Source organism: Pteropus medius, unplaced genomic scaffold (genome assembly GCF_902729225.1).
Source record: "Pteropus medius unplaced genomic scaffold, Ma_sr-lr_union100, whole genome shotgun sequence".
Classification (NCBI taxonomy): Eukaryota; Metazoa; Chordata; class Mammalia; order Chiroptera; family Pteropodidae; genus Pteropus; species Pteropus medius.
In genome coordinates, this window is record NW_024340701.1 from 3,686,998 (window position 1) to 3,807,336 (window position 120,339).

At 34.8% G+C, this 120,339-nt stretch overlaps 3 protein-coding genes and 1 pseudogene across 3 annotated transcripts; 1 reads left to right on the forward strand and 3 right to left on the reverse strand.

The window, feature by feature from the left end:
• The first annotated feature begins 21,328 nt into the window (after nt 1-21,328).
• LOC120619006 (putative selection and upkeep of intraepithelial T-cells protein 1 homolog) lies at nt 21,329-39,549 on the forward strand. The gene is made up of 7 exons (XM_039883139.1): nt 21,329-21,395; nt 23,039-23,386; nt 26,715-26,996; nt 29,329-29,445; nt 32,036-32,140; nt 36,636-36,758; nt 39,245-39,549. Exons 2-7 carry the CDS (start codon nt 23,140-23,142, stop codon nt 39,295-39,297), a joined length of 927 nt encoding a protein of 308 aa, XP_039739073.1. The 5' UTR covers nt 21,329-21,395; nt 23,039-23,139; the 3' UTR covers nt 39,298-39,549.
• An 8,779-nt stretch (nt 39,550-48,328) lies between these two features.
• LOC120618631 (putative selection and upkeep of intraepithelial T-cells protein 1 homolog) lies at nt 48,329-63,831 on the reverse strand. Its single transcript, XM_039882869.1, has 6 exons — nt 63,756-63,831; nt 60,737-61,084; nt 58,953-59,234; nt 56,097-56,211; nt 54,029-54,112; nt 48,329-48,431 (listed from the first exon to the last, which is right to left on the reverse strand). The coding sequence occupies exons 1-6, from the start codon at nt 63,829-63,831 to the stop codon at nt 48,329-48,331; spliced, it is 1,008 nt and encodes a 335-aa protein (XP_039738803.1).
• Nucleotides 63,832-64,422: 591 nt separating this feature from the next.
• On the reverse strand, nt 64,423-106,969 carry LOC120618647 (selection and upkeep of intraepithelial T-cells protein 8-like). Its single transcript, XM_039882870.1, has 10 exons — nt 106,894-106,969; nt 102,717-103,064; nt 102,074-102,366; nt 95,964-96,025; nt 95,642-95,657; nt 94,686-94,695; nt 93,836-93,943; nt 86,186-86,323; nt 66,840-66,892; nt 64,423-64,464 (listed from the first exon to the last, which is right to left on the reverse strand). The coding sequence occupies exons 1-10, from the start codon at nt 106,967-106,969 to the stop codon at nt 64,423-64,425; spliced, it is 1,146 nt and encodes a 381-aa protein (XP_039738804.1).
• LOC120581070 (uncharacterized) lies at nt 75,386-75,504 on the reverse strand (annotated as a pseudogene).
• Nucleotides 106,970-120,339: the final 13,370 nt, after the last annotated feature.

Below are 120,339 nucleotides of genomic sequence, written 5' to 3' on the forward strand. Positions count from 1 at the left end.
TGGTGAGTGTATAGCAACTTAATGATATTAGTAATTACATTGTAAATAAATGGACTAAATACTCCAAATAGAAGAAGAATGTTATTATAATGGTTAAAAATAAGTTCAAAATGCTTCTTCCATGAGACTTTCATGATAAGAATACAAAATGTGTTAAAAGTAAAAGAATGGATAAAGATAGCCTTTGCAAAAGGTAACCAAAAGAAAGCTAGTGTAGCTATTCTAATATCAGAGAAAATAGATCATAAGGCAAAAAGCATCAGTAGAGATAAAGAGAAACATTTCATAATGATACCTAATGATAAGCGTCTAGAGCAAAGATTCATAACACATGTAGTTATATACACTAATCTTGTATTCCTCACTCCTATCATACCATCTTTGTATCTGTCAACACAGTCCGATTATATGTTCTTCTGTCTGAATGCCTGCAATGGACTGAATTTTTGTTTCCTTACAAAATTCACAAATTAAAATCCACCCCCACCCCAGTGTGATAGTATTAGGAGGCGGGGCCTTTGGGAGGCAATTAGATCATGAGAGTGGAGCCCTCACAAACGGGATTAAATGTCCTTATAAAAGAGACACCAAAGCTCTCTTGCCTTAATTTCGCCATGCAAGGATACAACAAAAAGATGGCACTTTGCAACCTGGAAGAGAGCCTTCACCAGCACCCGACCATACTGGCACCCCGATCTCAGACTTTGAGCCTCCAAAATTGTGAGAAATAAATTTCTGGTGTTTATAAGCCATCCTGTCTATGGTACTTTGTTACAGCAGCCGGAATTAAAAAAGGGAGTACCTACTTTTGTTCCCTTTATAACCTTTGCCCTTCTTGCATGAGGCTCTTGTAAAGTTTTCACAAGTTGTTTTGGGGTCCATGGTTTCGTGTCTGCATTCATACTCTTATTTCTCAGCCCTCTGGAACCTGACTTTCTTTCTGCTTTTATCTACGTGCCAACAAGGCTTTCAGCCTTTTCGGTCACTATTACCTAAGCAATGGCAATTTTGGACAGGAGGTTGGTCTGGTATTAAGGCCTCTCCTTTCAGAAATAACATCCCATGACATTATACAGAGATTAAGATCTGCCTGGCTGAGCTTGCACAATTCATCTTATTTGTGCAAAGTGGCTGCCTCACCCAGGGATTGGTCCTGCTCATCAATTTCCAGTTTTCTTCCAGCCAAACTCGGAACAAAAATATCTGTATACACTGTAAATATCATTTTAAGGGAAAAAATAATTAAGTAGAAAATATTTTTCTCTTTTGCTGGTGGTGAGAAGTTTTATCATTTTATCTCAGAGAGCAGACTACTTTTACTGGAAACTATGCTTCACTACACCGTCTTGAGGTAGGCAAACACTGACAAGCCTGGGCTTCAGCTAGTGCCTGAAAGATGTCTGAAAAAGATGAGAAAATAATACATCATAGACAAAGTGCAAGTATGTTCTCTGTGTGGGACAGAGATTCAGAAAGGAAAGGAGAAGAAGGAGATCATTATAAACTACTATGTTGTGTCATAAGCCATGTAACACTTCTATGAACCACAAGCCATTGGTAAAACAGAGAACATTACAAACACTTGGGATATTCGATTTCTTGTGAAAATTATTAACATCACTGTCTGCTTTTTGGTAGATATGAAGGCGACATAGGGAAGAATGCTTGGTTGTAGGGACTAGAGACACATGTGACATGGATATTTTGATTCTATGAAAGTTGGAAGAGTTTTTTGGACTCCTCCAAAATATGGAACTAGTTAAGGTTCAAGGACACTTTACTTAGGACATTGAGGAAAAGGAGGTACCTGAATGAGATCCAGATCACATGTAGATTCAGTAAATTTCATGTCCCATTCTGACATATCCAGTTCTTATTTCTGAATATGCCAGAAGAGTTTTATACCTAGTTTATGCTCCCAGATACTGGCTTGTGACCTCTCAGGAGCCCCCAGACTGGTAGAAGCCCCCAATCTTGGGTTAAAGGTGGAGGCTTCCACTCATAGCCTCTTCACCAATTAACCAATGCCCTCATGACTACTGCTCCTCAACTGTCTGTTTCATAGTTTGGATTTTAATTTCCAAGGCCAAGCTCTTTGTCCACACCTGCTGTCTCTTGAGACGGTGCCCCCATTGAGGGGCTTATCACTGTTGGAAGTGAATCAGGAACTGAGAGGGGGAATATTAGAGACTTCATAGCGCTTTAGGGAGTTTGCAGTACGTCCACCCTACTGCTTAGCCCTGGTGTGACATGCAATCTTACAAGCTTCACAATAGTCAGATGTGACTTGTGAAGACTTACTGGGTAACCTCACATATCATTGCTCCTCTCTTGAAGGCCTTAGTTTCCCTACATTTAAGATGAGCAGAGGGATTTGTTGACTGGTTCTGTGATATTAGGAATAAGATCAGGTCGTTACAAAGAATGACTGACAATACCATCTCTCTCTCTTTGTACCTCTATTCTATTTTGTAAAAATTCCATGCTTGATTTCTTTAATCCTAAGTTTTCCCCTGGCTCTTCCTGGAACCCTGTTTTCTTTGGAATAGGGTCTCTGCCTGGCTCTAATTGGTCTCGATAGAGACAGTACTTCTGATCCTAAACTATTGCTTCTGTCAGTTCTTCTAGAAGTTGCCCTCTGGCTGCTTATACTGCACGTTAATAGCTACCAGACTGCCATGTCTTGGTAATCTAGGACTTTGTAGCCTTTAAGAGAATTACTTCTAGATTCTGCCCTACTGCCACCAAGAATAGTGCCCATTATCTGTTACCATATCTCCTGGGGGTCCAAGCATGTCCTAGATGTCCTCTCTTGGTTCTATGCTTGCTGTATTCAAAGACTGGGACTCCCTATCAATTACATATTTTCTAGTTCCATTGGGATTCCTCCACATTTTCCTAGGAATTCAGGTTTCAACAGATGTCCTTTGCTTTGTAGAAAAAAGTATGATAATGTTGCTGGTTACTGATTACCAGACCCCAGACATTCTGATTGAATCTGGGAAGAAAAGACAAAGCTGTGGGGTGGAGGGGCTCTCTAGAATATTATAGTGTATCAAGGCAGGAATATCATCATCTATTGAATGACTTACCATGTATTCATCTGTATTCTTTTCAAAGCTCTCTACATAGCCTGCTTCAAGGTCCATCATGACTGTAAGGTAGGTTGGCAAGCTATTTTATTTTTTTCCACATTGGTAATAAGTAAATGAGGGTTTAGAAAGTATAAGAAACTCGCTTAAAAGGATACAAAACTATATCTGTTTGAAACAAAATTGTTTAATTGGAATGAAAAGTCCTATGAAGACATGGATTTCTTTTTATTCTGGCCATCCCCCTACCCTTCCTGCCCTCTATTTCTTATCAGGATTGATTAAAACCAGGCAGTAGCCCAGACCAGAGAAAATGGGATTTCAGGCAGGGCCAGGGCAGAGATCTGAACTGAAGGAAACAAACAGCATATCTAAAGAATGGAATGGCAGTGCCAGGGAATGTAGATGCTATTGTCAATTATTCTATTTTCTGCTCGTTAGGGTATAATCCAGGAATAACCTCGATTCTTTCCTAGGCTTTCTGTTTTTATCCTCTCTTCAGTCCAAGCTTCTATTTGGCAAAGGAGTTTCTGCTATACCTCTTAAAACGCCCCATCTACAATCCCATCTTCTACAGTATTTTAGCTACAAAGAGTCTTACTTAAGATAAGACACATAATTCTACTATATCATATCTGCAGATAGCCTGTAGAAACTATAATGCTTGCTCTTCAGCTTATTAATTGTCTGCCGTATCATTGGTACCTGCTAAGGAAGGAAATGTGTTGGGAGCAGTGGGAGAGATGTGATGTGTCTCTCACTCATCTCTCCCCTTTTCTCCCTGAATATTCAGAAATATTTCCTTTTCTAGCCCTCAGAGAACAAGAACTCAGCTGGGGTAATGGAGTAGGCAAAAAAATAACAAGGCTAGAAAATCTATTTTTCTGACATGCCCTAGATTTAATCGTTTTGATAGCTATTTAATATCTTATAAGATATGATTGCAAGAGGAAGAACTTGCCCTTTTAAGAATGGTCTATCCCTTCATGTTTGTTCAGAGTTATCATGTTTGACTGCTATAAAGGCTATGATAATCAAGTTTTTCTAGCTGATTGGTAAGCAGGACCATAGTTTTTAAGTTTCTCTTGTCCCTGATAAATGCAAGTGGGATATCAAAGTCATATTCATATTCATCAGTTCATATTTAATTAACTCAGCATGAACCTTTGTTCAGTGGTAAGATTTCACAAACATGAAATTTAGTTTCATTTAGTATATACAATAACAGTTTGAGAACAGAATTAATATTTCTCTTTTATAAAGCCTTGCTACAGATCATGTAGCACACAGTAAGCAGAAGCAGGCAGGCTTATCATACAGGCCAGGGTGACTCAATCTATTACTTCACATTAACTTCGCAAGGTGTGTGGGAGGTTATTACATGGACCATGAGAGCATCAGAATTTGGTGTTCTCTGTAATAGGGATTCAAGGAAGTCACTAGGAAAAGAATTTATAATCTTACTCAGATGTGGCAGGTTGAGCCGGCAGTTACTATAATTCAGGATCCAGGTTTCAGGGAATCAGCTGAAATAGCCCTAAAGAGCAGATTGAGCAGATAGGTTTTATGATTACTGGGTGAGTTTCCAATTTTTGGTCAAACACCAGTCTAGATGTTTCTCTAAAGATATTTTTTAAAGATTTTATTAATATTTAAATAAGTATACTTTGAATAAAGTGGATTACTCTCAATAATGTGGCCTCACCCAATCATTTAAAAGACTTAAGAGAAAAGACTAAGGTCCATGAAGAAGAAGAAATTCTGCCTCTGGACCCATGATCGTAATTTTAACTCTTCCCTGGTTTTCTATACTCATAGCAAACACTGCACAGACTTGATGGCCCCCACAATTGCAAATGAGGTAAAATAAATCTCTCTCTACATATACACACATCCTTTGGGTTTTGTTTCTCTGGAGAATCTTGACTAATACACTCCCTTAAAGAAAACTTGATTCAACCCTATGGAAACCACCTCCTATCAAGTGGGTGTCACTAGTTGCTACTGCTTTTTCTCTCCCACAATAGACCACAGAGCCAGGAAGCAGAGTCAGCATTTTGTAAGGCTCCACAATACTTCTTCAGAACTTGTATTCTCTTATCAGGTAAAAAAAACATGATTTTGTTGCTGTTGTTGTTGTTGTTGTTGTTGTTGTTGATGATGCTATCCAACCAAGATAGTACCATTTTTATGTTTCTCACTTTTGTCATCTACCAACTTTCATATCATTTCTACTCATTCATTTAAGATAACAATGTCTAACTCTAGCCTATGCATTTAGGACAGTAGTATCTATCTTGAAGGGTAGTTGTCAGAACTAAAGCCAATATGTATAAAATAACACTATGAGACTGATGGTAGGCACTTGATACATAGAAGTTATTAGCAATTATTATGTTTCTATTCAGTGCAGGTCTTTGTATAACCATATGAGGCTCCAGTGAACATAAGGACAAGTCTGATTTCAAAGTTCTTTGACCTTCACTCCACTCATATTATAGCCATGTTCTGTTTATTGTTAGCTTAAGAGGGAAGAACATTCCTTAACATTCCTTGCCCATTTACCACAAACCTATTTTATATAATGCAGCCAAGAAAAAAAAGTTTACTTAAGAAAACCATTCCTGTGATTTCCATGAAAAGAAAATTTCCTTAAACAGTACTGATCTCTTACTCCACCACTGTACTTCTCCCATCAAAAGAATAGGAAATGTTAGGATTTCATTTTTTATGGCTGAGTAATATTCCATTGCTTATATGAATTATAACTTCTTTATCCAATCATCTGTTGATGGGCATTTGCAAAGACATGGATGGACCTAAAAGTTATTATGCCAAGTGAAATAAGTCAGATGGAGAAAGATAAATACCATATGATTTCACTTATATGCAGAATCTAAGGAACAAAAAGAACAAACTAATCAAAAACAACTCTCAAATATAGAGGACAATCTGGTGATGGCCAGAGGGGAGGGAGTTTGGGAGGCTGGGAGAAAGTGGTGAAGAGTTAAAGAAGTACAAATTAGTAGTTGATAGATGGTCATGAAGATGGGGAGCATGACATAGGGAATGCCTTCAGCAGTAATATAATGGCTATGTGCAAAAGCCAGAGAAGATATGGTAATCAAGGTGATCATTTCATAAACTATATAAATGTCTAACCAATGTACTGTATACTTGAAACTAATAATAAAATAAAATAAAATGCTAAAAAAAAGAAAAAGTGTTATAGTTGGTTGGTGATAGCATTAGCCCACATTTTTCTCAATTTGCTTGGAGATAATTTGTCAAAAGTCAATTACCACATGGATTCAATCTTTTTACTAAACTAAGACCAGAGTAAAATCCTAGGTAGCGTACTTATTTTTCAAACACCAATTTCTTTTCAGGTGGTCCAACCATGATAGGATTGGGAGGGTGGGTGGGCAGGAAGTGCTAACAAGCCTTTTTGGTTCTTACACTAAGCCAGCCATTTTATTGGTGATAAAGATCTGTGATTCATTAGCATTCTTAGACCTCAACTGTCATCACCAAAAACCAGTTTTCTACCTATCTGAAATTTTAAAGTACAAACTATTGATTTCTGAACATACCTTTATACCTTCAGGTTTCCTCACACATTTGTCTTTTATCCAATTAAGACATAACCCTTTGTCATGATAATAAATGTTGAATTGATTTAATTCCCAACAGGGCTCTGGTTATGCAGAGCAGGGACTGTTGGTGACTGTTGTCTGGAGTCCAGTGGGCTTTATGCATTAGAAGTCTCTAATAAGTCACTATAGAGAGACTGGGAGGTCCTGGATGAATATAAGCAAGATACTGGTCCAAGCTCCAGAAGGGGAAAATATGCGTTTAGATGAGACCATGTTTTGCTCTGAAGCATGAATTGTGGGAGTTCCTGTCCCTACCCTCAGTGGTTGATGAGAAGCCACATCCTCACTCTGGACTCTAACTTACAAAAGACCTAATCTCTCCTAACCTCTTGACCATAATTACCAAGGAGTCAGATTCAAGTCTCTTCTCTGAGTAACTCCTTCTCTTTACCCAAATGTGAAGCTTGTTTTAATTTATTAAGGATCGGAAAGCAATGATCATTGATGATACTTCCAACTACAGAAGAAAGAGAATTATCATTTTGATAATTCTCATAAAGAGAATTATCAAAAAAAAAATGAAGTACCAAATTGAATTTTGTAAGGTAATATTTGAGAGGGGATTTCCTTCATTTATAGTTTGGCTGATACTTAGATTACTTATGCTGCTATTTCTACTGCTGGTAGTGACTTGCCTTGGCTTGACTTGAGTCTGCTCATTTGAATCACCCACTGTGACTGAGCTGGTTGCCAGTGCAGTTGTGCCTTGCTTCGTTCTCATCATATAGCAGCAACGGTTACCAAAGGAGCAGGGAGAGAGCAGGGACTCGTTCTGGGAACATGGAGGAAGCAAGGACTTGTTCACATTTTAAATGGATTAAGCCCTATACAGGTGAGTAGTCTAATCCTCTTTCAATCTTGCAGTGGCCATTCTCATGTTCCGTTCTGTAATTCTTTTAAAAAATCTAATTTTCCTTACTATATTGGCTTCTGCCAAGAGAAGTGTGCTACTGACCCGTTTTGGAAAACTCACAGAGATAAACAATTTGAGTTTCATGGCAAATAGTTTTTGGGGAAAGCAGATGCCGAAAACAAGTTTGCCTTCTCTTTTGTCAGAGAGGTTATAGGCACTGATAGAAACAGGAAATACAGGCAAGTGTGTCCAGGTTCAGGGTAAGAGCAAGGAATACTTATTCCTCCTTAAGACAATGATTCATTCTATTTTCCTTATGGTTAGTGTCATTTAAACTGGTCTCTCTCAGATTTAAGGTGCTGCCATCTTCAGAAATTTAAAAGGTCAAGTATCAATATGTCACAGTGTGATGATTTAGAGGCAGGCCATTATAGATAAGATATATTCATGCTCTCTTATATATATAATAATAAATATATATATATATAATAAAATATATAGTAAAATAAGGGCATATTTCTTAGAATGACATATCTTCTGATCAACTGACCTCCTGTGTTTCAACTGTATTATTATCTAGTCTCCCAAGAGAAAATTAAGTGGAGTTTGTAATACTGCCATAGCAAGGGAGGAAATAGCTATAGCTACTCTAGTTCTCATGTCAGTAACTCTCTATAAATCTATAAATAATTTTTATAACTTTTCCCACTACCTAATCCAGATTCCCTTTCCTTCACATCAGAGTACTCGGGTTCTCTACAGGGTAGGGAGACCCGAATCTTCCTTCCTAAAGTATCTGAGTCTTTAGTGGTCTTGCCTTAATTGCATTACTGTGATGTTTAATTAACATCCAGTACTGAACTTGAAGTAATTAGATGTGTTCAAGAGAATCTCTTGGATTCCAGGCATAGTTCTCTCTGCCTTGATAATGTCCATCCATTTCCCTTCAATAACTGTATTTCAATACATTTTTATTTGCCTGTTGATTTGGTGGTATAAGTAGCTCAAATTATCCAGGTGGTGGTCTCAACTTCATTGTCACCTGGCAAATATTACTTACTTTTATGAAGTTATTCCTTCTTTGAGAAGACCTTTAAACTGACAGAGCTCAAAATTACGAGAATGGGAAGCAAGAGTATAATGAATGAATAATTGGGTATGATAGTTAAAGAACCTCTCCCACTTTTGTCTCTCTAGTCTTGAACCTATGCATTTTGGCAATGGAATTAAAATGCACCATGTATAAGTCATTGATTCGAAGATGGACTGATTCTTTGGGGGTAGTTTTGCAGTCTTGCAGATGGCATTTTCTAACTAGCACTATACCTGAGTCTTCAATAGGCCATTCCAATGGTCTATAAGACCAACTGTTTTTGTGTAAAGGAATGTGTGATAAGATCTGTCAGTTCCATAAATGAGAGCTCATTACTACACTTTTTTATGGTAAAATTATTTCCTCGGACAGAAACCATTTGTATAGAACATCATGACAACAATAAGGCATTGTTATAAATTTGTTCTTGGTGATGCTGGGAGAAGCAGTGCAGCCAAGGAAGGCAAACACACGTTCAGAATAGTTATCCATTCCAGTGAGGACGAATTGCCCTTTTCTCTATGGTGGCAGAGGTCCAATATAATCAATTAGTGGAGAATAATTTAAAACATGCTGCTTAATGTTTAATCCCTGCCATTGACAGTTGGGCAATCAGTGGTTTCAGCAGGCGGAAACTGTGAGGAGGGAAACACCATCTTGTTGAGCTCATGCATAAGCCACATCCCACAACCATGGCTGTTTTGTATATGATTCCATTAAACAAATACCAGCGTTGCTCCCAGAAAAGGTTGATTGATATCCACAGGATCGAGCACCTTGTCCACTTGATTATTGAGGGCTTCCTTTGCAAGAGACAACTGAATGACCATGCAGTAATTCACGGATATGCTCATACTTCGTGCTCATCATGAAAGGTGCATTCACACATGAACTTTCCCAGACTATCTGTCACTAATCTTCCTACTTTGTTCATTCCAGGATTCTGACCAGTTGGCCAATCTATCAGCTGGTGTTTATGAGCCAGTGTAGATCTTTATGGTCACCTAGAGTCTCATTATCAGGCAACTAGCATCTATCAGAGCCCAGGGGCAAACTAGAAGCTGATTCTCTAAAGGATAATAGTTATTTGTAGAAGATGGTGTGACTTGTCTTCAAATTTGTTGTTGTATTTACATGGTTGTTCTCAAAAATGAAGAACTCAATTGGACAATCTGATTTCAAAGCTTAATGTATACTAATCAAGACAGTGTGCTATTACTGTAAAAATACATAAATAGATCAATGAAGTAAAATAGAGAGTCCAGAAATAAAGTCAAATTTTCTGCACTTTGAAACTTTGTCAAAAGTCAGTTAACAATATATGCATCTATCCCTCTGCCGATAGAACACTTTTGATTACTTTATAATGCATCTTGAGATTAAATAGTAGTAGATCTTCAACTTTTTTCTTTTAAAAAATTGTTTGGTTTTTCTGCATCCTGGACTTTTGCATATAATTTTTGGTGCATTATGTAATTTCATAAAAAATTCTGCTTGGATTTTGGGAATAAGTTTAGTTTATAGATAAATTTGAAAGTATGATTAATAAACAATTACTGAGTCTTTCAATCTGTGACCATGATGTATCTCTCCACTTATGTGGGCCTTTTATTTCTCTCGAAGATGTTTTGTAATTTTTATTATAAAATTTCTATATTTATTTCGTTAAATTTATTTCTATATGTTTAATTTTTGATGCTATTGTAAACTGTATTTTTAAAATTTAATTTTTAATTGTATTTTATAGTATCCAAAATAAAATTTATTATGTTTATTGATGTTAGTTCCTGTAGTCTTATTAAATTTATTTATCAGCATTAGGTCTTTTTTTTTTTATAGATTCCATGGATTTTTCTATGCATATATTCATGTCATTAGTGAATAGAATTGGCATTACTTTTCTCTTTCTGATCTTTATGCCTTTACTCTTGCCTTCTTGCACTGAACAGGATAAATACACTGTTAAATGGAAGTAGTAAGAACCGACATCCTTGCTTTAGTCTCTATCTTAAGAGAAAAGTGTTTAAGATTTCACCATTAAGCAATATAACATTTGCAGTAGGTTTTCTGTGGATACCTTTTATCTGATTGAGAGAGTTTTTTTCTATTTATATTTTGAGGGTTTTATTATGTGTTGAGTTTTGTGCTCTGATTTTGTTCTGCATCTGTTGAAATGATCATATAATTTTGCCCTTTATTTTGTTAATGTCGTGAATGCTGTTTCATTTTTTTTCTTTTTCTTCTTTTCTAAGTTCAGTTTGAATGATTTCTGTTGATCTCTCTTCAAGTTCACTACTCCTTTTTCAGTGGTGTTCTATCTGTTGTCAACCCATTCAAATTAACTCTATATAGCCAATGTCATATATTCTATATTTAGTATTTCTAAGTTTTAAAAATGGTGTTCATATTTTTGAAGAAATTTTCTGTACGTTCATACATGTCACTTTTCTAACTAGATATTTTATTATATTTATCATAATTTTCTTAAGGTTCTTGAGTTATAAATCAAACATCTGAGCTATCTCTGGGTCTGCTTCTACTGACCCTTCCCTCTCTTGATAATATGTCACATTTTTTTGCTTCTTCATGTTTTGTAAACTTTTATTGCATGTCAGACTATGCTATGCTAATTCTAAATACTAAATGCTAATTCTAATCATAAAAAATATATGTTCCTTCTTTTGTCAGGCTTCTAATGTGGAGGACTAAAATTAATCTAATTTGTATTTGAGCTCTGTCTGGATAATTTCAGCTTTCGTTGGATTCAACCTCACCACTTGCTTCAAGTGCTATCGGCATGGGATCAGGATTTTCTTTTCAAGGAGCCTGGGAGCAAGCTGTACGAGATATCTTTATGCCCTACAATCCATTTGTCATCTTCCTGATCTCAGAGATTTTTCTCTGCTTTAAATTTCAACTGCCAGCTTTTTGGTTTACTGGGGAATTCGTTTTGCTTTCCTGTCATAAATTAGACATTCTACTTCTTAGGAGATCTTTCACTGCCCTCTTTCCCTGCTTTAGTGGTTAGAAGGCCAGTGAAGTACCAAAGATGAAGGAGTCTCTAGGGAGAATGTCTTTCATATTTCCTACTTTCTCCTCAATCTTCAGAAGTTACTGCATTGTGCTCAGGGGACATCCTGCATCTCTCAGAGGACTTCTCTCACCTCTTATATCCTGTCCCCATTCATTGGTATACTACTCTCATACACTAATTGAATTCCCATGGGAAAGAACTGGTGTTGTATACAAACTTGCTCTGCTGCAAGAACTTCTCAATCTATCAGCTCAGCCCACATATGACTGTTTAAAATTTTGCTTATTTTGCCTTACTACTATCTATGATAGATTTCTTCTCCTCTGAAGAGGTAAAAGGAGCTGGAAAGAGATCTCTTTTCACCTAAGAAGGTTTTATTATTTTCTGGAATTTAGTCCCTTAGGTTTCTTTGAGTCTTTAGCTCTCTTATGGGCTTTAAAAAGCTACAATTCCATAGCTCATCATCTTTCTCATTTTTAGGGTGGGAGTAATAGTTTCTTATTACCTAAAATTTGAAACAATTTCGAACTTTCATCAACGTTTCAAGAAAAGGACAAAGAGCCAATATGCCCAGATACTCCATAAAAGTTTCACTATATGTCCCAATAAAGTTCTTTATAGCAAAAAAATTCAATCCAAGATTATGCATAGTATTCACCTTTCAGGTCTCTCTAGTCTTCTTAAATCTGGAAAAGTTCTTCAGTTTTTCCTTCACTTAAAAGACTTGGGCATTTTAGATTATTATACGACAGCCATTTTGTAGAACACTCATCAGTTTGGATTTGTGTGATATTTCTTCTTGATTATACCCAGGTTAGTTATTTTAGGCTGAAATACAACATAGTAAATGTTGTGTTACTTTCATTGCATTATGTCTGATGGAATAAGATGTTGATTTATCGTGTTTCTGGTAGGAAATTTGATCATTTGATTAAATGTTATCTGCCATATTTCTCCATTCTAAATATATATTTTACAAATTTACATATTATATATTTCCTTCATTTTCATTCATCATTTATCTGTGGGAGATATTTTTTGAGATTCTGTAAAATCTCGTTTCTGTTTTTACTTTCACTTACTAGTTTCATTATTCATAATGTGACTTGTCAAATTAATTATTATTTTGATTAAAATTAGTGATTTTCCTCATTCCTACTTCTTTATTAGTTGGCATTCTACTGTAGGGAAATGATATCTTATCTATCTAATCTATCTATCTATCTATCTATCTATCTATCTATCTATCTATCTATCTATAGGTTTATATCAGTTTGAACTCACGGGTTTCTATTTTATTCAACAGAAATAATCCATTACTATATTATCTATTTTGAAACTCAAACTACCCCGAGTTAGTCAGTGGTAGCCCTGAATTCTGTGTTTACATCATTCCTTTATTTTAGGCTCATCTTTGCTTTTTTCATACTATGATTCTGGAATCAGTTATTAATCTAAAGAACCATGGTTCCATTAAGTCGTCGTCTTCGAGAATAAGATGTCGTCTAAATGTCCACCCTGGTATATAAATGGACTCTAAAGTCCATGGATCCGGCTCTCCCCCCCCCTGCTCCTCGCGAGAACAATATTAACTCGAATATAAATACTATCACAAACAACTTTCCCCAAAATTAATTTCAATCCGATAATTAAATTAAGCTCCCGTCTCATCTCAAAACCTCCTCCCTAATAATTCCACTTGTCTTTTTCTGTGTTATGACTCAGTGTAGATTTGTGTTTCTATAAATTTTATTTGCATGATTTCATGTTAAACCTCAAATAAATGCTTTCTGTGAAAAAAATTTTACATATGCAGACACACACATACACATATATTCTAGATGTATTTTGTACTTATATATATATATTAAAATCCATAAATTTATATCATTTACTCTAACACCAGCTCAATGCCACAGAATCTATTCTAGCTTGCTCTTTCCATTTTTGTAGCTCCTTTCTTAGAGTGTAAAAAGCCTGGCTTCTATTATCCCATTATTTGTTGTTGTAAAGTTCTTGACTGATTTTTAACATGAGGGTAATGATAGCCTAATAAAAAGTTATTCTGGAAAGTTGTATGTTTTCTTATTATTTTGTTCCTTAAATGTTTATTTGATTAAATTTACCAGTAAAGCTATGAGGGCTGTGAGTTTTCTTTTTAAGAAGATTTTAATTTGGATATAATTTCTTTAACACATATATGCTATTCATATTTCTTATTCTGTATATCAGTTTTATTTCAAAATAGTTGCCCATTTAATCTACATTATGAATTTATTGGCATAAAAATTTTCACAATATTTGCTTAATTTCTGTCAGAATGCTTCCTTTTTCACAAATATCGACAATTTGCTTTCTCATACTCTCTTTTGCTGTCTTACCAAAGATTTATCAATTTTATTAATCTTTTCAAGAAACCGTCTTTGTATTTAATCGTTTTTATTTATTGTTTATTTTCTATTTCATTGATTTCTAGTCTTGTCTTTATTTAATTTCTCCCACCTTCTTAAAATATGATTTGCTTCTGTTTTTCTAGCTTCTTAAGTTAGAAGCTTAGATATCAATTTAACTCTTTTATCGTTCTTTTTACATAGGTATTTAAAGCTATAATTATAATTTTCTCTTTCAGCAATATATGCATCCAATATACATTGATGTGCTGTGTCTTAATTTTCATTCAGTTATAATATTTTCTAATTTCTCTTCTGAATCCTTCTTTGACATATGGGCTATATGGTAATGTGTTGTTTAAATTTTAATTATTTAGCTATTTTCTAGATTAAAACAAATGGTTTCTATTTGGATTCCCTGTGTGAAGAGGACATATTCTCCAGGATTTTAATTCTTTGGAATTGATTGCAACTTGTTTTATGGTCTGGTATTTGATCTATCTTGGTGAATGTTTCCAGTGCATTTTTAGTTTCTGTGTATGATCTTCTATGAATATGTGTTAATTTTTATAGGATTTAAAAAATCTTCTTTGTTCTTACTGATTTTAGTTTACTTTTTCCATCAATTGCTGGAAGAGAAACATTAAAATCTGCAACTTGTGGATTTGTCTGTTTCTCTTTTTAGTTTGGTCAGTTTTCGCTTCATGTCTTTTGAATCTTTTTAATTAGGAGCATACACTTTTGCGATTGCTATGTTTTCTTGTTAAGTTGTATTTTCATCATTATAAAAGGCTCCTTTCTTCCTGATAATATTTTGTCCTGAGACCTATGTTATCCAATATTAATATATTAAGATATTAATTAATATGCTTGCTGTTCAAATGGTATATATTCTCTCAAGATTTTACTTTTAATCTTTCTGTGTCTTTATATTTAATGTGTCCCATTTTTATCCAATTTGACAAAATGAACTGTGAAAAACATTCTCTTTAATGTCTACTTGGACACATGTGAGCCTCTTGAGGTATATAACCAAATATGGCTTTAGTATGTCACAAATACATGAATTCTTAATTTAAAGCTAAATTAAGAAATTATGTTCCAGAAAAGATGGGTTTATTTTTACTCATACCTGCAGTGGATGTTAGCTTTCATTGTTCCAATCCTCATCAATACTCCATATTACTCACCTTCTTTATTTTGCTCATTTGATGGTTGAGAAATTGCGTCTCCTTATATTTGCATTTATCTGATGACTAGTGAGATTATGAATTTCTTCTTATGGGTTTAGATATTCAGTTCTACCCTTTGGTGAATTTCTTATTTGTTAGGTTTTCTGTCTTTTCTACAGGCATTTTCTATGCCTCTAGGTATTACTGCCTTATCATTATTAGGCTTTGAAAATATCTTCCCAGAATGTCATTCATTTGCTAACTTTGTCTACAATGCCCTTAATTTAACATAGGTATTTAATTTAAAGTTGTAAAACTAACTTTTTCTATATAGTTTGTACTTTGGGAACTTATTAAGAAATCCTTTTCACCTCAATGCCACAAAGACATTATGTTGAGTTTTTATTTATATATATATTTTTATGGAGTGAGCCAATTTTTCTTGGAACCATATTCTTTTTTAACTGCTATGTGATTCTACCTGTTTTAGTCATGGTGTGACAGGAAACAAAAAGCAGATTCAGATAAAATTCTGAAGATAATCAAATGAAGAAAATGTTTATTCAAGACTAACTGGAATAAAGTCAGCTAACAAGATCCTCAAGATCTGGCTAATGATGAGGTCCCCCTCCTCATCATAACACAACATAACGTTACCATAGCCTGAGAGATCCGGAACCACGGGCGATGGGCCATAACATCAGTTGTAGAGAATTAGCCCATTGACTGAAGTGTGGGCCAGAATGGAAAGAGAGCTGGAAGTAGATACTCTGGCCTCTTTCTCTTTCCATCTTTCAGTCTCCAGCCCATGCCTTCCATAGGCAAGAATGGAAGAGACCCCAGATGATTGACTTGGTAGAGGTCAGCTCTGTAAGCTATGGAATAAGGAAAAGAAGAGTGAGAATGGATCTGAGGGTACAAATGGAGAAAGACCCATGTATTCCACATACATCAAATACCACATTTAGTTTTCTTGACTCTATTCTCTTTCATTTGGATTTGTCTTTTCTTGCACCAACACCACTCGTGTGTTTGTGTGTGTGTGTGTGTGTGTGTGTGCATATTTTCTTTTACTGTGGCTTTATTAATATCTGGTAGAGTGAATTTAAAAAAAGCTTTTCTCTGTTGATTTAGAATTATCTTAGCTATTTGTAAATATTAATTCTTTCACATAATTTTGAGATTAAACTATTCTATTGTTCTTAATATTCTGCTAGCATTATATTAGAATTATATTGAGTCTATAAATTAATATGAAGGTAGCTTATTTTTAAAATGTTAATATTTTCCTCTCCATGAATATTATATAGTTATCCAAGATTACAGGTATAAAAAATATTTTTAAAACTCTAAAGAGATCTCACACATTATTTAAATTAATTAAGCCGGAAAAAAGGAATGCTATTTTAAAATTTTATTTGTATTTGTCTATTTTCTTATCACTTTCTACGTAAATTATGTAATCCAAGTTTATTTTTCTCCTTTATTTCTAATATTTATGCATTTATGCTACACTGACATCTTTATTTTCTTATTGTGTTCAATAAAAACTTTAACTATGTAGACTTAAAAAGAAGGATTCTAAACATTTTTTCCTCATTAAATATGTTTATAGAGATATCTATAGGTACCCCTTATCAAGATAAGGATGCTCCTTTTTGCCATTTTCAAAGACTGTAACCATCGTCCACAGTCTTCCCTGATAAAATATTCTTAAGACACTTATTGTAATTTCTTCATCATACAAAATTTAAATAGTTTAAATTATATGATACATAACAAATAACATTGTTTCATGTTCTATTTTCAAGGAGAGGCAAGTCAAGTTGAAACTTGTGCTTGCTTGAGAATTGTTGTTGAATCCTGATGGCAAAAATGAGTTTGAATAAAGAGTCCTACACACTGGGTGGAGTTGCTGCCTTCAGATTTCTCTTGTGAGGCGATGTACATACACCTTACACTGGAAAAAAAGGCTGTTGCCTGCACACATTCATTGGGGTGTATATGTGTTTAAGGATGTGTGGAAATGTTTGCCTTTGGTCTTCTTTCGTCTTATTTAAGAAAACCTTAAAGATAAAGAAAAATATTGAATAGATTTAAATATTATTTATAATACTTTTGCATTAAAAAGAATAAAAATAAACTGGACAACTGTGTAACTTCAACCCAAACCAATTTAAGAAAAAAAAAAAAGACACGTAAGTTTCATCATTAAACAAAATGAAAGAAGACCAAAGGTGGGTTTCTAAGGCTGGTGGGGAAGCTTCGTAAATTTAAGGACACAAGCTCTTTCTATTTTACTTGGTGCTGTATCATCTTCAGCCTATGGCTTCCATTCCAAGGTGCAAGGTATATCTGAGGAAGAGCCGTCAGTATGGCATTCAGTCTGGCTCTAAGGAGGAGGAGAAGAAAGTGTAGCTCTTGTCTTTGGGAGTTAAAGAAAGTAGTCTTTAGATAAACATGTTATTAAATTCAACGGAGTTGAATTTAACATTTACCATTGCCATTTTATTCATAGTTTAAGAAATTTGTCCATATCTAAATTTCATAAAAAGTGTATTACATAAAATGATCTAACATTTTTATAGCTTTGACTTAGCTTATATATAGCTTATAGATTTAGAATCTCCACTTCACCTATGCAGTTGTCTTAGCATCATTCATGAAATAGTTCTTTTCTTAGTTGATTCGTAATGCTAGTTCTATTACAAATCAGGTTTCCATGTGTGTTTGGGTCTATTATTGGGATTTCTGTTTGGTTGATTTATCTATTCATCTAAATCTATACTAATATCAGAAATCTTTTTAATTACAATAAATTTTATAATAAGTCTTGATACACTTAATTCAGACTTCTCACATTATTTTTCTTCAGAAGACTCTTGGCTCTTTCGACCTTATCACCATTTTATGTATATTTTAGAGTCATCCTATGAAAATTCATAATATAAAACAAAACAAAAACAGAAAAGTCAGAATTTTGACAGAAATTGCATTGACTCTATAGGCTATTTTGGATAGACTTAACATTTTTGATATTGAATTTTCCAAGCGTAAACACTTGTCTCTCTGAATTTAGAATAATGAAGTAATATTTTTCAATAAATTCTTACAATAGAGTGTCATAATTTCATTAATAAAATGTTTGCATTTTTGTTACATTTATTTATGAGGACTTTATGTGTGTGTGTGTGTGTGTGTGTGTGTGTGTATTTAATTCATGGAAAATGTGAGCTCTCACTAATAGCAGAATGTCAAGGGTTAATTGTGTTGGGACAGAAAAATCACCATTTTGCAAACTCAATAGTAAGGAATGAATCAAGCAAGAATAATCAATGGGTAGTAAATCTAGGGAAGGAATTTTGATGGCAAGCAGGTATTTTCATGGTCTTGAAGTGTCATGCCTCAGACTGCATATTGGTTGTAAGACAGGAAGAAAGACAGTAATTATACAATAAGAAAATCAGGGACCACCTTGACCAGATGGTCAAAATCAACCTTATCAATGAGGGACTGTTGGATAGTGGGTACCTCCAGAAATAATACCATGAGAGGGGCACTACACATCATCTTCATTTTGGCCATGAATCCATAGTCTGATGACTTTATATTTTATTGCTGTTATTAACAAATGATAGTTTTGAAAAGCTATATAAGCTCCGTTGTTGGCAGAAATGCAAGTAATTTTTTAGTAAAGAAACAAAATAAGTATTTTGAAAAATATAATTTTCTATGTAAAAATGCAAAAATATACAGCTAAATTACTATAAAAAGAGATTTTAACAAACTGAATAACAAAAACTCAGTTATCAACATTATGTTTGTGAAATTGTTGGATGTTGATATTATTTTGGGTTATATGTGTAGGTTTATTGTTAGAATATTCGTATTGTTCCTAATTTAGTTTTAATCAATGTTATCATGAAGTTTATTGTACATGTCTCTTGTGCATATGTGTATGTATTTCTATTGATTATATACCCAGATGTAGAATTGTTTATTTTCAACTCTAGTGGAAGATGCTAATGTGCTTTCGAATACAGTAAGTAGTCTCCCCTTATCTGTGGTTTTACCTTCTGCAGTTTCAGTTACTTACAGTCAACCAAGGTCTACAAATATTAAATGGAAAATTCCAGAAATAAACAGCTCATACATTTTAAATTGCATGCTGTTCTGAGTAATATGATGAAATCTCATGCCCACATGCTCCATCCCCCCCAAGATATGAATTATTCCTTTGTGCAGCATTTCCATGCTGTCTATGCTACTCATGCACTAATCACTTAGTAGCTATCAGACTGACTGTTGCAGCATCACAGTGCTTGGATCAAGTTAACCTTATTTTACTTAGTAATGACTCCAGCATGCAAGAGTAGTGATGATGGCAAAGAGAGGCATAAAGTGTATGTATAAATAGGAAAAAAAAAACCATAGTATATATAGGGTTTAGTATTATCTATGGTTTTAGGCATCCACCGCAGGTCTCCCAAAGTATCCCCACAGATAAGGGGAGACTATTGTATCATCCTACCAATCCACTCTAACCAGCCACGAACATGAGAATTTCCCTGTACATCACATTACACCACATCTTCGTCAGAACTTGGTATTGTCAACCTTTTTCATTGTACCCATTATGGTGGGTGCGACAATATTACATTGTGCTTTTAATATGCATTTTTCTGATTCTTAATGAGGTTCTGCATCTTTTCTTATCTTTACTGCTATTTGGGTATTTTCTATGGTGGGACTGTTCAGGTTCCTTGCCTACTTTTCTTTTGGCTTATCTGCCTTAAAAATAATTTGTAATTAAAATTTTAAAAATATGTATTCGGGACATCAGTCCTTCATCAGTGGAAGTTTTTGCAAATATCTACCCCAACTCTGAAGCATTGCTTTCATCTATATAACTCTTTTCAATGCCATTTTCTTTTTATTGGGTAGATTAAATCATTTCAAGAGACATCTAACTTCTCTCTCCTTTAATACTGATTTTATATTATTGTATTGTAAAATACAAATCTCAAAATGGAATCACACCATTTATATTTGCATGTAAGCACTCCATATTCTAGTAGGTAAAATCTAATATTTGTTTATTGACATATTTGAGATCCTTTAAGAACCAGACTTTGCTTAACTGTTAAGTATATGGAACCAAATATATGTACCTTAATCCAGCATGTTAAAACGTATCTCCATATTTTAGCAGTGTCTTTTTTTCCATCTAAGATTTCTAGAGAAAGAGTCTATGCCCAAACTTATTACTAGGAGTTTATTGGAGGGCGGCTGTAATTTAGCCAGCAAAAATGTGGGCGGGGGATGGATTAGGAAGTATAGCAAGAAAGGAGTGGCATTTATATGCTTGTTTCTTCCTATTTCTTGTATCTGATCGATCCAAGTTTATCTCATAAACAGTTAATACGCCTTCACATGTAAGTTATTTTACCCAGGCCCTTTGGGTAGCTACTGGGGAATCTGGATCCCACCTCCCTGGTGTGGCATTTCCTTTGAATGTGGAAGTAGTGAGAGGAGCCAGAAGTTCCATGGATTCAAACTGGTCAGACTCTGCCCATGTAGTGGGGTTATAGATGTTTTGCTAAAGCTGATGTATCCCCCACAGGAAAAGGCACATGGGTCTTCCCATTACGATATGAGACAATATCAGAAGCAGCAGCCAGGGCTCTCCATTGAGCAAGGGGCCAAGCGAGTGTGGGGATATGCATAGCTAGGTTCTGCACCTTTATGCTCTTATCTGCCACCGCTGCCCTTCAGAATAGTGATCTGATGAAGGCAATGACCCACAGGAAGGAAAGAGGAAAGGAAATAGTTTCTCCTTTCTGACACCTGTGATTTCATTAAGTCATTTGGTTGCACATCAAAGAGAATTTTCTGGAAAGTCAGGATTTCCAAATTCTCTTTCCTTCTTCTTTCTCCTCATATGTGTGTGTGTGTGTGTGTGTGTGTGTGTGTTTTACCATGATTCTAGCTGCCTGATCCCACAATCACCACTTCATTTTCCAGGTGTGATGGAGCCTTCATTTTCCAGCGTATCTGGATACTTTGTGGCCACTCTTCTCTTACAGTTGGTCATACGCATCTCAGGTAGGGATATTTATTTCTTTTCGTGATGTGTCACATCTATAAAGAAAGTTGAGGTAAATGATATTGAAGGAAATGAGAAAGCTTTCTCACTGACGTTCCCCAGGTTCCATCCTTTCTGTTCTACTTTTGAGGATAGAAATAAGTCTTCAAACAACTTATGATTAGGAAATGTTATTTCAGTGACTGTGTCTTTCTCAGCCCCAATTTCATGCCACAGTGATGTAATGATGTGCCTAGGAAAAGAGACAGATAAATGTCTACCATTTCTCTCTGGGAGGCTCAAATTCTGGTAAATCATAATGAATATATCTCTTATATTTAAAAAGAAACCAGGATCATTTATGTGACTATAAATTATAAATTTAGTAGGACCTCATATAAAGAAATTGATGTTAGCTGGATCTGTCCATGAATTTTTCTTAGTGCAATGGGCCTTAAGTCCAATAATTCAGATTTCTATAATGAGGAGGACAAACAGAGACAGGAATGAATATGGCACAGTCGAAAGGAGCAAAAACTCAGAGTATGGGAGAAGCTGTGTGCTAGTTACTTACAGCTTCATAAAAATTATCCCTCAAATTTCTGATTTAAAATAACTATTTTATTATATCTCACAGCTTTTGTGGGTAAGGAAATCTGGCCAGTGCTCAGTTAGGCAATTCTGTTCCACATGATTTAGACTGAGGTCACTTGGTGTATTTTGCTGGTGAGCAGGATGGTCTGAAGGGCCCAAAGTGTTTTTCTTCACATGTCTAGCACTTTGGTGGAGTAAGGTGGAAAGCTGGGATCAGCTAGGATTGTCAAATGTGTCAACACGTGGCCTTTCTGCCGTGGTGGTCTCAGGGTAGTCAGAATTCCTTTTGGCAGCTCATGGCTTCCAGAAAGAGTGTTACAAAAAAAATGACAGCTGCTCATTTCTTAAGACAGTCTCAAAAATTATTGCAGGTTGTCTTCTGCCATATTTTACTGAGTAAAGCAATCACGAACCCCACAGTTTTAAGAGGAGGAGACATAGACCCTTTTTCTTCATGGAGGGAGCATCGGAAAATTTGTGGCCATCTTTAATCTACCAAAAATGAATACTAAAAAAAGTAGCTGGTGTATCTGATAAATAAAGGATGTTGTTCAGCAATAGTTGTTCACATCCCACCTCTCAATAATAGAAGTATTTTCCATGCCTTTGTTAGATGTGTACAGAGTGCATACTATGTTCAGGCAACGTTTTATGCATTGGGTATAATAAAGAGACTTAAAAAGGGGAATAAAAACAAGACTCTGCTGTTGTGCAACTTACAAATTAGTAGGCCATAAGATAATACAGGAATTAAAAATACCTGGTAGCAATATGTGCTATGAAGATATGTTTATGTATGATTAGGGACAATGTTAAATGGATGGTCATAAAAAATTTCTTTAATAGTTGACATTTAAGCTGAGACCTGACAGATAAGGAAGCAGTGATTGGAGTGTCTGAGGGAGGAAAGCTGCTGTCAGAGCAAAGATACCCCTGAAGTTACTGAGTCATAAAGGACTTGGCATCAAGAATAAGAACATATGCCAAAGTGTCCAGAGCAGAGAGATCTAGGTGAAGCATTCTTCTGTGGTCTTCAGACTAAATCCTTGGTCTCTAACTTCCTCCACAGAGCAGTTCACTGTGAACAGTTCCAGAAGCCACCAGGTGGTCACAGTAGGTGGACATGCTGATCTCACTTGCCAGCTGTCCCCACCACAGAGTGCGGAACACATGAATGTCGGCTGGTATCGTGATCACTACTCCCAACCAATTTATGTGCACAAGGACGGGGGAAAACTCTCTGGAAAAAGCCCTCAGAACTATATGAATCGCACAGTGTTCCTGAATAACAACCTGAGAGAAGGCAAAATGACTCTCAGAATCCACAGTATCAATGTTTTTGATGAGGGGCAGTACCACTGTTTCTTTAAAGATGGTGACATCTATGAAGAGGCCATCGTGGATCTGAAGGTGGCAGGTAAGGACAGAGGAGCCATCTCTAGTTTTCCTTGGTAGTGCTACTCTGGACTCATGATCCAGAATTCATGAATGCTGGCCCATGAGGAAAAGATCTCAGGGCATTTGTTAAAATTTATAACTTTTAAATATAATGAAATAATATAATTTGTAGAAAAATACGTAGAATAATATAATAACCCAGATACTTGGTTAACAATGTATCATATTTACTAGGATCAAGTTAAAGTTATCTTTGTACTCTCCAGCGATGCCATTCACTTTTCTTCTTTCCAAGAACTAATTATTAAATTCATATTGTCTTTTGGTTTATAAACAGGCATTCGTAAAAATAGATAGCATTATTTTTTGTTTTTAAATTTTATACAATAGTATCATTATACATATTCTGTTGATCTGATTATACTCTTAGTATTTTATTTTTGATATTAATTTATGCTTATTTGAGTAGATACAATTTATTCTTTTTAACAGCAGTATAGTATTCCATCCCATAAATATGACTATTGATTTATGTATTCCCATATTGATAAACATTTAGATAATAGACAAGTTTCTGTTCCTATGTTAAACTGTAATCTGTGTGTGTGAGAGAGAGCTCCTTTAGGATACATAGCTAAGAGATAAGTTGCTAGGCTATTGTGATAAATATCTTCAAATTAATTTGGTAATTGCTCACCAAAATGATTGGACCAATTTATAATTGACTCAAGTCATGCAAAAGCCATAACCACATTGAATACTTGGAATTATCACACTTTTAAACTTTGGCAATTGTGATTTTAGTTTTGATTTCCCTAATTAATAGGAAATAATGTCTTTTAATATTAAAAAATATATTTATCGACTATTCCCAATAATTGTAAGGTACTTCTGTCATCTACCAAGTCCATATCTCCACATGAGTCCTTTTACGAGTTTTTAATTTAATTATTTTTATTTAAATTATTACAGCTATGTGTCATGATATATGATAGGGCATATCTTTCAACCCTGCTATCCTTCTTCAAAACTATCTTGGCCCTTTAGTGTATGATTTGTAATTAGAAATTAAATATTCTTAGTAATTATGATTGAAATTGAATTGAATTTACAGACTAGAGAGATTTGTTGTGTTCCTTTATTTCATCAATGAACATTTACTCAGACTTCTTTATTTTATTTCAATTTATTTCAGTTAAAGATATTGCACAACTTTTGTCAAATTTCATTAGTCATTTTTTTTTGCATTATGAATGAGGTGTTATTGTTACACATTCTAATGATTATTGATGTACTATAGGAATGTTACTGATTTGTTTTTTGTTTTTTATTTTTATTTTTTGTTTTCTTTAAATGTTATTTACTTTCTGAATGAAAACATCAAGATTTAAAATTTTATAATTTAAAGACTGCATAGTGAAATTTCTCCCATATATTCTCATCTTATAGCCATGAATTTCACCATTTACAGGTAGCTAATGTGATTAATTTCTTACATACCACTTCTTGAGAAATTTTATATTTAAATGTGTAATATACATAAACATACATATGTACATTCATATACAAACATGCAGACATAGAAGTATGTATCTGTATATTATACGTATCTATATCTTACTTTTAAATAAATGTTACCCTATACATTGTTTTACAACTTGCTTTTTTTAACTTAATAACTTGAACTGGAAGTGATAGAATTTTTTTCTATCACTTCTGTGGTTGCAATGTTTTCCATTGTGTGGATGCTTTAGAAATTATCTTACCCACATCCTTTTAAAGAATATGCAGACTGCTTTCAAGCTTTTGGTGTGCCAGCAATGTTTTAATTAATAATTTAAGTAAATTACTACATATGTAATTTCACACATGTGCAAGTGTATGCCTATGTGAAAATTTTAGCATCAGATTGTCAAATCACATATCATACCTTTAGGCTTTTAAATAGACTTTGTTGAACTGACAGAGCAAATTGGGTATAGGGTGGGATTAATGCACCAGGATCTTCACCCTTTTAAGCCTCTGGGTTCCAATACTTTCTCTTATACTTCCAGAAATTCTCTAAAAGAAACTCAGGGTCATTAGCTGTCTTTCCTGATAAGCAAATGCTCAGAGGCAGAAATGGCTAAACCCTCACTGAATTCCAATTCTTTCCCTATAAAGGTCCTGTAATTGCTTTTTATCTTGTTAGGACTTTGAGCAAATTTTAGGTGATGCATTTTGTATTTCATACACATTTGAGTTGTCTTCAGTGGGAAGATTGCTTCAAATTAGCTCATCATCATTACTGGCAGCCAAAACTCTAAAGATATCATTTTTATTTAAAAAATGTTATTTATTTATCATTTCTATACTTATTCACTCTCAAAAATTGATGCAGATTCTATGCTCAAAAAGTGATGATGCAAATTCAAAATAGCCAATGTAGACAATGGTGGAATTTAATTCTAATTTGAATTTTTAAAAATTATTTTTTTTGTATTGAGGTATACTTTACAAACAATAGAATACACAAATCTTAAATGCATAGATCAGTGAATTTTTACATATGGGGATACCCATGAACTCATCTTTCCAATTAAGGTATTGAATATTTCTAGCACCCTAGAATGGCTCATCTTTCTTCCTCCTAGTCAGTACCACTCTCCTCCTACTATGGTAAGCATCATTCTTCTACCACAGTAGATTAGTTTTGCCTCTTCTAGAAGATGATATCAGTGGAGTCATACTTTTACATATGCAGTTGCTCACCATTATTCATTTAAGTTATTGTAAATAGCAAAAGTTCATTCTTTTGCATTTTTCTGTACTATTCTATGCTGAAACTGGACATTTGCATTACTTTCAGTTTGGGACTATTATGAATAACACTACCATGAATATTCTTAAACATACATTTTGGTAGGAATTAGTACTCATTAGTCTTATCATTTCCTTGATAATAATATATTATATATATCAAATATCTTTTCAAATCTTTTGCTGGTTTTAAAAACCAAGTTTGTCTCTCTTATTGACTAATGCTATTTTTAATGTATTTTGGACTCAACTCTTTTCTCAGATGTATTGTGTCTGTAGTTTGCTTTTTCACTATCTACATGTCTTTTGATGAATAGAAATTATTAACTTCCATAAAGTCTGATTTTTCAATCATTTCTTCTATGGTTAATATTTTCAGTGTCCTTCTAGCTTGGATTCGGATTGGAGTATTATCCCTGCCCTAATTGTGGCTATCACTATTAAACTTAATACATATTACATTGGCCACAGAAAATGAGAGGGAACATTTACTTCTTAGTTCTTGAGTCCACACCAATAATTAATGTCATTTCTCCTTTCTACTCCAGCTCTTGGCTTGGATATACAGATTAATGTTCAGGTTTTTAATACAAAAGAGATCATGGTGGAGTGTAACTCACAAGGGTGGTTCCCACAAGCCCAGATGAAGTGGAGAGACAGCAGAGGGAATGTAATTCCACCCTTATCAAAAATCTTCTCTCAGGATGAAGCTGGATTATTGCACCTAAAGACGAGCGTTCTCCTCAAAAACAACACCCATGGTCCTGTCACTTGTGGCTTTTATAATCCAGTTACTGGTCAAGAGAAAAGGGCAGGTATTGTCCTACCAGGTGAGTGCTCATGATTTGGTTCTATCAAGAAAGAACTCTTTTCATGAGTGTGACAAACTAAAGATAAACCTAAGTGAAATCACAAATGTGAAATTGCTTTATAAAGTATAAACTGCTATGGACATGTAATATTTAAACCTTATTAAGTGGCTGGTAATAAGGAAGACACTAGATGCTAAGGGGATAATTTTTTTAAATGGAGGATTAAAATAATTGGAGAAAGAACTCTTATTCTGTTTAGCATATTAGATTTCAAAATTACATGTCATTTGAGAGCTAGATCCACTATTTTTAGCTCTGTGAACTTGGATGTCACTTAATCTTCAAGGCCATTGATTTCTCTCATTTGGAAATGGTAACATAGATGGCATTTCGAATTCGAAATAAAATATTGCAAGTGAAATAGCATTAAAGACATAGAGCAATGTGCAGAATTAAGATTGATTAAAAAAATTATGGATGTCACAAACGGACTTCATTACTACCCTATGAAGAAATAGACATGTAGAAAAGTCAGTTACTAAACATCCAGCAACAGATAAGTGATATATTCAGGATTAGATCTCAGCTCCTCACCCATTATCCAAGGCTATTTTTCTCTGACAAGGGGTGATTGTGATCAGAGCAAGTATTTCCTGGAGCCAGTAACCAAATTACTACAGTTCGCTTTTAGTTGTTTAGAATAGGGACAGGAAAGTATGCCTAGCACCAATATTGTTTACTACAAGAAGAGGATATTGATTGGTCCTAGTATTGCTTAATATAGGGACAGGGACTTATTTTGATTTCACTTCTCAACAGTGACTATTGCTGAAAAACAGGAGAGGACATTCCCTAATGGACATCATCAGCATCTACCAGATGATCTTTGGATGTGTTCTCAGATAAATTTTAGCTTTATTGTTAGAGTACTCCTGAACAGAAAATGATGACTTTAACTAGATTCAGTTCACAAAGTCTTAGTATCACAGAATTATAAAAAATATCCTTTCTCCTCAGAGTCATGGAAGAATAATTGGGAAGCTGATAAATAAATCTCAAAGGCCTTTTTCTCCTGTTCATCAAAACCGCACTTCAGATGCTTAGGTCTCTTTGTAATCCAAAACTAGTCCCTTAGTCAACTCACAATTTCAATCTTCTGTTTCACTTCACGGGAGTCTTATTTTTGGTTTCCCTTTCAATCCTACATTTCTATTCTGAGTCATTCAGGATTCTTGGACTGGTTAACCTAATCAATGATTTTGAAGCTAAAGTGTAAATGTAGAAACTTGGATCCCATGCCCTTTTCTTGTTGATCTTTTAAAATTTGAATGAAAGCCTTTCGTAAAATGAGAAAGCAAATCCAGTCCTGGTGAGAGCCAAGTAAGGGAGAAGCCTTGACAACAGAGCTGTTATTTTTACACATTATTTTTTTTGTTGTTCCTAGAGTCCATGTGTCCCTCCAATTCTAATAGTTTGGTGCTAATCTACTGGGTTAGCCGGCTTTATTTTAAACCATTTATTAATTTAATACATTAAAGTATATATTTTGTGTTCTGCACATGAAAGTCACAATATGAGGAGGTATTGCCCGTACTATTCTGTGGTTATTTGTTTGACTTTCTCCAAGTTCACTTTCTCCATTCCTTTGAAAACAACGCTTGTCTCTTCACAATATTTTATACACGAGACTTCTTAAACTCCACTTTCTTGGTCGGTGGTTGGTGGTAATGACAGGGCAAATGCTGGTATTCCACTTTCCTTATTTTCTGAACTTTGAGGAGTTTGAGGAGTTCCTTGCTTTATCACCACTCATAAATTTGTCACTTTTTATTTAAATATTTTGATTGGCATATTGAAAGTTCTCCCTTGGGAGACGTTTTCTGTCATATTGGCCCTAGCTCACAGGGAATTTAAACACTAAACGTTAGAAAACTTTTGCAGTTTTCTTTCTCTTTGCAGAATTTCAGTGTTCATACATTTTCTTTAAACTTCCTAAAATTTCACCAGGGGCACTTCTGATCCAGTTCTGCAACCATTGGCTTCCTCAAATCCTACATATATTATGGTACACAAATCTTAGAGATTTGTTCCTTGGAATGTAAGAAAAGAAATAGAAAGATATTCCTCCATTTAACTGTTTCATCCTTGGCTCAATAACTCCCAAATCCTGGTCTTTCCCCTAGTCCAGTTTCATTGGCCAGTAGCCCTCATCTAAGCCCAGGGTACATAGTATAGCATGTGATGGGCCCATATATTGGGATCCTGCTGCCTTAGCAGCAATATTCTGTGCCCATTGGAGTCTTGTAATCCTGCTGCTCTACTTACCAAGTATTTCTGCTCTCTTTTTCAGATATCCTGTTCCAATCGCAGAATATGATCTTATCTGGTGCTGTTTTCCCCCTGGCATATTTGAGCATTATAATTGCTCTTCTGTATTTCAGAATGAAATACATTCCATTCAAACAAGGTAAAGAGCTCTGAAGCCATCCCTTCTTTACCTGATATTAAGTGCTTAGGGAAGGTTCATATGAAACTGTGTAAAACTGCATCTCAGAGCATTCCATTGCTATGCTTGTCAAAGAAGGTCTTAATGTTGAGTTATGCCTAGGGTTAGGCCGCTGTCCTCCCTCCTGCGTGGTCCTCCAGGGCTCAGGCACTGCTACTGTCTATTACCACCAAAATCTCCTGATCCTTTCAGAGCCATCATTATTTGTTTCCCATCACTTGGAATCTCAATAATAGTAATTCTGTCCTCTTCCACAGGCAGCCAGGGATATTCAAACTTATTACTCAAGTTGTCCAGAATATTTTACCTTGATAACAAGAGAAAAAGAGAAACATATGAACCAATAACCAGATTCTTAGTCCTCCTACATCTCCTCTCAACTCCCCTTTTGCTCTTTCTATGAAGTTAACTTGAATATCCACTTTTTCTGGTCCATTAGAAGTAGAAAATTGAGCCTTAATTTCAAGGAACTGAGAACAGAGGGCAGAGAAGGCATCAGATACATTTGAGAATGACTCCTTTTAGTAATTGACCTTAGGAACTTTAGAACATGCAAGATGAGTAACAGAAGTGACAAGTTATGACATCAAATACTTTAGATTTCCTAAGAGAAATGAACTGTCATATATTCTAGGCTCTTCTGGATGGAGGAAGAGATGAACTGGGAGATTGGGGGAATTATTTAATCTATAGTGACATATACACAATTCACAAGACAAATTGCCTTTTGAGAGCTATAATAAAAACGAGATTTATCTATAATTCATGAAACATAAAGCTAAAAAAAGAACAGAAAATTCAACTTGCTCAGCTCTCTACTCAATTCGTAAAGACCTCTATAACTTTGAATGAATATTTGTCATGTGCCAGCAGAAGTGATAAACAATTTATAGTGAATATCTTACTAATTTTTCCAAACTATCCAGTGTGGTAAGTTGTAATTATTATCATCATTTTTTAGATGAAGTTAAGGATCAGAGTTTTTAAGTGAGTTGCTCAAGCTCAAACAATAGAGCCAGAATTGGAAACAAGATGTTTCAAATACCAAACACTTCGCTCCAGCTATCATGCTCTTTATGTTGTGTGGTACCAAGACCATTTTTGCATCCTTGCAGTGATGGGGAGGTCACTAACTCATACGACAACTTGACTTATTTATTCAACAAATGTATTTGAGCATCTCCAAGTTATTAGGCACTGTTTTAGATATTGACAATACAGTAAGTGGTGGGATTGGGGGTGGGGGGCAAATATCTTTGCCCTCATAGACCCTACTTCTAGTGTAATGTGAGAATATTCTTCCTTTTTGGAATTTTCTTGTTGATAATACTGGTATTTGTGACTTAAAAAACAAATAAACCTATAGTATTTTTTTTCTGTCTGACTTATTTCACTTAGCATAACACCCTCTAGATCCATTCATTTAGAATCTAAAAAAAAAAAATAAATGAACAAGTAAAACAAAACAAACAAACTCATAGATACAGAGAATAAACTGATGCTTGCCAGGTGGAATGGGTTAGGAGGATGGGCAAAAAGGTGAAGGGGATCAAGAAGTACAAACTGTCAGTTATAAAAATAGTCACAAGGATGTAAATTACAGCATAGGGAATATAGTCAGTTATATTGTAATAACTATGTACAGTGCCAGATGGGTACTAGACTTATCATGGCGATCACCTGGTAATATAAATGTCTAATTACTATATTGTACACCTGAAACTAATATAATATTGTCTGTCAACTATAACTTAAAAAGAAAAACAAATAAACAAAACAAACAAAAACCAAAATCATATTTCTTCTGGGATCTTCTCCACTCTAGGCCAAGTAAGTATTTACAGTTATTTTTCCTTGCATGATATGTCTCAGAATTATCCAACGATCTTGTCATTTTTCTCTAGAAATGAGATGAACCAGTAAATGATTTTTTAACTTTAGTTTTATATAGGAAATCAGAGTTTAATAAGAAGAATTGTCCAACCTTGAAATGATCTTTTTCACACTGCAGTGAGCTCCATATAAAATAACTATTCAAGCCAAGATTAAATGAGCGAATAGCAGGGACGCTGTAGAGAAGAGCCTTGCATTGTACCTTAAGGCCCTGACATTTGTAAAGTTCTTGGCTTCCAAGGCACTTTTGTTCTCTTAGCTAACTCAGGGTTTCCAAAAACTACAACTTTGTCGGTCCTATAAAATTTGGACCCTTAAGCATTCACAAGGTTATAGTGACCAGAGCCCTATTCTTTCTAGATCTTATTTCCAAGCCGATCATATGCTACACTGTATGGGGAAAAGTAGGAGGAGATCGTTCTTTCTAACTGCTCTATCCTTAGCATAAATGACTGTGAGCCCTGACTTTTGGCTTTATATTCACTCACAGTCCTGCCTTTCATATCTGAGCTCTTTCTGATATAGGTTGAATAGCTCTGAGTAGACACAACAATGAGACCTTAAAAAAAGTTTAATGTACTCAGCATGTTTGTTGTTATTCCAATGTATTTGTAAAGTTCTACCTTCCTAACTCTCTTTCTCTTTGAATCTTTTTCAGGTCTACAGAAAAAATGGCTCAGATACCATGAAATCGTGTTTGACTGTTTACCATTCTTGATATATGTTAGCATCTTTCCCGTCTACTGGAACTTATTCAATAGAGGTAAATGAAACTAGAAAAATTAAGTTTCTCAGGTTGTCTCCTCTCTGGCTGGTGCCCTCTTTACTAGGAAGTATTTAGATAAAGTGGGGTGACCTTTGTAGCAGCGATAGGAGGAAGAGTCAGGATTTAGGAGATATCTCAGAGACTTCAGATTCTGTTTCCTGAACTGTTAGAAGCCCTGAATTGTAGTACTGATTGATGGCTGTGTTTCCACCATCACTCATGCTGATAGTTGCTTATGCACCAAGAAAAAGATATATTCCTTCTGGTCTCGCAGACATTTCACCAGAAATTATCAAGTCCAGACATTCATTTACAAAACACAATTACTGATGTCACCTATAGATTTGTTCTAAAGCCACAATTCCAAAACATTTTTGAGTTAGAGATCTTTGAAAGATTAACGAAATAATCCTGATGCACAATTTTATTTATTTGCTTTTCAGTTTCGAGACTGTTGAAAGCTACCATTATTTTCAAGTATCATTTAACCCTCTTCACTATATATTTAGATGTTATCTAGAAGTGTAATTATACCATATCATATATCTTATTATGAAAGTATCTGAGAGTAGCAATATCTTTTACTTGTTTGCAGTCACTGGGAAGTAGTTATATAGCACAATGACTAAGTTAGCAAAAGGACCACTTTATTATTTGCTAGGACTTTTTCAAATCTAATATATATTTCTGAATTTGTCCCAAATGAAGCCCATTACGTATTTGCAAAACCTAAGCCTCAAATCTTAAACAAATGAGCCCAAGGAACAGCCCTTATTATGGTCAACTAGAAAGTAGTAAGAAAGTATAAGAATATATGATGGAATTCTTTTTCCAACAGTATGGGAGGTCTGAATACCTTAAACCACTATCAACAAAAGCACTCATCTCTTTAATTATGCGTTGCAATATCTATCTATCTATCTATCTATCTATCTATCTATCTATCTATCTACCTACCTACCTATCATCTATCATCTCTATCATCAATCTATATCTCTCTACCAAACATTATTTTCAAGTTATTTTTGAGCTACTCAGAAGGAATTTGCTAAAAGAAATTCTTCAGACAGAGGAAAATAATACCAGAAGGAAATGAAGACATTAGGAATTAAGGAAGAGTAAGAGAAATAATAAATGTCTGGGTAAACCTATTAGAATATTCTTCTCCTCTTAAGTTCTTTAAAAACCCCAGCTGGCTATTTCTCTTCATGTTGTACCACCACTTGGCTCTGAACACAGGTACACAGTAAAGTGGATGTATTAGTCCATTCAGAGTGCTAAAGCAAAAGCCACAGATCAGGTAGCTTATAAACAACAGAAATTTATTTCTTATAGTTCTGGAGTCTGGGAAGTCAAAATAAAGGTGCCAGAATGGTCACATTCTGGTGAAGGCCTCCTTCCTGGTTTACAGCTGGTACCTTCCCACTGTGTCCTTGCATGACAGAAGGGGGCTAAGAAGTTCTATGTGGTCAAAAGCACTAATCCCATTAATGAGGGCCCCAACTTCATGACCCAATCACCTCTCAAAGACTGAACTTCTTAATGCTATCACATCAGGCATAGGGATTTCAACATATACATTTGGAAGGGACACAAATACTCAGACCATAGCTGTGGAGTTAAGTAAAAAACAAAACAAAACAAAACTTTAAAATATGTTTGATGGTGGAAAGCAAAAATCATAATATTGTCTGATTATATTTTTAATGTATGTAGGTATAGATATAACATACAAGAAAACTACAATATAAATAGGGATAGTAAAGGGACCCATTTTCATGGTAAAGTGTGATTCTAAGTGGGTAGTAGAAAGCTGATAATATTTATTTTAATCCCTAGTGCAACCACTAAAACCTACCAAACAAAAACTATACAAACTGATAGAGTAAAAACACTAAAGATAAATTAAAATATAATAATAATAATAAAAAAGTTTAAAGAACCCCCAAAAATAGCAGAAAAGAGAAGTAGAGGAATGAGAAATAGAGAAATAATAAAATGGTAGACTTAAATCCAAAGATATCAATAATTACATTAAATGCAAATGACCTAGTTTTGTCAGTTTTTATTTCATGTTTGAAGCCATAGTAAGTGCATACACATTTAAAATTGATAACCTTTACTGTTGAAGAGAAACTTTAATCACTACAGTGTAGCCTTGGCATCTATTTTGTTCAATAGTAGTATGGCCTCACCAGTAATTTTATGATTTGTATTCGCATTGTATATCTTTTTCTAATCTTTCATTCAATCTTATAAAATATTTTATATTTAAACTTTTCTGTGTGCTTATGCTTTTATGTTCCTCTTGCAAAAAGTATATAATTAGATTTTAATTTTTTAATCTGTCTGACAATAATTGTCATTTAAATGGGTTATTTATGCCTTTTGCTTATTGATGCTTTAAATCTCTAACATTATTTTGTGCCTATTTGATCTTCCTGTTCAATCTACATATTTTCATTCTTTCATTTTAATTTGTGTATTTTTAATAATTGCATTTTCTTTTTATAATTTCAACCATTCCATCAATTTTCACTTATAATTGGCATATAATTTATACAGTATTTCTATTCTTTAAGTAGTTCCCTTAGAAATATAATGTGTATACTTAATTTATTAAGTCTGAAGTGAATTAGTACCTTAAACACTCTCATCAAATAAAAAAACTTAGAATAGTTTAACACTGTTTTGCTCCATTGAGTTACTAGTTGCTGGAGATTTTAATTTTATGTTATTTAAGCCTCATAGATAGCATTATTTATTTATATTTATCCATTTATTTACAATGTTTTTGATCTTTATTCATTCTTGCTTGTCAAATATCACATATACTAACACATTTAGTAGTCTGGTGGCCTTTACCTCACCTTTATTTCAATGGCTACCAAATTTTAGATTGGAAGTTATTTTTTTTTTCCAAAGGCTACAGAATTTTAGGTTTGAAGTTATTCTTTTCCAGTGTACTGAATATATTATTTCACCATTTTAGCTTCCACTGTTGCTTTTCTATTGAGAAATCTGCTGTCAGTCTGAGTGCAACTCTTGAAATGTTTTTTCTCTGGCTGATCAAATGTTTTTATTTGCTTTTATGCATGTGTGCATGCACACCTCAATGTCAAATTCTTTTTATTTTTCATAATAAGGATTTGTTGGGCTCCCTGATTTTCTAGATTAGTGTCTTGTACCAAATTTCAAATATTCTCAACTACTACTGTTTCAAATACTTGCTTTTCTACATTCTTTTACTCTTTTTCTTTTATAACTTTACAACTATCATCAGAACTTTCTGCTCTATCTTATATATCTCTTACCTTTTATTAATTGTTTTCACTTTTTCTCTCCATATTTGTGTCTTCCAATTTATTATCCAATTTACTAATTATCTCCTGATATATGACTAATTTACTGTGGAACTCATCCTTTGAATTCTTAAATTCAGGTATTATGTTTTGATATCATCAATTCTATTTACTACATTTTCAAATGTGCTATGTCTCATGTTATTTTTTATCATTTCTGTCCTGCAGATTATTCCTACCTTATCTTTTTAAATTTTGAAATATAATATGCATAGGTATGTCATAAGATTCTGTCTCATGATTGAAATGCCTAAATTGTTTTTGCATCTGTTTCTGATTTCTGCTGAATGTTGTTTTTGTAGCTCTAATTCATTTAGCAGACATTTAATAAGGGCCTACTATGTGCCAGACACATTTCCAAATACGAGGGATTCAACAGTGAACAAAAAATTAAAAGACCCTGACCTTCTGGAGCTTACATTTTAATGACAATGTCATGTATTAATGAAATGAAAACTACTATCTTCTAACTTCTCTATTGGTCTCATCTCATCACAATGACAGCATTTTAAAGATTTAAATTTAGTAATCATAGCTCCTTTATCATTATTTGCCCATTCGTTACTTAAATGGATTGACTTTGAGCTCCTTCAATATTAAGATCATATCCAGTGTACACTGCATATTCAAATTTTGTCTTCCACCACTGAGCTGAAATTACAATTTTGTTTTATCCAACTGTTCAAAGATCCAATTTATTATCTCTATGACATTTCTATAACATTTTCCCTCTACAGCTCCCAACCAAGCGTATAAAAGCAAATGAGAGTGTATTCTCAGTTACCTGTGGATAAGTAAGTAGATGCCTTGCGGTTACGTTCATGGCTCAGCCCAAATTCCAGGCACCCTCTGGCTCATCTAAACTACCAAGTCTTATCCAGTTATAAAGTCTGGAGCTGCTATTCCAAAGTAGGCCCAGAAACAAACAAACAAACAAACAAACAAACAAACAAACAAACAAACAAAGTAAATGAGGGCTAGAAGGCAGATTTTTCTTTGTCAGTGCTTCCTTTTCTTCTTGTTAAGTGGGTTCTATATATCTGTTTTCTTTATTTGTGCATCTTTTCCAGTCTCTATTTTGTCTAAAATAGACAAAACATATTGGTTTAAATATTTTCTCTTTTCTCTAGTCTCTGTTTTAGATGACCTGTCCCCATTGTATGGTACTTGGATGTGTGATATATCTGTGATCCTGAGTGTACTGATGGCATTTTTCATCATCCTCATTTTTGTTCTACTTTATACCCTGAAAGGTAAGTGATACAAGGAGGGTGGGAGCTCTGACAGTGTTATCTTCTACATCTCCACCAGAATCCCTTCTGTGTTCATCTTTGAAATTTCTGTTACAAGGTCAAATAAGCTCTAAAAAAAAAAAAATGATAGCTTGAGTTATCCACATATTTTCTTCTACATCAGCACATCAGCAAGCAGAATGGGGACATTTTAGGAACTACCTCATGCCTTGCTAATTTCTCATTTCACTAAATTCCCAAATCCCCCTTTACTGATAAAAGAACACCCAAGTGCAAGAATAGGGAATTTACCATTTACATTAAAGATTCAGTGGCACCAGAAAGACCCCGCCCGACCATGCTTAGCTATTGATCAGTTAATGTTGAAAGTTTGCTACAGATCCATGAGGAAGGTTCTCTTTGACATCTCTATGGAACTCTTCCTTCAGCTAAAACCTATGCTATGATAATAAAGGCACATGTACAGGGGGGGGCTAGCATACCACCCAAATCATGAGCAATTTCCATGTAAGAGTCACATAAAAGCAAAAAGAAAGAGCAGACATAATAACATAAGAGCTAGAACAACCAATGCAGACTTATTTTATACCTTTCTGAATTCTGTTATTCCAAACCCTAATCAATTACTCAATCATTGCATTTGTCTGGGGGCTAATAAATAGATGTAAACCCTTTAAGGATCTGGTGGTTATATAGTGAGGAAAAATGGAGACCACATCCGAGTTCCATACTTTGCCCTTTTAAGCCTGTGGATAAAACTTCAAAAAAAACTTACTCAATGAAACCTTTATCATTTTGCTTTAAGTCTGACTTTTAATTCTAAAGGCTTTTCCTACCACATGGGCCATGTATATCTATATTTTAGTCTCTTTTGTAAACATTTATTCCCATTCTAGATATAGGGACTAGAAAAAGATGAAGGCATTTGGGCAGGGTTATAGAATCTGAATTATTGCATCTTATTATTTACTATTCACTTATTACACCAACAATATTCCCAAGGGAAATAATGAACACAAATATGGCTAGGGATATTGCCACTCCTTAGTATTAAGAACTTTCTCCAAAAGCGTTAAACTTCAATAAGTGGATATTAGTCCCACTGCTATTTAAATTTGAGTTAAGCCTCAGATCATGAACAAAAATGACATCAAATAACTTAGATCTGTAAGTTCAACAAAGACTTACCCTGTTGACTTTCTTTACCACTCCTGTTGTGAAGGAAGGCTAGTCTGAATAGGACTAAATAGTCAGAAAGAAAATCAAGACAAGGCCAAGAAAGGCAGGACAAAACCCCCAGACCCTTAAAGGGACTACATTTATTTATTAGCTCCAGACAAGTACAATGATTGAGTAATTGATTAGTGTTCGGAGTAACAGCATTCAGAAAGGTATAAAATAAGTCTGCGTTGGTTGCTCTAGCCCTTATATTATTACATCTGCTTTTTCTTTTTGCTTATATGTGAAATCGCTCATGATTTGAATGGTATGCTAGCCCTCCCTCTACATGTGCCTTCATTACCATAGCATAAGTTCTGTCCCAATAGAGGATAATATTTAGGCTCTGCTTCCTGCCAGAGATGATAATGAAGGCATGTGTATAGGGAAAGGTAGCATACTATCCAAATCATGAGCAATTTCCATGTAAGAGTCTCATGCCAATAAAAAATACCAGAAGTAACTGAGAAGGGCTGTGCTCCCTCCAATATTGGCTTGTTTTATTCCCTTCTTGCTACTGGTTATGGGTTTTCCCTTCTGTCTGAAAAAAGATCAGGTGAATTCTAAATTGGTCATAATTTGGTGGTGTCCAAGTACCCTGTAATGCTGGAAGCCCTTAAATCAGGGGTTTTCTGTTTGAGAGGAGCCAAAATGTATGTCTAGTGCTGGCTTGTTTTTCTCTAAGTCAAGCAATTACAGAAGTATCAGGCTTCCTTTTCTTGGACTGTAATTGCTAAAAGAATGAGTCATGGCTGTGACATCTGATTTAACATTCTACTTCCAAACCATATCATTTTTCTTCCTTAACAAATATATTCTAAATATATTAATGTAGAATGAGATCTAGATCTGTCTTGGGAAAGACTCTACTTCCTTACCTAAATGATATACTCTAAGTTTATAGTAGGGAGCCTTCAAATTTTGTGACTTACCTGATATTTAAGCCAATATCTTTGCTTCTCTATATCTATCTCTTCATCGACTCAAAGCTTCTTGAATGACACATGTAATTTACCTAAAAATGATTGTCAATACTGGTTTCTGCTCTAGAATTTAACTTTACAAAACACTGCAATCAAAGAGATTCTTTGCTTTCCCCAATTTTGTTCTGTCTACAAAATGTAAATTCAGATCTTGATCTTCCTTGTCCTATGAATGTCAGTGATTACCATTATGGCCTCTGATGTATACTCCTCCCCTTATATCCTAAATTTAATCAGGATAAATTTATATACCTTCAGTAACAACACTCAATGCTTCCTCGACAGATTTTCTACAGTCACAAGCATCTGACTATTTATCTGAAACACAGGACACTTGAAGGCAGTAGAACCACTTATATAAAACTTGAGGAAAAAGCATTTTGGACCAAGAGACTGTACTTGTGTGCAAAGCCAAATAATTACCAATGTGTGAGAGCAAAATTAATTCTTTTATAGTTATTTTGTAGTCTTTGAATATATTCATTACGCACAGATCTTTCATGAGAAATTTACGTGAGGAATTAGCCAAACCAAATGTAATCACACTATAATTAAGATCTCAAGCAGGGAGAATATCTATATGTAGAAAAAGTGATAAGCTAAGAAACAAATAAACATACCACAAAATCTAAATACTTCCTTGAAATAATTCCAATGTACTATAATCAGATATGTAAATTGACTAAAATCTCTGATTTTCAAACTGAGACTCAAATTGGATATTAAAAAATAGATGTTTGATTTTCAAGACATATGCTGTGATGGTTAATTTTATGCATCAAACTGACTGGGCTAAGGGATGCTCAGATAACTGGTAAAACACTATTTCTCAGTGTTTCTGTGAGTATGTTTCTGGAAGAGATTAGCATTTGAGTCAGTAGACTGAGTAAAGCAGATGGCTCTCACCAATATGGGCAGACATCATCCAATTCACTGAGAGTCCAAATAGTAGAAGAAGGTTGAGAAAGAGCAAATTCACTCTCTCATCTTGAGTTGGGATGTCCATATTCTTCTGCCTTTGAACAGGCAATTAACTTTGAATTGAGAGTTACACCATTGGCTCTCCTGGTCCTCAGGCCTTTGGACTTGCACTGAATTACACCACCAGTTTACTTGGTTCTCTGGTTTGAAGATGGCAGATCATGGGACTTCTTGTTCTCCAAATCATAATAAATTTACACACATACACACACACATGCACACGTGTGTGTGTGTGTCCTATTGGTTCTGTTTCTCTAGAAAACTCTGGCTAATATATATGCTTAAAATTTAATGATAAAATCAGTTTTAATGTCAAAGAATGGAGAAATAAATACTTGGAAAGTAATACTGTATACCTACATTAATTCTAGTAATTATACAGAAAATATAATTGCTACAATATAATAGTAATAGGTGTCAGCTTTTTAAATTTTAGCCATTCTGGTTGGCATGTAGTGCTATCTTACTGGGGTCTTAGTTTATATTTCTATGATGACTACATATGTACCTCAGTGCAAAATCAATCCAAGACTGTGTAAGTGTCTACATGAGACTCTAAGAGAGTGAACTGTTATACCTTAATCCATAATGTCAGAGAAAGAAAAGTTTGATGTGGACCTAACACCTTGAGGAAAGATTTTTGGAGAATGTGAGACTGAAGATAGTTCATGTTTTGAGTTTAGAAAAAAGAGAAAAACTAGGGAGGATACCCAAGGATACTAAGGAATAGGGTTTTTATAAGAACGGCTTGTTTTTAAGCAGTCTTGTGTTTCTCTTAAATTCTTGGCAATTTGAAAAGGTCTCTGTGAGATCTGCATGGTTGAATAGGAACTAGTTCTCAAAATGGCAGAGTTAAGGGAGCTGTGGAGTTTGAAGTGCAGAGGTCAGCATATTCCGATATGATTAATCTTGGCATAAGAAGCAACAAGAGAACTTGCTTTTTCTTTTTCTCTCTCTCTCTGCATGCTCACAAAGAAGTGCTCATGAGGGAGCACAGAGAGAGTGTGGTTACGTATAAGCCAGAAAGAGGGACCTCACCACAAATTGATTATGCTGGCACCCTGATCTTGGACTTTTGGCTTCCAGAACTGGGAGGCAATAAATGTCTTTTGTTTAAGCTACCCAGTCTATGGCATTTTGTTATGGCAGCCCAAGCTGACTAATACAATGCTACTATAAAACGATGAGTAAACTGGGAAAATACATGTCAATAATCAACTTTTTTCAGAACTAGAAATTAACCAAAAGCTTGCAACAACCAAAGGAACACTTAATCAGAAAAAAAGCCGAATTTAGATAAGAACAGTGAGCTGTGGGCATTTTAACTTAACCTCATATTCAGCTTCCAGCTTAGTGGTTACCTTGGAAATAACAGCCTGCATTCCCCTACTAGAACTGAGAGAGAGCAGAATGGACCTCACTAGCAAAGATATATTCAGGTTGGAACCTACATGCATGAGCCAGAACCTCGTGAGGATGGACTGATACCTATATCCATTCTTATTGCTTCTATTTCAGGATTATCGCTTCTGACCTTGTTGAGTAAGCTATATTGCAGAAGCCAGGGCAACTTCATCACAGTTAATATACACATTTGCTTTAGGAGTCAGAGAAGTTGAAGGAAAACTGATGGGAAGTTAGAGCAATTGCACGTCTATTTGCACATTTCCCTTGTGACCCACTCAACCTGGAAACATAAAAGAAAGGATATTCTGGAAAGTATAGTTCAGACTAGACAAGTTTACATATTATAAAGCTACCACAATGTCCTTAAATCAAATTTTTCATATATGAGAAAGGAGAGAATCATAAACTAAGAGAAGAAACAGACCCAACAGTCTCACAATTGATTGAGATAGTAAAATTAGCTAATAAGTTTAAAATAACTAATTGATTTGTTTGAGTATATAGAGCAAGAGTTATATAACATTACCATAGAAGTACAATCTACAATAGAAAAATATTTGGAATTCTCGGAAGGAGAAAATATAACTTCTGAAATAAAAAGCTCATTAAAAGAGTTTAGCAGCATAATAGGCAAGAAGAACACAGGATTAGTAACCTGAGAGACTCTATAATTATAAATATCCAAACAGAAGAACAGAAAGAAGAAAGTATAGAAAATAAAGAAAAAAAGCATAGGGAGATAAGAGACACAATGAAAAGATCTAATATATATGTAACTAAACACCCCAAAAGGAAAAAAAGCATAATGCAGAAGAAATATTTGAAGAAATAAATGTTGGAATTTTATTTTTAAACTCATGCATTCAAGGAGGTATGTGAAACTCAAGCAGGATAAATATAAATTAAATCATATCAACATATCATGAAGAGACTATGAAAACTAAATTGAAGGAAAAATGTTTAAAGCAATCTGAGAATAAAGACACATTGGCCTTCAAAGAAGAAACAATAAGACAGATAACTGACTTTTTAACATATAATACAAAAGCTATGCAACAAAGAAATTATCTACTTAACACATTGAAAGGAAATAAATTCCTGTAAGAATTTTGTTCTAGGTGATATTGTCCTTAAAAAATGTAGGTTAAAAATAAAGATGATTATATCGCAATCTGAGAAAAGTGAATTTACCTTAATGTAAAAAGATATTTATAGATACCAAGATCTCCTAGTTCTTTAATCAAATTAAAAACAAGGCTATATCTTTACCCTGGTGTGAAAAGCCCAGCTAATGCCTGAATTTTTATAAGTCAGTATTTCTGCTTCAAGATTTCTAGTTTTTCAGAAAGTTTATCTCACTGATATCTATCATGTGGGAGCTGGGAGCATCCCTTAGCTGAAATGCCAAAGTTTCTCACTGCACTTGTCAAGATTTTCTTGAAAAAAAATTCTCCAATTTGTAATATAAAACTAACAATCAACAAAATTATGCAGTGTTTACATTTGTTTTATATCTCATTGTTTAAAGTATTAAATTGCTTGCCAGTTCAGCTGAACATCCAATAAATATTTCTTCTCCTTATTTACATACCCAAAAATTTAGTGTGCAGTTTGTATGTTTTTATAGGTATCGTGTATCTGTATTTTTAAGAATATATTTCATATCTCATTGTTTTATTTTACTATTATTAAACCTCATTCTTTCTAAATGTACTTGTGTTTCAACATTATCTGTGTTGATATAAACCTTTCTAAGATGTAACTGTGTACTCAATATTATCTGTTGCAATAGATTGAATATTTGTGTTCCCCTGTAACCTCCAATACATTTTTTGAAAGCTAATTCTCAATGAGATGGTATTTGGAGGTGGGGCTTTTGAGATGCGATTAAGTAATGAGAGTGGAGCCCTCATGATTGGTATCATGCACTCATAAAAGAGGCCCCAGAGTTCTCCCTTAACCATTCCATCATGTAAGGATACAGTGAAAAGACAGCTGTTGATGAACCAGCAAGTGGGCCATCAGTAGACACTGAATTTGTTGGAATCTTGATCTTGGACTTCCCAGCCTCCAGAAGTGGGGGAAACGAATTTTTGTTTTTATCATCTACCCAATCTGTGGCATTTTGTTATGGCATCTTGAATGGACTATGGCATCTGCTTAAGATATATTCATGGTATTAAAAGAAAATTTACTTTATTTGTTTATTGAGTTTTATTCTCATCTTGAAAAATAAATGTTCTGTCTCTCTCATTCTCTCTCTTTATAATTTCATTCAGAACCACAACAAACACCTGGTCTACGTGGAAATGTAAAAATCTAAATTTTTAGGCTACAATAATTATTATTAGTTATTGACAATTTTCTATTTAAGTTGTTTTTTTTTTTACTAACTTATTTATAAATAAGGAATGTATGAGTCCCTATTTCCACAAATCATCAGAATTTGATGCTTTTTAATGTTTATTAGTCTGAAATGGTAAGGAGAAGTCTCATTGTTTTGAATTTCATTTATCCTAAATAGTGATTTTAAGAATCTTTTCACATATTATTTTATTTTACTTTGTCTGATAAATAAAATGTCTGCAGTACCAGACCCTGAGAAAAGAGCTACAAATATTAAATCAAGTCTTCATTATTAAGAACCTATAAGCAGATACTATTGTTTGATTTGTCAATTCCTAATGCTAAGAGGCATATTAAAATCGTAACTCAGCATTTATAGAATTGTATATTTTTACTTGTATTTCTTTAAATGTTTCCTTTATAGATTTAAGAGTGTACTAATTAATATTTAGAAAGTTTTGGTGTATGGTTCTTATCTTTATTTTGTGGGTGGCCTTTTTATCCCTATTAATTTCTTTTTATACTTTTCCTTAATATTAATGTATTTTTCCACATATTTTTTGGTAGAAGTTGTATAGTTTTGGTCTTTGCATCTCAGTATTTTCAACCTTTCTCTGTAACTATACTTTAGTTAAGTCTCTTGTAAACATCATGGATTTGAGAGTAATTTTCTATTTTTTAGTATTTTATTTTATTATATTATTAGTTTCAAGTATACAGTACATTGGCTAGACATTTATATAGTTTATGAAATGACCTCCCCAATTACTTTATCATCTCTCTGGCTCTACACATAGCTTTTACATTACTTCTGCATTATGCTTTTCTTCTGCATTATGCTTTTTTTCCTTTTTTCCTATAGCCAAGATATGGAAGCAACCTAAACACCCATCAAAAGATGATTGGATAAAGAAGATATGGTTCATATATACAATGGACTATTACTCAGCCATAAAAAATGAAATTTTGCCATTTGCAATGACATGGATAGACCTAGAAGTTATTACACTGAACAAAATAAGTCAGAGAAAGATAAATGCCATATGATTTCACTTATATGTGGAATCTAAGGAAAAAAAAGAAGAAACTAGTCTATGGCCATGCCACCCTGAACAAGTCCTAGTCTGATTTTGGAAGCTAAGCAGGGTTGAGCCTGGTTAGTACTTGGATGAGAGACCGCCTAGGAAGACCAGGTGCTGTAGGCATAAAAAATAAGGAATTGTAAGCTGACAAGGGCCTTGCAATCTGTGAGGTCAAACAAAGGTTGCCTCTTCTAAAAAAAAAAAGAACAAACTAATCGAAAATAGACTCACGTATATAAAGAGTAATTTTCTTTTAATTGACATGTTTAATTACTGATAGTATGATATTTACTGATTAGACTTATTTCTAATTTCAGAGAGTTTCTCCATTGTACCATGTATTTTATTAGTTTTATCCCAGTTATTTCCCTAATTTGTTATTCTCGGTCATTTCCATTTTTTTTTTTTTTTGAGTTAACATAGTTTGTACAAGAGCTTAAAATGAAATGTAAACTTGAATATACAAATATATTTTATTTGTCCTCCACCTGGCAATTCCTTGACTATATGTAAATTTAGGGCCACAGTTTTCTTCTGAGCTCTTGGCATATTGTTCCATTGTCGTCTCTTTATCCAGAGTTTGAGATGAGATGTTGCATCAAACATCAGACATCATTGTTTAATTCCATAACTTTCTAGGAAACCTGTCAAAGAAATAAAATTTACTCGATGCATTGTAAATTCACATCTTCCTAAAGGCGTGAAGTCTTTGAAATAAAAAGATATTTGAGAACATAGTGATTTCCTCTGATACAAAGACATCTTTAGAAAAGCCATGAGAAACAACTTTTATTTAGAAGTTATTAACTTTAATTCCCTGGCTTAAATCAATGAGAGGGTTTTCAGGCAGGGAGAAAGCCTGCAAGGAAAAAGCATTCTAGAAATGATTTAATTGAAAAAGTATTCTAGTATGATTTAATTTGTATATCTCCTTACAATTGAAGTAAATGAATACCCCGGTGAAACTATAATCAAGAATATGTTTTATAACTCAGATAACAGTAAATTAATATATATCGTGTTTGCTTGGAAAAGGCTATTGCACAATAAAACCAATGTGTATGTCACAAGATACATCAGAGGTTGCAGTGGGTCTGTGGCTTTACTTTCTAAATTTTCCTAAATATTCTTATGCATCCTCTTAACCTTCTAGAACTTGAAAAATTATGAAACATAAGAGACATGAAATTGGAATGATCAACTTTTCGACATATGAAGAAAAGTTGCCCTCATTCAGTGTAAGGGCTACTTAAAAAACAATGGTATTCATTGTAAAACCCCAACACAAACTTGGTAAAACTAAAGAAAACATTAAGAAAAATTATAAGGAATATATTTGGGGTGATTATTTTGTCTTTGCGAAATAATATTGATTTATTATTTGAAAGGATTGATTTTTTATTATTATTTAAAAATCTAGCAGCTAATTTAGAGCATTTCAATTTGTGGTCAAGTTTGACTGCTTTCAATTTTGGCTATACCATCAAACTCTATATTAGCAATATGAGACATATTAGTAGAGAATAAATGGTGATAAAAAGAATGAATTGAGTCTTTTCAATACACCACATTGTATAATCTCTAGTTCAAATCAATTAATATATTGTCTTTATCTTTTTTTAAATAGAATTCTGGGGAAAACAAAAAAGATACTTGATAAAATCTTGCAGTGACTAAAGCAGCTTTTTCATTGGTCTCAATGGGATGCAGAGGACCAGCATCAAGAAATGGCCTTGCCAGGCCAACATAGCTGAAAATAGGACTTGTTTCCTAGCAACTCTGATCTCCTCCACTGTGAGAGACAGCAAAACTTTTCCTTCACTCTAAACCTGCTTTTAATCCCACTGGGTCAATAGGTAAACACGACTGGAATGGAGGAAATTGGTTACAGGCTCCTTACTAGTTTCCCCTATCATTAACCCATGTCTGTGAATGCAGGAATGATTGGGTGGTTGTTCTTGGTGGCAGAAACTAGGAAAGAGAAGCATAAGTCTTTATCATAGGAAGCACACACTTGTCTCTTGCATGGGTTTAATCTCACCTGGTAGACTGTTTATCTACATTGCAGAGATATCGAAGAGTCTGACTCCAGGCCAAAATCCTATGCGTGATCTCTTATATCTGACAATAGGAAATTGCAAAGTCTTTGCCTAGCAGGCTCCAGGTGGGAAAGCTGTCCCCTCCACATCAGACTTGGTGCACAGCCAATGCCTTGCAGCTTCTGAAGGGAGCTGCAGTTAAGGACTCAGTCCCCTTCCCCCAAGCAGCCATGCTCATACGCATATCTGCATTCCTAGCCTAGGCACCTCCTTTTGGAGACCTCCTTATTGGGGGCTTCAACTGAGATGCTTTTGGTCACCTCTGCTGGGACCTTCACTTTTTTTGGGTAGAGGGGTGGTTTGTCTTGTCTAAAACATTCGTCCCTACCCTGACTTAGTACTTTTCCATTCCTAGCCCTTCTCTCCCTTTCCTCCCTGACACCTCCAGTCCATAAAACTGCAGGAGACTTTTTTTCAGTGCTTCTTTGTGGTGAGACACAATTTTCCCCACATGTACTGGCTGTCACCTGACCCTTATCCAGTGCTGTTCCACAGAGAAAATGGAACTGTGAGGAACCAGAACTACTTTCCTTTTTGGCCTTTTGTACTACCACTACAAGGGGATAAAGTCTTGACTGTTACTTTCAGTTTGGCTTGTTGTCCTAATTGACCACCTTAACACCCGGCAGCTCTCCACGGATAGTGTAGAGAAAGACAAGAGTCATGCATGAAAAAATAAAAACAAAAACCAAAACCCAAAGTATCCATTCTTTGTTGTTCTAGGTTATGGGTCTTTTTTGCTGAGTAAAAATAACTTCTCTTGTCAAAATTTGTGACAGAAACCTTACCCTAGACAGGAATTAGGAGGGCCTGTAGGAGGAGTTCTCTGGTGGTACAGTTGGTTAGCATGAGGTACTTACCCAACAGTGTACATGCAGATAACCCCATGGTTGTGTGTTTGAGCCTTACCAGGCGGTTTGCATATGGCTCACCATGTCTGCAAGTACCATCCGTAATCCCCTTTTTTAATGTTTGACGCTCTGTATTGTTCACAATAACTCACCGTGGGTTTGCATTGTATGTATAAGTTGTGGATCTGTTGGTAATCAAGAGTTTATATTTGCATAACCTTGCATACATTTTTAAATGGAACTTTTTGGGATTGTAGGTTACTGGTGGAACACAAGTATCAAGTATTAAATTTTTTCCTCCCAGGTGACATTTCCTTCCATTTTCATAAGGAGATTATATTAGCACAATAGAGCCAGGAATTTCATCTTTGGATATTAGGGCATATTTCAAAGATATATGCTCTCCCGTAAACATAGGTTCAGAAATTTTCCTGGTCCGGCCCCTGTAGACACTTAAATATCTGAAAGAGAACACTATAATATTAAATTTTCAATTCTGGTTATGAAATCAAAATGGAAGAAAACACCTAGGCTTTGCAAAGAGCTCAGGATACAGAAAGCTATAGTGAATCCTACAGGATGAAACAGCTGGGCCTTCCAAGTTTACTTGAGAGTTGTCACACGGGTGAAGTCAAAATCAAGATTGTCATCAGAACTTGAGGCACTAATGCTGGCACTTGTAGAAACCCCAGGAGCCTCAAGAAACCTACAATCAGGAAATGCTTACACAGGGCACAGGTCTTTCTTTCATTCTCCGGCTATTAAGGCACAAGGCCTAGAAAGGTCACCTCTTTGGATATCTGGAGATCAGTCAGAGGATGATGCCTTCTGGTCCAATTGGAAAAGTGGATCTGAAGGAGGGACTGGAGAGAGATGCAAAAATTAGGAGGGTCACAGCAGGGAAAGGAGGGCTGATTATAGATTTATAATAGATTTACTTTTCAAATTCCTATTTATCCATACTTATGGGCTTAGGTGAGGGTGGGAGAAAGTAGGCTGGGTTATGTGGATGAGCCTAGAGATGAGTATGTTTGGGCTAAGTCTGGATGAGGTCTGTGAAGAAGCAGATACACGTTCTTCCACTCAAACAACATGACACTTGCTTTCTGGTTGGTCAGAGTTTAAAAAATAAATAGACACATTATACCTTTATTGTCTTTATCTGGTGCTGCAGGCCCTCGAGAATTCTAAGCTATTTGAGGGGTATGGTGAAACAAAATGTTCTAGGATGAGCAGACTCTCTGAGATGGAAGAGATCTTACAATTCTCAAAAGTCATCCTGTAATCTGGAGCTAAAGTCTTCTTTAAAGTACCTTTTTGGGGGGTGATTCTGAAGTGGAAAACATCCTTATCTCAAAATATTGGTTAATATGTTGAGTGATGGGAGCACTGTTGCTAACAGTTAGGGTCTGTTTTATTACTGGACAGCTACGCCTATTGGAAATTACTTTCCTTTATCAACTGTAGTTTGCCTCATGACAGGGACTGTTCATTGATTCATACTGAAGGGATTCAGAACAGGCCTCCCCAAGATGTGCTTCTTTGATTATTTGAGCTGAAGGCAATCCAAACCTTGTGAGCTCAAGAGAAATTTTTACCTCTCCTATAAAGATTTTAATTTGAGGTCTTGCCGATTATAAGAGCTATTACAAGAAGTAACGTTTTATTACCCATCTATAGGGTAGAACAAACTTCTAATTACTGAATATCTGCTGTTCTTATTGTCCTGTAAATTGCCCTTCTTTTCTCTGAAGCCTCAGGTATCTTACCTCATTCCCTAGTTCAGAATGTCATATACACCTCATTTTACCTTTCTGTCTTTGAACCTCTCATGTATGTGGGGTCTCTGACTTTCTTATGTGTGTGGGATTTCCGTATGGACATGTGCAATTAAATTTGGTTATTTTTCTCTTGTTAATTTGTCTCATGCCAATTTAATTATTAGATCAGCTGAAAGAAACTAGAAGGATAAAGGAAAATTTCTTCCTTCCCTGAGAATACTAATTTATAGATAAAGAGAGACAAGATGGTGAGGATGGGGAAGCAGACATCAGGGAGTCTTAAATTCATGCTATTAAAATAACAGTTGAAATAATTGATGATATTGTTCTTAGAGAAGACTCAGAGGTATTGTGATTGCTGGCCTCAACTTTTGTGTCATGGAGATGAAAGAGCTTAGACTGTACAAATGGGGGTAAAGCATTAATCTAATTAATATCTACATTTCCCCCCTATAATTTGAGATAAATTTTTCACCCTTATTAAGGTCAGAGATTTCTTTTATAAATGTAGTAGCCTAAATCTTAAAAAATAGCAAAATTGTTTTGGGTAGGTTTCTAAAAGATATTAGAGAGTAGAGAGTCAACAAGTCTCTATCTTGGTCACATACATCTTTTTTTTCTAACTTTAACATTTAGGGGAACTGCAAGCCTCTTCTCATAAGAGATGGGAAATAATTTAAAACAAAATTGAAGGAAAAATTTGGAAATAGTCTAAATATGCTGAGTATTTACTCAGAGGAGTGTTTGTGTGGACATATGTGTGTTTAAATCTAAGTTAAGGTTTTTCATTTTTTTTTCCTTTCTACATGACCAGAACTGTCCCATGCTTAGAAGGAAAGTTAAGATCATGGTGGATTGCAAGTGAAGAAAGACACGGCACGAGCTAAGAGAGGAAGGAAAAAAGGAGGATGGCAAACACATGTAGTCTCGTTTTCCTACCAAATGAGGTCACCAGAAAAGGATTCAGGATAGAATCTCTAACTAATGCTAATAATGATAATGATAATAATAGTAAACAGTAATATTGTACTATGTGCAAAGCCAGGCTAAGTGATTTTGGTACATTGACAAATCTAGTGTAAAATAACCTTATAAAGTATGTATATATTATCATCAATATTTCACAGATGAGGAAACTGCAATCAGAGACTAAATAACTTTACTAAGTTCACCTAGTTAACAGTATAACCAAGGAAGTCTTTTATAAATATATGTCTATAGTCTACATATGGCTGTAGTCTAGCACTGATTCTTGGAAATAAATGGTGTATGTTTCTTGAAGATTTCTCTGTGCATAAACTCCAAAGAGAACAGGCCAAGCTGCATGTGTCTGTTGGAGATGCCAATGATGGCTATTTCATTTTAGAAGAAATAATTACATGCATTTAGGAAGACAATCTCATTATTGTAAAATATTCAGAATAAGAGACACGTGGGTTGAGTCCCAGACATAATCTTATTACTTTGCTAGATCAACTGACATAAGTTAATCAAAGCTTTTGTTCTTCTGTATCTGCATCTCCAAAATGAAGATACATTGCATAAGAATGTCAGAGAATTGAAATATACAATACTAGTGGAATTTTCTGGCAATTAATGTTTGTTAAATGAATCGTTAAGTGATTTCTAAATTGATAAACACCAAGAAGAAAAATTAGTCCAGAGAGAGCAGAAAGTTGCCTGTATAGGGAGAGAGGTTGCTAAATCACACATTTACAGAGGAAGCAATAACTGTGGGAAAAGTCCATTTTAAGTGAAGAGAAGAGTAGCAAAGAAGAGTTTAGTGGGTAGGCAGGTGTTATCTGACGAATTACCAGGAGTTGTCAGCAGTGTAGGTGGAGGCTTCTGTGATTAATGGGTCAGTTTCAGGTGCTCAGGGTAGAACAACCGAAAATAAAGTTTTAATCCCCTGACTCATTCTTAAGGATTTCAAGTCACCTTCGGCAATGACAGTGACCTGTAGCTTGCTGGGGTTTTTGTTTATCTCCTAGAAGCCTCATAAATCACTAAGTGCCTAAGCTATATTTCCCTACAGTGACCTATTACTTTTCACAGGATAACAATGACTAAATCTCTCTTTTTTTATTTTCTTTAACTTCTTTTCATAGAGGAACAGCATACTACAATTGTCAAAACAGAAGCCTAAAGAATCTAAGTGCCCGAGTTGGGTTCTTGCCTCCACCATCATTTAGCTATGTGGATAAGTTATTTAACGTCTTTGTGTACCAGACTTTATCCCTGATAAAATCTAATTCACAGAAGAGTACATACAGTTGATCTTGAACAACTTGGAGATTAGAGACTCAGATCCCCTGTGCAGTTGAAAATCCACGTATAACTTTTGACTCTCCAAAAACTTAACTACCAATCGCCTACTGTTGACTTGAAGCCTTACTGATCACATAAACAGTCAATCAACACATATTTTATATGTTATATGCATTCTATACTGTATTGTTAAAATACAGTAAGCTAGAGAAAAAATGTTATTCAGATAATCACAGGAAGAGAAAATTATACATATATTTTATGTATTTATGACATATCTAACTTTTTCTTACTTTTTCAATATTTTTAGGCCATGAGGCACATCTGCAAGATTTTTCAAATTGTCACAGTCTCCAAAAAAAGTCCAATATATTTATTGAAAAAAATCTACATATAAGTGGATTCACGCAGTTCAAACCCATGTTGTTCAAGGGTCAACTGTATATTAATCTATATAAAATCCATAGAGCACAAAATAAGTATTTAATATATGTTAGCTATTATTATAGCATCTTGCTCTTTTTCTATCACACTGATGGATGTAGAATTTAGTCTGCTAACGTGGTTAATATGCCAGACTCAATCAAGTATGGATTATTTTTAGAGTAAAATATAAAATGTGCTTTCAGTCTGACTTGGTTTAAGGTCATTTGTGTCTTCATTTCACAGGAGAAAAATTAATAAATAAAATCCTCTAAACAGTCCAGCCCTGCTTTATGGCTTCTGCATTGCGATTTTTGGCAATAGCTATAGCTCCAGCTTATAATAAAGAATTACCTTACCTTGCTGATCATTGCCTTACGTACATAATTTCCATGGGGATTTCAAAGATAGAGCTAAGGGCACATTTCAAATGTGTTACATTCAGCTATCCCAAAACTTATACAATTACCTTTTTCTATTCCACCCTCAAAGAGAGCCAAAGAGGAGAAGAATCAGTTTCACGTGTTCATGCACACTATGAAATTATGTGTGAACGTATGACTTATTTTGAGAAGATGGTCCTTTGCTTTGCATCAGTTTCTAAAAGAAATCTGTGACCCCCAAAAGTTTGAGATATACTGAATTACTATCTCTTCTAGATTAAAAGTATGGGAAGAATGGACATATTTTATTAAGTGAAGTGTTGAGTGGATTTCGGTGAAAATAGAGCTATTAAAACTGAAGAAAATATTTTCTTCCCTTAAAAGGCAGAAGCATCAGTAGTTTGTATCACTAAACCCATAAAATTCAGGAGGCTGGAATACAAACTCTATGACATGAGGTCCAAGTGTTTATTGTTCCTATACTTTAAACAAACATCACTCTTCTTTGGCTAAATGCTTTATCAGAGACCGAGCATTTGGGAAAGGAAATAGTTTCAGGAAGTTTCCATGTTTTTGATCCCACATACCTCTGATTTTTAGTCGCAAATAGATAATAAGTGAGACTATTGCACACACTGAACTCAGGACTATCACCATGCCAGCTACTATAGGATGTGCCATTTTGCAGAAGCAATCTGAAGAAAAAGAGATAACATAATCCTTGGTTATTGGTGTGGAGTTACTTCGGATTGGGGGAAAATACACCAAGAAAGCAAGAGCTTCTGTATTCATGCCATCCTTCTGTCTTAATTTAGAATAGGAGTAAGCCTTAGGTCTAAAGCTGTTGATAAGTAGGGCAAGAATCAGGGCTATTTCTAGGATGAGAAACAGGTTTTGTGCTGAGGGTAAACAGATCTGGAAAAAAGCAACTCATGTTTCTTTTTCTCTATCTAGCCCATTAATCAATATGCTTCATTAGAGAACATGAGACAAGAGTTATGCACTAGTCATTATTATTATTCAGGTTTGAAAGAGACCAAGAATATGGTCTGGAGATCTCTGAGTGCCTAAGAGATCCTAAGAGCTTTAGAAACAAGAATCTCATAAATGGAAGCATTGTCAGACAACATATTTCTTAAAATTTCATTTCACACTTACCATTATATTGCAGGAAGCTATCTAGGCTTCCCATGAAAACATTCTATTATGTGGAGGCTTACTATCACCGGCAGTGCCTATTCCTGTGCTGGGGAGTTTTAGGCCCAGTTTCACTTAGTGGTTAAATTATGGCATATGAAGCTTTATTCGTGAGCCTTATGATGGCATAACATATCCCTTGTTTTTGCCTCCTGTGTTAACAAAATTTGGCACCCATCCACAAAAAGAAGTGTTTCTGTGGGAGCTGTGAGACACAGAGCCATACAAGACCTGGGAGGAGTTTTACCCACCTGTACATCTGGTGGTAGGCGGACAGTCTTTGATACCGGCTCTGAAATATGTAGAACTCGATCTGGCTTCTCTCGGCTGTCGCTCTGAAACATATGCAAAACACTGACTTAAGCTGTTACCTACCCAAGAGAGAGTTTTGTGGAAGTCCAGGTTTCCAAAGAAGTTCCAGCACTCCACTGGAGCAACAATAACAAAATACATGAATATGGATTCATTGGAGTGGGTAAGAGGACCATCTTGACCCCTCTCCAAGGAAGCATAGCTTAGGGCTGAATGAGATGGTTGTGAGTCCTCCCATGGGGAATGGGAGCACTGGCGAGTGAATGCCTGGCTTCCCCAGCTGTGCTGATGGCTGCTAGAATTCATTCATCTCTCACAGTATCCAGTGTATTAAATTAAAAGCTCCATGAGTTGGGGGGAGTCAGCAGATCAGGACAGTGTATATAAGGTTTAAGGAGGGCATTGATGGGATATGGCTCCTCCTGATTGCATTCCAGACTCCATCAAGAAGCCTGTCTATGAGGCATCCTGACCCAAGGATCCCCCCAATTGGCCTGCTGGCACATCTAGCACATCACATGCCAAACCCACACCTCCTCCCTCTTTGTGGCTAGTTCCCTGTGCCTGCTTTGGAGGGTAGCAGTGAGCAAAGTGCTGGTAGGGAGCATGTGCAGAAAGCAGGCCAGGGTGTTGGCGCAGAGGAGAAACCACAAACTCGAACTGTAGAAACACCTTTAGCGAAAAAAGAGAGTCTGAGAACAGCCAACCTGGTGTTATAAAATCAAAAAAAGACAGATAAGCTAAAGAGTTCTTCCACAAAAGGGTGCAAGTACAGAACAGGTATATCCACACAAGGTCAGGGAAAGCCTCAGATTCTATAGCAGTTGCAAATCATGTATTTGATAGAGGTCGATATCCAAAATATATAAGGAATTCATACAGGTCAATAGCAAAACAAACAAACAAACAAAAAACCCCACAAACAATTCAATTTAAAAAATGGGCAGAGGATCTGAATAAATAATTTTCCAAAGAAGAAATACAGATAGCCAACAGATACATACAAGAAGATGTTCGATATCTCAAATCAACAGAGAAATGGAAATCAAAACCACAATGGGACATTGCCTCGTACTTGTTAGAATGGCTATTGTTAAGAGGACAAGAAATACTAAGCGTTGGTGAGAATGTGGAGAAAGGAGGACTCCTGTGCAATGCTGGTGGGAATGTAAAATGGTGCAGTCACTACGGAGAATAGTATGGAGGTTCCTCAAATATTAAAACCAGGACTACCACGTGATCGAATAATTCAGCTTCTGGGTACAGTCATGTGCCACATGACAACATTTCAACAACAGACCGCATATACAATGATGGTCCCATAAGGTTATAATGAAGCTGAAAATTTTCTATCTCTTAGTGGTGTATTAGCTGTCATAATGTAACACAATGCATTACACGAGTACTTATCATTGTGTTACAACTGCCAACAGTGTTCAATCAGGTAACACGCTATACAGATTTGTAGCCTAAGAGCTGTAGGGAAACAGAATTCGTCACCCCTAAAATAGGTCTATTTGGCATAATACACACACACAATGGAATATTATTCAGCCATAAAAAGGAATGATATCTCGCCATTTTTGTCAACATGGATGGATCTTGAGGGCATTATGCTAAGTGAAATAAGTCTGAAAGATAAAGATAAATACCATATGATCTTATACGTGGAGTCTAAAAAATAATAATAATAACAAGCTTTTAAATACAGAGAACAGATTGGTGGTTGCGGGAGGCAGGGGTGGGGGATGGGCAAAATGGGTGAAAGACATCAAAAGGTACTAATTTTTAGTTAGAAAATAAATATGTCATGGGGATGTATACAGCAGGGCAAATATAGTTAATAATACTGTATTTCATATTTGAAAGTTTATAAGAGAGTAGATCTTAAAAGTTTTCATCATAAGAAAAAATTTCTGTAATTATGTTTGGTGACGAATGTTAACTAGACTTATTGCAGCTTTAGCTCCCCCACACCCAAGTGTATCTCCCACCCTTCAGACTTACTTACTTTGTATTCTGCAATGTAGATCCACACTGGGCACCATGTTAAAGATCAGCAGCAGAGTCAGAACTGCGGTCAAAATCAGCATCCAAATAACGTTCCATGGAAACAGTTTATCTGAAATAGAGAGCCACAAATTTTACTACTTAGGAAACTTAAGAGTGTTTGGACCCACTAAACCAGGAGTGATGATTCATCCAAAGCATGTTTCTATGCAAGACCCCGTGGCCCTGGGATATTAGAGCTAAGCCAATTTGGGGAGGTAGTTATATAGAACTGGGTGGGTAAAAAGTGAGAAAGTGTCTGGAGTGAGGCTGAGCCAGGTGTGATTTTGTTTGAGAAAAGAGCAAAGGTGAGTGAAAGAAGCTCCCCCTTTTCACCCCATTTCTTCCCATCTATTTCTATCTCATGTTTTCTCTTACTAAAGGGAAAGAGGCAGAGTTTTTAACCACCAAACCTCAGTCTTTCAGTCCTTTTGTCTAAGCAATCAGTACATGTGTGGTCCTGAAGTCTCTAATATATTCCCTGGGTGCGACATTGTGTTTCAGAATATATTTATATATATATTTTCCTCCTTTTCTGTTCATGTGAACAAGTATCTTTTTCAGCCTGCTGGTTTGTACATACTGGGCATGGACACAATCATTTTGTTTGGGAATCTGATATCTTTCTTCCCAGAAAAAACTCTCTACCTTGAACGTGCCATTTCACACAGAGAAATGAACTCAAGAGGCTGTAGAAAGCCAATCACAAATTCTGCTACTCAAAATTTTGGGTATGTTTGGTGTGGCAGGAACTCGGATTGAGCTGGAGCTTTTCATGTATGTAATTCATGAGAGTGAGACCCCTATGACTTTGAAGCCAATTCTATATTCAGATGAGCAACCCAGTAAACTGAAAAAGAGCTTTCTCAGCTCACAAGAGACAGGGACAGATTCCCAGATAAGATTAAATTTTGATTATGATATGTTCTTTATCATAAGTTTTAAGTCTTATCCATGTTTTCTGACATTTAGTGAATGGAAAATACAATCTCTCTCAGATATCTCTATTTCCCAGAACTTTAACTTGATCCCCAGAGTTTGTGTTAATTACAATTCTTTGAAAACATGTTTTTAAGAAGTGCATATCTACTTTAGGAAAGTGTTAACTCAGAAAATATGCCCCTTGTTATTTACTGAAATTGTAAATAAGTTACCAAGGATTTTACCCATTTTACTTTCTTTGTTTTCTACATATCTATCCTACTATAAATTCTGGGGAAAGAGGATAGGTAGTTTAGTCTTTCTTTGTCCCCGGTAACTGCTTGCCTTATAGAAGTGTCTTGCTGTTTCTGACACAAAAAGCTCGTAAATATAGGCTTATTTTTTTTTTTTTTTTGGGGGAAGATGGTAGGCAAATAAATACAAAAATAATCTCAAAGTTGTAAATTGTTAAACCTGTTAGGGGACTTATTCCTATGATAACATTCTTGAATTAGGATATCCCTTTCAGCATCTGGCTCCAATATTAATTTCACAGATATACACAAATACTAATACAGATATATTTACCTGGCACTTTACGAGGCACTCACTCTGCTTTATTTCAATCATTCAAGTATCAAATATTTATTGCGTACCAGGCAATACTTGAAGCAGTTGGGGTATATCAAGTATATAAAACCAACAAAGATCTCTACCTTCATGTTTTAGAAAGGGAGATAGATAAGGGACAATAAACATAATAAATAAGTTAAGTAGTAGGTTAAAAAGTAATAATACTATGTTTTTAAAAAGTTAAAGAAGGATAAAGAGATAGGGAATCCCAATTGGTTAGGGGCAGGTTGTGTTTTTTCCAGTTGGCTTGTCTAAGTAGTTCTTATTCAAAAGGAGAGAGTTGAGTATAGACTTGAAGGAGATAAGGGAATTTAGTGGAATTACAGCATTCAGAGAAGAGGGAGCAACAAGAGCAAAGACCCCCAAAGCAGGAGCAAGTCTGGCATGGTTGGGAAACAGCAAAAAGGTCTGTGTGACTAAACTAGAGTGGATAAAAGTGAATGTTAGGGGGTGAGATCAAATAGGCAATGTGGGCACAGATAATGCAGGACGTTGTGGGGTATTTTATGCTGAATAAAATGAGGATCTATTACAGAGTCTTGAACAAAGGATGATGTATGTCTCATCTTTTAAATGGTCCCTCCTATTTATCTGTTGAGGGTATACCATAGTGGACAAGAGAGTAGAAATAAGGAGACCTTTTTAGATACTATTGCCAATATTCGGACCATGGACGATGGTGTCTCAGACTTGGATGGCTGCAAAAACGTGGTGAAAAGTGATGAGACTCGGGATATATTTTAAAGTATTATCTTTTAACATATGTGGTATAGAATATGAGAGAAAGATGGGAGTCAAGGATGACTTCAAGGATTTTATTCTTTGAAACTGAGAAAATGAAGTGTGATTGGGAAGGCAGTAAATTATACAAGTCAGGAGGTGATTAGGAGTTTAGTGTTTGATGTGTTTGATTTGGGATATTTGTTAGACTTCCACATTGAGGTGCTGAGTTTAGAGATGAGACTAGAGTTGGGGAGAGAGGTCTGGGTAGGAGATACTATTTGCGAAGCCATTGTCATACTGATGGTATGAGAGAGAAAAAGGAGCAAAGACTATACCCTTGGGTAACTCCTATATCAAGAAGGCAAATTGAAAAAGATGAAGTAGAAGAAAAGAATAAGAAAATGAACGAGATGAGGAATAAAGTCAAGAAAACGTAATATCCTGGAAACCAAGTGAAGAAAGCATATTATTTTTTCTCTTCAGTTTATAATTTTATGACAACGGCCATCATTTGAAGAACAAACATACAGGTCTTACCTGATAGGACAATGCTTGTCATTTCCTCTTGACCAGTAACAGGGTTTTGAAGGTAGCAGGTGACATTACTCTGGGAGCTATGTCTAAGGAGAAGAGTCATTTTCATGTCAAACAATTTGTTTGTGTCCTGTGAATGTGATTTCGATGCAGGTGGAATAATTTCTCCTCTGCTGTCTCTCCATTCCATTTGAGGCTGTGGAAACCAACCTTTTGAATTACACTGCACTAAGAGACCTCTGGTATTAGGAGGATGCACAAGAATCTGTATTTCAAAGCTTGTAGCTGGTTGGAAAAAAAAGGGGAAAACAGTATTTTTAGTTGAAGAAAAGGTGAAAAGAAAACAGAGAGAGAAAAGCTCCCCTCCCCCACTCTAATCCCTGTGCCTTTAAGACATACTGAGAGCCAAGCACTGTGAGGCTCTTTCTGGTTGTCACTACAGGCTAATCAAAAGAGAAACAGGATAAGCCAGACTGAAGGGTTTTGATATACAAATTAACAAGTCAGGAAGGAAATGCCTATTTGTTTCATTTATTCATTCCTTCAAAAATATTAGTTATTTAGTGAATCTAGAAGACTGGGCTATGTCCATGGACAAAAACAATCAAGATCTCAGTCCTCTTGAAATTATAGCTTAATGTTTTTTCTTGTATCTTCATTAGTCATATTTGAGCTGCCATAATAAGTTACAAGTAAACAAGTAACATAATTGTGTTTATAACTTTAATTGAAACTTTAATATGTATGTTCTTTGAAATATAATAGGTATTCACATATTATAAAAATAAAGTAGTACAGATCAGTTTAGAGAAAATAAACTAGTTTTTGAAGAATTTCAGGATGTTGCCCAAGACGTAAGGGCTTGCCTAATGTGTGGGCAAAGAAAAAATAATAGAGAAGTAAAGTGTTACTCTAGAGCAGCTTCACCCAGTAAGTTTCTGCAATGATGGAAATATATGATATCCTTGCTGTCCACTATAGTAGCTCTTTGCTACATGAGACTATTAAGCACCTGAAATTTGGCCAGTGAGACTAAGAATTGAATTTTTAATTTTACTTAATTTCAATATATATTTAAATAGCTACATGTAGCTAGTGGCTGTATATGGTAGCTCAGCTCTAAGCAATAGAACTGAATGTCATAATATCCAATAAAAAGGTTAAGTGTGAGTGTGCCTAGAACCTTACACTAGTGCCCTCACTTTTGTGAAGCCGTTCAGTCTACTCCAAGTTCTCCATCTCCCCACCATTTCTTTGTCATTCAGAATACTTCAAGAGTGAGATGATTGACTTAATATATATTTGCATGCAGGACATATATGTCATATATATTGGAGGACATTGAAAAGTATAGATGAAGGTTTTTTTTGAAATATTTAAGAACATTAGTCTGCAACTAAGTAGTCAGTGAATTGAGTCAGAGAGAAATGGGAATAAGAATTATCATTAAGGAGACTGTTGTAAAGATTTAGACAGTTTATAGTGTCAGGCTTCACTAAAGCATTGTCGGAAATAATTAAAAAGTTAGTAATGAATCCTGAAAGGGTTCTGTTGATACTTTACAGGTCTAGCAGTGTATGTGGGTATGCTGATGAAGGTATATCTACTGATGTGTGCAGATATAATTTGCATTCTTTGTCCTACACTCTTCTCAGTTCAAAGACTAAATGCATGAATTTGAACTTGCTAACCCAATCATACAATATGAAAATGTTCAGAAATACCGAGCATCTTCCTACTACTCAGCCTCAGATGGGTTGAAAATCCCTTTGAAGATCCATCCTTACCTGTGACCTTCACTTCTGTGATGGCTTCTTCGTAGAAATCACCATCTTTGAAGAAGCAGTGGTAAGGCCCATCATCATCAATACTGATATTAGAGATCCTGAGTGTCACTTTACCCTTCCCAATGTCTTCTTTCAGGAGCTGGGTCCGCTCCACATACTGGAAGATAGTTTCCCCATGCAGGTCTTTACCATCCTTGTATAGGTGAACAGGTTGTGTGTAGCGGTTCCGGAACCAGCGTACTTCCATGTGTTCTGCATTTTGTGATGGGGACAGATAGCAGCTGAGCTCCACTACTCCACCCAGTGGAGCCACGATTGGCCCCTGTAAGCCAGTCACTGTGAACTGTTCTGGGAAGGGAAATAGTAACCAAATAGTCAAAGTATGAGCCAGGTTACACCTTGTATTTGATTTTATATATATAAAATTGTATGTATGTATGTATGTATGCGTGTGTATGTATATATGTATGTATGTATGTATGTATGTACATATATAATATTGTGTGTCTGTGTGTCTGTCATATACATATACACAACACAGATACACACACATCATTCCACATATTTCAGTGAAGTGTTAGAGGCCATTCTGCCACATTTAAGTTGCTTATATATTTCTGTTTCTAATAATTCCACATTCATTTTATAACTTGACTCATTAAGGATAATCTGTGTTTCTACCTCTCTAGGTATTAATGGGTTCTTAACACTCCCTACAAATGCCATCTATAGGACCGCCTTAATGTTTTAGTATGTTGCCAGAGATTCCCAATACACCGTTTTCTTTGATTCTCTTTAAAAAAGCTCAAAATAAAAATGTCAAGAAAATAGAAAATCAGAGACCAGTTAAAAGGGATATTTCACAGTGCTCAGCCTTAACAAAGGACTCTACATTCATTAAGTGCTTAGTCAAATAATGTAGGCTGACTGATCTGCACAGGCAAATAAAGTCTTCTCCAAAAAATATTTGTGTTACTACTCATGCTCTGTCTTTCAGCCTCAGGCCAACCACCAATCATTCTCACTTAGACTGAAGAAACCCACACTGACATTGACACCTGACAGATTTCTCTTTTTATATCTTTAGCATTCAAAAAATACGCTCTGGCAAAGGTATATATGTATATATATATATATATATGTAATCTCAGACTATGTAGAATCTCATCATGGGAGGCTTTCTGCACCATCTAGATTGTTTTCTTACATTTTTGGTTGGGGATTCTAATCTTTGGCCTCAAAGAGTGTAAAAGTTTACTAAGCTATTGTTTATCTCTTCTCAATGAATTTCATAACTTCTTGTCCTCTGAAGTAGAAAGCCACATACCATACAATTCATTGAAAGGGAAAATAAGACTTCGATGTATGTTAAACCTTTATACAATAAAGAACAAATATATTTGTTTATTCCTGTATACATTTTAAACTGATTTCTTTGCAATTATGAACTATTACAGATTTGTATGGAAAGACTTTGAGTACGGAATTATTTAAATAAGAAAATAAAAGGAACAAAAGTTATCAATTTGGCTCAAATAAACTCTTATAAGACTTTTAAACAAACAAACAAACAAATAAATAAATAAAGTGTCCCAAATTTGTATGCAGAAAAATATTGCTCACATTTTGACACAAGTCATCCAATAATAGAGCAGAGAAGAAATTAAAGGTAACTTCAGATACTCAATAATTGCTAACCTATATTAACCATTTAAAATATGCAGAGCAATATTCTAAATTTGAAAATATGAAATAAATAAAAAATGACATACCATATTTATGACTGGGAAGAATCATTTTTTTTAAATTTTCAAATCTCCCTCCCTTAACAAAGTATAACTTCAGTATAGTTTCTGTATCCCAATAGTTGTTTTTTCTTAATTGACAAGTTGACACAAATCAATGTGGATATGTAAAGGCTAAAGGATTGTCAAGACACGACTGAGGAAGAGGAAGAGAAAGAGGATGCACAAGAATAAAGAAGATGGGAGTGAAATGAAGAAGGAGGAGAAGAGAAGAAAATATAATGGAGGTTGAACTGTATAAGAAACCTTTAATATAAATTCAACTGTTTTTTCTGGTTAAGCTCATTGATATGAAGTATATCATAATTTTCGTAGCAATGAAGTTTAGCAATTTGGAGATCAATATAATATAATAATTGTTAAATATTACTTTAAATACATTATAAAATGGTTTTAATAATATTAGCCAAAGACTGGATACCAAATATGTGTGCATCAGTAAGATTTCTGCTATTTAACAAGCAACATTTGCTAGATGTTTTTATTTATTTATTTATTTATTTATTTATTTATTTATTTATTTATTTTTGCATTTCTATATAAAATTTATTTATTATTATTATTTTTTAATTAAGTTTATTGGGGTAACATTGGTTAATACAATTATATAATTTTCAGGTGTACATTATAATTTGACATCTGTATATTCTATTGTGTTTACCACCCAAAGTTGCTAGACATTTTTAAATCATTTATTCAATATGTTGTCGCAGGCATGTCTTTTATCTGTCTCTAAACAAGCTATGCTTATTTCTGCTTTGCATAGACTCTCTTATAAATGCAAATTTTCACCTGTCAAGCTCTCCCAAGTCTATTCTACTCTTCTTCAACTGATGCCCTGCTGTACTGATAACTTGTGTAAATTCCAATATGGATCCATATCTTAGACCACTTCCTCACTGTATAAGTGAGACATAAACCATTTCTCCTCTATATGAATACTGGGTTCTCAAGGTCAAGTATTAGGTCATTTTCATTTGTTTCTTCCCCCTGGAATGTAACACAAATCTGGGCATAAAGAATCCTTGCTGATTATAAATGATTACTTTTCCCCAACCATAAGCTGGATTCTATAGTACATAGTCTCACAACATAATTGTGTATTAAACCTGAGGAACAATGGTCAAAAGAGCTTAACCCTTTTGTTCTGTCCTTGCTTTTTCAGACATATTCAATATTGCCATGGATCATAAAGATGAGAGAATGATTCATACCTGAACTTGGTGTTATCATATGAAGGAGGAGCATGAAAACAAAGTATCTGGTGAAAGATAGTCCTGTAGTTTCCATTACACCTGTGATAACAAATGAAGGCGTTCAGAACAGTGATAACTGGAGTATGCAGATGCAGAAATCATATATCTTTACATCTTTTTTCACAGTAATGAACTCTCAAGTAGTGTTATCAGATAAATTATAACACTCTCAGATTAATTTGGATATCAAATAAACTGAATAATTTCCTAGTATACATATTTCCCATGCAATATACATATTTGGATATCAAATAAACTGAATAATTTCCTAGTATACATATTTCCCATCCTTTAATTTTTATTTGCCAAATCCGGCAACCCTATTCTTAAGAATGTCTAGTATAATGACCATGTCCAGCCACAGGCTTTATTCCCATTAAAGGATCGAAGGCTAGATGTGCTTTGTCTTCTGGTCTGTAAACTCCATTGGGTGAACTGCTACCCCAGGGAAAGTGGCAGCAAATGTAGGAAATAGGTCCCAACCTTCCAAGCCTCAGTAGTTCAAGCATATCCCACAGTTGATTACATTCATTTACACAGGAAAGTTTAAAGACAGATTTAGCCTTATTTTTCTGGAAGGATGACCTGAGAGGCCATTTTGGAAGCAAATATGACTTTCTACTCATTAGTGGGTGCAATCCATCTGCATTTTCTGCTCCTGGAGGACCTATAATTAGAGACAGATGTGTTGAATTATATGGCCAGTAAAAACTAGGGAAGAATGAAATTGTCTTTCATTGCCAAATGTGAAGAAGGCTTTTTGTCAGTTCTGTAGTGGTTTGGCTTTTGACTCAGCACACAAATATTCATCATCCTTTCCTCCCTTGAAAAAAACAAAAAAAAACAAAAAAAAAACCAGAAAAGCATTGGGAAGGTGCTAGGGTTGTGGTGAAGTGGACAGACAGGCGAATGGTTACAATAACGTGAAAATGCCATGATATATATGTAGGCAACTCTTAGAACCTTGGAGAGAGCAATGCACTTTGCAGCCTCATGGCAGTAAGAAGACCCATGAAGGCTTTACTAGGGAAGCAGTGTCAACATTTTGAGAATGAGGTGGCTTTCTCATAGAGAATAAAGGTGACAAGGACACGCATCAGATTCAGCACAGGAAAATATTACTGGGCAAGGGAAATTGAAGAAAATATGTGTGTAGTAAGATTTGAGAGGAAGGCAGAGAGCTGACTGTGAAGAGCTTCACATACCTAGTTAATGAATTTAGGCTTCATTATCTAGGAGCAGGAACTCCTAAGGGGCTGAGAGGTAGTATGCCTGGTGGTTCAATCAAAGTCCTGGAATGATGTTGACTCAGTTTAAATCCTGGCTTTACTACTAAGTTATATATGTTCAGGCTAGTTACTAAAACTCTCTGTGATTCCATTTTTTTCATTTGTGAATAATAATTTCTTGCTCATTATATTTTTTATTAAAATTAATAGAATTATTATACCTAAAGAGGTCAGAATAGTGCCTGATAAGTACTAAAGTGTAAGCACCACAAAGTACATAAGAATCATAAAATTTTTGCGTTCTTATCATTCTAGTAATACTGAAACGCGATATTTTAGAGTAGTGAAAAGTGGGAGTTTGGAACCAGAATCAAGTCCTGTCTTTGCTACTTACCAGTTATGTGATCTCAGGTTATTGATGTAACCTTTTTGCCCTTCATTCCACTTTCTGGAAAACAGAGGTAATAAAAGTACAAATTAATTAAATACTCAGAGTAAAAAGTGGACTGTAATAAGTGTTATCTTCGGCTATTAAGGGAGGATTTAAAATTGTGGCAGATTTACATATTTGAAATGTGATTCTGGAGGTCAGGAAAGGGCCAGAGAAGGAATACCACACAGCAAGCTGTCACAAACATTTCAGCCCAAGTGGGTGAAGTTGGGTAAGGAATGAAAGATCAGGATATGAGAGACACAAATGTTGAATTACTGCTGGGACTCAGTGAGTCTCTGAATGTAAGAAAGGAGAGAGATGTATTTACATATGTCTCCTGGGTTTCCAGAATGAGTGGAGAAATTGTGTCATTAGTCTTAACAAGAAGTGAAGGAAGAGCAATTGAGCTTTGACCATGTCAAATTTTGTTTCCATGCAATTGTTTTTATTTACTATATTGACTTTTTTGTACATATCATACTTTGTTACAATTGTTAAGATACATGACTTTACCATTAGACCTTGAAGTCTCTAAGTATAGGAATTATATGTTCTCATCCCAAAATATGTTACGGAATCTCACAGTGTGTCTAGTATACATGAGCTGTGCTGGACATCTCCCGTATGCTCTTGCTGATGTAATCTCCATTCTGCTCTGCCCTGCTCTGTTTCCCAGAACTCTGACCTATAAGGATTACAGCAATCGACTCCCTTCCCTCTGGCTTCTGGTCAGATTTAGTAAGCATAAATAATAAACAGGAGATTGCAGGTGTGGAAAAGAGTGAGGTTGGAGTATTTTTCTCTCAGATTCCTTCTTTCGGGCTTGCTGTGGTGAGCTGTATTCATTAAAGTCTTCCATTACAAAAAAAAAAAAAAAAAAAGATGCCTCATTGTGCATCCCTCTCTGTCCTCAGGTTTTAATTATTGCTTCTTTCCCCTCCTCCTTCAGACCCAGATGTGGTCACAACCCCTCCACTTCAGCTCCAAGATATTGCACTACTCCTCAGGGTTTTTCTACACTGTGTTCATACAATCGAGTTTTTAAATAATCTTTCTATTTAATGCATCTCAAACTTGATGTGTCATCTGTTTCTGGCTGATAAAAGAATTGGTACTGAAAGTGGCCCTCAGGAAGAGATCCTCCACATGTGATTCTGAAATTGGATTGCTCCTGTATTTGAGGAGGACACAGCTAACCTCTTTACTGGAGAGAAATGAGCAAGGGTAATGTATATAGCATATCATGCACCAAATTTTTTCAAATTGCCAAATTTGGCGATATGGGATCAAGAGCAGTTGGGAGCAGAGCACAGGAAAGGAAAATAGTTGACTTGATCACTATAGCAAAAGGGTAATCAAAAAGATTGTGAAGTCCTTTACCTTCTTCTGATTGCCCGAGATGATGGACATGAGAAAACAGAGGAAATTAAAAGCTACGAATATACAATTGAGAACATGTGTGAATAGCCATGAGGTCTCCATTGCAACTCTGAAAAAGTCTCTAGTCTTCTTTTTAGGCATAAGATATGTGGATGAGGACTGATATAAGGTCTAATTTTAAGGGCTGCAGAGTTTGAGCAACAACTGAATGTTCTACCTCACCAAGTCTCTTAAGTTAAGAGCACTGGAGGGCATCCTGATACCCTCCCTAAGACATGGGACAAAGACATGGACAAGTCTATTCATGGGATCAGCAACATGGATTTTCTTGCAGTGAGGGCAAGTGGCTGTTACTTATACTGAATGCTCAGCTTTTTTATTTTCGGGGGACTGGCAGGTTAGCGGGTGGCATCTATCATAGAGGGGGCATTAATTTGTCCTCAGCGATAAACATTTCCTCTGTCATTGAATCTGACTTGCCTGAAAGCAGCATTTCTTTATGCATAACCACTCATGTATGTACAAAATGCCTTATTCATCCCCATATTATCCCACACAACATTGCCTCTGACTCAGAGATACATTTTACAGCAAAGAAGTGCAGTAACGGGCTCAAGACCATGAAACTCACTAGTCTTACCAAGTGCCTATGATCCAGATACAGCTGACTTGACAGAACCTGATAAAGGATCAGGCAGAACACCAGAGAGGAGCTAACGCCCCATGCAATAGAGGATTCCCAATGACATGTATAATGTGCCTTAAACCAGTGGCTAACCAACTGTGCAGAATGCACAGGACTGGAAAGCAAGGAAGAGATATGAGATCTTCTCATTGTGAGGCTTTACAACCTTTTTGAAGAATTTTTGCCACCCCTTTACAATCTTCACCTCCATGTGTTTGGAGGTCCTAAAATCTCATAGTGTTGTGGTCTGATCAATTGGAAGCTGAGACTGTCCCCTGGCTGTATTGGGGCTTCTCATACCACTAAACCAAGAATCAGAAAACTGGGCCACTGGAGGGCTGGAGAGATTAGTCCAAGGGCCACAGAGGTGCCTGGACCAATAGTCTGGGTCAATACAAAACTGAAGCAACTCAAATAAAGATAAGACAACCAAAGGCTTAGATCTATATGACTGAAGATTTGAAGGACCCCATCAGGTTAAGAACCTCTTTTCACTGAGGTACTAATTAAAGAGAAAGGCCACACTAAATGAGCAGTGCAAGAAGGCAGCTACAATAAATGTGTTTAGACTTTTGTGACCACCTGGGTCTATAACAGCTATGTTTTATGTTTATTAACTATGATTTTTGTCTATTTTCCCAGATACTTTACATGAATAACATTGATTGTGCTGATTTAGGTCCCACACAGGAAATTTGGCCGAAACAATATTATCCATCAGGAAATTTGGCCAAAACAATATATCCATCAAGATATAGGATTGGGCTTCCCTTTGGTAAGGATGCAAAATTCTCTCCGAGCTAAAGGACAAGCCTAGATAGTGGCCGAGACTCTTGTTAAGAGACAAAGGTGGTGGACTATGCTGGATATCTCTCTTTGCCCATCCATGTCCATTCTCCACACCTCTTCAAAAAATATTCGTAAGAAAATTGGAATGCAAGCCAATATGGATATAGGAAATAGGGAATAACAGGAATTATAACAGGAATAACAGGAATTTGTTATAGGAAATATTCTTCAAACTTTGCACGAATTTTATCTCACTCAAATGAGAATCTTAATCAGGTACATATTCCACACAGTATATAATAGTTTTAAAACATGTTTGAACAATGCAGTCTTAGCGTTTTAATGGGTACAGAGTTTAGGTTTGGGACGATGGGAAAGTTCTAAAGATGAATGGTGGTGATGGTTACTCAACAATGTGAATGTAATGTCATTGGATGTACACTTAAAATGGTTAAAATAGTAAATTTTATGTTATGTATGTCGTAATATAAAATATAAAAATATAAAAAATTTAAATATTCAAACAAATGGCAAATATGCCAACAAGAAACTATAAAAGTTAATACAAATCACATTCAACGTGCCAAGCAAGTTAATCAAATCACAAAAAAAGAGATGAATGTCTTTAAACCAGTATTATCACAGCAATTTTCCTATTATAGAAATAGTAGTATCTAATTCACCCTTTTTCTGTCAATTTTTTGAGGGTCGTTCATGCAGCTTATTTTATTGATTGATTGATTTTTATTTTTTTAAATTCTTTAACATCACCACATATTTGACTCCTTTTCAATTTTGTTTTTATTTTAAGCAAAATTAAAGTGTTTTTGATACATCCTCCTTGCCTGTTGAGAGTGACTGAGTTAAAAGTATTTTTTGTAAAGGTTATTCATGTTATATTTTGAAAGCTAATAATTTTGTAGATATAATATTTCAATATTCATCATAAATATACCACAATGAGATAATTTTCTTTATCTCTATACTTTTGTTAATCTCAGCTAGCTACCTTAGAAAAGAGAAATTCTGTTTGCAAAGAATACTATGCAATGGTGACTCATAGCACTACTACTATGTAACTGGGGAATAACATGAATAAAAATAAAATATTTTCTTTATTTACGATAAAATCAGACTCCAGAAATTAAGCCCAACAATTGCAGTGACACAATATTGCAGATTGAGTCTCTAACGACCCACAAAGAAACATTGAGAAAAGATTTTTTCTAGAGGTGACTGAGACATCTGTTCACATCATCTCACTAGTCTTTAAACATAGGTCTGTCAAGTCTCTAGAAATGTAGGGACAGGAGGACTCCTAGAAAGCACAAGGAAGAGTAAGCGATGGAAGAAGTGATGACCATCTGGAAAGAGAGAACTGTACCCTAAATCTTACACTTACTTGAGCCCGGCGATCCCCAAGTCAGGTCTTCATTGTCTCTAGAGAATAAGTTGCAAATGAATCACCTAAAGTTGCCAAGAGTCTGATGAGATCCAGGCAAACTACTTAACAAAGATCCTTGTTACTGCTGCCATCCAATTCTGGGCACCTGATTCAGCCAGCCTGATCTGTATGTTCCTTTCCTAAGGGAAATTCCAAGGAGACTGGTGGTTTCACTCTGTGGGTAGGAGTCTTTGTTCAGTTTCAGTAATTGTACCAGGCATCACTGTATTAACATCACAAGTTCTAACAAGACTTACCTCGCTCTGAAAGAAAGCAGCACATAATCTGATTTATATATTTTATGTAATTTGTGCTGAATAAAAGGGCTGTGATAAAGGAATCTCTTTTGAATGCTGTACCTGTATTTAGAAAGGAAAGAAAGGGAACCATGGAAGCATTATAAAAGGCACTAAATCCAGATCAGGCATTCAAGGAAGGCTTCAGGAAGGTGATAATGGCTGAGAGGAGTCTTGAAACAAAATGAACACTTAGCTCAGTTAAGAAAAGGAACAGAGTAACTTTTCCAGGCTGAGGAAACAATAGCTTGAAAGACATATGAGAGAAGATGGTAGATTCAGGAAGCATCCTTAGGGCCTTCCTCCTCTCCTGCAGGCCCCTAGGTCTAAGGCTGCCCCTCTCTTGTAGTTGCCCCCATCCACACTCCACATTGCAGTCACTACCCTCAGGGTGTGTGACACAATCACCCCAGCTCCCTTCGTTCTTGATGCACTTCAAACAAAGAAACTGATCTCTTTCTTTTAAGCATTTTGCTGTTATTCCTTTTAGGCAAACAGTTTAATAAAGTAACTTAGATGGAGATGTGAATAATTCTAGGATACTACGAAAAATGCTTGGAGAACTGATCCCTGGCCCATAAAGTCCAATGTGCTTCCAGAAAAGGCTCTGGGGTCCGTGGTAGAACTCTGCCATTTCTTCTGCTGCTCATGGGATGGGAGGAAGGTCATTAAACTTTATTTTATTGATTCCTTCCTCTGTGGTTACCCTTCATATGCAAAGTAGAAATGGTTTGAGAATTGTCTACATAAGTGACTAGAACCCAGGTTGAGGACTCCCAGAAGTCAGTCTCAGAACTTTGGAGAAGAACCTGGACTCTTGGATATGAGAGAGAGAGAGAGACGCCTGAGAAAAGCCCCCAGTGGTGCCATGCCCGAGTCCTCCAAGACCACTTCTCCTCTACTCTCCTGGTGACTGTGGCTGCAGGATGGAGCTCCAGTGGAGCTGAATCCCTGAATCTGATCACTTACCGGAGCTCCTGAATCTGGTTTCCTTCTCTTCTCCACGTCCTTCTGGTAAAGTTCTTCCTGTGCCCAAGAACTAGGGGTGTGTCTGAATTAGCATCAGGCATTTGAAGCCAAGCAAAATGGGTGTTAATATGTGTGCAGAGAGATCATAATTACATCAATGATCTGTTTTTCTGTGACTAAAACACAAGTGCAGTGAAATGTCTGGAGGCAAAATTCAAAAGTTTTTCTATTGTGCAAGTGGTGTTAACCTGGAGTAACTCCTGCGTGAAATTAACACTGATCAAAAAGCTTTTTAACATTGATAGGATTATTCTCCCTCTGAAATGTTCCCTCCTCCCTTCCTCATCAAAACATCCACTTTGCCCATCTGATATGTCTCTGTATCAGGTTCTTTATCCAGACTAGATTAGAATCATCTAGATTAGATAATTAGAATCATCTGGGTAATAAATTCACATTCTGTAACATTTACTGTTTAAAAGTCTACAAGTCAATGATTTTTGGTATATTTATAATGCTTTATAACCATCACCACTATTTAATTTCAGAATATTTTCATCATCCCCCCAAAAAACTTGTGCCCCCCAATTTTCCCCTCCCTCCATTTCCTGGCAATCACTGACCTACTCTCTGTCTATGAGTCTTCCTAGTCTGGACATTTAAAGTAAATGGAATCATACAATATGTGGCTTTTGTGACTGGCTTCTTTCACTTAGCAAAATGCTTTCAAGATTCATCCATGTCGTACCAGGTATCGGTACTTTTTATGGATGAATAGTCTTCCCCTTAGGAATATATATTTTTAAAACTGTTGATTAGTTTACAGACTTAATTCAGTTTTCATCTTTTTTCATTTTAACTCTGCATTCCTCATTATAGTGATGTTCTTTTTTAAAAAATTGAGGTATAATTAACATATCACACTGTATAAGTTTGAGGCATATAATATGTTGACTGATACATGTATATATTGCAGTATGATTACCACCATAGCATTAGCTAATACCTTTATCCTGTCTCATAATTGTTATTTCTTTTTTTTTTTTGTGGTGAGAATAATTAAGATTGAGTCTCTTAGAAAACTTGAAATTTATAACACAGTTTCGTTAACTAGAATAAGTATGCTGTGCATTAATTACATCTCCAGAATTTATTTATCTGATAGTTACAAGTTCGTATCCTTAAACATTTCCCCAATTCCCCAAACTCTCAATTCATGCTAAAAACATTTCTATTCTGTTTCTACAAGTTCTGGTTTTTTTTAGATGTCATTGGTATTTTCTAAAATTCCCCTAGATGATTGCATTGCACAAATGAGATTAAAAACTATGCCTCCATAGCTAATGGATATCTTTGACATGCCTTGAAATTTTTTCAGGGCTTGTGACAGGAAGAATTTGAGAGGCAGAGAAATGGAGTTTTTTTCAGGTGAGAGTATTACAAATGGTATTGGGAGTATTCCAACTTCTATTAGTTCTGCTGTTCAGTGACTATTTTTATTCTCTAGTTGTACGTGGGACTATACTGTTATGAAAGAACAAGCTTCATCTTGAAAAGAAGTGATTTCATGTGTTGTTATCTCCATCTATTGCATATGGTAATGGGAACACTTTCTTTTGCTCTCTGTTTACAGTCATGTTTACATGGCTGATGGAAAAATTTCTCTAGACAGTGTAGGAAGGTTATATGATCTTAAATTATTTATTAGATTGGTCACATAGGCAATCACCACAAAAGAAAAAGAATGATGACTAAAACCTCATCAAAATTTATAATTTCCTCTCATCCAAATATAATATTAAGGATTTCTGGCTTCTGCTTGGGATTCATAAAGTAGAAGTGTTGGTCCAAGCTTAAAAGCAAAGAAAAGCTGAATAATCAACAAAATCATAACTTTTCCTGAACCCTTCTGAGTTTGTAAGGAAAAAGGTCCCCTGAAATTTTCAAGAATAAAAGAGGCACAAACACTGACTTACCTGGATAGAGCATAGGAAGAAGAGAAGACACCATCGAAACTGATATAAAGACTTGAGCTAAAATTCTAATGAGTAGGTAAAGGCCAACTGTGGGCTAGCATGAGAGTATAGGTCTCTAGGAGATGCAGACACAAAAGGAGTTTTTGCCCACCTACAGAATCTTCACAGTGGGGATTCATGAGAATGAATGGAGGCAAAACAAGAGATTGGAAAAGCCTTTCTGTGATCAGGTAGAGGACAGGGCAGTCACCTGTTTGTGGGAGAGGCAGAGGCTCCACCCAGTTCCTGCTTCCTTATGGAATAATAAGTATTAAGGTATTGGTAAAAGTGTTAAGATTGTGGCTACACCCAGTTCATCCTCCCTTATGGAATAAAAGTGTTAAAATATTTGGTATTTATGATATTAAATAAATAAATCTCCTACGAGTGTGTTAGTACATGTCTTTTGGACAAAAGCGCTAATATGTTAGATAAAAAAAAAAAAAGTAGATTTCAATGGATAGTAATTAAACAAAAACCAAGATAATCTGAAAAAAATAAAATTATTGATTGATAGTTTTTATTTTCCTGGCATTTAAAAAATTTTGCTTCTCTGTCTTCTGACATTCTTTGTTTCTGAGGACAAATCAGAGTTGTTGTTTATTCATCTGAAATGTGTTTTTCCTCTTGGGCTGTTTTCTGTGTTCCCTTTGTATTGCAGCAGTTTGATTATTATGTTCCTAGACACGATTTCCTTCACATTTATGTATACTCCTTGTGGTTTATGAGATTCTGGAATCTGTAAATATAAATTATTTCTCCCACTTTGAGATTATTTTAGAAGTAAAAATAATTCTACCTCATTCTCTCTCTTCTACTTTCAGGATTCCAACTGCATGCATGTTAGCCCATATTGTCATACAGATTCCTGATACTATGTTTATCTTTATTCAATTTCTTTTCTCTGTATTCTTCTGATTGGACAATTACTTTAATTTCACTGATGCTTTCCTCTCTTACCTTTGTCCTACCAGTAATTAGGAAACTATGAATAGGAAAGTACAGATAGCCAAATACCACTTCAAATTCTACTCTAGTTTCCTCAATTATTAACATTTTGCATAGTTTAGACTTGGCATATAATAAATTTCCAGAAATTTATTTATGTCATCTAGGTTATCCAATTTTTTCGGAGTATACAAATTCATAGTAGTCTCTTATGATCCTTTATATTCCTGTGGCATCAATTGTGACGTCTTCTCTTTCATTTCTGATTTTATTTGTCTTCCCTCTTTGTTTCTTAGTCTAGCTAAAGTTTTCTCGATATTGTTGATCTTTCCTAAAAACCGAATCTTTGTTTTGTTATTTTTCTATTGTTTTCTATTCTCTATTTTATGTATTTTTCCTCTGACATTTATGTTTCCTTCTTTCAGCTAAATTTGAGCTCTATTTGTTCTTATTCTAGTTCATTGATGTGTTTGAGATTTTTTTTCTTTGTGAATGTAGGCATTTATTACTATAAACTTCCCTCTTAATACTGCTTTTGGTGCATCCCATACATTTTGGCATGTTGTATGTCCATTTTCATTTGTTTCAAGGAACTTTTTAATTTCCCTTTAGATTTTTTCTTTGACATATTGATTGTTCAAGAGTATGTTGTTTAATTTCCACATATTTTTGAGTTTTCAAATTTTCCTTCTGTAATCAATTTTTTGTTTCATTCTTTTGTAGTCAGAAAATATACTTAATATTATTTCAATCTTTCACATTTGTTAAGACTTGTCTTGTTACCTAATTTGTGATCTATCCTGGCAAATATTCTATTTTTGCCTGAGAAGAATGTATTCTGCTGCTGTGGGGTGGAATGTTCTGTATATATCTGTTAGGTATACTTGTCTAAAGTATAGTTCAAGTCCAACATTTCCTTATTGATTTTCTGTCTAGATGTTTTATTCCTATTGAAAGTGGCATGTTGAAATTCTCCACTATTATTGTGTTCCTGTCAGTTCTGTCAATGTTTGTTTTATTTATTTGGTTCATATATATTTATAATTGTTATATTTTGGAGAGCCGACATTTTTCTCATTATACATTATCTTTCTTGGTCTCTTTTGACAGCTTTTAATTTAAAGTCTATTTGATTTAAGTGTGCCCACACCTACTCTCTTTGGTTTTCATTTGTATTGAATACCTTTTCCCATCCTTTACTTTCATCTTACTTATATCTTTAGATTTAAAATGAGTCTCTTGTAGACTGCTGGACAGCATATAGTTAGATCTTGGGTTTTTGTTGTTGTTGTTGTTCTTTTTTTTCCTTTTTTTAGGTGAGGCAACCCTTGGTTGACCTCACAGATTGCAAGGAACTTGTCAGATTACAATCCTTTATTTATTTATTTTTTAATATTTTACGCCTTCAGCACCTGGTCTTCCTAGGTGGTCTCCCATCCAAGTACTAACCAGGTCCGACCCGGCTTAGCTTCTGCGATCAGACGGGATCGGGCTTGTTCAGGGTAGCATGGCCGTAAACCATTGTTGTTCTTTGTTTGTTTGTTTGATTGTTTTGCCATTCGGCCACTCTCTGTCTTTTGATTGAGAATTTTAATCCATTCATGTTTAAAGAAATTATTGATATATAAGAACTTATTATTACCATTTGATAATCATTTTCAGTCTCATAGCTTTTTTGTCTTTCTTTTCCTCTCTTGCTTTCCTCTTTTGTGAAATGTTGATTTTTTTTTTTTTTTGGTGTTGATATGTGTTGTCTTTCTTATTTTTTGGGGGGTATATCTTCAATATGTATTTTCTTTGTGGCTTATATAAACATAAAAATCTATTTTAAACTAATAGCAACATAACTTCGATCATACACAACTCTATATTTTTATGTAACTCAACTTTATGTTATTGATATTACAAATTACATCACAAATTATATTTTTATAATGTATATCCATTAACATGTTTTGTAGGCATAGTTTTTTTAATACTTTTGTCTTTTAACTTCTACACCAGAATCAACAATGATTTACAAACTACTGTTATAAAGATTTATAGTATTTTCTATTTATCTATATATTTACCTTATTTACTTTTACCTGCAAACCTTATATTTTAGTATGTTTTTGTGTTGCTGTTTAGCATCCTTTCATGTCAATTTGAAGGACTCCATTTTGTGCTTTGTGTAAGGCAGATCTAGTGTTAATAAACTCCCTAAACTTTTGTTCATCTAAGAAAGTTTTTCTCTTTCATTTTTGAAAGATAGTTTTCCGGCTTTATACAGGGAAGACTTTTATCAGTCAACCTGGCAGGAGAGTCAGGGATCTCTCAAACCTTTTCTGTAGATGTGCCTTCTCTGGACTAGTGCATGTACATCCAATTAGAGAGATGTTCTGATTTCTGTTTTCAGTAGTTCATAACCTCTTACTCCGTCCGTGTTTGTCTACTATATTGCAGTTCCTCTGGAACGGCTCCACACACCCCAACTCTTTTTGATGTTGTTGTTCTCAGGTGTTGTTGATCTCTAGGTCTCCTGGCGTTGAGAGTATGCCAGGTTCTCCCCATCACCCAAAAGACTGAACATTGGACATATGTTTCAATCTCTTCTTTCTCTCCCAAGGGAGAATCTGAGGTCTGTGAATTTTCCTGATGTTATTATTCTGACCTAGGGTAAAGGGCTCTGTCAATGAGTGAGTACTTGTTCAAGCTAACAGTTTGGAGCCTTTTCCTGTCAGTGCTCAGTTTCAGGCAAGACAAAAATCAGCCCCTTGGGTAGCCTCCTGAAAAGTCAGAATGTTGAATGTATAAGTCAGTCTTCCTCTGCTTTCCACATTGAAAAGCTGAAAGCTATAGTTTCCTCCCAATAGTGTGGTTTTGTGCTGATCATATGGGGAGAGATTTTAGTGAGAAAGTTGCATGTTGTGCACTCACCTGGTGAGAAGCCTCCCAACTGGTCTCTGCATTTTTCACAAAGGAAATTGGTTCATGTATTTTTGAACTGGTGCGTCCATAGAGCAAAAGAAAGTCTGGGGCTTTCTATTCCATAATCTTCCTGGCATCACTCACTCGCATGCATTTTCAATCATCTGGAGCTGCAGTCATCTGAAATTTCAACTATGATGAACATCTAAGATTGGTCATTCACAGAGCTACCAGCTGATGCTAGCATACTTTCATGTGACCTACACATCTACATGTGGTTTCTCTCACATGGTTTGGGTTTCACATGGTAGAGTGGCTATATTCTAAGAGAGAACATAGGAGTGATTATTTCAAAAGACCCATAAATAATTGCAAGGCTTCTTTTGAACTAATGTAAGAAGTTACAAAATGTTACTTCCTCTATATTGTATTGGGCATGTAAGTCACTAAGGCAGCTCAGATTTAAAGGTAGGGGAATTGGACTTCACTGCTTGATTTGAAGAGGAACATATGTATACACAACAAAAAATGATGGCGCCTATATTGAAAACTACCACTACATTTAATATTTCCATTATCTTTTTCCCCATGTGTTTCAATTTTGTTATTTTTTGTTAACCTGTGTTTAATTTAACTAATCTTGTTTTGTTCCCAACATGCTATTAAGTAATCCATTGAGCTTTTAATCTCAGATATTATAGTGTTTACTTTGAAAATATTTGATTGTTTTAATAGATTTTCATTCTTTGGTTACATTCATCTTCCTTTTATCTATTTTGACAAGCTTTGCTCTATTATATTATTAAAGTTGTTTTAAATTGTCTGTTAATTCCAATATCTTGATTACCTGTAGGTTTGCTTCCACTATTTATTGTCTCTTAATTGTTTATATCTTTTTCTTTTGCATATCTAATTTTTTTCATATACCCAACATTGCATATAAAAGAAGTATAAAGTCTCCAAATAATGTTATATCAAAGGGGTATACAAGGCTTTCCTACTTATTCATCATGTTAATAAGGTAAAAGTCTAATTACCACAAACATCTTTATTAGAGCAGGATAAGACTCAGGTTTTGTTTTGAGAAGATTTTGGTTTCTTTATGTTCCTTGATCATGATATTTTTTGATTGATAATCTGATGGGTCCATTTTTTTTTATCTGGTTGTTTATTAAAGACCTATTTCTGGCCTATGAAAACTACCCAACAAATTCCACTTCTATACATCTTCAAAGCTGTCAATTATTTGAAGATAGGATAAGTCTTTGACTAGCATCGGCCCTCTTCACAGTAAGAATTTCTTTCCAATATACTGGAAGACTGCAGTTGATTTTACTCTTTAGAAGCTTTTAGTAGTTCTCTATCATCTTGCTAACTCAGAAATATGAGAAATCCTCCTCTTGCAAACTCATAAATATGGGGAAAACCGATTACATGTTTAGGGGCCATAAAGTTTCCACTTGATCATGAAAATTTTAATAGCTGTTATAAGTCTTGCCATTTTCTTTTTTTTTCCCCTTGCAATAAATACCTCTGCCATAGACAAACCCATTTTCTTCCTTAGTGAAGAAAATTTTTAAAATCTTGTCATCTGATATGAAGCTGTCAATCTGATAATTTGTTTTTCTTTCGATCTAAAGAGATTATTAAGAATACTTCATGGTCACGTGGCATGAATAGTAGTATACCTTCATTGACTACGCTTGTATTTTGGTTTTAATTATATTCCTAGGCAACATTTAACATTTCGGGAGTGCTAGTCTAAACAGAGCTTCTAAGCCTGAATGGAACTTAGGGGAAGAGAGATGTTTTCAGCTTTCCCACCATAAGTAGCTATTTCACTTTGGTCTTAATGACCAAGAAAATCCAATGATGTTCCAAGTGACTTGATGAGATGCTATGTGCAATCTGAGGCAGACCCCAAAAGAAGAATCATCATGGTTATCACAAGTTTGGAGTAAAGCCATTACGCTGTCGGCTAGCAATTGCTATTCTTTTGAGAAATAGTTCTTCTTTTATTAGTGAAATTAGGCATAGATAAATACTTGATCATGGGACACCAAATTATTAGGTAGAATTGGCTATTAGCAGATTATCTAAAGTTGAGGAAACTGGAAACATTTCCTATTATATATAATAATGAGCTCAATTAGGTCCTGCAGCACACATCGTTTGCCTCAAATTGTGATTTATTCTCTCAGTGCACCCATAATAATGCCACATCTACTATAATCCATACCTATTACTTCATGAGTTGCTCCTTATGACTATGTAACTAAAAAAAAAAAAAAAATTAAACCTAGTTTAAGAATGAATTGGCACAATATGCAATATGCTGCCATTCAAATTTGATCCACTATAGCAATTTAGTCTATATAGGTGAGAATGTGAAATGTAGAATGGAAAGAAAATCCTTTCAATGGGGAGATATTTGGTAAATCTGATTGTAACTTTTGGAGAGTTATTCAGAGGTTCAAATATAACTGTGATGTGGCTAAAGCTTCCTCCTAATGATCAGGAAATTGAAGGGAACAGATTAGAAGATTGGGAACAGATCTTTGGTAAGGTATATATATGAACCTCTTGAAAATAGACCCAGAGTGTGAAAATATTTATTACATGTGAATGATAACTAAAAGGAACTTACTGCAGGGAAGGCTCTGAAGCATCAGGTGAGCAAGGTGTCCCATTCTGTGTGTGTGTGTGTGTGTGTGTGTGTGAGAGAGAGAGCAGAGGGTGGGAGAGAGAGAGAGAGAGAGAGAGAGAGAGAGAAGAGAGAGAGACTCTTTTCTGCTTGGCCTAACTGCTTTTCTGGAGAAGTCATGAACAAAGTGGTAATGCATGGCATGACATCATGGAATTCACCTTGCCATGCTGATCTTGTTAATAACAGAGATCAGCATTGAGCCCAATACAGCCCATTGACCAAGATATCAGCCAGTTCCATGGTGACAGGCTACTTACATTGTATGCTTCTTTTCATGGAAGGGCAGTGATTTGTTCTCATAAGATTTGAGACTTGTGTGGATAATAATATGCCTTTTCAAATCATCATGTTTCTTCTTTATTTAATGTCATGTTCCCAGCTTCACACACAATGTTGATCCTAACCAAGGAATTCCTTGGGAAGGAAATAAGGAAAACAACAGTCTCAAGTTTACTATTCCTACTGGTTTTATTCCTTTACTCAATAAATATTTATTGAATGCCACAAAACACCAGACAGTATTCTATGAGCTGAGGTTACAACATTGGAGAGTAAAATGATAGATGAATTTATAACCATGGAGAGCTTATATGGCTATTTAGCAGGGGAGGGTGGAGAATACATGAACAAATGAAATATATAATATATTAGTTAGTAATAAAAGCTCAAACCAGAAAGCAATATGTGTCACTGTTTCTTTTATATCTAGGACACATGAATCTGAGAAACAAGGAGTTGAACTGTGAGTGGCATTTCCTACAATTATAACTTCAGATCACTCACATTGTTGCTTCTCAACCCTCAACTATGAATTCTGCTAATTTAATGTCTTAGTATCCAAGAGTAAATACTTTGATCAATAGATGCAACAATGGTTCAATTGGGCTAAAAATTGAAACCAGTACTTGGCCATTTTGAGATATTCATGCCACTAAAATAACCAATAAAAAAGTTTCTTTGATCAATTTTGATTAGCAAGAGGAAATTAAGTTTACCATAAACATAAATGACTGTGTAAAACTCAGGAGTTCCTTCCATATGCCTCTGATTCTGTTATTCTGTCATTACCTTGTACATCTAGTGTTTTTTGAAATGCCAAAAACAAAAAAATTTAGTCCAATAGCTGAAAATATCTTTCTGATTTTCCTCAAAAAAATATGACCATCCATTTCCTTCAAAATATCTAATGAGTTCTGCAGTGATAGTAAATGGTTATACAAAGATACCATAATAATATTTGTGAGTGACATATAAATTTCAAGAAATGAAAAGAAATGCCCATTATCAAATTTTTTGGGAAAAAATTAAAGTTATATGATTACATTTTCTTTTAAATTAGCTAATATTTTTAAGGATTCATAACAATAAAATTTGAAATTAAACTACCTGCCCTTATAAGTTAAAGTTGCAAAGTACTTAAAGCCTCAAATGATTTTTTTATTATTTATGATTTATTTAATTGAAGAAATTATTTAAATTTTTTTCTCATCTACTTCCCCCCTACCCTCTGGTAACCATTAGTCTATAGTCCATGTTCATGAGTCTCTGTTTGTTTGTCCTGTTCATTTGTTGCTTTTAGGTTTATATCCTACATATAAGTGATATCATGTGATTTTCAACTTTTTCTGTCTGGCTTATTTCGCTTAGTATTTCAAGACTCGTCCATGTTATTGCAAATGGCAGTATTTCATCTCTTCTTATGGCTGAGTAATATTCTATTGTATATATGTACCACAGCTTCTTTAGCCAGTCATCTTTCGTAGGACACTTTGGTTGCTTCCATGTCCTGGCCACTGTGAATAATGCTGCTATGAACATCGGTGTGCAAATATCTTTTCAGATATGAGTTTTCAAGTCTTTGGGGTAAATATCCAGTAGAGAGATTGCTGGATCATGTGGTAGATTAATTCTTAGTTTTTTTGAGGAAACTCCATACTGTTTTCCATAGAGGCTGTACCAATTTGCAGTCCCACCAGCAGTGTATGAGGGTTCCTATTTCTCCGCATTCTCTCCAGCATTTGTTATTACCTGTCCTGTTGATTATAGCTATTCTAACAGGTGTGAGATGGTATCTTATTGTGGTTTTGATTTGCATTTCCCTAATAGCTAGCGATGTTCATCATCTTTTCATATATTTGTTGGCCATTTGTATGTCCTTTAGGGAGAACTGTCTGTTTAGGTCCTCTGCCCATACTTTGATTGGATCATTTGTTTGTTTTTTGTTGTTGCTATCGAGTTGTATGAGTTCTTTGTATATTTTGGATATTAGGCCCTTATCGGAGGCGTTGCTTACACATATATTTTCCCATTCGGATGGTTGTCTCTTTACATTTTTGATGGTTTCTTTTGCTGAGCAGAAGTTTTTAGTTTGATGTAGTTCCATTCATTTATTTTAGCGTTTACTTCCCTTGCCTTCGAGGTCAAATTCATAAAGTCCTCACCAAATGATTCTTTTTAAATTTTGCATTTCCCCCCCCAATTTTAGTCAGAAGACTATTCAATTGCCTAGGTAGTACAAAGGTTCCTAGGATTGCTAACTTTTATGGAATTATAAAAGTCTCTGAAAAGCCAAAGCAATCCTGAGGAAAAAGAAAAAGACCGGAGGTATCACTGTGCCTGACTTCAAATTGTACTACAAAGCGACAATAATTAAAATAGCACAGTACTGGCAGAAAAACAGTACACAGACCAATGGAACAGAATTGAGAGTTCAGAAATAAACCCACGTATATATGGGCAAGTAATTTTTAACAAAGGAGCCAAAAAACATACAATGGAGAAAAGAAAGTCCCTGCAATAAATAGTGCTGGGAAAATTGGAAAGCCACATGCAAAAAAAAAAAAAAAAAGAAAAAAGAAAAAAGAAAAAAGAAAAAGAAATTAAACTGCTATGTATCATCATACACCAAAATTAACTCAAAATGGATCAAAGACCTAACTATAAGACCTGAAACAATAAATTGCATAGAAGAAAACATAGATACCAAACTCAAGGGCCTTGGATTTAGAGAGAATTTTATGAATTTGACCTCAAAGGCAAGGGAAGTAAAAGCAAAAATAAGTGAATGGGACTATATTAAACTAAAAAGTTTCTGCACAGCAAAAGAAACCATCAACAAAACAAAGAGTCAACCAACTGAATGGGAGAAGATATTCACAAACACCACCTCTGATAAGGAGCTAATGCCCAAAATATACAAAGAACTTATACAACTCAACAACTAAAATACAAACAGTCCAATTAAAAAATGAGCAGTGGACCTGAACAGACACTTCTCCCAAGAAGATATACGATCAGCCAACAAACATATGAGAAGATGCTCAACTTCACTAGCTATTAGGAAAATGCAAATCAAAACCACAATGAGATACTAATTCACACCTGTTAGAATGGCTATCATCGACAGGTCAAATAACAAGTGCTAGAGAGGTTGTGGGGAACAAGGAACCCTCATATACTGCTGGTGAAAATGTAAACTGGTACAGCCTCTATGGAGAACAGTATGAAGGTTCCTCAAAAAATTAAGAATGCAATCACCATATGACCCAGCAATTCCTCCCAAAATTTGAAAACATTTATCCATAAAGATATATGCATCTTATGAACATCATAAAGATATATAATGTTCATAGCAGCATTATTCATGATGGCCAGAACAGGAAGTGACCAAAGTGTCCTATGATAGATGATTGGCTTAAGATGTGGTACATATATATGCATAAAGGAATATTACTCAACCATAAGAAAATATGAAGTACCGCCATTTATGATAACATAGATGGATCTTGAGATAATCATGTTAAGTGAAATAGAAAAAGTTGAGAACCATGGAATTTCACTCATGTGCAATATAAAACTGAAAGTGACAAACATGACAAACAGAGACTCATGGACATGGACAGTGGATTAGTGGTTACCAGAAAGAAGGGGGAGAAGGAAGATCCGTAGGGGAAAAGGGGATCAAATATTTGGTGACGGAACGAGATTTAACTTTAGATGGTGAACACACAATGAAATATACATATGATGTATTGTTCAATTGTACACTTCAAATTTATTTGATTTTATTAACCAATGTCACCATAACAATTTTAATTAAAAAATTTTTAAAAAAATAAAATAAAGTGTCCTTCCAGCTTGTGAAATAAAAAGCAAAAAGAAAAACAAGAAATCAGTTCTTGGCTCTTTGAGTCAAAATGATCCATCTCACATTGAAAGTTTCTCATTGCCAAGTTCAATGTTATCAAGAAGGATCAATGGATAAATTATAAGGATTCACCACCATGTGATTGCTATAAAACAAAGAGAAAAGGCTAAATAAAGAATAACTGAATATTGAAAAAAATTTGGTAGGTTATTTGATTGTTTTAATTTTTTTGAAAACTAGGGTTTCATCTCTTTCATCAATCATGAAAATAATTGCTATTATCTCTTTAAATATAACCCCTTTGCATTTCATTATCACTTAATTTTTGTAAACATAATTAGGTGTGTGTTAGACTTCTCATTCTGTAATGCATGTATCTTAAGCCCTGTCGAATATGTTTTATTTCATTATTCATTTTTACTAGTTTACTTTTCTATATGCTTTCATGATTCACTATTTCTTTGTCCAGTTCTGTCCATGATCTTTAATTTATTAGCTTATTTCCTGTTTAATTTCTGTGACTCTATCATTTTTCTAAACACTCTATTAGGTCTTTTTTCTTTCCTCTGAATTCTCAAAGAGTTCTCTTTATGCTGCTTTTCATTTTAGCCTTTATTAGTAAAATTTATTTTAAAACTTATTTTAAACACATACAAAAATAGAAATATTTGTGTAATTCATGTTCCTGTCACCAAGAAACAAGTTAATAAATATCAACTTATTTCTAGTTTTGTTTTAAGCTACTCACATCTTTCTCATTAAAGTAAATCCTAGATATCATATCATTTAATTCATATTCAGTATGCATCTTTAAAAGAGGATTTTTCCAACATAGTTAAGTGACATTATCACACTTAAAATTAATAACTCATTAATATCATCAGAAGTAGAGCCAGTACTCATATTTCTAATTTTATAAAAATGTCAAAATTACTTTAGTTTATTGGTCTAAATAGACATAAAATATATGAACAGGTTGTGATTGGTTGATACGCCTTTTACATTTCAAACTATAGAGCTCTTCTTCCATCTCTCTCATTTTATTTTCTTGCAACATATTTACTGAAGAACTTGGATCATTTGTTTTGTAGTGTTCTTGTGTCTGCATTTAGCTGATTACATCTCTGTCATTTTATATAATATATTCTTCTTGGTTCTTGATCTTATAGTTCCTAGAAATAGGAAGTTAAAATAAAGGTTTAATCAGATTCAGGTTTTTTTTTTTTCTTTTTTGAGCTAAACCACATCATAGGTAGCACTTTGTTATTACATCTAGAATAATTTCTGGTTGTCTCTCTTTCTGTAATATTAGCAACTATTGAAGTTCAGTGACTAGGTTCAATAATATATTTTCAAATTACTTTATTTAAATAGTCATTATATTTGCAACCACAATATAACTATATATTTAATTAATAATTCATTGGCTAAATTGTTTCAACCTATTCCTTACAAATTAGTTACTCATGTGATTTTTCATATATCCTCATTTCTATTTGGGGATATTTTATCTTAAATAATTTTCATATAGTCTACAGTAATAGTACATTCAGTTTGTTCTTGACTATTTTTTGCTCTTATGAGAAATTATTTGGAACAGGTAAAATTGTAGACCTCAAACATATTTTTCCCTCAGACTTCCATTATATTGTTATTGTTTCCTCCAACATCTAATGATACACATAAGTTGTTCACTGTCCATTTAATACCATGTTCATTTAAATAAAGTAATCAAGAAAGCAATGAGAATTGCTCATGGCTTGGTGAATTGCGATCTGATTATAGAAAGTTTTGAGGGGAAGATCATTTATCTGAGGACTTCATTTATGTCAGAAACAAAATTTTAGTAACAAAATCAGAAGCATCTCTACCTTAATACCTATTACTTAGGATTCTTGGCTGAATAAAAGTGAAGAAATGGTGAAATTCATTCAGGGAGGCAGAGTGAACAGAGTTAAATAATGTCCAATAGAATCAAGTCTTGGTAATTTTCAGTGAGTGGAATAATACATAAAATCAGGATAAACTGATCTATATGGGAAACGATGCACAAAGTGTGCTTGGAGAGACTTGTGTTGCATTCTTCTCTTTGGGTACTAGAAGTAGAGACATCAAGAGAAAAATTGACCTGCATGTTGCCAGAGGAGAGTAATAAATCTGAGAATTACGGTTATGATTGTGTGTATTACTAGCTAAAGTACAGAGCAGAAGCCTGAAGATCAGAGCAGAAGCAGAGTCACTCTTTGTACATTTGAGATGCTTCAACTGAAACTCTATATATAAATGTATAACTTGACAACACCTAGTCTGAGACTTTGTTCTCTCTCTGGAAACAGGATGGACCTTGAACTAATAACCAGGCAGAAAGTGAGGCCTTACAGTGAATGAAAAATAAATATGTGCTGGAAAAATGATAGCTTTAGAGTCATGACTCACCTTGCTCAATTACCTTTTTCATTGTCAGGTATAAAAAAAAGATTAGTGTAGTGTAAAACACCGTAAAAATAGATATCATTATTGCCATGTCCTGTATCCAGTCTTCATACAAGAGAAACAAAGGATCTGAAATAAAGACTGAGAAAGGTGTTAAAATCAGGAAATCAGTTGAATTAAGAACTACAGGGAGAGAATATTCAGGAAATAACATTTAATATAACTGAAAATTTATTCTTTAGAAGTCATTGTTTTATAACTTAAAAAGGACTAATTCGATTAACCCTCACAACAACTATATAAAATAGATTCTTTAATATTCTTTTGTGATTTTCTTCATTATCAACTTTGAGTTGATGCTGTAATGGAATGAGATTTTGCATGAATAAAATGAATTTTGTGTTTGGGAATAATGTGAAACTTTGGGGGCCAAACAGAATGTCATAGGCATAATGAACTCCCAAAGATGTCCATGCCCCAATCCCTGAAAGCTGTGAATATCTTACATTGCATGGAAAAAGAAACTTTGCAGATGTAATTATAGTTATAGGCCTTAAAATAGGAAGATTATCTAGAATTATTTAGGTGGGTCCAATCTAATCATATGAGCACCTGAAAGCAGAGACTTTTTCTGGCTGTAGTCAAAGAGATGTGGCTAAAGAAAAAGTTAGAGAGATTCAAATGGTGAAGGGGACTTGACCCATTATGTTAGCAATGCCACATGGAAAGCATGTTCAGAAATATAGGCAGCCTCTAGGTCCCCAGCTGGAAGTCAGCAAAGACTTAAATTTCAGTCATACAACTGCGAGGAACTGAAATTGTTCAATGACCTTTATAAATTTGGAAGAGGATGAGTGAGTACAAACTATCCTGGGGCAAAATTCTTCTCCATCGCTGGAACTGTAAAACTAGAAACAAATTACCTGCTCTAAAATATAATGGTATAACAGGCATAGGAAAACAGTTATAGACATTCTCACTGAAATGTGGAGAAAATGAGAAGAAAAAAGTAGTTACTGCTCCCAAGGAATTTCAAAATTCAACTGAGCAAAACTCCATGAGGTTTCAGGTCCTGGGGTCTATGACTCATGGCTCTGGCCTTTGGACCTGTGGCTCCGTTCTTGGGGTCATTCTTCTATTTTCATAAAGGGTAGAGCACATGGGTAGTAGGTTGAATAACGGACCCTAAAGATATTCAAGATCTAATCCACGGAACTCATGCATGGTACTTTATGTGGTAAAAGACTATTTGCAGATATCATTAAGTTAAGAATCTTAAAGTACAGAGATTATTCTGAATTATCTGGGTGGGCCCAATGTAATCACAAATACCTTTATAAGAGGGAGGTGGAAGATTATGCACAGAGGAGAGGGGACGTAAAGACAGAACACAGAGATTTAAAGATGTTATGCTGCTGGCTTTGAGGATGGAGGAAGGGGCCATGAACCAAGAAAGGCCAGAATGCAGCTCTAGAAGCTATAAAAGGCAAGGAAATAGATTATTCCTAGACCCTCTTGGAGGGTGTACAGTTTTTGTGACACCTTGGATTCAGCCCAGTGAAATCTATTTCAGACCTTCAGAAATGTAAGAGAATATACGTATGTTGCTCTAAGACACTCAGTTTGTGATAATGTGGTAAAGGCCAAAAGAAAGTAATACGATGTGTTTACATCTGAGTAGTTTTATTGTCTTTGTTCCTGTCAGAAAAGTTTGAAAGTCTTCTTTCATTTCATCTTTCTAACTCTTTTAGTACAAGTTAGCAGTGCTTCTGCTGGTGTAACATTCTCAAGAGCCTTGAAGTTTTCCTGTGTATGTCACAGGGACAAACTTCATTAGATAAAAGATTCTTCAATAGATATTCCCTGGATAATATCATCTTTATTCCTGGCTTCTGCTGATATTGTTTAAAGTATCCATGAATCACACATCTCGTCTCGTCCTCGCATCTCATCTCGTCTCGTCTCGTCCTCGCATCTCATCTCATCTCATCTCATCTCATCTCGTCTCGTCTCATCTCATCGCATCTCATCATCTAATCATACAGCCCTCGGCATGATTGAATAGTCTGATCTTTTGATCCCTCCAAGACGTCAGCAAAATATTACCCAAACACATCCTAGGTTTTCTCTCTAAAGTACATTTTCCTGATGGTGGCTCTCTTAATTTTAGCATCTTTTACAATTTGAATTGCTGAGAATTTCCCACACCATCAAGTCCTGGTTCCTTTTTGCTTAACAGTTGTTCCTCCAGTCATTTTTTTCTCTCTCATGTTTTACGATAAGCAGCGAGAAGAAACCGACCTGCATCAGAGTACGCATTCTTCTCAAGTGCACAAACCTTTGCTTAGAAACCTCCTTATCTAAATATCCAATTATATCATTTAGACGTTGTGCTTTCCACACAAATGTAAGACACAATGCAGCTCAGTATCTTGCTACTATATAACAAGGATCTTGTTTCTTCCAGTTTCCAATAACATTATCTTTTTTCCTTCCTAGACTGCACCACACCACCTTTACAGTCTACATTTCTACCAAAAATCTGTTTATAATAATTTAAAAATTCTCTAAGATGATACAGATTTTTCTCTACCATGCTCCTTACTACCACTTGAGCCCTCACCAGCAGTGCCTTTAGCATCCATATTTTTCCTAAGTCTGTTTAAGGCAATCTAGGTTTTTAAAATCATGCTTCTTAAAATATTTTCAGCCTCTGTCATTTCCCACTTCCAAAGATACTTCTACTTTTAAAAATATTTTTATAGTAGCATTGTACTCCCATTTACCAAAATCTGCATTAGTTACCTTTTGATGGTTTACTAAATTGCCACAACATGAATTTATTTTCTTACAGCGATGAGGGTCAGAAGTCCGAAGTCAGTTTCACTAAGCTTAAATCAAAGTATTGGCAATGCTGAATTCTTTCAGGAGGCTTTAGGGAGGAATCCATTTCCTTACTTTACTTTACTATTTTCAAAGCACATCACTGCTTTCCTTACATCTTTTCTTTCTGACTCTGATTTTCCTGCCTGTTTCTTGTAAGGACACTTATGATTATACTGACCAACCCATGCAGTCCAGTATAATTTCCTATTTTAACATTCTTACCTTAATCATGCCCATAATTACCTTTTACCATAGGTATTATATCCAAAATATCAGGGACTAAAATATGAAAATCTTTAGGAGCCATTATTCAGCCTACCAGAGATGATAATTATAATACTCAGGGCAACTACTAAGAAAAACTCCAAAAATAATAGAATAAAAACAGTAAAAAAAGCAAAAAGAAAAATGGTAGACTAAAAAATATCTATTTAACACAAGGAAAAAAGGACCCCCCCCCTCTGAAAAAGACATAAAGAAAAAAATTGAAACATGGCAGATGTAAATGCTATCCTATTAGTAATTACATAAATGTAAATGAAATAAACACTCCAAGAGAAAGGCATACACTTGGAGAACTGATTTTTTAAAAACTCGATTCAAATATATGCTGTTTATAAGAGACAGATGTTAGATTCAAAGACATATATAGTTTGAAAGCAAAAAATGGGAAAAGGTGCCATCCAATAGTAACAAAAAAGGAGTTGGAGTAAATATACTAAAAATAGACTAAGTTAATTTTAAGAGAAAAGTTGTTACCAGAGACAGAGAAAGACATTTTGTAATGACGAGAGTCCAACTATCAGGAAGATATAAAAGTTACAAAGATGTATGCAACTAACAACAGAGCCTTAAAATACATGAAGCAGAAACTGATAGAATTGGAAGGGGGAATATACAATTCAACATAATAGCTGGATACTACAATATCTCGCTTTCAATAATGGGAGGAGCAAATAGGCAGAAGATCAACAGGGAAATAGAAGACTTGAACAATATCGTAAAACAAGTAGACCTAGCAGAGATCTATAAATACTCCATTTAACAAAAAAAAGTACATATTCTTCTCAAGGGCACATGGAATATTCTCCAGTATAGATAGTATGCTAGGCCATTAACGAAGACCTAATACATTTAAAAGAATTGAAATAATGCAAAGTATGTCCTTTGACCAAAAATGGCATTAAATGAGAAATCAACAACAGAAAAAATTTTGCAACATTTACAAATATGTGAAAATTAAAATCCACATGCCTAAATAACCAATGGGTCAAAGAAGAAATCACATGGGAAATTACAAAACACTTTCAGAAGAATAAAAATTAAAACAGAACATATCAAATGCATGAGGAACATATAAAGCAGCATTCAGAAAAAAAATTCTAGTTATAAAATGCCTAAATTTAAAAAAGAAGAAAAATCTCAAATCTGTAAGCTAACCTTATACCATATGACAATGGAAAAAGAAGAGCACATTACATTCAAGCGAACAGAATGAAGGAAATGATAAAAATTAAAGCAAAAATAAATGAAATAGATAATAGAAAAATAATAGAGAAAATCAATGAAACCAAGAGTAAGTTACTTGAGAATATAAAGTTTACAAACCTTTATCAAGTCAAGAAAGAAAAGGAAAAAGAGGAAAGACTCTAACTGGTGAAATCAGGGATGAAAGAGAACATCATTTCTAAGACCACAGAAGTAAAAAGGATTTTAAGGGAATACTATGAAGAAATTAATACCAACAAATTTAGATAACTCAGAGGAAATGGATAAATTTCTAGAAAGATCGAAACAGTTAATTTGATTCAGGAAGAAAAGGAAAACATGTACAGACCTATAAAATGTGAAAAAAAACATTGAATTAATATGTTTAAAAATTCTCCAAAGAAAAGTTCAGGTTTACTTGGCTTTACATGTAAATTCTACTGATTTATAAATTTTATAAATTTATAGAATTTATATTTATCCTTAACAATCTCTTTCGAAACAAAAGAAAAGCAGATCACTTCCTAAATGATTGCACAAGACCAGTAATATAATATTACTCTTAATTAAAATCAGAGAAAGATATTACAGGAAAACTATAGACCAATATATCTTATAAATATAGACATATAATCCTGAACCAGAAGAAATTATTCCTCAATTAAAAAAAAAGAATACTAGCAAACCAAATCATGCCTTATATAAAAAATATTAGATAAATATAATATATGCAAATTAAACTAATACAATAAATAAAAGACAAAACAACATGATCATCTCAATAGATGCAGAAAAAGCACCTGATGAAACACACCTTTTCATGATAAAAACAATCAACAGGTCAGAAACATAATAGAACTTTCAACTTGATAAAAAGCCATCTATGAAAATTAATGATAAACTATTTAGAGAAAGAATTAATACTGTCCCCTTATGATCAAGAATACTTTAAGGATGTCTGCTCTTAACCACTATGCTCAGTGCTGCACTGGATTTCCTAGTCAGGGCAATTCTGCAAGAATAAGAAATAAAAGGTATCCAGATTGTAAAGGAAAAAGTAAAACTCAATTCACAGATAATAAGATTTTATATATAGAAAATACTAAGAAATACACACATATACACACACACAAACTATTAGAACAAATAAATAAATAAATGAATTTAGCAAAGTTTCAGGATACAAAAATAATACACAAATACCAGCTGTATTTCCATAGTTAGCAATGATCAAGGTAAATGTAAAATTCAGAAAACAAGTCTGCTTACAATAACATTGAAAAAGATAGAATGCCTAGCAATTAAATGACAAAATCTTCAGACTTGTACACTGTAAATCATAAAACATTGTTGAAAGTAATTATATAAGATCTAAATAAGTGAAATGACATCCATGTGCTTTATACTCAAATATTCATAACAAATTATTTGTTTCCCCTCTTTAATTCCTCCCCCCTCCAATTCCACCCTTGACCTATGGATGTTGCCGTTTCTCCTTAAGAGCTGGATTTCTGAAGGCAGGGCGTCCCCTCCCACATGCTCGAGGCATGCACCTCTGGCTTGGTGCACCCGAGGCCTGGCGCACCCGGGGTATGGTCCATGGCTCCACCTGGGGTGCGAACCTAGGAACTTCTGCGTGTAAAGCAGACGTGCTAACCACTACACTGTGGAGCCACCCCCCATAACAAAATTATTAATATTAGCCCAAATTGGAAACAACCCAAAGTATGTTAACTGAAGAATGGGTAAATAAAATGTTCTATATTCATATGATAGAATAGTATTCAGCAATAAAAAAGAATGAAGAACTGATACATACCAAAACATGAATGGACTTTTAAAACAATATGCTAAGTGAAAGAAGCCAGTCAAAAAAGAGTAAATATTATTTGATTCCATTTATATGAAATGCTTAGGAAAAGGAAATTAAAACCAAGAGGAGATACCGCTACAAACTCTAAGCTAAAATTAGAGAGACTAATGGAACCAAATACTGGAAAACATGAGGAATAAGTGTTCTCTTATCCATTGCTGGTGAGGAGTAAAATGATACAGACACTTTAGCAGTTTGTTATAAAGTTAAATATACACTTAACATATGATCCCTTTCAATTCTTAGATATTTATTTTTAAAAATTCTGACCACACAGCTAGGAGGTCAATAAACTCGAAAAACTCTTTACAATTAGGAACAATTTATATTTGCCTCTAATGATAATGGCTGAGTTGGTCTGTATCCTGGTCTTTGGCTTTTCATATTTACTACTACCGAATCTTCAGGAGTAAGTACTGAAACTTAGTTGAAATTAAGAAGTCCCAGGGAACTTTGGCTTAGGTTTACTATTTTTTCCCCACATTTTTATCTAGGTGCTTATTTGTTCATACAAACATTAGTTTTCCTTTAGTACTGGAAAATATGTTTTTTTAGCCATTGGTTTGATAAGTTCAAAGATAGGGTTTTGCAATTTTCAGCGGAAAGAGTTGAAATAAAGGCCTGTGCATGTTGTGGTTCAGGACCTATCAAGCATGAGGATGGGAACCGAGGGAACCTGCTGGCGACCACTCGAATTCTCCAAAATTCTTCTTTGTGGTTTGAAAGCAATGCCTCAAGTAAAATAACACATTTTTTTTTTTTGCCTTGATTACATGGTAATTGTCCTCTATATACATTTCTTTAGAAACTTCTAAATAATGAAAAATTGTCAAGCATCAGTCATCTTTTTGAATATTATATTTTCTGCTAATATTATTATTATACTTCTTATTATATATAATAGCTGTCGATTTCACCTCTAAGTGATAGCCACATTTCATAGACAATAGGTCCAGGAAGGATTTCAATGTTTGATAAGCCTCCTGAATTTGCATGTGAACAGAAGAGGTATATGTGAGTCCGATAATTGGATGGAAAACATCTATATTTGACTTTATACATTCGATATAGACTCTAAGCCCCCAAAAGATAAGAAACATTGGCCTAGAGTTATGAATGTATACTTCGGTAGCCCTAGTAAATAAGCGGCTGGACCCAATCATATTTTCTGAAGCCAGAATATTTCTTCCTCCTTGTAGCAGGTGCTACATCCTCAATACTGAGAACATTGGCAACAGTCACAGCAGCTTCGGTCTTTGACACCTACGACAACCTTAGTGTTGGAATTTGGTCCTCTGAGATGCCACCCAAACCGCCAATCTTCCTGGTGATGATGAAAGAGCCACACAGCTTTGGCTGACAAGCCCCAAGAAAAGGGAGAGTCCACCACTACTGATCCCATTTACCTCTTGTCCGGAATATCATATATAAAATGAGCACTCCACAAAAGCATATCCAACACATGACTTGAGCACAGACTTTGCTCAAGAAATGAACGAAGTCACAACTGAATGCTAGAACAGAGAGAGAGAGAGAGAATTAGCAAAGGAGGAATGCAGGAATTGGGGGCATCACTGACCTAAGAACCATTATCAGAAAAAGCATAGTCATTGTTCCATGCCCACTTAACCTAGATAAGGCTCAGGAAGTGAGTTCAGTAGTTTGTGGGTGGTGGCAGGGCCTAGTAAGATTGGGCTAAGAGGAGTTTCCTAATTCTCACCATCTAATCTGGCATGAAATTAATCTGGCTGGGGGCACTGAAGAGAGTCGCTAGGAAGGAAATCTTCATCAGATTTCTGAGGATTATGAGGATTGTGGGACTGAACAGATGTAGTTGTGGTGACACTGAGTTGGCGAAAGAAAAAAAAAATTGTCTTGGATCCACAGACTCTGAGCATACTTACACACCTTAGCTTGAATCCCACTGTCAAGGGGATTCTCTATAAGCCAAACAGAGATCATTAAAATGTTTTCCCATATAATACTAAAATATATGTTCTGTGATTTATATCACCTTCCAGAGGAAAATAACCTGAAACAATGAGGTATTTTTTAAAGAAACTCAGTTGGAGTAAAATTATGATCTCAAGTCATTAAAAGACTTTCATGGAAATGACGAAGAAGAGCTACTCATTGTGATAAAATTGGTAGATGTCATGTATTAATAGATTAGATTTTCAAAATGAAAAAAAATCCCATGATAACTGCAACAGGCTATCTCATGAGTTAATAACCTCCTCAACCATTAAGGTGTACAGGCAGAAACCTGAAAATAAATACCAGAAAGAAGCATAATTACTAACGCATGAGAATTGGAGCCAAACACATCTGCATTCCAATCTCAGCTCTCTCACTTATGAGCTATGTGAACCATCTATAAAATGGTGACAATAATAGCACTGCCTTTTATGATTAATTCACATAAATTCTGTAAATAATTCTTCCGATGCCTAGCATAGGGTAGGCACTGAATAAGTGTATGAATTATATAGGGAAATGAGCACAATGAGTTGTATCTTATCTTTTGACTTATCTCCATTAAATTGAATCTCCAAATTCACATCCCCACCTAGCAGTGTACTCAACTATATGTGATCTATTTTGCTTGGTCATCCATTGAAAAAAAGAGTTGTTCTTAAAAATGTCCAATGTCCATGTACTTGATGGGCCACTGTATCATCCGGTGATATATTCATAAATAAGGGTGATATAGTCATGTATTTTAACCATAAAACCTGAAGAAAGAATCTGGTTGCAAAGGACTTGGTTTCTTGCCTTGAAAATTAATGGCAATCTGTGTAGGCAAGAAGATTATAATCAAGTTAAGTGCATCCTGAGCAAGACACACAGGATTCACCCATTACTAAATTATTTTGAGTAAAGCAGAGGTTGGATCCACTTTATTTTGATTGAATAGACTTGAGAGAGAAAGCACTCCTATAAGGATGCAGAAATAATAACTGTGGGTCTGAGCAGCTCAGGAGACATATATACTGACTCCATTTCTCAAAATATCCTTGTTCTAGGAAGCTCGTAATTGAGACCTGTGAAATTTAACACTTTTAAAGTGAGAAACAAGACCTAAGATGCCCTATGCAAGGCTTGGTATTGGTAGACAAAGATCATGTGGCTTTGCTGAAGCACCCCATGCGACTAAGGCATCATATTATGAGAGATGCCCTAAATGATTCCACCTTTGTTGCAACTGTTACCTCTTTTGTTGAAGCACTGACAGCAAAAGCCCACAGAAATCAGAAACAATATCACACACAGAATTGAAATGGAAAATTTCAGCCAAATGGTGACTCCGAAAGACTGGACATCTGAAAGAAAGAGCAGAGCAATTTGAAGTTCAGTAAACCCATGACATGGATTAGGAATTTTACTGCTAATAAAGCAGGATTCCCCTTCAGGTCTTGCATTTTCTTTACTTTGTTGTTTTTGGATAAAGGCTAAAGATCAGTAGAATCGTTTTAGTGGCAGGTATAGGGCCTAGGATTGAGCTCGTTTGGGAGATAAAATTTAAACTGAGGCTAGAATGGATTGAAAGAAATCTCTCCCTCTTGTCTCTTACTAATAATATTCCAGTACAAATGCTTCCTAATTATAAATAGTCAAGCAGAATCCCAGACACCATAACTCATGTTGGCAGTTGAGAAACTCAGTGGTTTTAAGAGAGCCTCCAAATTGTCTCTAGCGAGTGTAAAGATAATGGAGCCAAAATAATAAGATAATGGAGACAGATAGATCTTTCTTTTCTTTTATGGTTTGCATTTTTGATAATTTCTTTCTAATACTAGAATTACACAGTATATTCCATCAAAAGTGTTTGTTTCAGTTTTAGCATTTAACTTCTAACCCATATGAAATTTATTTCTGTATATAGTTATATGCATGAGTTTTTTCTTCTTGCTGTGTAGTCAATTAGTCCAACATCTCACAGGAACTGTTTCATCTTTTTAAAAATGCACTCAAATTCATACATTATAATTTTTTACACACTGTTTCTTTATGATCTGGATCTCTTTCTACCTTTCCTAATTTTTATTATTGTTACAATGGCCTATTCTTGTGACAATAAATAATATTCTGTGATCATGAATTATCACAAGTTATTTAACTTTCATCATTCATAATCACTTTCTTCATTTAAAGACATTCTAAACAGAAATCCTTTGGAAGCCTTTTTAAAAAAAGGTTGAATAAGGTAATTTTGAAGTTAGTATGGAAGAATGAATATCTGCAAATGGTAAAAAAAAAGTTTAAATAAATAATGAGGTAGAATATCTTTTATCAGATAAAAGACTAACTACAATAAAGTGATCATATTGATTTTGGATTATTTTTATCTTCATGGACATAAATATTCCCATTCAAAACAAAGTATTCCTCCACAAATATTTATGTCCTTTTGAGGTCGTTTAGACAGAATATGTATTGTTTTTCAAATAGGTTCTGTATCTGCCTTGTGACTCTGTATTTTGTGGCTAATGTCAAGCACTTGCTATTTTTCCCCAGATTTTTCTTGTGATTTTTTACTTCTTATTATTATATCTCTGTTCTAGTTTATAACTAAGAAAATATCTTAAATATTTGAATTTTGGTTGCATATATACCTGTCCCATATATTTGGTACTTTTGAATGTTAGCAACATTTTTTAGATAGCTTTTTCAAAAAACAACAAAATGTACCGTGCAGTGTTTTTGCAGATTTCATGTTTACTTTATGTCAAATTTTTAACCTGTGTTAATATTTATGAATTCAATGAAGGTGTGAGAGCTTTATTTATTACTTAGGATGTGAAAAATTATAACAATATTGCTCATATAGTCCACGAAAGCCTTTTTCTTTAAAATGTATTAATTATGATATAATCCAATTTTAGATATTATTTCTTTAATTCTATCTGATATGGCTTTTTTTCTCAAATATTATGCTTATTTTATATTCTATCCAATTTGAATCTATCTGAAACTAATATTTGAGTTTACTTAATAATTTTTATTATGCTTGCTTCAGCAGCACATATACTAATAATTTTTATTGATTTGCAATGATAAGAAAGATTAAAATGCAGATTATTTTCATCATTGATAAAAGAGTGAAATCAAAACAAATACTTATAAATATTGCTTTCTGACTGTTGTGTCTATTTGTTTTTTCCTACTTCTATCTTTATTCCTTCTCAGATACTTTGCAGATTTCTCTTAATCATCTAAAGGACATCTAAAAGGTGAATGCTCCAAAATTTAGTTCTAGGGAATGATTTTTAATTTTTTCTATCTATTCTCACTCCTTTTGTGATTTTGTTCAGTTTCATTGTTTTAAATATGCTTCATAGGTTGAATTCACATTATGTCTCAAGCTTGGTTTTGTCCACCGAACTTTAAACTCATATCTAACTTCTAGTCAACATTTTCATTTGCAAGTCTTATAGGCATGGTCTTATTGCTAAAATACGCTCATCTCACAAACTTCCTCATCTCGGTAGATGAAAACATATCTTTCACAACTTGGGTCCCTAACCTTGGAATAATTCTTTATTCCCCTTTCTCTTTCATTACGTAGTAAATCAGTAAATCTCTTCAGCACTTTATTTAAAATATTTACAGAATCTTACCAACTCTTAGCATCTTTTCTGCTATATTTGTTTCCCAGATCATTGTTACAGACTCCTATCTGATCAAGGCAATGTTCATTTTTAAAAAATCTTTTTAAAAATATTTTTTATTTTTCAGTTATAGTTGGCATACATTATATTAGTTTCAGGTGTACAACACAGTGATTAGACATCTATGTAACTCACAAAGTGATGACTCCAATACATCTAGTTATCACAATATTACTGACCATATTCCTTATACTATACTTTATATATATGACTATTTTATAGCTACCAATTTGTACTTCTTAATCACTTCCCCCTTTCTCACCACTCCCCCAACCCCCTCCCATCTGGTAACCCTCAAAATGTTCTGTATCTATGAGTTTGTTTCTTTTTTTGTTTATTCTATTCTTTAGATTCCACATGTTTGTAAAATCATATGGCATTTGTCTTTCTCTATCTGACTTACTCTTCTCAGCACAATACCCTCTAGGTCCATTGTGAAAAATCTTTTTCCATCCCTTTACTTTCTGTCTGTGTGTGTCTTTTAATCTGAAGTGAGTCTCTTGTAGGCAGCCTATCTAAGGGTCTTGTTTTCTAATCCATTCAGCCATCCCTGTCTTTTGATTGGAGCATTTAATTATTTTTCATTTAAAGTACTTGTTGATAGATGTATACTTATTGCCATTCTTTATTCATATTTTTGATACATACTTTTTTCTTCTTCTTAAAGAAGTCCCTCCAACATTTCCTGTAGTGATGAACTTCTTTAGCTTTTTCTTATCTGGGAAACTATTTGTCCTTGGATTCTATATGTTAGCTTTGTTGGGTAATCTTGGTTGTAGGTCCTGGGTTTTCATCACTTTGAATATTTTGTGCCAACCCCTTCTGGCCTGCAATGTTTCTGGTGAGAAACTGGCAGTCTTATGGGAGCTCCTTTGTAGATTACTAATTGCTTTTCTCTTGTTGCTTTTAAGATTCTCTCTTTGTATTTAATCTTTGGCATTTATGATGTGTCTTGGTGTGGACCTCTTTGGGTTCATCTTGTTTGATACTCTCGGAACTTCCTGTGGTTGTATTTCTATTTTCTTCACCAGGTCAGGGAAGTTTTCCATCATTACTTCTTCGAATAGGGTTTCAATTGCTTGCTTTCTCTTCTCTTTCTGGTACCCTTTGATGCGAATGTTGTTATGCTTGATATTGTCCCAGAGGCTCCCTAAATTATCTTCATTTTTTTCTTCTTGCTGTTCTTATTGAGTGTCCTCCACTACCCCAGCCTCTATTTTGGTGATTCAATTCTCTATTTCATCCACTCTGTTGATTCCCTCTGCATCTCAGATATTGTATTCTTCATTTCTGAGTGATTCTCTTTTATGTTTTCTATCTCTTTGTTAAAGTTCTCACTGAGTTCATTTACTCTTCCCCTAAGTTCATTGAGAATTCTTATAACTGGTGTTTTGAATTCTGCATTTGGTCTCCATTTTGTTGAGTTCTTTTTCTGGGGCTTTGTTCTGTTCTTTCATGTGGAACATGCATCTTTGTATCACCATTTTGGCTGCCTTCCTGTGTCTGTTTCTATGTATTAGGTGGGGCTCCTATGTGTCCCAGTCTCAGTAGAGTGGCTTTATGTGGTAGGTGTCCTGTGGGGCCCACTGGCACAATCCTGGGAGGGGCCCAGCTGCAGACCAAGTTTGGCCACAGCCTGTCACCTCCAGGGCCACCTGGTAAATGTCACCAAGCAATCCACAGATGGCTGCCACCTGTGCTGGGTTTATAGGTGCCTTGAGAGGCCAAGCCAGAAACTGAGGCTGACTGCCATTAGTGTGGGGCTTAGGGCTGCTCAACAAGAGGTTCAGAAAACACCCAGGCCAGATGCTATTTCTTTGGTTTTTGTGAGCCTTGAGAGATTTTAGGAATGTCCACGCAAAAGCCAAGACAGGCCATTTGTATGGATTAAACCACTGGAAATGGCTTGGGCCCACAAATCTCAGGGAATCCCCTGGGCAAAGTGATTTGTGTTAATCAGATAGATGACAACTCAGGTCTGGTGGTACCTGTGTCCAAAGGCTGGGAGGAAGAAGGGTTCACAAAGGAACAATGGATACTGCCAACACTTCTGTCTGGGAGAAAGACACCCCTTGAGCCCTTACCCTGAAGCCCAACAACTTGGTGTCTCCCTGTATGTCCCTGGTACTCCTCAAGCAGCTACTCCAGCACTGGTGCTCAGAGAGAATGAATCCATCAGTGAGTAAGGCCAGGTATGGGCCCTTTAAGAGGAACATCTCCAATTTCTGCAGCTTTCCATTTTGCTCATCCACAACTTCTGCTGGATTTCACTGCCAGAGGTTGTAGGAACTTCTCTTCCCAGCACTGGAACCCTGGGCTGGGGAGCCCAGTGTGGCCAGGAACCTCTCACTCCTCAGGTGGAGGAGGGGGCTCTGCAGCCAAGATAACCTCCTGATTCTTGATTGCCACACGCGGTTGTGAGACCAAGCCATTTCACCTCTCTGCCTCTCCTACTGGTTTGAGGTGACCTCTTATTTTTGTCATTAGTTGTATGTAGGGCTTCTGTTCAGCCAGACCTCAGATGCCTCTGCACGCTGATTGCTTTGTAGTTTCGTTATAATTTTGGTGTGGTTGTGAGAGGAGGTATACACAGTCTTTACCTTCTCTGCCATCTTGACCGGTCTCCGTAACATTCTTTTTCTTTTTTTTTTTTTTTTCAGTCCATTTTCTAATCTTCCAAGAGAATTGAAGACAATTTTTAAGAGAAAAAGTTGTGCCATCTGTCTAGAAAGAGACTCCCTGAAGTGACATCTGGAGACACATTACTCTGCTCCTGTAATCAAACTTTATTTTTTTTGCATAGGTGTTAGCTAAGATACTTTAGCTAGGAGATGGCCTCTTCCTGTTTGGCCTTTGATGTCCACCCACTGGGGTTCTAAGGGGTGATATATTTATTGACCAATAATCAGGAAACCTGTGCTGTAGTTCCACATTTACTTACTGTTGCTTTGACTGGCTTCCCTCAACATCTGTCTGCCTGTAAATGACTATAATAACTCCCCCTTACTAAATTTTCAAGAAGTTTTAAAGATAGTGTTCATACTGAATATTACATGACAACGAGCAAAGATATTTTACTTCTACTAATATATTTGAGAGCCACAAAAACACAAGAAGTATGATTATACTTATTTCTAAGATGAGAAAATTATAGTTAAGGGTAAGTGACATCCTTTAAGTCACTGAGCTAGAATCTTGTTGCGCTTACACATGAATACTGTGAATAAAAAAGAGGCTCCAATAAATCAGTAACCAAAAGTAACTTCAAAAGGTGATCTGATCATAAAGTCTTAACTGGACAGGTCATGGTGGGCAGGTCATACCTCAGGCCTATGACTTCCTTAGTAAAAGATTTAACTTCACTTTAAGCAAGCCCCGTCCATTATTCTTGTGAATCTAGGTTAATACAACTTTGAAATGCCAGAGCAATCTTCTTTTTCAGACCCCTGGGAGTCATAATCACCCTTAAGGGAGCACACAATTTTGTTACCTATCCTATAATCTAATCATAGAGATTTCCCTGGCTTGCTTTCTTGTACCTTCTTGTAATCTTCCTATGTTCTCTCTTTAATTACAAATGTATATATAACTAAACTGTAAAACTGACATTCTTGGGAGCATTTGAGATCTTGCTTCCTGGCACGTCATCAGTTTGGCTCAAATAAACTCATAAAAATTCTCTACAGGTTTGGACATATTTGTCAACAATAGTGTGAGGGTCTAATGAAATAATGAACTTTAAGTATCTCTAAAGTTGTAATGTGTATTTCAGTTATGGGTCATCATTAACCTTCTTCTAATTTTTTTTCTTCTAAACCCCTCCTCTCAGCACTTGACAATATCTGTAGCACCAAAACCCATAACAACAATAAAGAGTCACATTCAAATGGTGCTTGATAATGTACGAAGCTTTTTAAGGTTAATTATCTCATTAATTTTCTCATGTCACTTTATTGACAACTGAACCCCTGCCGAATACTCACCAACTATGATGATATTTGTTTGTTTCCCTTCACCTATTAGAGGATTGCGAATGTAGCAAGTCATATTGCCCTGTGATCTGTTTCTGAGGAGAAGAGTCATCTCTATGTGGAATAATTTGGCTCCATCCTGTGAATAGGATTTTGATGAAGGTGGAACTACCTCTCCATTGTTGTCTCTCCACTCCATCTGGGGCTGTGGGAACCAACCTCCTGACTTACACTCCACCGTGAGTCCATCAGAACTAGGAGTCTTTATATGGATCTGTGTCTCCAAGCCTAATGCTGAGTAAACGAGACAGAAAGCAAGATAGTTATTATGTTGAGGTTGAGTTGAAAGTTGAAAGGAAAAAGTCTTATTATTTTTATGTTCTGCAATATAAGAAGGGGTCATACTCAAATCCTCATCTAAGCTACAAGTTAGATTATCTCTGTTCGCTCATCACTGTCTCTTCACTGCATAGTGTATTTACGCAGTAGGTATATGGGGTTTCCTCACTATTTATAATACTTGAAAAACTTTATAAAATAAAAAGACAAGAAATAAAAAGAAAAAAATTGATATTTTTTTCTCGCATATTTCAGCTCATGGGGTCACAAGGCCATGGGTATACAATGTTCCACCAAAAACTTACCTGCCACACTGAGATTCATGCTGGCCACACCATGGAAATCACTATCTTTAAATGAACATTGGTATGGACCATCATCAGAAACACTGATATTATGAAGTCTGAGAGTCAGTCTGCCCTCCCCAATGGCCTCTTTCACAAACTCTGTGCGATCCACATATTCTGGGGCAGCTTCTTCATTCACTTCTTGGCCACCTCTGTATAGATGAACAAGCTTGGATCGGTCACCCTTGAACCAGCATACCTCCATGTGTTTTGCACTTTGTGGTGGGAACAAGTGGCAGCTTAGCTCAGCCTGTCCTCCTACTATGGCCACCAAGTGTCCCGGGGAAGTGTTCACTGTCCAGTTTTCTGTAGCAAAAGACAGAAAACTAGAATAAATTTGAGGTCAACAAACATCTCCATTGGTACACACTGAAGGGCACATTGTATTTTTTCCATCTGACCTAGCCATTCTAAATGTCCAGCTCTGAATATATCCCCTTTTGTTTAAATCAATAGTTTATTTTTTTGAAAAGACCAGTGTTACTACATTATTCTCTCTAAAATATACTCAGCTGGGTTGTGGGAAGATGGCAGTGCAGAAAGCAGCAAGTATCTGACTCCCTACTTAGACAATAATTACACTGAAGCTATTGTAAAACTCTGGAGTCTATTGAAGGCCTTCAATTTCAGGGGAGAGCTTGAATGGTAAATTGCATTAATTTTGGTCAATTTCAGTGCATATCACAGTAACAGCTACCCATTCCCCACCTTCAGCTGTCCATGGAGCAACTTTCACATAGCTTATGGGAGCCAATGTAGGGAAAAAGGACTCTGTCCTTCAAATATTGGGGATTTGTATTGTGATTGCTGATTGCTGCTTCCAATCACAGAAATTGGAAGACAAAGAGGCAAGTAGCCAGTGCTGTTGTACCTTTCCTTATTTTTCGAGCCCCTTCCCTCTAACTGAAGTGATATCCAGGGAATTTAAAGGGTCAACATCCTTTCATCCACCCCTTCATTTTTCTCTTTTTCCCTTTTGGGGTCCAGAAATTAAAGATTAAAACGTTCAAAAGCAAATGCTCTTGGGGGAAATTAGAAAGTGACCATGCATGCCCAGGAAAAAAGACAGGCTCAGAAAAGACCTGAGGAGATATGAACTTTACGCCTCAGGCTGAACCTTGCCACACAGCCTACAACAGTAAAACAAAGCAAAAACAATAAAGAAAACAATATCAAAAAAGCCAGCAAATCCTGGAGAAGGAGGATAATATGACTTTGAGTTTACACACTAGAGTCAAATATCCAGTATCCAATAAAGGTAAATACATGAGCAATTATAAAAGTTATTATTATTTTAATAATGGTTTCCAACTCCATTTTTTGTTTTCTATGTGATTTAAGAGACTAATACATTAAAAAGAAATAGTTATTAGTCTAAAAGCTAGCATTTTTGTAACTTTGGTTTATAGGTCCACATTTTATATTTTATGAGACTAATGCATTTAAAAGAATTAATTTATGTCTTAGGGAACACAATGTATAAAAATGTAATTTTGTAACATCAACAAGTGAAAAAAGTATGCATAGAGAGCAGTTAAAGAAACAGAGTTTTTGTATGTTATTGAAGTTAAGCTGTTATACATTCTAATTAAAGTGTTATAATTTTAGGATGTTAAATGCAATCACCATTATAACCACAAAGAGAATAGCATTAGAATATATAAAATAGGGAATCAGGAAAGAATTTAAATGTTTTAATACAAAAAAATCAATAGACACAAAAGAAGAAAGTAATGAAGAAAATGAGGCACAATAAAGCTATAAGGCAAAATAAATTAAAAGTGACAAAAATAAGTTATTACTTTAAATGTAAATGGATTAAACTCTCCAATCAACAGAGTTAGCAAAATGAATAAAAACACATCATCCAACCATAAGCTATCTACAAAAGACCCATTTTAGAGCCAAAGACTCAAATAAAGTGAAAATGAAAGGATGGAAAAAGATAATCCAGGCAAAAGGAAAAGATAACGATGATTGCACATTATGAATATATTTAATATTACCGAACTGTATACCTAAAAATAGGTAGTTAGCATTACTTTATGTGTATTTTACCACAATAAAAATTTATACTTGATAGAAAATAAAACCACACATGGCAAAAAAGATTATGAACAAAGAACAAGGGCAACAAATAGAAAACAGTAACAAATATGTTAGATATTCATCCAAATAAATTGATAATCACTTTAAATGTCAGTGGTCAGTTAAAAGACAGAGGGGGCAGGAGGAAGGTAGATAGGGTAAAAGGAGTTAAATGTGCAAAACTGGAAGTTATGTAAATAACATCAAGTGAATAAAAAAAGTTAAAAAAAAAAGAGATTGTCAAAGTGAGTCAAAAACAAGACCCAATGTTGTCTACAAGATATCCACTTTTAATGTAAATGGTTTCAGTTTTACAAGAGAAAAAGTGTGACATATACAAAACAGGGAATGTTATTTAGCCTTTAAAAAGAATAAAATCATGTCATATACTAAAGCATAAATGAACGTGGAAAAGAATATATTAAACTGAATAAGCCAGTCACAGGAGGACAATGGGAGCTTAAACTCTTAGTAGTTGTATTGTAATTGAAAAATAATTATAAAGCAAGATCAGTGAGTCTCCTTACCTCGAGAGAGAGATGCAATTTCATTTATGTTATCTGGCTTCCTCAAGTCCTTTGTTAAAACTGGTGGAGTATAAAATGTGAATAGAAAAATAAATATGGGGCCAGTTTTCCAGTCGTTATTATCTGGCTTTCATTCTGTACTCTTGGGAGACTCACTGACCAAATATTAATAAAATCAAGCTTATAGCAATGACTTTATTATCAAAAACAAACAAACGAACAAACAAACAAATAAAATAATTCCACTTATATGAGGTATCTAACATAGTCAAACTCATAAAAGCATAGAGTAAAATGATAGTTTTCTTTGGCTGGAAGGAGGGGACAATGGGGGGTTGTTTTTCAATGGGTATTTTAAAAAATAACACTATACTGTTTTATGGGGGAATGCAAATACCTTATAATAACCAAGATTTCCTAGTCTCTCTCTCCAGTCCCTTGCATCATCACTGTCATTATTTCAGTTATTCATAAACTATAATCATTGATTACACTGTTGTTAATTATTTTGAACAAACTATTATTATCTTTAGATGAATTAATAATGAAAAAATGAAAGTTTTAATGTTGCCTTTATTTATTCCTTTCCTATTGCTCTTCTTTTCTTTATGAGCTCTGGTTTCCTGACCTGTATCATTTTCCTTCTCTGTGAAGAACTTTTTCTTTTAAGTTCTATAAGTGAGCTGTTTTTTTATCCCTCAGGCTTCTTTCAAGATTTTTTTTCTTTTTCTTTCATTTTCTACAGTTTTAAAATGATATGCCTCGATGTAGTATTTTAGTATTTATCCTGCTTAGTGTTCTCTAAGCTTCCTGGATCTATGATTTGGTTCTTGACATTAAGTTAGGAAAATTCTCAGTTATTACTATTTGAAATATTTTTTCTATTCCTTTCTCTTTTTCTTCTTCTGTTATTCCAGGTATATAATACATATCACATTTTTTTTGTAGTTGTCCCACAGTTCTTGGATTTTCTCTTCTTTTTAAAAAACTATTTTCCTTTTTTTTTTTTTTTAGTTTTAGATGTTTCTATTGATTATCTTCAAACTTATAGATTCTTTCCTCATTTGTATCAGGAGGGGATTTTTCTCCAGTATTCATCGTGAGAACCTAGTAAAAATCCTGGAGGCAAAATTCACAAAAGTGAGTTCTCCCATGACTAGGCCTTCTTGGAGTTTTTAACTCTCATCAGAGTTGACTACACTGAGCCTTCAGCAATTCAGTAATTACAGTTTATATCTTCCTACCTTGGTACTGCTTCCCACAGAGGTTTCTGGTCTGGGAGGTTGTGAGTCTCTAACTCTCTACTTGTCTAACTTACCCATTCTGGGAGAAAGGGGCAGCAGTTTGTTCTGTGACCTCACTTCTCTATTGGACCTAAAAATGAGTTGTTGACTTTTAGGGTTGTTTTTTTTTTTCAGCTTTTTTACTTGATTTTTTTACATACTGGACTGAACACTAGAAGTCTGTCTTAGGTTCTTTCCATCATTGTGACTCAGTAAGAAAAAAACAGATGTTCTTACCTGACGTTGATATCATCACTTGAAGAAGCAAGCTCACATAGCACCCAGAAAAAGAAAAGGATTTAGGCTTCCTCATGCCTGCAAAGAAGACAAGAAAATTTCATGTACCTTGACAATTCCTATTCAAAATGCAATATTGAATAAGAATTGTCAAGGTACATGAAATTAAATCAAGAACATATAGAGGGACAACCTCAAGACTCTCCTTGCAGAGTATAACTCCTTTCAGTGCTCAATAAAATGACCATACCCTCCCAAAGGGTTCTGAGCAAAAGAAGCGTTCTCAGTCCCTCTCTCTCACTAATTCACACTCTGCTGTTTATTTCTCTTTCACTCTGAGACCTAACATACTAAGTGAACATCTTCTCTAACAGGTGTAACAAATGGAGCAGAAAAAATATTCTAAGTGAATGAATGGGGGAAAGAACAAAAAATGATAAGCACAAAAGCACAAATGCCTGAATGTGCATGGTAAAATAAGGAAAGTATATTTTGAATTCATGTCCTTGAACAAGTAAGGTGAAACCAAATTGCAGTAGAGATAAAAGAGCTTGTTAATATTTTTATACATTATTTATTTTTTAACAAGAAAAGCTGTTGAAATATTAACTGGACATTCTGTGTTCTATCTGGCAATCCTACTCTAATTCATAGTCACAAATGTGACTTGATTCACAGGATCAGTAAGTAAAAAAAAAAAAAATTACATAAAAACAACAACAATAAAAAGTGGTTAAACACTATATTTTTTAAAGGGAATTATAGGACTTTATTCAAATGATAGCCATGTGCTAAAGAAATGAGTCAAGATCTGAAGGAAGAAATTCCTTTGGTCCTATCTACTTTGGAAAAAAATTTGAGAGGCCTATTTGACCTATATAAAGCCAATGTGAAAAAACATTTAAAGTAATGGTGCTTTATACTTTCCTATTTTACATATCTGACACATACGACAAATGCTTATCAGCAACACTGGCCCATTAGACTATTCACATCCCAGTGTGGGAAGGTAGGCTGGCATACGACTCAGAAAGTCAGATTACAATTTCCAAAGAAATGTAGTAATCAATAAATGACTTGTAGTTATTTGGTATCTCTCTCCTTTACCATTATGTAATATACTCAGCAGTAAAAAGGAATGAACCATTTTACACACATGTGTGAATTTTTAATTTTTTTAGTTATTATTGTGGTTTAATTTCAGAACCTGGCCATTTCAGTTTTCTCTTTTTAATTTTTCAATTAGAGTTGACATTCAATATTATTTTATATTAGTTTCAGGTGTATAACATGTATGAATCTTAAAAGGATTGTGCTGCGTTAAAGAAGTCAGACAGAAAAAATGGATCATACTGTGTGATTTCATGAATATAAAATTCTAGAAAGTGCAAGCAATCTCTATAAAAGTAGATTAATGGTGTCTGAGGACAGGAAAATGTAGAGAAGGGAACAATTACAAAAGTGCATGACTTTTCCATCACTTTTGGGAGTGATGGCTATGTTGATCATATTGATTAGAGATTGTTTTACAAGTATATACACACAAAACTTAAATACTCACCTTAACCATATGTAGTTTATTATATGTCAATTATACCTCCATAAATTTGATATTTTGTAAAGTCTACTTTTAAAAATACAATTAAAAATATTAGCAAAAACCTTTTAGGAGCTATTTATATTTAATAACTATACCATTTATGTCAGGTCTAAAACATTGGCATCACAGTCAGTTTTCTTTGACTTCTTTAAAGAAAAGAGACTGGAGAAGGAGCACCGTTTCTGGGATTTAGGGCAGATAGAACCAGTTTTCAATTATTAGCAATCCAATACTAAAATTTGAGAGTAGACCTTCTCTTTTGAAACACTCAACTGCTTGTTAACTTTCTCAATCCCAGATATCACTCTTCTGTGATAAAAAGATTGGCAAGGTATCACGGAATTAGAACTAAAAGAACCATTAACTCCATGCTTTAGGAGGTGGGATATAGCCTTGTCACCCATCATTTATAACAGTTCACTTACTTAAGCTCCAGAATCCAGAAAAAAACTTCTTTCCAGGTCCTTCAGAAAGCCACCTCAATGTCTGAAGGTAAGTCAGCAGTGCTCTTCCACCAATGGTTGGTAATAGATACGTTACAAAAGGATATTCTGTTTGCCAGAGCGTCTGTCTACCTATGGCATGCCAGCGGAACTTTATTTCCTGACCATCTGAAATCAATATCCTTTCATAGGAAAAACAGCGAGGCGTCTGTTTCACATATGATAAAATCTCACATCCATTTGCAGCTGTACCTTCCGTCGCCCAAAAGAACTCTGTGTTATGTTTGCAAAGGGCAGGTCTTAACATGACATGCCTTAGCCTGAGATGATATCTGAACCAAGGAGGCTTTCTTTATGTATTTTCCCATGGATCTTTCCTTGACATCATGAGAATGCTGGGATGAACGTAAGGGGAATTCTTGCTCTTATTAATAGTTATATGCCCTTTAAGTTATCTTTGCAAATACAGTTTAGAGTTTCATCTTACTCATCCACCCCCACTGAATATTGTCTTTTCTACTTCCTCACTCCAGTTGTTTTTTCTTCCCGAAAACCATATTACATTCAATTTAGAGAAAAGCACAGAACGAGCACTCAGAAAATAATTTTCAAAGCTTTATTATTATTAATATTAAACAAACAATGCAATTTTTAAATTAAGAGGAAACTAGATGAAGCTAAGATAGTCTGTGCTGGAAATAATCTGATCCATAGGGGACTTTTAATGATTGCATTCCTAAAAGGGATCTGGACATAGACCGCTGGTACCACAAAGTACGAGTATAAATGAGGTTTATGGAGAACAGAACTTATAAGCTTATAAGTAGAGGACCACAGGCAAACCTCTGAATTCTCCTTTCCCCACAGAAAACTGTCCTTAGGCCAGGCATGGCTGAACCGCAGGTATCAGGGCCAGTGTTCCCTAGAGAGGAATCCCCTCCTGCTGTAATGCTCTACTTTAAAGGGAGAAAAAGTAAGAAACTTTTATGTGATTCTAAAACAAAATTGACTTCAGAGTTAAAGAAGGTCTAGTCTTAGACTGGTTGTGCTAACTCAGACCTACTGATCTCTGCTGAGCTACTAAAGGGGGAGGGTTGGAAATGAGCCTCCAGGGCCATCTAGATGTCCTCAGTACATCTTTGATACTTGAAGTGAATTTTTTTTCCATTGTAAATCACTGCCTGGGGGGACACGGAAAGGCTGTTTGGGGTCAGCCCTCTATTCACCCCATGCCTCAAGACTCTACCCACATTTCTGCCTGGGACTACTTAAAGCTGAGTTCTGTCATCTGCCCATGCCACCCGCCTTCCACACCTCAAATTTGGCAGGACTAACCTGTTCTTGGACCAGAGTAGAAAGTTTCACAGGAATCCAAAAGTTGCTCTTCTTTCATCCACATGAACTTTAGAATCACATAACAATTTATAGTTTCAAGAACTGCTGAGATATTGATGGAAAACAATTGATGTATTGAGATTTCCAGGTGTGAATAAAGCAACCATCAATGACATTCTAAGAGAAACAATGCACAGCATCAACAGATCAAAGCAACATATTTCTAGGAGGAAGAAAAGCCCCTGGATGAAGCTTTGAATAAAGCCCTTATGGGTCACCTTGAGGGAGTTGCTTTGGCTGTATTAAAATTCCAGCCCAGTTGGGTGCTGATGAACTCTACTGCCATGAAAGGCCTTGGAACTGATGAAGACACTCTGAAATTTGGCACGAAGAACTAACAGAGAAATCAGAGAAATTAACAGTCTATACAGAAGAACTGAAGAAAGATCTGGTTAAAGACATCACTTCAGATATATATGTGGATTATCAGAAAATAAATGTTGGCAAAAACGTGGAGAAATTGAAACCCTTGTGCACTGTGTGGGAATGTAAAATGGTACAGCCTCTCTGGAAAACAGTATTGTGGTTCCTCCAAAAATTAAAAATAGACTTATTATAAGATCCAGAAATTTCATTTCTGGGAATGTATCCAAAAGAACTGAAAGCAGGATCTCGAAGAAGTGTCGTACGTCTGTGTTCATAACTGCATTTATTCACAACAGCTAAAATATACAGATGCTCCTCCACTTATGATGGGCTTATGTCCCAATAAACCCATTGTAAGTTGAAAATATAGTTAAGTTAAAATGCATTTAATTCACTTAACCTACATCATAGCTTAGCTTAGTCCACCTTAAACGTGCTCAGAACACTTATGTTAGCCTACAGTTGGGCAAAATCATCTACCACAAGTCCTATTTTATAATGCCACGCATCAGGAAAGAGTTTCATATTCGATATTGATAGCCTTGGAAAAGATCAAAATTCAAAATTCAAAGTACAGTTTTCACTGAGAGAATTTCACTTTTGCATCATCGTAACATCAAAAAATATTGTCAAACCATCTAAGTTGTGGATCGTCTGTAGAAGCAACCCAAGTGTCCATTGATGGAACAGACAAGCAAAAAGTGGTGTACACATACAATGCAATATTTTTCAGCCTAAAAAAGAAGAAAATTCTGATGTAAGTTAAAACATGGAGGAATCTTGAGGACATTATGCTAAGTGAAATAAACCAATGGTATAAAGACAAATACTGTATGATTTCATTTACATGAGGTACCTAGAGTAGTAGAATTCATAGACAGAACATAGAATGGTGCCTGCCAGAGGCTGGTGGGAGAAGGGAATGGGATTTATTGTTTAATGGGTATAGAGTTTTAGTTTTGGAAGATGAAGAGTTCTCGAGATGAATGGTGGTGATGGTTCCACAACAGTATGAATGTACTTAATCATTGAACTATACACTTAAAAATGGTGAAAGCAATAAATTTTATGTTATGTGTATTTTATTTTAAATTGGGGGGAAAAAAAGATTAAAGACTTCAGCCTACCTTAACTTAATTCATTGCATGGAATGATATGGCAATTTTAATGTTAGCCCAACAAAAAGTTACTTAGCTTTTCATGGTAAAATTAAATTCTAGCTGAATAAACAAAATTTTAGGATGGAGAGTTCTAAAATAACATAAAGTTATGCTCAGGTAAATGTAATCCCTCCATTCATTTTATGCTTTTTATCTTGTTCTCACCCTCATTAGCCTCTTATTTATCACTTATTCCATAAATTCTGGCATGTTATTAACAGTCTTTGCTATTTTGTATTGCTAGTTTTTTTTTGATTTATTTTCTTTTTGGATCAAAATTTGAATAGGAAAAGACTTTACATTTTTTTCTTTCAAATTTTCCCAGTTTTTATGATTTGGCTGTTTGTATCTTTGTTAACAATTTCTCTTTTTATGGCATTTGATCAGACACTTTGTTCTTTACCATTTCTTCTTCAGAAAATTTAGCAAGGTTTTTATTCCTGGATTAACAAAGAATCGGAAATGAGGTTAATACTCAATAAATGTTAAAAATAATCATGAATTTTAGATAAAGCTCAATTGCCAATGTGTAGATGTCGGATTAAATGATGGGACTAGAAAAATTTTATTCAGAGAGACTATTTTAGGCAAATATTACTGTAATATAGTTGAGAACTTGTACACAAAAATCATATAAGAGTCCGTGGTTTACTTATTTTATAAATATCCCACATGGTCTTTAAAATAATAAAAATAGCAATATTCAAAAAATGCTCAGTGGCTTCTGCTTGCCAAGTATTGTATCGAAGGTCCCACAGCCAGTAAACAATAAAATAGGATTAAAATTCAAGATTTGTGTGACTCTCAAATCTGTGCTATTTCCACAGTGCCTAACTTCCTCTTTAAAAAAAAAATCACTCAAAAATCTCTTCCCTGTTATCTATAAATTCTATATTTTTTCCCATATGTTATACGTGCCTTTTCATTTTCTGTCTGCCAATAATCAGTAGGTAACCATGGATAATATACGCACACCACTCAGCACACATTTTCTCACTTAGTATCTATAACTTTGTGTAGGAGTTTTCTTTGAAATCAAGACCTCAGACTATTTACTGAGGAGAAGGGGAATTCACCCTTCCTTTTAATAAACCAACCCAGTACCTGAGAAAATACATCCTACTAAACAGCCTATAAATCCATACTTGCAAAACCAATTGGCACAAAACTATAGGAAGTTCATTCACAATGAACAGCATTAACAGATGGAAGGGTAAATCCAACGTCTGTATGTAATAAGAAGAGGAATACAGAGCTTAGAGTCTGAGAATCTATTTTTGGAATCCCACCATGTGATCAGGAATAAAACATTAAATCTTTGAGTCTGTTCCTTTATCTTTATAGTAGGAATATGGACCTTACAGCCAAACCTCTGAGGGCATGAAAGTCAAATATTTTCTTAGGAAACTAGATTCCCTAAGACAATGGTTAAAGACACATAATTCCTGGTAATAGAAAAATATGGCAATACAGGAAGATGATTTCACACAGTACCACCCATATAATCCAATTAAAGAGTTAATATATTCCATAGCATGTAGAGACATGCTGTCTTTATCCATTTAACTGTTGATAGACACTTAGCTTGTTTCCATACCATGGCTATTGTGCATACTGTTGCAATGAACATGGGAGTGCAGATTATCTCTTCAAGGTCCTGATTACAAATCTTTTCAATAAAGACCCAGGACTGAGATTGGTGTATCATAGATAATTCTATTTTTAATGTTTTGAGGGATATCCATACTGTTTTCTATGGCTGCTACAACATTTGACATTCCCACCGACAGTGTACAAAGTTTTCAATTTCTCCACAATCTTTATAGAAATCCTATCATTTACAACAACATAGATAAATCTGGAGGACATTATACAGAGTGAATGAAGTTAGTCACAGAAAGACAAATACCACAAGATTCCACTTAAATGAGGTATCTAAAATAGTTAAACCAATAGAAGCAGAGAATACAGTACTGGTTGCCAGGAGCTGGTTGGGAGTAGGTGGGAGAAATAATTTTTATTCAATGTGTTTAAGGTTTCAGTTAAGCTAAATAAATAAATTCTAGAAATCTGCTGTACAATATAATGTCTATTTTCGACAATGAGATATTGTGCCCTTCAAAATTTATTAAAAGTGTAGGCCTCATGTTAAGTGTTCTTACCACAAAAAAACAAACATAAAACAAAAAGACACAAGGAAACTCTGGGAGGTGCTGGCTATGTCTGTTACCTTGATTACTGTGATGGTATCACAGCTGTTTGCATAGGCCAAACTCATCAAATTGTACACATTGAATATGTGCAGTTCTTTGTATATCATTTATTCCTCAATAAAGCTCTTTAAAATGGGTTAATGGTTAAGTTAAAGTGCTTGTTCTCCAAAATTATTGACAGAAATGTTGCCTCTTGGTACCAAGATTCTTGGCTCGATCATACTTTAGTCTAGGTCTTGAACCTTCTCCTAGGCCAATCTGTGCTCTTCCTTACAAAACTGAGCTTTAGCAAGAACCCTGCTAAGTCATTTTAACCACAATCACTCACCCTTGATATCTGGTCACCCTCAATGTCTGACCAGTGACTTCCTCCATCATCCGCTACATGATATCTAATCGCTCCGACTTGTCTTCAGCAAAGAATCCTGTTAGGTTGGTTTAGTCAGAAACCCCTTACTCCTCATGTTTCCTCTTAGTAATTTCCATTCAATGATTTCCACTCTGCTCCTTGGCTATAAATTCCCACTTTCCCATGCTATATTTGGAGTTGAACAATCTCTCACACTGTAAAATACCATTGCAGTGGTCCCTATACCTATTATAGTGGTCCTGAATAAGGTCTGCCTTACCATCTTTAACAGTACCATGCTGGCTCCCTTGGGGTTATACTTTGGCACTTAATCCTGGTGATCTTCAATATTCTGCTCATGTATCCTCTACAAAGATTTGAGCAACTCTGTATTCTCTTAGCTACCTACATTAATAGAATTTTATACAAACTAAAATAGCTGCAAAACATATAATTTCCATTTTTTGGTAAGTACTGGTACTTCCAAATAAATCTTCCTCAGAATATTTTATATCAATATGAATATTTGGGCTTAATATTTTATTGAAGACCCTATCATAATTTTCTTCTACAAAGTTATAAATTAGTTTTATACTTATGACCATAGATTAAAAATTCTCCTTTATTGATTTATTATCATAACTTTTTTATCAGAATACAATTGACAAAACATTAAAAACTTATCAATTTTGATAAGTAATATATAATTTAAAAAGTAAAATTTTATCAGAAACAAACCTTTTAATAATAATACTGGCCTGTTGTAAAAAGGAATTTATCATTGAATTAATATTATTTATGGATAACATAAAACAGGGTCTAGCAGCAATTCTGTACCTATCTGTAGTGGTTAATTTTATGTGTAAGCTTGGCTAGGCTATGGCACTAAGGTGTTTAGTGAAACACCAATGTAGATATTGCCATGAAGGTATTTTTTAGATGTGATTAACATTTACATCAGTAAACTGTAAGTAAAACTAAATACTTTTCACAATGTGGTTGGGTCTTATCCAATCTGTTGAAGGCCTTAAAAAGAGACTGAAGTTTCCTAAAGAAGAAACAAATTGGTCTGAAGGTGTAATATAGAAATCCTGCCTGTGTTTCCAGTTTGCTGGCCTCTCCTGCAGATTTTGGACTCAAGACTGAAACATCAAATTTTACCAGAATCTCTAGGCTCCTGGCTTGATTTTGAATTTGTCAGCCCTCACAATAATCACATGAGCCAATTTAAATATTACATATATTCATGATAGATAAAGATAGATAGACTAACCAAGACACTATCAAAAATTAAAATTAATATAATTCCTTCTCCCTGACCTCAGTGATAGAAAGATTAAAAGTATTTTTCCATCCCTATTTTAAGCAGTACCGAGATCAGATATAAGTACTTGCTTTTGAAATTAAGACAACGACTCAACTAAAATAGCTTACTTATAAAGACTAACAAAGTTTTTAATCAAAACTTTAACACTCTTGCCTCACTGTTCCCATCACTCTACAGTTCTGCTCAATCTTAACCAGTTCATCACCTGGAAAGACCCATCTTAAAATTACTGAGCCCATGCCCCAAATCTTAAAAAAATCTTGCTTTATTTGCTAGATTAGCAGTTTCTCTGTTAGTCATTTGGGAATGTAAGATTGACATCTTTATTGTATTTTTACAGATATTAATGCTGATAAATATTTCCCAGAAACTAACAATATTGCTCAATTTCTAAAACTCAATTGGAGAAAATAAACTAAACCAGAAGTTATTTCTTCAAAAAAGATACAATTAACAAATCTTTGGCAATATTGATCAGGTGTGTGTGGAGGACATAGAGAGTAAGTAAGAATAAGCAATATTAAGATTGCAGATCACAATTTAATTGCAAAAATGGGAACTATAAAGATAATAAAATGAAAAGAATGATAGTATGCCAATATATTTGAGACAGATGAAATGAAGAAATTCACAGAAAAGAAATCAACTAGTTATGGCAGAGACTACAAATTCTCCTACAATATCTGGTATCCTATTCTTCTATCTTACTAGAACCGTTGATTTTTAGGTGAGTACATAGCCAAATGGAATACAAAACACGCTGTTCAGCACCCCTTGCAGCACTGTAACCTGATGAGACTAAATCTTAGCCAATTAAATATTAAGTGTAAATGGTGGTCCTGCTCCAAGGAAGTATCCATCCACAAAGAGAGATGTGTTCCCTTCTCTCTCCTTTGTTCCTTTTGCTTAGATAATTTCCTGAACCGCAAGATGGAACCCACATATTAAGAATGGAAAAACAACATGACGGAAAAAATTTAAGTTACTGGTCATTGTGGAAGGGACTTGATGTATCTGTGAGAGAAAGAAAGAAACTGTTATCTTGTTTAAGCCATAGTCACTTAGAGTCTATGGTAATCTGCATCTAAACTTAATTATACAAAAAAAATTGATGAATTGGATTTCATCAAAATTTAAAACTTCTTATCAAAACACCATTAAAAAATAAATGGGAAAGACTTAGACCAAAAGAAAATAATTTGCAACATATCCATCTGGCAAAAGGTTTTTTATCCAGAATATATAAATAACATCTACAAGTCAATAATAATTTTTAAAACAACCCGGTTTAAAAAGGAGCAACAGATTTAAAAAAGACACTTCAAAAAAGAAAATATCTGAATGGCCATAAGAATACTAAAGCGTGCTCAATATTACTATGTATCAGTATCAAAGTAAAATACAGTGAGATTTCACCGCAGAACCACTAAAATAGCTAAAAACAAACAAACTAACAAACAAAAACTAATAACCAGAAATGTTGGCAAGGATGTGATAACAGGACCTCCCATACATTGCTATTGTGTCAAAGATCAGCAGTTTCTTATCAGCATACACCTACCCAATGACCCAGTGATTCTACTCTCAGGTATTCATCCAAGAGAAATAAAAAGATGTCCATGAATCTCTTTGTATAATAATGTTCATAGAAGTCATTCATAATAACTAAAAGCTACAAGTAGTCCATCAACAAGCAAATGGATTAACCCTATGTGTCACCATACACCAAAATTAACTCAAAATGGATCAAAGACCTAAATATAAAACCTGAAACAATAAATTGCAGGGAAGAAAGCATAGGTACTAAACTCATGGACCTTGGATTTAGAGAGGATTTTATGAATTTGACCTCAAAGGCAAGGGAAGTAAAAGAAAAAAGTAAATGAAAAGGACTATATCAAACTAAAAAGCTTCTGCACAGCAAAAGAAACCATCGACAAAACAAAGAGACAACCAACTGAATGGGAAAAGATATTTGCAAACAACACCTCTGATAAGGAGCTAATACCCAAAATGCACAAAGAACTTACACAGCTCAACAACCAAAAACCAAACAATCCAATTAAAAAATGGACAGAGGATCTGAACAGACACTTCTCTTAAGAAGACATACAAACAGCCAACAAATTTATAGAAAGATGCTCAACTTCACTAGCTGTTAGGGAAATGCAAACCAAAACCACAATGAGGTACCAATTCACAACCATTAGAATGGCTAGTATCAACAAGAAGAGTAATAATAAATGTTGGAGAGGCTGTGGGGGAAAAGGAACCCTCATACAGTGAGGGTGAGAATGTGAATTGGTGCAGCCACTATGGATAACAATATGAAGTTTCCTCAAAAAATTAAGAATAGAATTACCATATGACCCAGCAATCACTCTTCTGGGTATCTACCCCCAAAATTTGAAAACATTTATCCATAAAGATACATGCACTCTAATGTTCATTGTAGCATTATTCACAGTAGCCGAGACAAAGAAAAAAACAGAGTGTCCTTTGATAGACGACTAGATAAAGAAAATTTGGTACATATATACAATGGAATATTACTCAGCCATAAGAAGAGATGAAATACTGCCATTTGCAACAACACGGGTAGATCTTGAGAAAATCTTGCTAAGGGAAATAAGTCAGACAGAAAAAGTTAAGGACCATATGATTTCACTCATATGTGGGATATAAAACTTAAAGCAACAAACAAGGGAAAGGGGGGAGGGAGAAAGGTAGATAAGGATAAAAAAGGGTCAAAAATATAGTGACAGGAGATTTGACTTTGGGTGGTGAACATACAATGCAATACACATAGGATGTATTTTTGAATTGTACACTTGAAATTGTACACTATATAATTTTATTAACCAATGTCACCTCGATAAATTTAATAAAAATGACTAAATAAAATATGCCTTGATTATAAACAAATAAGTGATTCCACTGATTACCTCAGTGTTTTAGGGGTCCGGAAAGAAATCAGTTGATAATCGGTTAGCCCAGAATGGGAAATTTTCCACTTCTCACTAACTTTCCTTTCCTAAGGATATTTACACTGTAGTGTAGTGTCTCTACACTACATTAGAATCTCCTTGATCATTGCAAGAGCCCATTCTTGAGGTATGAGTCAGAAAGAGACAAAGAATAAAGAGACAAATATTGACTAGGGGAAATCCTAGAGTTTTATTTTTAAACATCGGTCAAAGCAACAGTAAAACATGACAGGCTGTTTGTATACAAAAAGATTCTCTATAAAGAAAATCCCAAAGAATCACAAAAATAAAACAAAAACAAACTTGTGAAACTGATAAGCAGTTATAGCAAGTTCGCAGGATACATGGTTAATATACGAAAATTGATTTATTTTAGATCTATCTTTGCAAATCCTGTAAATATGTAATTATTTCAAAATAAAAATTCTTAAATGGAAAAATTACTCTCATTAACTACAAATATCCAAAATCTTGCTTAGCTTTGATAAATTAAATGCTGATAGTTCACCAAATGACATCAAGAATTGATGCTGCACTTTATGAGATTTATTGATAGGACATAAGCCAAGAAATTCACAAAAACATTTGAAAAATGCGATTATTTATTTTAACATTAACTTATACTGAAACATACACGCACTGACACACCAGTAGCCCCATGTCTCAAAGAAAATGACTACGATCATGTTGGTATATTTTCATCCAGTATTGTGTGTGTGCTAAAGACAGGTGTTTCTCAAACTTTAGTGTGCATAGTGATTAGAGAAGTGAAAACACAAACACTGGGCTCTACTCACAGAGTTTCTGGTTCAACGGGTCTAGGCAGAGTCCAATAATTTGAATTTCTAAGAAGTTTCCAGGTAATACTGATACTATCGATACAGAGGTACGCTTTTTGAAGAATTGAGAAACACCTTAATTTTACTTTCCTTTTTTTTACACTCCATAACCTATATTATGAAAATCTTTATTTTACTCTTCAAAAAATGTAAGTAAGTTCTAAATTAATTGAGAAAATAAAACTAAATAGTAAGAGACACAAGAGACCAAAAATAACCTTCGCTAAACTAAAAAAAAAAACACCTGGTATGAGAAAATGCACCTAATATCGATGGACAAGTGAATTTCTAAATACTAAATCCAAGAACCAGGCAGACCTATCCAGACCCATCACTTGAGCCTTTCACTACTAGAGATTCCCACATGCCCAAGGGCAACTGAGAGCAAAGTTCTTTGTGGGCTGTTGACTCCAGAGAGAAGTCTGTGACTATCTCCACAATGGATAGGAAACAGCAATCTTTTATGACACTCCTATTCCCACCTTCATTAGGCTATTCCACAAAGCACCAAATTTCAGGCCTCTTCCTGTCAAGGTCCATGTGGGACAACTGGTAAACCACAGACTTCACTCCCAGAAAACTCATGTTCCCAAACTCATGCCCAATTAATAACTTTATTTTTTTATTGCCCAAGTTCTGAAATAATTGAGAAAGAATATGAAAAAATAAGGAAGACTGTAGCTTAAGATATCATCTTTATAAATCACTGGTATAAGATAAAGTTAGCTTATGGGTGAGTGGACGATTTAATGATGAACTCCAGTATT

What these genes read in the sequence shown, in the direction of transcription:
- LOC120619006 (XM_039883139.1), top strand. Translation starts at nt 23,140, where the DNA reads ATGAATGTCGGCTGGTATCGTGATCACTACTCCCAACCAATTTATGTG. An exon ending in ATACATTCCATTCAAACAAG is followed by an intron (nt 29,446 to 32,035) that starts GTAAAGAGCTCT and finishes AATCTTTTTCAG; the next exon opens with GTCTACAGAAAAAATGGCTC. An exon ending in TCTACTTTATACCCTGAAAG is followed by an intron (nt 36,759 to 39,244) that starts GTAAGTGATACA and finishes CTTCCTCGACAG; the next exon opens with ATTTTCTACAGTCACAAGCA.
- LOC120618631 (XM_039882869.1), bottom strand. Translation starts at nt 63,831, where the DNA reads ATGGAAACTACAGGACTATCTTTCACCAGATACTTTGTTTTCATGCTC. An exon ending in TATGATAACACCAAGTTCAG is followed by an intron (nt 61,085 to 63,755) that starts GTATGAATCATT and finishes TTCCCTTCCCAG; the next exon opens with AACAGTTCACAGTGACTGGC. An exon ending in CATTGCAGAATACAAAGTAA is followed by an intron (nt 54,113 to 56,096) that starts GTAAGTCTGAAG and finishes CATATGTTTCAG; the next exon opens with AGCGACAGCCGAGAGAAGCC.
- LOC120618647 (XM_039882870.1), bottom strand. Translation starts at nt 106,969, where the DNA reads ATGAGGAAGCCTAAATCCTTTTCTTTTTCTGGGTGCTATGTGAGCTTG. An exon ending in TATGATATTCCGGACAAGAG is followed by an intron (nt 86,324 to 93,835) that starts GTAAATGGGATC and finishes CACCTTTCTCAG; the next exon opens with TCTTTATTTCAGATCCTTTG. An exon ending in TCTCGGGCAATCAGAAGAAG is followed by an intron (nt 64,465 to 66,839) that starts GTAAAGGACTTC and finishes CTCTAATTATAG; the next exon opens with GTCCTCCAGGAGCAGAAAAT.